Source organism: Dermacentor silvarum, chromosome 8, assembly GCF_013339745.2.
Source record: "Dermacentor silvarum isolate Dsil-2018 chromosome 8, BIME_Dsil_1.4, whole genome shotgun sequence".
In the NCBI taxonomy this organism is placed as follows: domain Eukaryota; kingdom Metazoa; phylum Arthropoda; class Arachnida; order Ixodida; family Ixodidae; genus Dermacentor; species Dermacentor silvarum.
The window spans coordinates 116708170-116852348 of record NC_051161.1 but is presented as its reverse complement, the minus strand read 5'-3'; the positions used below and the strand labels follow the sequence as shown (position 1 = coordinate 116852348).

General features: G+C 48.4%; 2 protein-coding genes across 3 annotated transcripts in view; both read left to right on the top strand.

Moving 5' to 3' along the window:
• Nucleotides 1-33149, top strand: part of LOC119461636 (uncharacterized) — a 51480-nt gene extending 18331 nt beyond the window's left edge. The window contains exons 2-5 of the mRNA XM_037723001.2: nt 593-744; nt 14859-14926; nt 27759-27842; nt 32855-33149. Of these exons, the coding sequence (XP_037578929.1) occupies nt 593-744; nt 14859-14926; nt 27759-27842; nt 32855-32985 (435 nt within the window). The 3' untranslated portion in view covers nt 32986-33149. The remainder of the gene's footprint in view (nt 1-592; nt 745-14858; nt 14927-27758; nt 27843-32854) is intronic.
• Nucleotides 33150-41512: 8363 nt separating this feature from the next.
• Nucleotides 41513-97004, top strand: LOC119462363 (piwi-like protein 1). Of its 2 annotated transcripts, none has more exons than XM_037723706.2 (7): nt 41513-41842; nt 47681-48307; nt 52146-52358; nt 66326-66466; nt 72418-72990; nt 76521-76904; nt 96024-97004. In XM_037723706.2, the coding sequence occupies exons 1-7, from the start codon at nt 41621-41623 to the stop codon at nt 96477-96479; spliced, it is 2616 nt and encodes an 871-aa protein (XP_037579634.1). In that variant the 5' UTR covers nt 41513-41620; the 3' UTR covers nt 96480-97004. The 2 variants fall into 2 exon arrangements, with proteins under 2 accessions (XP_037579634.1, XP_049527766.1); XM_049671809.1 differs by lacking the exon at nt 41513-41842 and adding an exon at nt 47194-47303.
• Nucleotides 97005-144179: the final 47175 nt, after the last annotated feature.

Genomic DNA, 144179 nt, shown 5'->3' with positions numbered 1-144179 from the left:
ATGGAGCGATATATCGGACGCTACTTCTGTCACTTAGGAAGGACGAAGAAAAAAAAACACAATGAAAATAAGTTCGCAGGTTTTACAGGCCGAAAATCATGATATGATCACGAGGCATTCTCGTAGCGGGTACCCCGGATTAATTCCACCACCTGGGTTTCTTTAACGCGCACCCAATACACGGTACACGGGCGATATTGAATTTCGCCCCAATCGAAATGCAGCCACCACGGCGGGGACTTTATACCGCGCTCTCGGACACTAAACTTCGTTCAGTTAGACGGGAGTGTGTGCTTTAATAAGCCAAATAAGACCTTTTGTCGCCTGATGCAACACAATTTCATTACTACCGGCCAACCACTTCTCATTGTAGACGCGTGTGGGCAATTTCTCAATCCAAGCAAGCAGGAAAATGGTGAGACGCTTGAGGGCTGTAAAGTTACAAGTTTGGTTGAACTCTAAAATTTCTTACAAAAATAGGTTCCGAAAATGATTTACCATATGCCAATACCAATAGCGTCCTCAACAATTCAATCTCTAGCAAAATATATTTTCTGCTCATGAACTAATGTTGACGCCATTTCATTCGCAGATATTTCAAGCCTTCCCCAATCCCATTGCGGCAGTGGACATCGACAACGACTCAATTCTTGACTGCCTCTCCGCGCGCAGAGCAGAGATTGATCCTGAGACACAGACTGCTACTTACATTTGGTCACTGGCCGGAGACGACGGTAAAGAGAGGTACGTGGATTTAGGAACAACTGACAGTTGGATGGTTGGTATTAATTCATTGTGGGATGTGGCATCCCAGAAAACCCTTCAGCGGTGATTTAGCGCTAAATGCGAGACAAATGTGTTCGCATTACGTAGCACCTTTTGAGGTGCCGGATCCATGATGGAAACCGCGTCCACCGCATCACTAAATCGCTAAGTGTCGTTTAGAGTTCACTCGACAGACCTCCTGCCCCTTCGAGGATCGAATCGTAACTGATGGTGGTCCGGAGCAGACCACCGTAAGTCGCATATATATTGACGCTGAAAGATACTTCCGGGCGATTAGCACGTTGGAGCCTGAGACTGCAAGAGTTTGATATGACGGTCCTGCACAAGACAGGGAAACAGCATACCGACGCTGACTGCGTGTCTCGGTCACCCATTGAGTCAGCTCCTTCGACCGATGAAGAGGAAACAGCATTCCTTGGTCTTCTCGACACGTCTACCATTGCACAACAACAACGTGACGACCCTGAGTTGCTTGACCTGATTAATTTCTTGGACGGACGAACTCGGACAGCACCTAAAGCTTTCGCAAGAGGATTGTCATCGTTTTGCTTGAGGAACAAAGCCCTATACAAAATGAACTTCTCATCGAGCGGATCAAGCTATTTGCTTGTCGTTCCTACTGCTCTTCGTAGTGAAGTACTGGAAGCATGCCACAACGAGGTCACTTCTGGGCATCTAGGATATACGCGGACACTGAACAGAGTGTGGCAAAGATATTATTGGCCAGGACTGCCCGTTGCCGTGAAACATCACGTTCGGACCTGCCTAGAGTGCCAGCGGCGCAAGTCACCTCCAACGAAACCAGCCGGTTTGCTACAACCCTTTCAAGTACCGCAAACGCCATTTGACCAGATCGGAATGGACCTCTTGGGTCCGCTTCCTACCTCTACTAGTGGTAACCGCTGGGTTATTGTGGCAACTGACTATCTTACTCGCTACGCCGAAACAAAAGCTATCCAGAGAGGCACAACCGAAGAGGTGGCCCGATTTTTCATAGAGAATGTTGTGCTGAGACATGGCACACCAACCATCGTCATAACAGACCGAGGCACCGCATTCACAGCCGCGCTTTTAGATAACGTACTGATGCTCAGTGGCACAGGTCACCGAAAGACAACAGCCTACCATCCACGAACAAACGGACTAACAGAGCGCCTGAACAAAACATTCGAAGACATGCTTTCCATGTACGTGAATATAGAGCACAACGATTGGGACGAGATTCTGCCTTATATCACGTTTGCTTATAATACGGCTAAACAAGGAACTACATGAATGACTCCATTCAGCCTTGTACACGGACGTGAAGTAAGGACGATGCTCGACGCCATGCTACCACACGAACCTGACGACATTGACACGGATGCCGATGCGTTTACGCAACGTGCAGAAGAAGCCAGGCAGCTCGCACGCGTAAGCATACGATGCAGGTCGCTATAATGCCCATCATAGGCCTGTAACTTACGAAACCGATGAAAGAGTATGGGTCTGGACGCCTATACGAAAACGGGGACTATCCGAAAGCTTCTGAGGCGATATTTCGGACCCTATAAAGTGCTGCGTCGGCTAAGTGACGTCACATACGAGGTCGTTCCAGATAGCCCTCACTGCACAAGGCGCCGCCAACACCGTTCTGAACTTGTGCACGTAGTGCGCATAAAGCTCTATGTCATCGAGTGACTGTACGAGCGACTTTCATTTTCACCAAGCGAACTTTATTGTCTAGCATCGAGGCGATGCTGTTTTGGAGAGAGAGCAAATGACGCGTACTCTACCTAGACGTTTAAACGACGATGACAGTATGTGCATTAACTGACTCTGAGTAGTAGGACAGGGTATTCGAAGACGAAGAAGATGTCTTTTGTGCTGGTGATTCTTAAGCTGTTCCGCCGTCTTATTCAACGTGTGGTCTCTTGTTCGCGTTGACTCGTGACAATATATATATATATATATATATATATATATATATATATATATGTTTATTAGGCAGGGCTCGGAGCAGCGCAACGTCGATGGGCAAAGCAGCCACAGCTTATAATCACGAGAGAGAGAGAGAGAATGAACTTTATTGAAGGTGCTGAAGGGGCCTGGGCACCCCTTACGAGGGCCGGCCCGGTGGCTCCGCCCATGTGGGGACTGGGAGTCGGAGCTCGCCAGCCACATGTTGGGCTTTCTGGACAGCCTGGTGTTGAAGGACCCTGTCGGGGCTCCTGAGGTGGTTGATCCAGTCGTCCTCGGTGGCAGGAGACTCGAAGCAAGCGTTTAGCGCGGGACACTGCCACAGCATGTGATCTAAGTCGCACTTTGGATTTTGGCACTTAGGTCATTCTGGCCTTATATCTGGAGAGAGAGAGAGAGTAGATTTTAATGAAGAGAAGGGAGGAGAGGTCGGCCTGGAGAGCGTGTCTCTAGCCTGCTACTCCTCACTGGGGTAAGGGGAAGTGGGAGATGGTAGGTGGCAGGTGATTATGATATCGTACAATGAGCTATTATTTACGCACGTTGTCCAATACGCGGTTGTGCACTTTTCACGCACTACACGCAGGAGTAGTGTTGTCCACACAAAACGTCATCGCACAAACACATTTCGCGCACTGCACACTGCACAGGTCCTAGAGACAACCGTCTAAGCCCATCTCACACATGAAGTTCAAAAGTGATCTTACGGTGCGCTGGGCATGTTCAACGCTTCTCCATGCGCCTAAAACCTTGGCTTCCGAAAAGGGGCAGGAGTCCAAACAGTCAACACTACGCTTTAGTGTCCTTCGCTCGGCCGCATATTGAGGGAACAAGCAAAGTATGTGTTCTATTGTCTCGGGAGTGTGACAGACGCTACAATCAGGGTCCCGTTCTCGTCCAATCTTGTGAAGGTATTTGCTAGTGTACGCCACACTAAGCCGTAATCGATGGCTTAGTGTTTCTTGGCCTCTCCGCATCCGAAGTGGAAGTCGGGATCACCAACGGGCGTCAACTCTATAGAGGCGCTCTTGGCGATGTTCGGGGTTGTCCCATTGTCACTCCATAGACGTTTTGATGGAGTTGTTATATCTGGGAGGTATTTGCTGCATATAATAGAGGTTGGGGTAACTGTGCGTTTGCAGCAATCTAAGCGTTAATTGTGCTTTTTTTAGTGTTGGGTGAGGTGAGGGGAATTCCCTTCTTCATAACTTAAAGTGCGAGCAAATCTCGTGAGAGGGGAGGAGTGGCTCCCGGTGCGTGTTGGGTCTCCCGACCGCTGAGCTGGCCCGCGTCCCCGCGCGGCGCGTCAGATCTCGCGCGAGGTTATTATGGGCCAGCTCATTACTGTTGGGGAACCTTGGTTGAACGTTGAGGCCTTCATGCCCCGGGAACCAGTGGATGTGCTTCTCTACGTTTATTTGAGCGGATGCTAGAACGCTTAAGGCCGCCTGGCATAGTGCACCGCGGCGGTATGCCAGTGCAGCGGGTTTGGAGTCGGTAAATATTGTGTCGCGCTGAGGGAGGGCTAGAGCAAGGAAAATGGCCACTTATTCGGCCTCGCAGGCTTTCTTTGTTTGTATGGTAAGAGCATTCAGGGCTGTCCCGTCAGGGGCGACCGCTGCAGCCGCAAAGTAGGGTTTGTCTACGTATTTAGCGGCATCTACGAAAGCCACGTCTGTCGCGTGTAGGGTGGCCGCATTTAGTAAGGATTCAGCGCGTGCCCTTCTTCGAGTCTGATTATGCACCGGGTGCATATTCCTGGGGAAGGGTAGTACTGTGATTTTAGCACGGAGGTGTTGCGGTAATGGTGTTGGATCATTGACTTGAGTTGGGATAGGAAGACTTATGTGTGAGAGGAGTTCCTGGCCCGCAGCTATCGAGGACAGGCGTATGAGCTGGGACATTCTTTGCGCTTCTATGATTTCTTTGACCTTATTATGTACCCCAAGGCCTAGCAGGCGCTGCGTGCTTGCTGTCATGGGTATACCAAGTATTCGTTTCGTGCATTTTCGGATGAGGTTGTCCACTTTAGCTTTCATTGCCTTTGCTCCACGAGTGAGCGCAGGTAACGTAGTGAACGTGGCCCATTAAGAACGCGTGAAAGATGCGTAGTAAGCTCTCTTCTGTGAGTCCCGCAGTGTCTATTAGCGACGCGTCGGGCGAGGTGAATGACTGCCTCAGCTTTTTTGGTGAGATGTGTGATCGTTAAGTCGTTTTTGCCATTCTCCTGCAGGGTAACGCCCAGAATTCGAACCGACGACACTATCGGGATATCCGAGCCGTCCGTTGTGGAGAGGTGTATAGTTGGTTCGCCGCTGTTGCGGCCGTGTTGCGGTGGCAGAAGCCGCAACTCGGACTTAGCTGCCGAGAGTCTGAGGCCCGTGGGCTTTAAAAAGTTCTAGAGCCGTTGCTGAGCGAGAGCGCTCGACCCATTAGCGTCTCTCTTCTTCACTACAATCACCCCCGGGAGCGATAAGGAAGCCGTCCGGCGACCTAACATCTCGTCACGATGAGCGGGTCGTAGTAACGCTTTAGACGGTCGACATGGACAATGTCTCGTCCACGGCGGCGCATGTCTGAAGATGGCTTAACTGGTTCTATTACATAGTTCACAGGAGATGCGCGTTCGAGAACACGATAAGGGCCTTGATATTTCGGGACCAGTTTTGATGAGAGTACAGGGGCAGTGAAAGGGACTGAGAGCCACACGAGCGCTCCCGGATCGAAGATGACTGTGGAAGTGGCGTCACCGCCGAGTGCTCCTCTGGCGCTCTTGATCAACGGAAGTAAAGGCCCGTGCTAGGTCTCGGCACTCTTCTACATGCCTGACCGTGGCAGAAATAGGCACGCACTCGGATGCGTCCGGCCGGTACGGTAAAATGGTGTCGATGGTGTGCGAAGGGTGTCGACCATACAGTAAGAAATAGGGTGAAAATCCAGTGGTGCTCTGTGTAGCGGTATTATACGCGTAGGTTACGAAAGGCAGAATGGCGTTCCAGTTCGTGTGGTCGCAGGTGACCGTACATTGAAAGCATGTCGCCGAGCGTACGGTTGAAGCGTTCTGTGAGACCATTCATTTGGGGGTGGTACGCCGTAGTCATACGATGAACAACGTGGCACTCCTTGAGAATCGCTTCAGCTACTTCCGACAGGAAGACACGTCCGCGATCGCTGAGCAGTTCTTGAGGAGGGCCATGCCGCAGGATGAATCGGCGAAGCAGGAATGAGGCAACATCGTGCGCTGTAGCTGCTTGGAGAGCGGCGGTTTCTGCGTATCGTGTAAGGTGATCTACTGGCACAATGGCCCAGCGGTTACCAGCCGACGTCAAGGGAAGTGGCCCATACAAATCGATGCCAACGCGCCCGAACAGCCGGGTAGGGTAGGGTAGAGGCTGCAGACCAGCTGGCGAGAGCTGGGGTGAAGATTTCCGGCGCTGGCAGTCGGGGCATGAGCGAACGAACGTTTGAACGTAGTTGTACATTCCTCGCCAGTAGTAGCGTTGTCGGAGGCGCTGGTAGGTTTTGAAAAGTCCCGAGTGTCCACACTGTGGATCAGAGTGGAACGATGCACAGATTTCAGAACGCAGGCTTCGAGGTACTACTAATAACCACTGGCGGCCGTCAGAGGTGTAATTGCGGCGGCGAAGCAGGTCGTCGCGAATGGCGAAATGGCGAGCTTGACGGAGCAACGCACGAGAGGTTCGCGGCGATGACGGATCAGCAAGGAAGTCTATGATGGAGGTAATTCAGGGGCCCTTGCGCTGCTCGAAAGCGATGGTCCCAATGTCGACGGAAGAAACGTCAAGCTGGGATAGTGAGCAGCAGGCATTGTCGCCAGGCAAGGGAGAACGTGAGAGGGCGCCAGCGTCAGCATGCTGGCATCCGTTGCGGTACAGTACGGGGATATCGTAATCCTGGAAGCGAAGCACCCAGCGGGTGAGACGGCGTGAGGGATCCTTCAATGACGACAGCCAGTATAGTGCATGGTGATCCGTGACAACATCAAATTGGCGTCCAAGAAATAGGGCCCGAACTTAGTAAGCGCCCAGATGATAGCCAGACATTCTTTTTCCGTGACGGTGTAATTGGTCTCCGCCTTAGTAAGCGTACGGCTTGCATATGCCACAACATATTCAGGAAACTCTTCTTTGCACTGCGCTAGGACAGCGCCGAGGCCAACACCGCTGACATCTGTGTGTACCTCAATAGGTGCCGTTGGGTCGTATAGTGGCGCAAGATGGGAGGAGACGTCAGCAAACGACGGAGCTTAGTGAACGCCTCGTCGCACTCGGACGAACACGAATGGAGAGGTCCATTGCATCCAAGGAGCTTCGTCAGGAGCGATATGACGGCGGCGAAATTGCGAATGAAGCGCCTGAAGTAGGAACACAAGCCTACGAACCTGCGCAGTTCTTTGACGGACGTCGGTTTAGGGAATTCGGCGACGGCACGAAGTTTGGCTGGATCGGGGAGGATTCCATCCTTCGAGACGACGTAACCTAGTATCGTGAGCTGCCGCGCCGCAAATCGACACTTCTTTAGGTTCAGTTGGAAGCCAGCGTTTGCTAAGCACGTCAAAACACGCCGTAGGCGTTGAAGGTACGTGGTGAAGTCAGAGGAAAAAACAACAACGTCGTCGAGATAACATAAGCACGTGTGCCACTTCAAACCACGCAGAACTGTGTCCATCATGCGTTAAAAGGTTGCTGGCACATTACAAAGTCCAAACAGCGTGACATTAAATTCGTATAAGCCGTCGGGTGTGACAAAGGCTGTCTTCGGCCTATCGACGTCAGCCATGGGTACCTGCCAATAGCCGGAGCGTAAATCTAGAGATTAAAAGAATTCTGCTCCTTGTAGGCTATCGATAGCGTCATCTATTCGCGGCAGCGGGTATACATCTTTGCGAGTGATCTTGTTCAGGCGCCGATAGTCTACAAAGAACCGTACCGAGCCGTCTTTTTTCATAACAATGACGACAGGAGATGCCCATGGACTGTTCGAGGGTCGGATCACTTCGCGGCGAAGCATATCGTCCACTTACTCATTAATCACACGACGTTCTGTGGCAGAGACTCGATATGGGCGTTGCCGCAATGGTGGTTGGGAGCCAGTGTCAATATGGCGCGTGACAGCAGACGTCCAGCCCAGGGAAGGTTGCCCGACATCAAAAGAAGAATGAAATTATTCTAAGATGCGCAGAAGCTGAGAACGCAGAGCTGGAGTGAAGCCATCGGCAATAGATGAATCGAACACACCTGTGGGCAAAGGGTCCGACGTAGAAAGAGAACCAAGTGCGTTGTAGCTGGCGCAGGACGTGGCTTCGGGAACATCCGTAATTTGTACGTCGTCGATAACCTCCAGATGACCTAGACATTCGCCTTGAAGCAGGCATCACAGGGTATGAGAAGGGGTTACAGATGAAAATAGCTTCACAGTCGCAAAAGGTAGCAGCAGACCTTTTCGAGTATAAAAGCGGCCAGACGGAGAAAGTAGTGCGACGGAATCAGAGAGGCTGCTGCAGTGCATTGAGACAATCACTGACGAGTTGGAAGGAACGTTGGTGTCGTGCCTGACGAGCAGTTTGTTCGCAAAAGAAGCATTATCGGCAGGTGTCATATCTGAGATCGGCGACAGTTCTAGTTCGGCTAGTGCGCAATGAATAACAGCATTGTGGCGGGCGAGAAAGTCACACCCCAGGAAAACTTCGTGGGAGCACGAAGAAATCACAATAAATTCGATGGCGTACACAACGTCCTCGATGAGAACACGAGTGGTGCACGCCGCAATCGGGTGAATACGCTGTGCGCCTCCTGTGCGGAGGGAGAATCCGGCAAGGGGCGTCGTGACCTTTCGAAGGAAGCGACAAAGCGTTGCGTCCATAAATGATACAGCGGCTCCGGTATCAACGAGGACATATGTGCGTACACCGCCAACTAACACGTCTATCACTATGGTCGGGCTACGTTGAGGACTTTCGCGTTTCGACGGCGTCGCAGCCCTTGCCTCATGGACTGCGACGATTAGTTTTCCTCATCCCGAGCTACGGGACGAGGCCGCATCGGTGATGGGGAGCATCGGCGTGGAGAAGGTTAGCGGCGGATGTGGGCAGATCGGCGGAATGGTGGTGACGCAGCCCAAGGTTCGTCGTCGTAATATGGGCGCGGAGAACCCACCATACGACTTGGCGCATATGGTGTAGCGCTAGGCGACTGCACGCGACTACAGTGGCGTGCGACGTGGCCTGCGTAGCCGCACGCAAAACATATCGGCCGATTGTCCGCTGCAGCGGATTCGGCCGATTGTCCGCAGTGATTCGGTGGCGTACATGTACGCCACCGAGTCACTGCGGCAGGTCCCGTCCATGTGGGAGGACGCGTTGGACGTGGCGGCTGGTGAAGTGATTGCACGGCAGGGTGTTGTCGGGGCATAGCGAGGACTTCGGCGTACGTCAGAGGTCCCCGTTGAGGGAGTTGTTGAGGCTGGGTGACGACTTCCGCGTAGCTGAGTGGCACAGTCGTCGGGATCTGTTAGGGCCTTGCCATCCCTTAGGCGTAGATGTGAGGCGCAGCCGCAGGAACGCGCTGGTGGTGCTCAGGCAAAACCTCGCGCAGTTCTTGTGCTATGACGCGGCGAAGCGGAGGCGCAAAACTCGGCGTTGGCGCGTGTACCGGCTGCGGCTGTGCAAAATCCATCAATGAGAGTTGCCGGGCAACTTCATCGCGGACGAACGCCTTCATTTCTGCGAGCAAAGCTGTCTGGTTGGACATGGCAGCCAAACCAGCGAGGTGTTCGTCACGCGGTAGAGATCGACGGGTAAGTGATCGCTGCCTGAGGAGTTCTTCATACCTCTGGCAGAGCGTAATAATTCCGGCCACAGAGCGAGCATTTTCGGCCAGCAACATGTTAAAGGCATCGTCCTCAATGCCCTTCAGGATGTTTTGGATTCGGTCAGACTCCGCCATGGTCGAATTCACTTTCCGGCAGAGGTCCAGGACATCTTCAATGTAACTGGTGAATGTTTCACCTGGCTGTTGAGCTCGTTCTCGCAAACGCTGCTCGGCACGGAGCTTGCGGACAGCAGGGCGCCCAAATACATCGGCGAGGGAAGTCTTAAATTCGGACCATGTCTGGAACTTGGTTTCATGGTTGTTATACCACAGGCTGGCCACTCTAGCAAGGCAGAACAGAACATGGCTCAGTTTGGCCGCTTCATCCCACTTGTTATGAGCGCTTACCCTGTCGTACGCCGTGAGCCATTCGTCCACGTCAGTGTCGTCCGCTCCAGTGTAGATGGGAGGGTCGCGATGACGAGGCACCCCGGGACACGCAGTGGGTGCGGGAGGAGGCGTTTGCTGGGAGGCGTTTTGGAGCATGGTAGATGGTAGGGTGCGGGACTGGGGTTCCAGGATGATTGTCTCAGGGTACCCAGCAGGTTCCACCAATTCTAAAGGTGATTATTGTGCAGGGCTCGGAGCAGCGCCACGTCGACGGGCAAAGCAGCCACAGCTTCTAAGCACGAGAGCCGTTGCTGAGCGAGAGCGCTCGACCCACTAGCGTCTCTCTTCTTCACTACAATATATATATATATATATATATATATATATATATACGCAACACAAGACTAACATTTATTGCAGCGTTTCGGCCAGGGTCCGACGTTCATGAAGAGGGCGATGGTACGCTCCCAGGCCTAAATTTATTCATTCTCTCTGTAGGGGTGAGCCACATTTAAAAAAAACAAATAAAAGACCCGTTTGGCGTCTATGAAAGCCAGAACGCGTACATTTACTCAAGTCCACCGATAAAGAAAGCGTAGGTAGCCTTTGAATGCACACGCGCGTACATTCAGTAGCGTCCACAAGAAGGGGCGTGAGAAATATAAGATCGAGCATTCCGCTGTCTGCGGCTTCCCATCTTATATTTCGCACGCACCTCCCAACGCATCACAACATGGACACGCAAGAACATGATAACACAAGCGCCCATTCTAAGCTCCAGACTTTTTCGCGATGAACAGAATAACATACGTATACAACAACAGGTGTACAAACAAACAAAGTGAAAAGTTCGTCATTTATAAAGCAAAGTTCTTTCTCATGCAACGCAACTTGATGGAATAGTGATACATGTACGTTTATTACGGTTTATGTACCACGCCTCGATTATCTTCCGGGTCGTTAGGCTATGGTTCCCGGCCACAACATGAGACTGACGGAAGGCAGTGTAACGCATTGTGCGGCTGACAGTTGCCACATGTAGACGACTCGTGTTCCCTTAATCTTGCATGTACACAGCGCCCAGTCTTTCCGATATACGCAGAGCAGCACGAAAAAGGGAGATTGTACACCACCTCCGTAGTATATGGAATAGCCTGAGACCTATGTTTGACGCCACAGCTTGTAGGCCATTCCTTGGTCTTTTTATCAGTACGTGGTATTTACGCAATAGTGAGCGTTGCATAAATATCACAACCGGATACACATGTCTGTTTCAGGTAACCCGCAGGCTGATTTCGGCTCAGCTTTCACACATAGGAAGCATTTTGCAGCGAGTTTAGTTTAATACCACATTTGAGCGCATTACCTGCTTGTTTTTGCTCAACAACGCCTAAACGCACGTTGTCTGTAGTGATGCCGCTAAACAAATTGCGATTTTCCGGCCACTGAAAGGTGGCGTCATCTGTCGCCGCTATAGGGAATGGCGTGTCCCACAATAGCGGTGACATTTTTGTTTTTTAGAGGCGTCACGGTATACAACGTGCCTTTAGGCATGATTGCGAGTTGAGATGAGATCGCCAACAAGTTCAAGGGACCCTAAAATCCTTTTCTAACTATTCATAAGGTGACATCACTATTAAATCGCGTCACCTCACGAATCTCCTGCCGCAGTTTTATTTTTTATTTATTATTCTTCAAGCTCGCCGCAGTTTTATTTTTTCTTTATTATTCTTCAAGCTCAAGCTAAGTTAGACGTAGTTATCAGGCCCATCAGCGGCTTTGTGGCTCCTTCCATTTCGACAAGCGTGCTGAAAGCTGCACAGGGAGGCGGCAAGGGGTCCCAAGGTAGCAGTGCCCCGCTGGCCCCGCCCAAAAGGTTCAACGTCAGATGGCTCGTGGCGGCACCCCGTGACGGCCGCGGTAACTACGCTGCGCGTTTCGTCTCGGAAGCTAAGTGCAGCATACGCAGCAACGCGTAACTGTCGTGCGCAGACTCTCAGTGCAAAGGTGAAATAGTTTTTCTGTCTCTTTGAGACCGCAGACACATATTTTTTTTGTTTATTTAACTGAAATGCGCAATATTTATATTACTGAGAATTTTCTCGTGACCACGAAATCAGCCAATAGGTGTTGTGGATCCAGATGCTTGCAATGACGCAGCATGAGGACATTGCGCAAGCAAGAACAACTAGTTTTTCAATGCTTTTGAAACTGAAATTCAAATTCCCTGCTGCATGTAGAACTCTAATATTTTGTTCACATGTTCACAGGAGCTTCGATCGCTAACAGATCATCAACGTTTTCTTGCAATGTTCAAAAGTGTTTCAATGTTCCAAGTGTTCGTTTCTATAGCACTGTTGTTTCACAATGAGGATAAATAAATTTTAGCGCTGCGGCTCCGTGCCTCGTGCTGTCTCAGCCAACACCGCCTGATAGTACAAGACTGTTCACTCCAATCCATGACGTCATGCTAGCTGGCGCGACTGCCGTCGAATCTAATGGGGTTGCTCCCAAGTGAGCAACCGTGATTTTGACGTCACCGCTTTCGTCACGCCAGCCTTGGCAATGGAAATTTGGGGCCAGGTAGCATGGCGTCATGGATCGGAGTGAACAGGCCTTCTGCTATCAGGTGGCGTTCTCGCAGCGCGCTGACTACCCGCTGCTGGGTGACGTAAGCAGAACGTCGCCTCGAGGGGCGCGGCTTTGCGCTTCCTGCAACCTCCAAGTTTCGGTTTGGCGTGCTCTGATAGCCGAAATTCGTCGTGCCACAGTTCCGCGGGTAATCCCATCATTCTAGATCTAAAACAAAAAAGTTTAAAAGTGAATGATTTAATGTTTGTAAATTAGCGACTAATTGCCAAGTATCACCTCCATGGTTGCCACCTACTGACAGCACGTCCAGGGATGGAACTGTCGTTTTATTTCAAAACGGCAATTTTAAATATTGCCTAAAGTCGTAGAAACACAAGGTATACGAAGGTGCTGTCCTGCACGGTTGTTTGATGCCAGGCATAGTGCAGACTGTTTCCGGATCTAGTGCGAAGCAAGGCGTACAGCGGTGGCAGGTGATCTACGTAAACGCGGACGTTCCATGATCGTTATTTTACCTTCTTGATCTGATTCTCGTCATGCCCTCGTCGTTACACCCTCATAGATAATATAGTCACCCTCGTTTCATCGTCATCATTCTTGTGTCGTCAGACGTGGGATTCACGCGCTCGCGCGTCAAAAGTTTATGTGTACCTAGGCGCTTCCCGGTGCAAATGTGTCCAACGTGGTGTGCGCTATGTCTGCAAATGGATGTTAAACAAGAACAGCGTTCTTCGCAAGCACCAATAAAAGCTTCAATTAGGCCTGCAGCGCCCTCTTCTGACAGCATAAAGAGGATTGTGGAATTAGGAAGCGTAAGATAAAGAGAATAAAGATGCGCGTTGTGTGGCTGTGCGCACGAGCACGACACGGCTGGTAGTTAGGCTTCGCAGTTAGACGTCTTGTCCTAGTGTGTCGTTCCTACAAACTTAATACCACATCACGTGCTGCCTGCCATGTTTTATTCTCTCCGAGTGTGATGCTTCCAGTACCTGTCTCTGTGTTCTCGAAATAAAGGGCTGTATGTAGGTTCACCTTTTTTAGCGTACACTGTGTAGCCTTCCTTTATAATAAAGCTTTGTTTATTAGCAATATCGTTTGTTTATTATTTTAGGCACATTTTATGACAATTTTGTTTAGAAGATCCTCGCTATTCCAAGTGAACAAAGTCATGAGTTATGATGAGTGCGTGTTCTCATTATCGTTATTTGTGTGCATCAAACGCATTATCTAGTCCTACTATCTGCTTCATCATCGCTACATAGTCTGCCAATCGCGAGCCTTACAGCTGCACAGTACATCGTAAAGCATAACGAGGCTTTCGAGCAGGATCGTTATTACAGGAACAAAAACGAAAACAAAAGAACGCAGATAGTCTTGCCTTAGCGAAAGAACGCCGAATAAAAGAGATGCGAAAGAAGGCGCATCTGCAATTTGCGACCAATCCGACAACTGAGAGCAATAACTTAACTCAAGTTAACTGAATACCAAAGACTGAAAAGTAGTGAAAGAACCAGGCCCTGGCCAGGGAGGGGTACGTGACCCTTTTGGCATGGGACACCCCTATCCCCGAACTTTATTCCTACCAGGACACCTCGCATAAAACGAAGTGTGACAACACTCACTTGCCCCCTCACCGGTCAAGTGCGAGACCCTTGATAAACATGTTTGGCTTCGGCAGTGAAAAAAAAAAACGGCATTTTGTCTAGCAAGATTTTACGCAGAGGACACGATCACAATAGAAACATAATGCCAATTGAACTGTGGTTAGCGAGGATGTCTAAGCATAAATTTGTTAGTGTTCGAAGCATTTCAATGAGTCACGCTTTTGTAAAGTATATAGAATATATGCCGTAATAACCTTAAAGTCCAGGTTTGCAAGTTTCCGTATTATACAATTTTGCCCATTCCCTCATAGTCATTTCTTAGACGCAAGTATGTCAGATGAAACACCGTAACTGTTCTCAAAAGTGCGGTTAAGACGGAAGTTTCGCGATCGATATACTTCAAAATCTCGACCTTTTGACCGATCACAGTGTTGCCTTCCTGATTTTATCCTGTATGTGTTCAGTGTTAGTATCTCCGAGAATATGTTAACCTTCACGTGACGACTGAAACTTTTCAAAATAGTATGAGTGAAGACATCAAAGAATGCAGCGTTTCTTTGGTGCCACGATATAACGGTACAAGAGATGAAATATTTAGCACTGTAAGGTAAATAACGTATAATCGGTCGAAGTCTGCATAGTTTTCCGCAAGCTTAACTCTTAGCCGGATAACAGCTGTACTTCTTTGTATTTACAGACAGCACATTCCGTTTTACCACATGCCGGGAGATACACCTGATGTCAGCCTGTTCACCGTCGGCTCAAGTAAGCACAGCAAGAATATTTTTTAAATATTTCATAGCGTAATGATGCGCATACTTAACTGATTAAAGGAACAGAGCAACCAGCGAGTGAAACAAGCAAGCATTCGTATAACTAACATTAAACAGCTTAACTGACCTGGTTTCAGCAAACAACAGATCACCATTGCAATTACGTTACTGAAATTTCTACATTACAAATCTGACAAAAATAAGATCTCAGCAAATAGCACTGTCAATTTGCCGCAGTGGGGCAAAAAGTATAAACAACTCGCCTAACGTAAGTTAAGATCTGCTCGGGCCCTCCTTATTCAAATACACTTGATGTGCCGCAATGCTGACGCTTTCAAAGTGTCGAGACGATATGAATGGCATTTCAACTGCAATAAAAAGAAAGCAATGAATTCCAATGACTGCTGCGGACAATGTTTGTAATAGAGTACTAAACCTTTGTGCAAATACTATGGCTGTAATTACGTTTTTTTATTTCTAAAGCTTCGGAGAATCAAATTCAAAAATATAGAGCGAATATAAAACAGCCACCACTCTTTTGTACAGTTCATACATTACAAGGTCCAAAACGAATGAAGCGAGTGGATATAGCACATACAACGGAGCAGAAAATTGACATTCCACTTATCCCCTTCCCCCCTTTTATGTGGCAGGGAAATTGCAAACTGTGCGGGATACGATTGATTCTCAGATTAGATGTTAATCGCAATCAGGTCAAATGAGAAACCGCTATCAATTCGCTTACGCTAAACCATTACGATTCAAGTATATTACCATTATTTATTTATTTTCCTGGTGTCTTGGTCAAACTGGATCAAACTTTCCTTTATTAAACCTAAAGTGGTTCTGCGAATAGTGAATTTTGAGACTGAATCGAATACCAATCGAACTGTGCCGAAAGCGAATTGAATCGAATAGTTTTCGAATAGTTTTCGAATACTGAACAGCCGTTATCACAATTCTTATAAAACGATGTTTACATCCTAGTAGTCCTAAAGTTAGCGAGTTTGCGTCATTACATAGTACGTTATGAAACGTTGTTTATTAAAAGCACAAACAGAGCATTAGGGTGAAAAAATTTGTTTCTTCACATCCACAGGATCGCTGTATAGCAATCCATTGCCATGCATATACATGCATGCCGGAGCGTGGCAGAGAGGAAACTGGGCACGAGAAACTCGTTTGGACCTTTCCATTGCGTGGCATGTGCACAATACCCTCTGGAGCTCTCTGGGTGTCGTCGCATAAGCCGTTTGTGCACTACAATTATCCGTGACCCCCCTCAAAAGCATTGCAGAAACTGCAGCGCTTACCTTTCTGCTAACGTGCACGTCCAGAGGGGACGTAGATAGAACGGTAGAAAGGAGGGGCAAGCGGTGGCAGAGAATGGGTACAACCGATGCAGTCGGGAAACGAGTGATGTCACTCTCGCAGTTCCCACGAAGGGGGAGAGGGTGGGAGAGGGAAAAGTTGACGTGAGAAGGTAAGGAAACAGCGGTTGCGCGCAAACGGAAGGGACGCTACACTTCTGTTATTTGTGAAGAATAAACAACATACAAATTTGTCAAGCGGCCAACAGACGCAGGGAGTGCAGACGCAAAGCCGCATTAAAACAGCGTAGGGTTAAGGCGACTCTACGGTAGGGGTCGTACATCAAATCAGCACTTCTATGCCCGCCGCGGTAGCTTGACGGCTATGGCCGTGCTAGAGGTCGCGGGTTCACTCAACCGTGACAGCCGCATTTCGACGGGAGCGAAAAAAAAAAAACGCTAGTGCACTTAGATTTAGGTGCACGTTTAAAAAAATCAGTAGCCCCTCCCCTGTCGAGGAAATGGGCGTAAGCGAAGCTTGTCATGTGTTTCTTCGGTGTTCCTCCGAACGAATTTCACGGACAAGCACCACGTTTTGCTCGAACCACAACCACTGCAGCTGGCTCCGAAGTTCCCGTTGAGAAAACTGCGTTGAAACCAGGTCGTCGCACGGGGGAAGTCGGCGCTAGCGTTGCCGAGGCGTTCACCACCGTTGTCGGGTTCCTGGAGGGCAAGACGATGCTGACGTTTGGCCTCAACATCGCGCTACCGCAAGTCGGGGTCCGCGGCTCTTCGCTGACGTTTCGCCTGGGCTTCGGAAGCCCTCATGCTAGAATCGGCACGTCGACGACGAGCCCTTTCCCCAGCGCGTTAATTCTGAATGGATTTCCATAAAATTGCTTCAAACTTATAAGACAATGAAAGGCTCATACCCCATTAACCAATGGCTCATACCCGCGTAAACACGGCCTCCCCATTATCACGACAGAAGACAAGTGAAATTCTACGCTGGAATGATGAGCGACAACGCAGCCAGCTGTGGAAGAAGATGGCGACGACGGACGCGGGAGAAGTGGCACAAGCGCGTGCGGAGCGTGTTCCGAGCGCGAGCACGAGCGCAATCTGAGGGGTGCCAACGAGCGAGCTGCTCAAGAAGACGACGACGTTCGAGCCAATGCTCATGACAGTGGCATAGCCAGAAATCTAGTCCGGGGGAGGGGCTAACGTTGCAATGTGGCCTCCGCCTTATAGAATTTGTCAAGAGATTAAGTACATGAATACTAACGGCATTGCCATTGCCTAAGCCATTGTGTATTAGATGCTGCAAACGAATTCTTGAACGTTACGCACTGTGAAGACAAGTAGAATATGTATTTTTTCATAAAATAATATATGTGTATGTCCGAAAAAAATGTGGCAGAAGTAACTGATATCAATGCTTCCATGAATGTTTGGCTATTTATTAAGTAAATAAAATATCACGCAAAATTTTGAACTATATCAGTTCGATACCAGCAACGCAGTGCATGCAGTTGATTTGAAAAACGTAAAGGCCATGAAATGAACGAGCTGAGCACGAATATTTTGATGAATCTTTGCCATTCCAGAGCCTTGTTTACATATTGGTACATATGCAATGGCCAGGGAAAAACCTGAATGATGCTGTCCTTCGTTGCAATAGATTGTACAGGAGCAGCTGTTACCGGTCGTGTATTGTGAGTAATTGCACCGAAATTATAGTCGCAACCAAGAGTCCGTATAAAAAAATCTATCAGCCCTTCCACTGGGGTGGAGATGGAAGACCAGCGAACCTGTACTATGGTGGGAATTGCGTATTTGCAATTATGACTATTAAGATGTCATGGTGAAATTGGTTATTTGAACTATTAATGAATGAGAAATATATATGATCCAGTGGTTTTCATTTCTTTAGTGACTACAGGGACCGTGGCCTTATGGTCGCTACGGTACACCGCCACAAGGTGTATGGCATAGGTTGGCACGTTCTTCATAAACACGTCACCAACGCCGCGCGCGTTCTGTGCGAACGCGGGCAATACGCCGCCGCCGTCGACAACAGTTCTGCGCGTTGTTTGTGTGACCACACACAACCGCTGTCAAAACGCTGGCGCGAGCAAGTGCTGCAGCAGCAGCGGGCGAACATTCCTGCGTTATATCGCTTCAACGGAAACGGAGCGGCGAAAGCATAGCGCATACAAAGAAAGGTAGGAGCCGTGTTGCAGATCGCTGTGAAGATACTACAGTGCCTAGAATATACTTACAAGTATATTCTAGGCACTGTAAAGATACGGTGCGCGCAGCCGCCCGGCGCCCAAAGAGAGTCGGCGGCAGAGGCTGGCAGGACTGCGCGCATGTACTTCAGTGAGAGAACGGGCATGCACACCGTGTGCACAGTCTAGGGTGCCTCGATGCCCTCCTCAACCACCACTCGCCTTCCACTAGGAAGTCGTGTTTGCTCTCCGCAGTGCGTTCGCTCCTCGGGAAAGCGCCACCTCCAGGCTGCTCTATGCCCTGCCACTGCTCACCCTTTCACCAACCCGGCTGAAACGTCTGGAACAACTCCACCGGGGCTTCATCAGGAGCGTGCTGGGGCTACCCCGGTCCTCACAGATAGCGGCAACGCTTGCAGAGGCAGGAGCGTGGCCTTTGTCTCTCTTGCTGCAGCAGCGTGGCTTGCTGCACATTGACAGGCTGGCCCACGCCCCTGACGGAGAACCCCTACTCAACCGCCTGGCCAGCCGACCCTCTTCCAGAATGGGGAGCCTGGTCGAGACCTACCAGACAGTGGTCGGTCAGGTACCTCCAGCGGTGCGACTCCCACCACCACACGAGAGGCCCTTGGTCATCTGCACCCCGCTGGAGGGACACTCCAAGCGCCGTTCTTCCAGCTGCACACTCCTGCAGGTGGCCACCTCTAAGCTGGAGGAAGAGCTGACGGGCAGACTACTCGTCTTCACGGACGGCTCCGTCCTCCCCGACACCGGCTCCGCCACTGCAGCCTGTGTGGCCCCCGCGCTCGGCAGGGCATCGACTTGCCGACTCTCCTTCTCGGCCAGCTCCACCGCTGCTGAGATGGCAGGCCTTCACCTGGCCGCAGACCTGCTGGCAGCAGACCCTCCTGGAGTACCTGTGGCGGTGGCCAGCGACTCAAGAGCAGCTCTCCAGGCCGTGTGTCTCCCGGAGAGGGCTGGCCTTAGTGCAGCCCTCTTGGTAACCAAGCTTTACGCCCTCCGCGCCAGTGGCACCGATGTCTCGTTGCACTGGATCCCTGCACACGTGGGAATCCCGGGCAATGAAGAGGCAGATGCCTTCGCAAAAGAGGCACACGGCATGGACACGGCGATCAGCCCGGCAGTCATTGCCTCAGACTACTCCAGGAGCACCTTTCAGCGACTGCTGCTGAGCTGTCACCCCGACGCACGCGTGGCGAGGCGGAATCCCCCGACACGGCTCCCGGATCGGGGACTGACAAGGAGGGAGACATCCCTCCTGCTACGCCTACGGATTGGCTGCTGCTGGACAGCCGCCCGGAGCTTCCGCCTGGGTATAACCGACTCGCCAGCCTGCACACAGTGCGGGGAAGACGAAACTCTGGAGCACCTCCTATGTTTCTGCCCCGCACTCAACCAATACCGAGCCACCATGGTGGCTCAACTACGCCGCATGGGCCTGCCGTCAGCCTCCAGCACGGACCTGCTCTTCCCAGCCCGCAGTTCCAGCAGGGTATTCAAGGTCGTACTCTGTTACCTTGCCGATTCGTTGCTGGCTGACCGACTGTGAGGGCACCCTGCCCGAGACGATGACGACTACCCTCTCCCTCCCCTTATTCCACTTTTCTTACTTTCTATCCCCCCTTCCCCGCCCCTCAGATGCTGAGCCGTGCTCCCTATAAGGGCTGCAGAAACATGCATCTTTTCTCTTTTCCTCAACCTCTACTACTACTCGGAAAAGCGCGCGTCCCTCGCCCTCGCGCACTTTCACTCGCACATACAGCATACGGCCAATGAGAGTTTTTTTTTTTTTTAGGGGCGAAGCTCCTTAGGGTGTGGGTATGTCCCTCCTCTGTAGTATGTAGTAGTAGTAGTAGTCGTCGTCGTAGTAGGTGACCACGTCTACTTTTATGAAAAAAAAAAATTCCGAAAGTTGTGTCCGTAGCGCGGAATCGAACCAGGGACCCCTCGCTTCCGAACGCGCGGCACATTAACGAAAGGCTGCGCGTTTCTAACGCGTTTGTGCTAGCGCGTTACGGCCCGTGTAAGAAGCTGGTGTAAGACGCTGTGGCCTCTCCGCCTTACCCCCGTATTCATAAACGCTCCTCGACTTGAACTTGACTTGCCACCGCCTTGGGCAGCGCGTTCGAAACGCGTTCAAGGCGGTGGCAAGTCAAGTTCAAGTCGAGGAGCGTTTATGAATACGGGGGTTATACTCTCTCAGCAGTCATGTGATGGCGTCGGCAAACGCGGTGCACGTTCCGGCATGTGTAAACGGCTGCGTAAGACGCTGTGGCCTCTCCCCCTTACTAGAGAGTACTGCACGTTTCCAACGCGTTTGTGCTAGCGTCCCCTTAAGCGGGAGATGGTGCAATTATAATGAAGGGCGCTGTTATAAAATAGGAATGACGTCACATATGGCGCGTGTCATTGGTGGAAGTCAATCGTTCGATTTAGTGCGGCGAGAGTGGGTGAATTACACGGAAGATTCACGGTTTACCGATGATTCCCTCCGGAGCTTCGCCCACTCATCATCATTCACCCTTTGGATATGCGGTGTTTTTTTATTGCCGGACGCGACCATCGAAGAGTGAGCCCTTAACAGCTTCACTGAAAAACAGTTCGGCAAAATATACATTAGAAATGCGAAGATACAATGTAATATACAGATGTGAAGATACAGCTTGATAAAGGGCATGAAAGTGTCGCTGGTGTTAAGGAGATGTACCGACGGCAAGCGGCAGGCGAAAAACCAGCACAGTCACAAGAGAGCAACGGTCTCGGCGCCAACAGCTCGTGATCTGCGCTGACGCCCTAAATCTATGCGAGCGCTCCACTACTGCTTGCCCCCTGGTCTTCTTCATTACACTAACCCCGGCGGCGAAGGGGAGCCATCCTGGCGACTCAAGGCGACGAAAGGATGAGAGGGTCGTGATGCGGCTTGATGCGGCTGACGTGGACCGTGTCGCGACCGAGACAGCGCTTGTCCGAGGAGGGATTGAACGGCTCAATGACGTAAGTGACATGAGACCGGCGCTTGGTGACGTGGTTCGACCCGTAGTACTTGGCAGCGAACTTGGGAGTGAGGCTAGGAGAGTTGAAAGGTATTCGGAGCCAGACGAGGGATTCAACGGCAAAACTCTGCACATGCTGATTGGTGTCGCGGCGATCTTTCTGGAGGGGTTGGTTGTCGGACCGGAACGAGCGCGCCAGCTGACGAGCGCGCCAGCTGATGACAGTATGCTGAGCGACGTCAGAAATTGGACTGAATTCGGAGGCGTCCGGGCGGTACGGTAAAATTGTGTCAAGTGTGGAGGATGGTGCACAGCTGTATAAAAGGGAAAAAAATGGTGAAAACCCTGTCATAGACTGTGTCGCGGTGTTATACGCATAAGTCACGGAGGGGAGAATGACGTCCCAGTTGGAATGAGCAGAATCAATGTACACTGACAGCATGTCACCCAGCGCATGGTTGAAACGTTCCGTGATCCCATTCGTTTGAGGATCGTAGGCAGTAGATGTGCGATGAACAATACGGCATGAGCGGAGGAGCTCTTATGTATGCGAAGCGATAACATCTTTAACAGGTCTTTGTTGACGTTGGGGCCTTTCTCTGGATGATCATTCAAGGATGTCGCTCCGGCCGCACGTTGTATGACGTTAGACAAAAACACACGGCCTCTGTCGCTCAGCAGTTACCGTGGCGCACCATGACGGAGTGTGAAATGGCGCAATATGAAGGAAGCGACGTCACGAGCACCAGCCGCTGGGAGTGGAGCTGTTTCTGCGTGTCGCGTGAGATGGTCCACCGCAGCAATTATCCAGCGACTGCCAGTAACAGAGCACGTAAGCGGTCCATAAAGGTCGATTCCAATGCGTTCAAAAGGGCTGGCAGGACATGGTAAAGGCTACAGCTGACCGGTTGTATGGCTAAACGTCTTCCGGAGGTGCTCCAGGATATGTGGAAAGGTGTAATAGATCCCGGACTTACATTGGGAAATGTGGTTGTTTGCTTGAAGTCAGAGGTCTGTAGCTACATTCCTCGATTGCTATTCGTATCACCATCGACAGTCGTCGTGAGTTGAGTTCTGCCGTAAATTGTTTTACAGGAAAAATATTGACACACGTTGGAGGAAAATAACTAGGAAGCTAGCCAGCAAGTATGCGACTGGTATAATACGCCACATCGCAACATAGAACGTTAAACGCATAGTAAGAGAGGAAGAATAAGCATATGTGTTTGCTGCGGTTAGGCTAGGGAAACTACAGGACATGTTTTATTGGAATGTGAACATATTACCCAACTGTCGGTTTATGCTCCCCTGGCCTGTGTAAAGGCGAAAGCCTTTTCGAAGGAAAGAGCGGGCTTCGTCGTCGGGGACGGACAAGCCTTGATACAAAGAGACAATACGTCAGCTCGTCTTCAGGGTTTCCTTTCTTCTTTTCCTTTTTTCGTGTCTATGCACCGAATTCCGCGTGCCACGCGCACTCCTTCAAACCCCTTTCTCGTCGGCTTCTATGTGCCGCACCGTGTAGCAGACGACGCTACCACTATACTTGAAACGGGTGTTTCAACACTCCCGGCGCGAGATGTGCTAGGGGCACATTTCTAAAGGATACAAGCGCTGCACTGGTCGCGAGACTACCTGGCCGTTCGACAATTTCAAGAGACTGGCACGAACCACCCCATCAGAGCGCGTTCTGGCGAAAACTTCCATGACATGTCCATGTAAACAAAAATAGTCTCCAACTGCACTGCCTCGTAAGAGTTCATATAACGCACGAAGCTCTCGCGAAGCACGCTTAAGGCATAACGCATTGTCAGAATAAACAACACGGGGGTAGCCGCGGCGAGAGGTGAATCGGTGAAAAGCTTCTAGAAAGCATTCAGTGTTAGCAAGTGTTACAATCTCTAGATGAATGACTCGTACTACGGCACACGTAAAGATGACAGCATGTGCTTTGACAACAGGTTCACCTGTCACATATATCGGCTCCGCAAAATCCACTCCTACTGTGTCAAAAGGCTGAGCCATTTGCACGCGCTCTACAGGCAGTGGTGCCATTGGGACACAGGCAGGTTTCGCGCCGAAACAAGCACACCATGAGCACTTCGCGATCACTTTCTTCACGCACTGCCTGGCGGCCACAGTCCAGAATCTCTGCCGTAGCTCTGCCACTGTAACTGCTATTCCAGCGTGGAAGAGACGCTTGTGAGCACTGTGGGCGATCAGCTGCGTCACTCGGTGATCGCCAGGAAGCAGTAGAGGGTTCTTGGTGCTAGGCTGAGTAACTGCGTTCTGTAGTCGTGTTATTATGCGTAGATGTCTGTCGTCCTCCCCAAGAAATGGGCGGAGATCTTTTATCCGCGATGATGTTTCGATGGCGCGCCAAGCTTTCAGAGATTCTATTTCCGTTGAGAAAGCTTGGGTTCGGATGTAGGAATACCAGTAAACTTCCGCTCTGGAAATTTCTTCAGTCAGTAGCACATTTTCCTTCTGACGTCTTAGTCGTCTGGAACCATCGGCCAACCTTAGGATCCAGGCGGTCACTCTAAGGACACTAGTCCAGGAGCTATATCTGCTCAAGTCGAAGAGTGCAGGGTGGTGCTCAGTTGACGCATGTAGTAGGACAGTATCGGGCGCACATTATTCTATCACAAGTTGTGGGCAGGTCTCTACAGTTGTTGTCGATGAAATGCGGTCCGCGTCGCAAGCCAAGTAGGCCCTCTCCACCAGACGTCGTTGGTACAGAGCGAACGCGCTGACGTGCCCCAGGAAATCAAGTCTGCAGGGCTGACCCTTCCAGAGCAGTGGTTCCATTCTGGAGGAACTGTTAGGTCTTGCATTTCAGAGGCTCGATTACGGATGAACGGCTTCCACGTCGTGAAGGATCCAATCTTATGTATGCGAAGCGATAACATCTTCAACAGGTTTTTGTTGACGTTGGGGCCTTTCTCTGGATAATCATTCAAGGATGTCGCTCCGGCCGCACGTGGTGACGCATCAAAAACGACCCGTAACTTTGTAGTCGTGGAAGACTCCTTGATGACTTCGTGATGTGGCATCCAATACGTCTTGTCATCGACTGTATCGTGCGAAGGTACGGGTTCTGCATGACTATCTTTGGGATACTGCGTGACCACCGTATCGTATTGAAGGAGAAAGTCTTCGCTCTTGGACAGTCGGTGGAGGAGGCACTGTAACCTTTTAATCGCTACCATTCCGTTGTCTTTAAGTTCGACATCAAGCGCCTTCCAAGGGAGGCTTACTTCGTAGCGATGGTCGCACAGCTTAACATTGTTATTAAATTCTTTCCAAACAGTATTATCATGTTCACACGAATCTGTTTGATCAGTTATACCCAAACTCTCAACCTGCCAGAATTTCTGCAGTGATGTTGACAAATCGTCGATCATGCAACACGAAGTACGAAGCACACACACATTCGTCTGCATCCGTCGATTGAGACACCTGTCGTTGCTAAGTGGGCCTTGCAATACCCATCCGAGTGCCGATCTCCTAGCAACCAGTTCTTTGTGGGCCTCATCCCATGTCACTTCTTCTCTTAATATTTTCCAACTCTGGTCTGCCCCGATTAGCAAACTAATTCTTTGTTCCTGTAGTGTTCCAGGATAATCAACCGCGTCAGCGAGGGGCCTACAACGACTCTTTATTATCTTCACAAAGTCGTTGTCATGCGGAATCTCCACAATATCCTCGCAAATGTGTGGGATTTCAATAGCCTCAATTTCCACAAGGGTCCCGTCAAACTGACTCTTCAGTGCAAGCTTGCAGTGCAAACTGACTCGTCGTGCAGTGCGGCTGGGACTTTGATGGCCAAAGACACGTATGCATAAGTCAACTTCATCTATGACTTCGAGCTTCAGTTTGCGCGATAGTTCTTGGCTAACAAAAGTACGTTGGTTGCCGCTGTCAAGAACGCCTTGTACATAGCAGCAGAGACTGCAGCCCCGCATCCATGCTCTAAACGTCTGGAGTAGAATAGCAGTGTCAAATCTGCAATGGTTCTTGCTGTCTACTTGTGTAGCATGCAGCGATGCGCTGCTGAGAGACTGCTTTGATTCAGGTGTAACCGCCTGTGATCTGGTCTTATAACACATAGATGAGGCATGTCTGCCGGCGCAGTGGGTGCAACTAACCTTGCGGCGGCAATCCTGGGCACGATGCCCCTTGGTAGTGCACCGGAAACAGCTGCCGCTTGCCGTGAGCAGACGCCTTTTCTCGTTGTGGTCCAAGGAGGAGTCACATTCTGATGTTGCATGACGCCTCTCGCAAAAGACGCACGTTCCAGTGGCACTGTTCTTAAGCACTGCTGCCGATGACGCTGGTGTCTGTCGACGACCGGATCCGGGCCGCAGGTACTGTCTGCTGGATCCCTCTAATGGACCGTGAGCTGTTTTCTCCCTGCAGTCAACCTCGACGCGAAAATACTGCACTAGATCTTCAAGGTCTTCCTCCGCTGTTGGCCTTAAGTTCTGATCGTCATTTACCTTAAGGCTTCTGTGTCTATGGTAATTTACCATGACGCCTTGAGGGATGGCTTTCGTTAAAACTTCGCCGAGCATTGCTGCATACGACGACGCAGGAACTCCGAGACCTCTCAGTCCTCTTATATTCACCTGTACTAAATCGTACAGGTTCAGCAATCCCGTGACATGGGTCGAAGAGCTCACCGGAGTGAGGGTACGCCGGTTCTCAAGGTATTTTGCCTCGATGATCTTGGCGTTCCCGAAACGTTCCTTGGGAATCTCAATGGCATCGGTGTAACTGTTCTCGGTAGTAAGGATCCCTGCGATAGCCTTGGCTGCCGGGTGGTCCAGAAGAGAGCGGAGATACTGGAACTTGACGATGTCACTGAGACGGGAGTTCTCATGCACGTTGTGGCGGAACACGTCCCAAGATGACTGCCACTTCATCGTTTATCCATCGAATCTCAGCAGGTCCAATTTGAGCAGTCTTAGTTCAAGTGCGGCAGGGGCACTCACTTGGGGACCGTTCTCGCCAGAAGGCATCGCGCTGGTAGGTTGTATGGTCGGCGGCTCTACACGAACACCTGTACCGGTGGTCGGAGGATTAGACAGCTCCAAAATATGGTGTCGCAGCAGTCCCAGGGCACCTGCGGCCTGGTCTTCATATTCAAGTACGGAATCGTAGTCAGCTACGACCTCATCGTCGGACATCTGGGCATGAAGCTCACCGTTGATCTTTCGTGAGCTCATTCGTGCTCTTCTCGAGACGCTGAAGGATAGCCCGGAGCGTTGCCAGGTTGAACTGGTTGGCTTCAGTGAGGTCGCTTATCTCTTTCACAAGTCGCTGAGCTCTTCTAGCTGTACGTATCTTCTTCAAGCACTCCATGGCCCATCCAAGTCGAAGTCCTGCTCCCGGGTTTCGGCACCAAATGTAGAGGCGAAAGCCTTTTTGAAGGAAAGAGCAGGATTAGTCGTCGGGGATGGACAAGCCTTGGTACAAAGAGACAATACGTCAGCTCGTCTTCAGGGTTTCCTTTCTTGTTTTCCTTTTTTCGTGTCCATGCACCAAATTCCGCGTGCCAAGCGCACTCCTTCAAACCTCTTTCTCGTCGGCTTCTATGCGCCGCACCGTGTAGCAGACGACGCTACCACTATACTTGAAACGGGCGTTTCAACAGCCTGCTTGAAGCCCTTGGGTTCAGAGATAGCAGGGGGAAAGTAAACATGTGCCCAACAGAGATTAGTAAAAAGTGGTTGGAGGATTGGTTGCCGAAAAAATAGGGAGACAACAAAGAAAAATAAGCTTGAAAATGAGCTTGGTGGCCCAACCCGCCACCCCTTTTCAAAGAGGACGCTCATAGCGCCCATAAATCTATCCATCCAGCATCCGATGCATGTGTTTGTTCATACATAGGTGTCGCTTGGACACCGTACATGAGCGAGGACCACCCGTTGGTGCGCTAGGTCACTACTGCGCGCATAGTGGTGCTGAAGTAAGTCACTATAGTTTTTGGTAAAGTGCAGTTACGTTTATTCTATCTTGATTTACAATTGCCGCATTGCACTGAATATGAGAGGTACGTATGCGCACGCTTGCCTGTGTTCATCGGTAGTAGTGAAATCAACACCCCACTACATCAAATCAGTGTAATTGGTGGTCCATGCACACACCGCAATCTTAGTCATTGCGGCTACAGTGACAAATCGATTAAATAAGTGCGTAAGGTCTTCCTGTGTAGTAGTACAGAAAAAATGGAAACGTTCACGACCGTGCGCTGTTGTGAATTGCAGAAAGCGCTCCCGTTGAAGTCGGCCGATTCCTCTACACGGACTACAAGGACTGCGCCGTCCTAGAAGTTTCTCACTTCGGAGACCGTAAGTAATGTACTGTGGTGTTTGCATCTGTGTAAAGTATGTGCGCCCCTGTACGTTTTAATGTGTGTTAAGCCCCACTTGCTCGTTCATTTCCATATATTCGGCAGCTTCCAGAGTGCTGAAGACCTCAGCACTACTGCCACATGCAGTCGCCATGATTCCCCCGGCAAGGAAAACGAGAATCCGTTTTCGCAAGAAAACAATATCAAAGCTCGCTCAAATGTTAATGCAACATAAATTATACCGAACATCTTGAAATACTTGTGTACAGTAATTGACACTTGCATATGACGCTTGCTTGAATAAAACATTGGTCGCGAAAGACGTACAAAACATGTTGGAAAATGCCGCCAATCACTTTGTACTAAGCGTCAACCGCATGGAACGAACCTTGGCCGCATATTCATTGTGTACATGGCTTCTAGCTCGCAACGTTAGTGCTTCTACATTCAGACTTCGCGATGATCTCTGTAATTCCGAACGAAACCTTCATCACCATCAGGACCTCTTCGGAAGATCGCGCACGCCTATAGCGGCAGGCCACTAAGGACCCTGCTGCCCTGCTTCGAGGCTGGAAAAGTTATGTCAGTCACATTTTTTTTCGTCGTTTTACTGAGAGTGCTGCCTCCTTTGTTTAGCTTTTCACTGGATTCTTGCCGATTTGCTTTTGTGCGTATTGCATCGACACCTGACAGATACATGGCAAGAAATTGCAATAATGATAACATATACCCATGGCCACATACATGCATCGATACAACGTGTTACTGTCGTCTCCACCTCGGAAAAGAACGTCTTGGCGTATTTGGAAGTAGCTGTCACGCATAATTGCAGCTAAAAGGGGTGCACTGCACACGAGCACACATGTCTCAATGTCGCGCCGCCGCGTGTCCTTTGTGCGTCTGTTTTCCGGTGCAGCCTTCTAGCGGTAACTATGACTCACATCGAGAAAAAAGTACGTTTAGTCCGTACTAAAATAGCTGCTAATATTACACGAGCCGAATATCATTTTGCAACAGGCTGCACGATATGAAGCTGCGAACTGTGCTTTTAGTCCTGCCTGTGCTCTTATTAGCGGCATATTCTCATGTATGTCACTGCGCGCATCGATTGGCTTTCCGCAGTTGCACAGCAGATATGTTGCCGAGGATGCTTTGGCATAGTTACCTTGTCACGTGCGCAGCTGTGGCGTCACTAGAGTGACATAGAACCAAATACCCGCTGTCAATGCCACTACTATAGAGTACGCCGATCGACAGAGCGGGAGATGTTTGCAAATTGTTAGTTTCATATGTGTTTTTTTGCGGCAGCGTCACGACCGCTTGCCAAGTGCTACTGCTGAATTTCTAATAGCGGCTGGCACTTTCGACAGTGTCAACGCCACAGAAAACCACTAATAAAGGCAGCATTGACCTAAAGGGATTGCTTATCACATAGATGGTCTCCCTCACGCGTTATACTCAACGACAAGACCGTGAAAAAGTCTAGCGCGATTACGCTCAGATTAGTCACCACTTTATTCGCCATGTCGATGGTAAAAAGATAGGAATACAATATCGCGTTCACTCTTAAATCTGATGATCGCGTGCTTAACGAGAAAGCGTAGAAAACTCGCCAAGTTAATATAGTAGTCAGTTAGACGCGGCTATCTTTCAGCGTGTTGTCGCAACTGGGTATACGTATCACGCTGGCCCGCCAACATTATTCTAAATTAAAATAATTTTCGGGTATCTTTTATTATTTGTGCCCGAACCACAACACGTTTGTGGCGCACGCCATAGTGGGGACTCCAGAATAATTTTGACTAACGAGGGTTGTTGAACGTGTGCCTAAATCAAAGTACAAGATCGTTCTTGCCTTTCACCCACGTCGAAATGCGGCCGCCGTGGCCGCGATCGCAACCGCCCACTTTCTTCTTCTGCGGCATGCTGAAAGTAGGGAAATGCATTTTTCAAGGTTCAGCAGCATGCATACTTCTAGCCAGCAACCGGCAATTGCTAAATATAAGTAAAACCTTCGAGAAAACTTGAAAAATGTACAGTCGCATAGACGGCTGCTACCCGGCGCCCTCTCTCGAGAATCGACGCCACGAGGGAGAAGCGTGACGACATGTTTCTGAAGTTGAGGACCAAAGCGAAAACCTGAGAACAAGAAAGTTGTTGCACAGTGCGAAATATGAGTGGAAAATGCGTCGCAATTATGCTACACATGTGGTCACCGCTGTACAATGAAAGGAATTACTGAGCTTCTCTATCTAATAGAAAAAGCGGAATAGTTCGGCAAATGCATGTGACGGTAAGTTTTGTAACTTGGAAGGGCACCTAACCAGCCCCAACCAAAATTTAGGCAATACAATGGCAGTTCTAATACTCATATACTGAGTGGTTTGCCACAGGCATTTCAAATTGGTTCATAATTACAGGCGATGTGAGCAATTGAAGTGTCGCGTCGCCAAGCTGTCCTTTCGTTTCAAATTTCTGTTGTTCTCGTGTCATACAGCAGTCTGACAATCTTCAAACACGAGCAGCCAGCGCATGACCCACGCACCATGCTTGTCTGTTTTCAATTCCCATACCGGGTAATGAACCGGCCCTTTACGGCATTAGGTCAGGAGCAGCTCACTTTAACAATGACGATAAATATGAGAATTGCAAACGCTGAAAAGACTTCAGGGTTTCCTCATGACTATATGATGGTCTGGTCGCTGTCTCAGCATGACGCAATCTACGGTGGCTCATCAGCTTCGTACACGTTTCTGTCGTATCGAACACAAAGATTTAGAATCGAGAACTCGCTTTGTCACACAGTTCAATACAAATAACGCAGGGAGTCTTTCAAAACCAGCGCAAGTACCGGTGGCCAGGACCACACGTTTAATGTTTGCATACATTCTGCTACCCGTACAGCAACATTAAGGAGCCGTAGGGATTCAGGTAACTTTTTGGGGAAAGATCTCTTGAAGCACAAAGTGTCTATCTCGGCCTCTAACACGTTGTCCTTTCATTGCAGTTGTATTAAGGGCAATTATTTTGCGAGAAAGTGTGCCTTGATTGCAGCTTCACGCTGCAAGAAATGCTGCAGTTGTTTCGGGTGCTCATATCTGTTCTGGTAACTGACACCTCAAAACTTTTTTTGCCGAGAACCTTGCTGGGAGAGCTTATCTGGCTCAAATATCACAAGGCCTTAGAGCTAGCTAATACAAGATTACTTGCAGCAATGTTTCAACGTCGGCTGACGATGACTGACACTGTCAGCGCCTGGAGCCTGCCAGTCTGTGCGTGAAACCTTGGCACATTTTTGTTACTCCTACCGTGTCTAAATTTATGAGGATGATACAGTAATTGCTATGCTAACACGGCTAATCAATAAATAAATGTGCTGTAAATGGTTAGGACCTAACACAAAACTAGCACCACGACAAGAAACGAAACTCTGTGGTACTGCAACAGAAGACAAAAGGTTCAACCGAGGTGGCAGGCTTTATGAAAAGAAAATATGGTTTATACTGTGTTATTAAGCAGAAAAAAAGTCGCGAGATTTAGTCGTCCTGACTGGATCTAGTCGGGGATCAGGACAGTTGCTCAAACTCTGGATGCCCCGATCAACTGGAAACAGTGGGCAGACCTCACGTGTGGAATCTTCAGTGTTTAAAGAAAAGTGATACACCTGCGATGTCATGGTGTACTTGAACCAGATACCACAGCGAAGCAGCCGAATCCTCTATCCATTAGGCGACACTGCACATACGTGACACGAGAGAATAATAACCTTACCATACCCCTTCCCGCCGGCAAGTTAGTGCTTGTCGCACAGCAACGATTCACTTCCTGTGTGCTAGGGCGCGCGAGCTTTCCCATTCTTCCGTAATGCCAGCTAGCGCTTTGAGATGCTTTGTAACGTAACACATATCAATGACCAAAATGTTGCCCATATGCGTCTTTTTGGCTGTGCCACAGAAATGGACAACATTTTAGATATTGAAGGTGCCCTAAAGCTCCACTTGCTACTATTTTCATTACATGGTGCTCAATGCTAGTTATTTCCGAATTTCTGTATGAGCGCAAGCATGTGCGCTTTTACTTCTTTTGCCCCATCCCTTAATTTCTTGTTAAATATTAAATCTTCAGAAGCATTCCGTACCTTTCGTTTGGCTAACCTGCTCACTGATCAATAAAATTTCTCTCAACAGCTTGCACATACTTTCCTTACTGCTTGGTATTACGGGTATCCGTGTGATACATTCTAGGTATACTCAAAGTATACTCACGGTGGGTGAGCTATGCAGTACGAATGAAGTACGATGGTATCGCCTGTTCAAGAGGCTATTGCCCTAAACTAGCGGTCTGGCATGGCGCAGCACCAACCTTCCCAGCAGCCCAGGAGAGGTATTCTGTTAGAGTCCTCCAAGTGGGCATGTCCATTTCGTCAGCTGTTGAAGTTATGATTGGCTGGGCTGGGGTGCGCTTCATCGGGAGCCAGGCGCCACAGCCAATCAGCACTTCAGCAGCAGACGAAATGGACATGTCTACTAGGTGGACTCTTACAGAATTACCTCCCCTCGTCACAGGACCCGAATGACAAATACCCTAACTTTTAGTTCGCTACTGTACCATTAGGAGCAATTGCAAATACCAGGAAGTGCTCGTTTTCTCCTATCGGTACGATGGTTGCGGCAATGCACGTCCGCAGTTTTCCGCCAAGTCTAGGGTGTTTCTGTTAATTATTTTTGGGTTAAGTAAGTAAGTAACCTCTCGACGCACGGATAAGATTATCGTAGGCATGGGATAGGGACCCGAAATCGCCTGCTGCCTTCGCGATTGCTGGAAGCTTTATTATTGCGAAACTTAGTTGAAACGACTTACTCAAACGCATTCGCCTGTTACTCGTATATGTCACCTGTCCTATTCAGCCATTTGTGATACCAGAGTTGCTCTTTCCTGCAAATTAAGTTCTCGAGTCCCATGAACTCGAACGAAGGTGCTGCTGGCATGTTTTTATTTATTGATTTTCAGAATGCACACTGTGGGTCTCAGAAGCTGTCCTGGAGTCCATTCCCTCCAGCTGTCTGGAGCAGTACGCCGACGTATGTGGCGAAGGTGCCACAATTCACGACATGGATGTATGCAAGGACGCCTACAACTAGGGATAGGTGCACAGTGGCCGTAGCGACAACGAATATGCGCAATATTGTGGCTCTTCAATGCACCCATTGCATGAATTGTGCACTCGCATCAGCCCAGTACGATGTACCCCAAACCTCTAGATGCAGAAATGTTTGGTTACGTCAATAAACTCAGTATTCACGGCGATTGCTTACTTGGTATACTGATTTCAATTTACTTAGTCATTGATCGAACACAAATAAAAACAAAGCTCACACTGTTCCTTCTTAAGAGTGAATGAGCTTTCAGGAATAAAGATGCTGCGTCTCCCATCATAAAAGTTCAATAAAGAATATTTTGTAGACTCCCGGGTGACAGAGTCCCCGGCTCCTACCGAACATTTGGAAAACTGCAGTGACCCCGGAGAAGGTTTTCGAGAACTATTGGGCTCAGGGGCCGAGGAGTGCGGACGTGCTTCATGTAGGCTCTGCAGATTCTGTCTCGTCGTGCAAGAAATTTTCTGCGGATTTTGAATTAAATGCTACCATCGTGCGTCGAAACACGTCAAGAACCTGTGGGTACCAATTTTTTTTACTGTGAGTGCAATAGTTTGGATTTTATTATCGATTTTGTGCGAACGACGTAGGAAACGCTAGGCCTCCTTTAGGCCTGTGGCGACTTCGGCCGGGGAGGCCGATCAGAGGCCCCTTCGCCGCCGGTCTGACGCCGATTTTGTGGACCCACCATGTCCATGGAGGTGACCGTCGAAGATACGGATCTCGATCCGGAAGATTATGACAGGTGTTGGGTCCGTGTGCTCCAGGAATAGGTTGACGCGAAGAGCCGACGGAAACTTCTCGAACGTTCCAAGGAGAAGGCCAAGATGGCGCCGCGCCGCGTCGGAGGCGGGGAAGCCAGAGCTAAAATGGCAGGTGGGGCCGTACTCGGTCCTACTAAAGCAGTTAGGAGGGAATTGGCTGAACCGTGGATCGCTATGAATCTTCCGAGGTTCCTGGAAGAAGGCATCAAGGGGATTATTAGGCCTTGGGAAGGTCTAGCCGTAAATAAGAGCACGTCGGGCCCACTGATCAGTCAGGCCCTCGTCGAGGCTGCCGGAATCGGCTGGTCGGAGCAGGACTCGTGGTGCGTGAATCAAATGCAAGGTACGGTGCTCTTTCATTTCTTTGACTTTAGTCGAGGCGTGAAGATAGCTGCAATCCGTCGCTCTAAACTCGATGACAAGGAGCAGGAAGTGGTGGCTAATCTGATCATACCGGAGGATTGCGGGCGAGTAGCAGTCCAAAGGATCCACAGGCCGCGGAAGGAACATGGCAGAGCCCCCTAGGAAAAATCCTCCAACAGCAAAAAAGGAAATATGTTCCGAACAGGACCTTGAAACCTATGTGCAAGAATTGAAAAGAAGATTCAATGAGAAGGAACAGGGTGGTCAAATTTTACAACAGCAAGTTGCGACCGCTTTGCAACAATTAAGTACCTGCTATGGAACAGATGCGCACCGAAATGGCGACCAGAGACGAGAGGATTCAGTAGGTGTGCCAAGAAATACATAACCTTATAAATGCTTCTGCGCCACCGTAGAAGTACCATTTGACAGTGGAAGTGTAAAGGCTTCGGTCGCAAACGCGCGGTACTCCTGACTTTTCTGACGAGCAATGACAAACCAGAAGTAAACTGCGTTGCAGGAGTGTGGTAAGCACGCGAAGCTCGCGACTTAGAAATCGCACGCGGTACGAGTCGACAAGACGCGAGTGGTCAAAAGAAGTATAACAGTGTCGCAGCACGATACCAGCACTGTGTGACAATACAAGAGCCCTGCCTTCGTCCCGGGCGTCATCTCACAAGTGGTGGAGCGTGCGTTGATATCCCCGTCCTCTTGCTCTACCGGTCACCCCTGGAGCTCCACCCCGGTCGACGGTTGTGCTCGCCAACACCAGTCATGGCACAAACCACCGCATCCACTGCTGCCACCACCTCAGCTCCACCAGCTGGGCCTATTTGGTCCGTCACCGCACCGCAACGCGACCCTCGGGTTTTTTCTGGCCTTCGCGGCGAAGACGTGGAAGACTGGCTTGACCAGTACGACAGGGTGAGCGCTTGCAACCATTGGGACGAGTCACATAAGCTCCGCAATGTTGCCTTCTACCTGAGGCAGGTCGCCCAAACTTGGTTTTTCAACCATGAGCGCGACTTCCTGGATTGGCCAGCATTTACTGCGCAGCTGCTACAGATATTTGGCACATCTGCTGGGCGCTCCGAAGTACCGAAACAGAAGCTAGCTACCCTCATCCAGGGAGCGGAGGAATCCTATACCTCTTACATTGCAGACGTTCTGGCTCTCTGCCGAAAAGTGACATGCCCGAAGTGGAACGTATCCGCCATATCCTGAAGGGCATCAACTCCGTTGATTTTCACGCCCTTGTTATTCAGAACCCCACTTCCGTTAGTGACATCATCACGACTTGCCAACGACTTGCCACGGTCTGCTCCTTTCGTCTTCCACGCGCCTCCTGCGACGCTCACCTTACCGACAACGACGAATTGCGAGTGCTCATCCGTATCATTGTGCGCGAGGAGCTTCACAGCCATGCTCCGGCCAACACCGCCATTGCGTCTTTGCGCGCTCCTCCTCCCAGTTTGCGCGAGATCATTAAAGAAGAACTGGCGTCCATGCCAAGTGTCACACATGCCCGGTCCCTTGCGCCTGTTTGTGCGCCTTCTTACGCCGAGATTGCTTCGCGGCCTGGGCTCCATCTGCACCTGCCACCGTTGTCTGCGACCACCTGGCCTCGATGGCAGCGAAGGCCCTCGTGCAAGCATACGACTCTACCGGGCGCCCTTCCCGCCCAGTATGTTTCTACTGTGGCATACGTGGTCACATCTCTCGTTTCTGTCGCCGGCGCCAGCATGATGAACAACGTCGCTATTCTGCCTATGAGAGAGACTATGTGCCCAGATCGGACGCCTACAATCCAGGACCCTATATATCCTCGTCGCGTCGCTCGCCCTCACCTCCGTTGTCCCAAAACATGTCCCGATCTTCTCGCTCACCCCGCCGTCGTTCTCCGTCTCCGTTCCGCCGTACTTCATCGCCCCTGCGTCCTGCCTCCACTTCTTTCGACAACCATCCGGAAAACTAGACGCTGCAGTTTTTAGAGGAGAAACTGCTTGTTTGCGAACTGTCCCAATTCCTCCTGCTCGCCCGACTAATTTACTCGCTGTTTGTGTGGAAGGTGTTTCTGTCGACGCTATTATTGACACTGGCGCCGTCATCTCTATTATTCATCGCGACCTATGCTTCCGTCTACGCAAAGAGCAAACTCCGTATGTTGGTCCGATCTTATGTGGCGCCAATGACCATCCGATTTACCCTACCGGACAGCGTACTGCTCGTGTCCTCATCGACGGAATTCGCCATCATATACAGTTTACTGTGCTTTCGTCGTGCGCTCATCCGATCATCTTAGGCTGGGATTTCTTGTCATCTACATCTGCTGTCATTTCGTGCGGACAACCACTTATAGATATTACGGACAGCGAGATCTCTGACGCTGCCGATTCCTCGCCGCCCCACCTTGTCACAGCGGCAGATTTTGTTCTTCCACCCGGCCAAGCCCGTATTCTCCCCATTAGATCTAGCGAAAATATCAACGGCGACGCAGTGGTTTCCCCTTCTCAGCGCTGCATTTTTCGGGGAATCGCCATCGCTTCTTGTCTAGTGCGTTTCTCACGCGGCTGCGCCAGTCTGGCCGCCTACAACACGACATCAGAGCCACTTCTGCTGCCGGAGAGGTCCACTGCTGCCATGCTTATCGACGCAGCACCAGTATGTGTCATCACTGCTTCGCCTGTTTCCTCCTTCGCCGAGTGTACGCCCACGGACGGTTCACCCAGTGCTCTCAGGGCCACTGTGAGTTCAGATCTGAGCCCAACTCAGACTGATGCCTTGCTGACCATCTTAAGGAAACGCCAATGTGTTTTACTTTGCTCAGGAGCGTCTGCAGCCACCACCGCAATCCCGGGTACAACGCCTCATCAATACTGGAACAGCGTCGCCAATACGACAGAAACCGTACCGCGTCTCTCCTGCCGAGCGCAAAGTGATCGCCGAGCCAGTTACAGACATGCTACAGAAAGGCGTCATCCAGGAGTCCAATAGTTCCTGGGCGGCTCCAGTCATATTGGTCAAGAAGGAAGACGATTCGTGGCGATTCTACGTCGACTACAGACGCCTAAACGCAGTAACGAAGAAGGATGTGTATCCTCTGCCACGTATAGATGACGCCATTGACTGTTTACATTCTGCCTCGTACTTCTCCTCGGTCGATCTGCGCTCAGGCTACTGGCAAATACCGATGCACCCGCCAGACAAGGAGAAGACTGCCTTCGTAACACCGGACGGACTCTTCGAGTTTAACGTAATGCCTTTCGGTTTGTGTAATGCTCCGGCGACATTCGAGCGATTCATGGACACCATCCTGCGGGGACTTCAATGGGAAATATGTATGTGTTACCTGGACGACGTTGTCATTTACGGCAAGAAATTTCACAAGCACAACCAACGACTCGAAGTTGTGCTTGACTGCATACGGCGAGCTGGACTTATACTAAACTCCAAAAAGTGCCACTTTGGCGAACACCAAACGCTTGTTTTGGGTTTCTTCGTCGACAAAGAAGGCATCCGCCCAGACCCCCAGAAGCTTGCGGCCGTTCGTGGCTTCAACCAGCTGAAGACAGTGAAAGCCCTCCGCAGCTTCCTGGGACTATGTTCGTGCTTTCGCCGTTTCATTAAGGACTTTGCACGCCTAGCTCATCCGCTCACGTCACTCCTTCACAAGGACTCACCGTTTAGATGGACTACTGAATGTGAGTCCGCATTCAGTGAACTAAAATTTCTGCTCACCTCAGCTCCAATATTGCGCCACTTTGACCCAGAGGCCCCAACTGAGCTTCACACCGACGCTAGTGGTCTGGGTGTTGGAGCTGTACTCGTACAGATACATTGCGGATGCCAACAAGTCATCGCCTACGCAAACCGTACTCTTACCAAGGCTGAGCGGAATTACACCATAACAGAAATGGAATGCCTCGCGGTAGTCTTCGCCACCTACAAGTTTCGACCGTACTTGTACGGCCGCCACTTCACAATAGTGACAGATCATCATTCTTTTTGCTGGTTGGTTGGACTACGTGATCCATCTAGCCGATTAACTCGGTGGTCATTACGGCTTCAAGAATACGACTTTTCTATCACTTACAAGAGTGGTCGTTGTCACACCGATGCTGACTGTTTATCTCGCCTTCCGTCAGGAAGCACGCGAGATACTGACGATGACTTAGATGAATACCTCCTTGCCATCTCCGCAGAGTTTCCTGATGCCACCACCTTCAAGCGTGAGCAACAGCATGACCCTTCTATTCGAGCTATTCTTGACGCCGCTCGGTCACCTGCACGCGGCTCACCTTTCATTATCATTCAATATTTATTGTATAAGAAGAATTATTCTGCTGAAGGCGCTCCACTTCTGCTCGTGGTTCCCCAGACGTTGAAGCCTATGATACTTCATGCCATGCACGATGACATCACGTCAGGCCACCTTGGCTTTGCTCGGACACTTCACCAACTGCGCCAGCGTTTCTATTGGCCCAAGCTCTGGAAGACGGTGAAGCAGTATGTTTGCAGCTGTGCCATTTGTCAACGCCATAAGCAGTCAACGATGCCTCCTGCAGGTGCCTTGCAGCCAGTTAAACCACTGACCGCGCCATTTGAAAAGTTGGTGTCGGCTTGCTAGGTCCCTTCCCAAAGTCTACTTCCGGTCATCGCTGGATTATTGTGTGTGTAGACTATTTGACCCAGAACACTGAGACGGCGACGCTCGCTTCGGCTACAGCAGCAGACGTTTCATCGTTCCTGCTGTACTCCGTCATTCTCTGCCATGGTGCTCTACGCCTTGTGATTAGTGATTGTGGATGGCAGTTTACTACGGACGTTGTTGAAGAACTATGCTACGTCTTTGTGGATCTGATTACCGGCATTCGACCCCTTACCATCCGCAAACAAACGGACTCACTGAGCGCACGAATCGTACACTGACCAACATGCTTGCCATGTATGTCTCCACCGATCACAAAAACTGGGATTCAATCTTACCATTTGTTACGCACGCTAACAATACTGCCAAGCACGAAGTCACCGGCTATGCGCCTTTCTTTCTCCTCTATGCTCACAACCCCCAAAGTTTTATCGACACCATCCTTCCCTGGTCCCCACATGATGACTACTCATTAGGCCAGACTTGATGTCGTGCCGAAGAAGCGCTTCGACTGGCCCGCCTCAGGACTCTCTCCTCTCAAGATCGTGCCAAGACTCGTTATGACGCTCGACATGTGCTCGTCACATATGCTCCTGGGGACTTTGTTTGGCTTTCGACACCTGTGCGGAAAAAGGGGCTGTGCACGAAGTTTCTGTCTCGATACACTGGCCCATACGTCATACTGAAACGACTGAGTGACGTGACCTACGTCATCGCAAGAGTGACTTCGCACAACCGTCGGTCACGTAACACGCAAGTCGTGCACGTCGCCCGACTTAAACTGTACCACCATCGGGCTATGTAACTCGCTCGAAGAGCTTCGTCTGCCCCCGGAGAAATTATCACGCTGCATGGCGCAGCCGAAGGAAGAGGAAGGAGAAGTGTGCGAGAGGAGCTGGCCGCTGCCTGTTGGGCTTGGATGACCGTCCTGTCCTTTGCGCTACGCTAACCATCCATCATTCTTGTAAATAAATCCATCCCATCCGTTACAATATTCACGCCCAGCCGCCAGCTTGCGACACTAAACAGCGCTACCACGCCCCGCGACTTCTGCGACACCAATCAGAACTTTGCCCTTAAGGGGCAGCGCGAAATACGCAAGAACCCACGTACGAAGGCTTCGAGGTAGCGTTCTAGGAAGCCGTTGCGCAGTAATGACGGAGAAGAGCAGCTAGCATCTATTAGTACGCATATTCGCACATTCCCAGCGATGTACTGTGCTCTTCAGTGGTACGTGTTAACGATGCAACTGGAAGCCCGGCTAATGGTAGAGACCGCGCAGTCACGGCCAGCGGCCGTGGCGCAGTAAACGCTTATTCATATTCACTGTACATAACATATCACATAGGTACTACATAGCTACGCCGCCATCCCATCACCGTTCTGAACGCTGCTACTTATCCAGCCATTTAGGCGTTCTTACTGAGGCTGTGCTGCTGCTTCGTCTACGGTTACAAACGATAGACACAAACCAGAGACGCCATGGTGCCCACTCCGACAAAAGCGAAACAGCCCCAGCAGAGCTCGTTACTGAAGTCCCTAGATTTTCTGCTAAAAAATATCTAGGGACTTTACTCGTTACATGCAGCCTGTTCTGTCCAAATAAAGCGCCGGGCGCGTCGCTGTGGCGTCGCAGTGTTGTTAACGCGAGCACTATAAGAAGCGCGTTTAATGCGAATAGACGATTCTACCACTCTTTTTACCACCCTTCGACTTTTTACAAGCTCGTGCGTATCCTAACCTTGCGGTTCTTCACGCTATATACCCTGAAGGGTATCCCAGTGCGGACTGCCCTGCCTGTGGACTAACGGCAACATTGAACCATGTGTTGTGGGAGTGTGAAGTCATCGGCTCCACCTTCAGCGAGGATAGGTGGGCTGCACTTTTGGGCAGCCCCGAACTCAACGACCAAACCCTGGCCGTCCAGAGTGCCCACGATCGGGCCGTCAAGCTCGGCTTGGCGGTCCCTACGTGGGACTAGCCGGGTGGCGCGGGGTCTCCCCTGCGTCTTCTCTGGACCTCAATAAAGTTATTTCACTCACTCACTCACTCTACCGCTCTTTTTCTTTCTCTATGATTCTACTTCCTGGCACCACACGCCTGTTCGGACTCCTCTGTCTCTGTGGCCTTCGACACGAACGCCTTCTCGGACGTCTCCGTCTAGGCGGCAACCGAACTATACACCGGCTCGGACGCATGTGTCGGCCGCGATAGAACACTGACGGAATTCGTGTTTCATGGCTTTAGAAGTAGGAGACAGTGCACCCATACACGGGCCAACTTGTACACATATTGCAGCGCTACATGCCTAGCACTTCCGAGCTAAAGGAACTGATCAGTGCTTCAAAGAGGGCCGCGCTCGCTTTCCAGCGCTCGGTGCCCCCCCTCCACAACGCCACGCTATCTACGCTAGCGCCCCAAAGCACCGTCCTATTGAAGCAATTCGACCTTGAACCGCAATGGAGATCTTTTCGATAAAATGCATGACGATACCAACCTTTACCCGCTACAACCTGCGTGGCACGTGCACAGGCTAGTGTGAGAACCGCGTCCATGAACGAACGCTCCCTAGCACGTGCGATGCAATTGCGCCGTCTTCTGCGTTGCCTCCGGCCCCCTCCTCGCTAAAGTCCCTAGATATTTTTGTATCTTTAAAAAGAGCAGAAAATCTAGGGACTTTACTCCTCGCCACTTCAATGCTCCCTTTCGTTGGGTGAGCATCGGTGGATTAGACGCATTAGCGTGGTTCATCGGAAGCATCAGCACTGCGCGGAGGACGGCGCCGGCTCTAATCACACCTCTTCAGGTTATCTTTACCGACTCTATAGAAGAGAAGCAGTATACAATGGACGGCAGCGGCGAGGGACCACCTCTGGGTAGGGCTAGGGGCCGCTCTCGCGGACGACTGCAACCCTCGGCACCGCAGTCTCCAGCAACGAGCGTGTTGTCGCGGCCTTCACCTATGCCGACGCCGCTGTCGGTCACGTCGACGATGTCCGACGTCAGCAGCCTCACGGCGTCCGTGGATAGGATGAGCATCACCGGAGAAGCGGTGCAGGCCGTTGCGGTAAGAAATTGAGCAACTTCCTCTCTTTTGGTCCGGTCGTCGTAGATAATTGGTGCGTCCACGCCGTACTAACGGAGCGTTTGGACTGAACAATTGGTGGCGATTTGTGTTAGCTAGGGTTACCATTCAACTCGCGACCAAGCCTCGCCTTAATGGCGCGTGTCTAGAAACGCAGGTTGCGTGTAACAGCAATTACGTGTGTCTAATTACACAGAGTATCCTACCATATATTTTTTTAGAACTCTGAATTAGTTTGAGAGAATTGGCTTGAGAGACACTTCGAGACCCATGGGTGCGTTTTGGGACCGTGCAGACGCCCACGGCGTACGTACTCGTACGCACACGATGCACATGTGAATCGCGACGCGTCTCCGGAACGCATCTTTGTGCTTTGTTGTTCGGCGCTTTTGTGCAGCATTCACGAATAATGTCGTAACGTTTATTTACTGTGTATTGGGTGAACAATGGGTAGGTGGCAACGTATGTGATACGCCTGACGGCTTTATTGTTTCTTTTGTTTTACAGCGCGACGAAGCCTCGCATTAATGGCGCGCGTCTAGAAACGTCGGTTGCGTGTATCAGCAATGGCGTGTTTAATACATCGAGTAACCTACAATATTCTTTTGAAACTCTGAATTAGTGTGAGAGACGCGTCAAGACCCATGGGGGCGTTTTGCGACCGTGCAGACGCCCACGGCGTACGTACTCGTACGCACACGATGCACACGATCGCGATCGCGACGCGTCTCCGAAATACGTCTTTGTGCTTTGTTGTTCGGCGATTTTGTGCAGCATTCATGAATGATGTGGTAACATATTTGCTGTGTATTGGGTGAACCGCGGGTAGTTGGCAACGTATGGGGTACACCCGACGTGCTTTTTTTGTTTCTTTGTTTTTTTTACTCCGCGAAACCGCCTCTGCTTCTGGCTTCTGCCATTGCTGTACTTTACAGAGACGGTGGTTGGAGCACCGTTACTAGATTACCTCTAGTAACGGTGCGTTGGAGCGCCCCTTTCTCTCTACATACACTCTCACTCAACTCTTGCCTCAACGTTGATGTCATAGAAGCTTCGGGATTTGGCACTTAGGTGTCACTCTTGCTGGGTTCCTCTGCGTTAGTTAAAAGGCTGTTGGCGTCGCGCTTGCTCTGTGGTGGTTGTACAGCGTTAATAGCGGCTTTGCCTGATGTAATACTGGTGTTCGGCTTTAAGTGGCATTTCCTAAAGGAGCACGCGTCACAAATGCCTTTCGTCGCCCATTGCACTCCATGGCTTAAAAAATATTTTTTTTTAAAATCACGGAACTCGAAGGGCATTACTTGGAGGACGCTTAAGCGTCGCCTCTTGTAGGATGCTTAAGCTTCGCCTTTAAGAGTGGAACGCAATAGCATTCAAAGACCACTGACTGTTTCTCACGCTTCCCGGCAAGTGCCACTTATGTAATCCTAACGTTTACCGGGAAACGATGGCGGCCATCACGGTATACACGAAGGCTAGCTTTTTGGTAGAAACACGGCCTCTTGCGTGGTCCGATCACGGAGGTGGTGAACAGCCGCGCGAAAAAAAATTATTTTCAGGTTACTATGATTTTTTCGCACTTTTATTATTTGTCTGAGAAGATTTAACAAAAAAGGTACGTGCTGTAGGTGTTTCATGTGATTTGTTTGTGGGCCGTCATTCTAAAAATTCTGAGGAATAACGTTGTCAAGAATGTAGGACAAGGAGTTAGCATCTTTAGTCATAGAATGGTGGGGCAATATAACCCGCGTATACCGCGTGTCAAGGAGTGGCATATACATATACCTAAACATATACGGGATTTTTCGCTCATGGGGACGCTGACGTCGATAGCGGATTTTCTGCGACATGGGGCTCTCTCTCTCTCTTAACGCTATCGCGTTTACAATGTTTCACGGCTAGGGATCGAAAGGGTGCACTATGCGTTTTGTTTTTTGACGGTCTGCTTGCGTGCGTGTCACCGCTGACGAGATTGTGTGTGTTGTGTGTGCGTAGCGTGCGGGGGTGCGTTCATGCTTAGTGCTAGGATGAAACGCTTCTGCCGCTGTGCGCTCGTCGGGTTCTCACTGTGCTGGTACTATGGTGTGGAAGGGACGCAATAGTGCTGGAAACACGTGCCTCGTAAAGCCCCTGAAAAAAAATCCGGCAGATCCCACGCCCTGTGGGAATCGATGTTATGCGAAGCAGAGGGCGGGTAGCCTACCAAGTTAACGAAACGACCATGAGAGCACGAAGACGTAGGCGGCTCTTTCATGACCTACATGACACGCATGTTATGACATTCATGTCATGAATCCTCAGGAATCCCTTTAGCGACACCTAAGAGACCTTTAGGCCTCTTAGTCATGCTCATGACTAAGACTTCGACCATCAACCTTTAGTGTTTCCTTCACTTAGTACCCACGTCCGAACCCATTTCAGTGGTTTTTGAGTGTTAAATCTTTTTCGCTGAGTCATTTTCATTTATGCTGAGTCATGCTCATGACTATGATTTCTAGCAGCATCCTTGTGTGTTTTCTTCACTTAGTGCCCACGTCCGAACCGATTTCAATGGTTTTTGAGTGCTAATCTTTTTTTCGCTGAGTCATTGTCATTTTGCTGAGTCATGCTCATGATTAAGACTTCTACCAGTATCCTTTAGTGTTTACTTTCCTTAGTACCCACGTCCGAACCCATTTCAGTGTTTTTTGAGTGCTATACTTTTTTCGCTGAGTGATTGTCATTCTTGCTGAGTCAAGCTCATGACTATGATTTATACCATGGTCCTTTAGTGTTCCCTTCCATTAGTGCCCACGTCCGAGCCCCTTCCAGTGGTTTTCGAGTGTTAATCTTTTTTCGCTGAGTCATTGTCATTTTTGCTCTGTCATGCTCATGAGTATTACTTCTACCAGCATCCTGTAGTGTTTCCTTCACTTAGTACCCACGTCCGAACCCATTGAGTGTTAAACTTTTTCGCTGGGTCATTGTCATGACCTACATGACACGCATGCCATGATATTCATGTCATGACATATCATTTATGTTCGCCATATACTCTTGTCATGGTATGTCAATTGTGGTACATAACAAGTTAACGAAACGACCATGGGAGCACAAAGTCAGAAGCGGCTAGATAGATAGATACGGTCAAAGTAGCAAATGTTCGCAAGAAATGCTTTGCATTTAAATTTCACCAACGATTATGATACTCCCTAATGCGAAATTTGAGCGCCGCTCTATGCGTGTTTTCACTTCGCGATATATTGACTGGCGCGAACAATGTGTCTCGTGCGGCACGTTGCAAACGAATTGAATGTGGCACGGCTGCCTCTCTCGGGAGAGCGCGAGAGGCCGCGCGCGAATGAGGCGTGGGCGCGAGTCAGAGCAGCCGCCGCAGACACACCTCCGCTCATGCAGCGCTCTGTTTTAACGCGCTCGTCGCATGCCTTATTTATGGCCTCAGCGGTCAATCGGAGCTATCGTCGCCGTAGAAAGCATCATGCATACTAGCAGTAAAACGTGCGCGGCGCGCCGCCGGTGTTAAAACGCAGTTGCGGCAGAGCGTCCACACCAACTGGCGGCGAGCCGCTGGGCAGCACGTGACAGCATGAATATCTTGCCTCCTCTCTGTGGGTGCGAGATGTCACGTGCTTTATTCTTCGTCTGCTGACCGGTCGGCGCTTAGTTTACGTTCTTCGTCTTTCATTCTTAACGCGAGTGGTGTCTTACGAAGATGACGACGTCGTTGCCCCAAAACATAATCATGTTGGTGTGATCTATCTTCGGTTGCGGCGTCGCCACGTTCCAAAGTCAAGGAGAATGAGGTACTGGGTGTCACCTCCGCGTCCTTGTATTCAGGGTCGGTTTTGAGGTACACAATCGGATATTGCGCACTGTCTCCAAAAACCTTTCCATCAGCAGAAACGAAATATCCTGCTGTCGATGCGGCGGCTCACACCTAGTGATACTTGCACGACGGAGACTGTCAAATGTACCAACTGCTTCGTTGATCATGAAGCGACGGCTAATGACTGTCCTATGATGAAGAACGAGAGGCTCATCCTGAAGAAGATGGTAAAAGACAATTCAAGTCACCAAGAAGCGGCCACGTCTATTCGTCGCCGCAAACGTCGATTCGCGACGCCGACGCCCAGAGTCACACGCCACTAGTTGTTGCTGTTGTTGTTGCCTCAAAGCACTAGTCTGGCATTTCGCCAATCATTAAACTACTTCTTCTTTCCATCAGGACGTCTTGGTTTAGACTCATCATTTATGATAAAGTGCTGGCTCTCCCGTCATCGAGAGTAGATGTAAGCGTGAAATGGCTGCCGGCAAATAAGATTGGTGCCGCGACGCAGGCCTGAAAGCTTACTGAGCCTAAATGAACCTATTTTTGAACTGAACCTCGTTGCAAGTCTCGTCTCGGCCAAACAACCATCCGCGGTGCACCGGATGCTGCCGGCCTCTTCAAACAGCGTGGCGCCATCTCTTGAAATAGGCGGCGCAAAACCCGCGCCGCGCAACTCGCGGACCGCGGGCGTTGAAACTAGCATAGGCAACCCTGTCTCAGCGCCAAAAAATGACAATCAAGTGTATGGTGCGCTGTATCTGCCTTTTGAACGTCGCTATTGGGAATGCCAAATTCTATAAGCTATGGCTCGAGTGATATCAAACATTGAGAAGAAATCGGAAGCACCATTTTTTGGAACTTGTTTGGGCAGTAACCAGTGTATCCAATGCGGTCCTGTACAAGGGGTAGGGGGCCAGACCGTATTTTCTTATGTTTTGACAGGATGCCCGGATGTTGTCGTATTCGTTCTCGCGCTAATATCGCCTGAAGTGCCCGGATAACGGCTCTGCATTGTCGCTCAAGGTCTCATGAAGGCCGCCGACAACAAGAGTTAAAAGCATTTCATGCTGAAAACAATCGCTAACCATGACAATCGAAAGAAGCACGATCGAGACCAAACCAACCAAACCAAACAAGCGAGAGCTGATCCGAGCAGACGACAGTACAGAACGAGCGGTCCGGCTGAGACCACATACGAGTATGCATCGAGTGGTCTGGCGGGTCCGCACGACATATGTTTCCCGCGCACACGTCTCTGAAGGGGGCGCTCTCATTGGTCTCTGCCGTTCGCCGCTCGCGTCTTTCATCTCACGCTCCGCGTTTGCTCTTTTATTCTTCGCTGTTTCGCTCGTTCACTTAGTGACGCTGAGGCTGACGCTCCCAACGCCATTCATCTCAAGCACTAGAATTAGGTTATCTGGAACAACCATTTTTAATTAATTCGGTGCAACTTAAAGGTTCTCACCCCATATATTCGAAGGCTACTGGTTCAAGCCAGTTTATTTACTATATTTAATAGAGCAGGTGTAACCTGCGTCAGCAAAGTCGCCGATGAAGTTGGTTGGTAGTCTCTACTGTGCCAAGTTTGCTACTGCTTGTCTTCTTCGTGTGAAGGTAACTCATTGTTATTAAAGTGCGTATTTCACTAGAGCTGAAATTTTGGCTAGTTGGTTATTCGTGACCATGAAATACCAGCGCGTATGGATGCCGCAGAAGGTGTCTGCTCAGGGCAAAGTTCTCGAAGATGCGTGTCGCATATTTACCAATTTTAAGCTTTACAGATTGGCTCAGGGCCCCATTTCCATGTTTAATTATACAACTTATAACAGGGTTTCTTGCCCCTGTGCCTGCCCTTTCCTCATTGCCCTAAATGTTGTACTAGTTTTTACATGGATTCAGCGGTTTAGAGACATAAGAAACGATTGTATGCATCTGAACATTTATTGAGTCGCACATAATTTGAGACAACCGTTTCCCTTTCCTCCTCGCAGCACTTGGCGGGCATGGTGGGTCCTAGTCCAGATGCCAAGGCAGGCCGTGGTGCCCGGCGTGACCGGCGCGAAGAGTTGGCCATTCTCGCTACGCGGCCCGCGAACCTGACCGACAAGTGTGGCCGCACAGGCAACCCCATCCGGCTGCTGGCCAACTACTTCCGGCTGATGTCGCTGCCCCAGTGGTGCGTGCACCAGTACCACGTCGACTTCCTGCCACTGGTCGAGTCGAGCCGCGTGCGGCGTGCACTGATGAACGACCACCGCGAGCGATTCGGCCGCTGCTTCGTGTTCGACGGCATGTCGGACCTCAAGACGCCCACCCGGCTCGAGCGTGACCTACTGGAGCTGCACTCCCAGCGGCACACTGACGGCGCGCCCATCGTGATCCGCATCAAGTGGGTCCAGCAGCTGGCGCCAAACAACCCCGAGGTGCTGCGCCTGCTCAACACGCAGATGCGCCGCAACCTCGAGCACCTGGGCTTCGTGCAGATAAACCGGCACTTCTTTGACAAGCGCGCCGTGTCGGCCATTCCGCAGCACGGGCTCGAGCTTTGGCAAGGGCTGGTCACGGCCATCGGGCAGCACGAGACTGGCGTCATGATGGTCACGGACACAGTGCATAAGGTGGGTTGCCGACAGCTTTGAGAGTTTGTCGCACTGTGTGTGATCCTCTTGGTGGTGACGTATAAAACACAAACAAGCAGCATTAGTTGAGCCCACTTATAGCCATCCCAGTTATGCTCAGTTATTACGAATAAAGATTGCACGATAGTCGTAACTTTCATGCGGTGTGTGATAGCGCATCTTTAAACGAACATGTCGCGACTCTGAACTCTTTCAGAGCGAAAGTGGTAGTACAGGTGTGGAAATGACAAAGGCAACTTGGAGGGAGGTTACTGCGCATTGCATGACATGTCTTGTGATCATCTATGCTTTGGATGCCATATTGTTGCCCTATTCACAGCTGCTACAGTACCACACATCAGGGGACATATTTGAGTGTGCTTGGAGCGCACTAACATCGCGATGTAAATCAGGCTGTGCAGGCATGTGTGCTAGTGCGTAGGCTCCAGGTTTTGAAAACATAGTTTCTGCCTGTCGGCACTGCACATCTATGGAGGAAGGTCTGCTAGACAGGGCGAGCGAACATAAGTTAGGCAACATGGTAAGTGGAAAGTCTGTGGAAAACAAACTGCTTTGCACTGAATTGTTGCAGAAGTGTTCGCTGGACATGGCTGGATTCAGCAATCGTATCTCGACAATATGGCTTGCGCTGCTTGTAACTCCGTTACCATGAATGGTATCTATCAGGGGCGGTCTAGCGGCGCCATTGCCTCAAAGTGCTACATTTTTTACTTGTTAAGCCAAAACCACAAAAATACCTCGCATTACGGCTTTTCTGCCGCGAAACAACGATAATGTGGAAAGTTGGACGAGTTGGTGACTAATCATCGTATCGTGTTGGTGAAGGAGCACACTAAACAGGACAAGGCAGAGATATCACAAGGAAGCACGACACTCGTTGAACTCGCTGGAACTTTATTGCACAGCACGGAGGCGGAAATGAACTTTATTGAAGATGAGGAGAGGGGAAATTCGAGCCGAGATTACGCTGAAGGGGCTATGCTGGCGTCCAGCTGGCGGCGACCTTCGTCACCCCGTCCACCAGCCCGGCTCTGGTTTGGCGGTGAATAGATATTAGTATGAAATCCCACGCCTTCTGTGAGGGAGCTTGCCGCGCAGTATATCTTTTGGGTGAGAATAATTCCTCCAACCCTATAGAATATGCTTATCGGCTGAATCTGTGTCGCAACAAACACTTCATATTTGTTAACCGCGCACCCTCTGGCGTTAGGCGCTGTGACGTGTGTCTGTGTAACTTCTTTGTGATTGTGCCTTCGCGCAACAATAAGATAGACAAAGCAAGATTAAAGCACTTTTAAATTCATATACCTGTGCGCACTAGGCCGTGAAACATGGGCAACAAATCTAAAACTGTTTTCTAAATGTTGCAACCCTATCACATATATTTTTATGAACAAATGTATCCCAGTGCTCTTTCAAAGCGGTGCCCTCACGATGTCTCAGTAGAACATATGGTTGACTGATACAACACTTTTTTATTTTGTTAATGTGAAAAGCTTCTATTATTTCTCTGACCAGCAGATTATTTTGGTAACAAAGAACTGTAGTGCCAATGAAAAGCGGCAAGCACCCATATTATGAAGAATGCGCTTTAATATACATATGAATGTTTCCCCCAGTGATCTTTTGTGTTCACACACACACACACCATAAATAGTAAATAGTGCATGGTTAAGCATATGCTGGCCTGTTATAAGTGTAGGTTGTCCGTTGAATACTGTCAGGTCCTATTGTGTGGAAAAGAATACATCTGCCAAATGGGCAGTGTGCGTGAATATGTTTGTGCCAATCGAGACATGATAATGCACTAAAATACTACAGTGGAAACCTGACTGGGTTCATACCGTACCTCGAATGTGGGGCGCAGTAACGCATGGCGTTGGTGATGTCGATAAGCGTATTCGGTATACTGCGACAAGCGTGCCCAGTCATTCACGCGCCAACGCGAATGTGTTTTGCGTCAGCTACATCCACGGGGCAATAGCATGCTTGTAAACTCGCAAAATGATTACAAATGTCTGGGAACACGCTAGTTTACGAAGCATTCATAAACTATTCTATCGATACGCGGGCTACCATATACCCGCGTCTCATTGTCCCTATCGATATGCAGAAATTCCTCTAGCATACGCCAGAGCTCTGCTGGAGACCCCAAATTATTGTTGGAAAATAAAAATAAACAAATGTGAACGCTTGCTCCAATTCTTTGACTGAAATATGTTTGCGTTCGGGCATCATACTACCGTGATAAGCAGCAGGCGGAAAGAGGAATGTTGCTCAAAATAATCTTCTTGCACCCTGATGAGCTTGAATAGGTGGTGCCCAGATCTACTCCCCAGTGGTCGCGCCCTCTAGATAAACAGATGCATATCTTAAAGGCAATGCTTTTGCTTGATGGATGCGGCCGAAGCGATTGCAGCAGCGTGAAACACGTCAAAGACGTCTGGATTGGGACACCACCTATACCGAAAGTTTTTCTCAATTTAACTGTCTGGCACCATGACGGGACCCACAATGTTGCCCGACTAACTGTTAGTTTGATGTATGGGAGCTAGATTTATAGGGACTTCACTGTACTAGGTAAATACTAGAAAGCAGAACACGGCCGTCTTTTGCGCACTGTAAAGTCGCACCTATGACTCGAGCAGTTAGTGAAAAGGGGAATGACATGAGTAAATATTGCGATCACTCATTTATTTGCACTGATCCATATTTGCAAATAAGCGGCTTCATGTTTAAAAACTGGTTCTCCCAAAATGTCTCTTTTCCCTTTAGTCTGCTCCAAAACAAACATTTCTCTACTCAAAAATGGCTCCAGAAGATGTTCCACCTGTCTCACCCCTGCGCTATTTTTTGTGAAACATGATGGCAGCTCTAAGAACGAACAGCACATGATAAGCGCTATGTCATGAAGTTTGTTTTTATCTTCGCCTTCCATAGCACTGTAACCATGTATCATTGCAGTACCAGGAACCAACTAGCCCAGCATTCAGTACCTCGGTTCTGTTAGCATTTCGTAAACTATTAGGATATCAGAGAAATTTTTTCATCGCTTCTCTTATCCACAGTGCTTCGAATGCTAATTGATCAAAAAAAAGCAGAGTATTGTGCAGGAATATTTACATTGCGCACTAAATCCAGAAATGCTGGCCTTTCGGACAGTTTGTATAATTCTTTTAGTTGAGGGTCACATGATAGTGGTGAAGCAAGGAGATGCCGCAAATGCCAAGACAAGGCACACAAGTGCTCTCGGCAGGCGAACGTAATGCAAAATGCCCTTCAATGTGCGGCTCACTCCATGCCCCCAACGTTACGGCAAGAAAGAGCGCTACACTATGAAGTGAGTTGATTCAAACCGACAAGAACTTGCTCCGGAAGGACCAGCAGCATCAAATTCTATTATGCAGAGAGAAAAGACAAATCAACTGACAGAATTCACTATTTGTGGCACCTCACGTTTATATAGAGAATTCAATGTGTAGCTTGCTGTCCTTTCATGGTGCTAAAATGTTCTTTGCCTAATGATTATAAAATTCATATGCTGACATCGTGTGTGTTATATTTATAATATTTGCTTGTGCAAGCACAATTTGAATTTGCTACTAGTTCTTTTACTACTTTAATCCTGAGGTTAAGTGCAATGACTAACTTATATTACTTGTCTTGTGTACTGGCTCTGGCAGTAATGAGTGTTCCTGCAAGTTCCGTCAAGCTCTCATTTATGCCGTTGTACCTCTCGGGGCTCGGTCACCATGTTAAGTGTCACTTGATGTGAATAAAGCTCAAAGTTAATCACTCTTATTTCTATATATCTCAGGTGCTCCGACGAGACAGCGTGCTTGACCTACTGACTCACGTATCGTCGTCACCGAACTACAGGGAGGAGGCTATGAAGCACATCACCGGCTGCATAGTCATGACGCCGTACAACAACAAAACGTACCGCGTGGACGACATCGACTGGAACAAAAACCCTCTCAGCTTGTTCGAGACCAAAGAGGGGCAGAAGTCATACGTCGACTACTACCGGGTGTGTACACTGGCTGGCATGTCTCTTGTTGAAAGATTCAGTATTTGCAATAGCAAGATGGAGGCACAGCTGTGGACATGCATTAGCGCTAACCGATAAATGGTTTGTCACTGCACAAACAGCCGAAGTCTAGAATGTCGATGGTGGAAATGTAGTTGATGACGCGAGCATTTTTGCCATGTTCTTTGTGTTATTTGCATACGTGTTCTGTAGTTGCATGCTTTCCAGGAATGACGTATTTAGCGCAACCATAAAACAATGTTATACAGACGAGTTTTGGGCTTGTCCGTCTTTCACATTGACCAAACAACTAAAGAAAGGATAACGCAAGGACAGTACAATAAACGCACAGTGTTTTGTCTGTGTCTACCGTACTGTCCGTGTAATTTTTGTTGACAGTCAGCTAATAACTCGCTTAAGACGAGGAAGCCATAGAGGAACTGAAAATTTCTATTATTCTAGCTTGCAGTAGCACGTTTTGCTTGCCCTAACGACGAGGATATAATCGGAGGAAGTTGGCAGTAAGGTAACATGTGGCAGGTAGATGTCAAGCTACTGCCCATGCGTGCACCAGATAATAAATAATAGGTTGCTGACTTGTCAGAGAACAGCAAACCTATAGTGTGTGGAGCACGTAGGTTCATGAATCTCCCAAAGGTGGCGAGTTCTCTTTTTACACCTTCTCTTCTATCATCAATAATGAAAAGTAAAATAAATCCTTTTGACAATTTGAAGAAGAGAGAACAAAAATCTTTGCCCCTTCGGCTCCACGTTTTCAGTGACCGCGTTTGTAAAAGTAGGCTACCCTGTTAGTTATATACATTTGCGAACTTACATACCATGCGTACCACGTAGCTGGCAAATTTATAAATATGCAACTGCCACGTAGCTGGACAGAACCAAGGAAATGTTTGCCGTCGCTTGGAGCAAGTCGGCATATGCCTATGTAGGATATCGATGTAAAAGGCTTATACTATTCAATGAATGTTTTATTTGGCAATCATATTTAGTAAAAATAGGCCTTTAATTAGACATCCTCAAGGCAGCGCTATGCGGATCCTTATTTTGCTTAAGATGAAGCTTTAGGTCAGGGCATCCTATCTGAATACATGGGAAAGGAGAAATACTTTTTCTCGGCAGCCACAGCGCCAAATTTGATGAGGTGTACTCAATTGAAAAGAAAAAGTTAAACATCTAGTGACTGCTGGTTGCGAATTTTTGATTGAGGTTGTCAATGTGTAAAAATATTAAACAAAAATATCAAATTTTCAGGAAACGATGCTGTAAAAGTTTACGACTCGGTAACTAAGCAATGAAAAATGATATCACAATTGTGTAAAGTTCACCTCATAATGCTGTTACGCAGCAGTTATCACGGGGTGCATTACGCGTAGTAGATGCGGGGAACCGAACACGCTCAAAGCACAGATCAGTCAAGAGAAAGCCCCACAAGCGATGATGGAGTACCCCATGTGAACCGCACGTGATTATGATCATGTACAGATGACAAATAATCGCTTCATAAATGCCCGCAATACATCTAAAACGAACGGAATTGTTGCATTACACATGACACTCAAATATACCAGTAATTTGTGACTACACCTTTTGCAAAGCACTTGTAAAATAGTGCAACACATTCACGTAATATATAAATTGACATAGGAGATTAGCGGATTTTCCGATTTGCATGCTCTAATGCATTAAGTTTAAAAAACTGCAATAGTAGTTTTAGGTGCAGAGCTACGAATTCGTAAACTTTGTGCTTGCCATTTTATCAACTTAATAATATTTGAAAACAATTCGTGCCATAAATCAAAGTTTCCCTTCCAACAATCACTAGAATTTAACTGTCTCTGTCAAGTGCAACAAATTTCATGAAAATCGGTCCAGTGGTTATCTCGCAAAGGCATTTCTGCGTTTTACATGTATTTGAATGGGCGGCATCGGAATTGGGCCTAAGCTAAAGCTTCCTCTTAAAGTTAAGAGAAATATTTTGAATAATGCACGAGTGCGCACTAGCACCAAGTTGTGAGCGTGTTCTTTTATTTAGCGATGGCACCGAAACTAAAGCTTATGTAAAAAAATATATGGATCCTACGCATAGTGGGAATCGATGTGCGCCATGCTTTGTATTGCTTTAGTTACCGATAATTAACAATAATTAGCCTTGATGTTAGCAGCGAATGTGTAATTTATTCAGCGTTCAGTCCAATACGGTAGGGGTGAGTTGATTAACGCTACCTGACATGCACCACTGCTGTTTGTCTGCGTAGTCCATAGAACATACAGTGAGAAGTGTTAGCTTGAGTCATTGCTCGTAATCTTTAGGAGTTGAGCGTTATCATTGCCCCACATGGCGCATCGCATCGTGGCAGAAGTGTTAAACGGTAATTGAATTATGGGAGTGCGCGTAATTCAACTAATTATTATACAATTTTATGTATACATTGTATACATGCATTCGCAGTCTGCACCATGTTTCGCTACTTAGCAAAGACGCTGCTGTACCGCGCGACGCTTTTTTCGGGCCTGGGTGTCCGGGCCGCTGAGTGCAAGCTTTGGATCCATTTAGATGGCGCGTGTTTACATGCTCCTCCTGTATTCGTGACCATCGCGCTGTTGAGACGCCAGCTCCAAGGGCTTTCTTCAGGATAGGAGGAGTCAGAACTTTATAAAAAGCCCTGCGGGTTGGTGCGACGGGCTAAATGCCCCGCCTAGGTGACGGTCAGGAGTTCTTTAGTCCTGACGGCAACCTCGGCCCGCTGGACAGCCCAGAGTTGATCCTCGAGGCGGGGGCTGAGCAACCTGATCTCCCAGCGCGCGCGGAGGCTTTCGCTAGAAGGTGCGTCCCCGTTACCATTATTTATCCCTCGACATTCCCATAACGTATGTTCCAGAGCGGCTCTGGATTCGCATTTTTTTTTTTGCATTTGTCCGTTTGGCATATATCTTCAGACTATGGATTATTGTAGTGTTTACACTAGCACAGCCAAGCACGTGACCTCCACATCCCAGCACCTGCATTTTTGTCGCATAGGAAAGCAAATGCAGCACGTGTCATACGCACAACTACGGATCCCGGCCCGCCATGCGCGGAAGCGAGCGCCATCTGATGGCGTTGCAAGAAACCCACCAGCACGCGCCGCAAGACCATCACAGGATGCCTGGAAAGTCGGGAGAAGAGGCAAAGAAAGCTTGGCCTTAAAAAAAGAAAGATTTACGCTTAAGCTTTGCCTTTAAGAACGGAACGCGATAGCATTAAAAGATCCCTGGCTCTTTGTCGTGAACGCTTCCCGGCAACTGCAGCTTTCATTTTTCTGCACCTTCGCCTCGACGCACCGCTGCCGAGTAGGCGAGCGCCATCTGGAAGGTGTTTTTGGAAGGAACACTGACATGGGCATGCCACTGTATGAATGGTAGAAATGCTGGAAAAGGAGTTTGTTTGTGTTTGAGTTTCCGCGTAACAGAATTGTGTTTTCTCGTATATTCAAATTTCAATCCGACGCTCTCATACCTGTAGGTTGAGGTTAAGAGGAAGCTTTAGCTCAGGCCCAACTCCGACGCGGCCTTTTCAAGTACATGTAAACACAGAAACGCTTTTATGAGATAATCCCTGGACTGATTTTAATGAAATTTGTTGCATTTGAGAGAGAAAGTTGTATTCTAGTGAATGTTGGAAGCGGAATTTCGATATAGGGCCAGATTTTGTTAAAGGAATTTTCAAAAACGTGAAAGTTCGACAAAATAGAAGCCTGAAGTTTACAAAAATAATAGCTCTGCATCAAGGACAGATATTGCGGTTCTGTAAACGGCATTCATGAGATAATTCAAAGCGGAGAAATCCGTTATTTCAATTGATATTTTACGCGAATTGCGTTTTGTATCAGGTTCTGCAAAACTTGTATTTCCGTATTAATAATTTTTCTAGACTCATATGTAATATATAAATTTTGTTCGCTTTAGATGTACTATTTGACGCGATTCACAAAACTGTGATATCTTGCTTTATTGCTGAGTTAGAGAGTTGTAAACTTGATAGTTTCGTTTTCTGAATGTTTCAGATTTTCGCCATTTTTAATAAGAATATTTACTTATAAATCACAAATTAGAAACAAACAGTAACTAGATTTGTAAGTTTTTGTTGGAAATGCAACGAACCTCGTCAAATTTGGTGCAGTGGTTGCCGAGAAAAACGAATTCTCCTTTTACATTTATTTAGATAGGAGCACCCGAGCTAAAGCTTCCTCTTAATTCGTACTTTACAATTTTTCTGACGCATTTTAGTTTGAGAAATTGAAATAATTCACCAGCGCATCTAAGCTACGCGGAGTGAAAGCATGGTCAGGGTGGTTCTGGATGGTTTCCTTGGCCGCGGACGCCGGCACCGACGCCGGATTTTCTGCGACACAGCGCCTTTAACGCTGTCGCCTTAAAAGCATGAAATCAGCTGAAGTATGATGAAAGCTGCTGCTCGAGCTGAGCCCATGTGGAATCTAGCTTCGGTGCTTCATAGCTCAGGAGCGCAAGAGCTCTATATTTGCGACCTATTTCTGTGGCTCTGACGGAAAATCTACGGGGGCGAGGCTGCTGCACATGTGTTATCGCGCCAAGTAGTCCGGCAGCATTCGACAGTGCTTTTGGGTGCTCGGAACAACGGAAGCAATGGAAGAGCCAGGCAAACAAGTGTACTCTCAAAGGGGCGACAAAATAACAGCCTTAGCAGACAATCAATCGCCACAATCTCGCGACCGCTAGCAGAACACGCCAGGCGAAAAGCAAGCGCCGAACTGGCCAGGCAAACTCGGGTATTGGAAAATGAGAAAACAAAGCCTTCGTTTTCACAAACACTACGCAAAACGTTTTCCCTCGCTCCGCAGCAGGCTCGGCAAAAACCTAGCCTCCGCCAACCCAATCGGTGCGCATGCTTCAGGCGGCGCGCGCTGTTGTGGCGCGCGTTTCAAAGTATTCCACCGCGCATGCGGCAGAGGAGGGCCTAAGGGCCCAACAACATAGTGTTGCACTCTCGGTCTGTTGTCGCCACTACTGCAGGTATGACTGTAGAATTTCATTGTGCAATCACGAGTTATCCTAGATGTGTTGGTGACAATGACTTTGTTGAATGTCAGTGGTGGGAATGCTGCGCCAATCTGCACCGACTGGAATTTGTTGCTCCATACTGCTCCAAAAGTATCTTTTTCGCCTGAACAGCGCCAAAATGCAGTTTCGGCGCTGTGAAAATTGGGAAGCTACCCATACAAAACCAACCATGTCGCCATTGCATTCATTGGCCGCATTCGTTTAGGGCGTTAGATTCAGCGAACTGGCGCTGTGACAGGTGACAGAATCGGATAGATTCCTATTTTGCGCGTAAGCGTACATACCCCGTGTGTCAAATCCGCGAAGTTGCGTTTGTCGCCGAGAGGGAAGCGATCGCCGGAAGAGGAAGGCAGGAAAGCACCTGGAGGTGGAGAAAAGAATCGCGCGCCGGGATAAGTACTGATGTGCGCGCTGAGCTGAGCGTGCGGCAGAGCAATGTCCCCTAGAGGAAAGTCTAGATGGCGTTCAGTGAAGCGGGGAAGGAGAAGAGTCAAAGTGCGCTAGGACAGCGCCAGAATGAATTGACCTCCGCTGGCAGTTGCTGTGGGTTCTGTGTGCGCTATGGAAGTACCGGGGTTCTTTACGAGGTAACATCGCCCCCAAGTGCCGCATGCTGTATGTGCAAGTGAATGCGTGCGACGGTGAGCCAACGATGGCTGCTCAGTCTTGTGCACTCAAGGGAGGAAACGTGCTGTCTTCTGTCGCACGCAAGGCGCTAGGGGGGGGGGGGGGGGGAGGGGGGCGTTCTACTCCGGCGGTTGTTGCGTATGGCGCGGCCGCGCAACCCTTATCTTGAAACCGATCTGCGATGCGGACAGAGCCTAGGGTTGCACGGACGTCATCGCGGACGCCATCTTTGGGCACCAGCAGTTCGAGAAGGGGCGTAAGCAAGGAACATGACAGCAACAAAAAGCGCGTCTTGAGTCGAACGTCAGAGCGATAACAATGATAAACCGGTGAAAAACAATTGCCGTGAAAAAGCAAAACAGTTTGCGCGTGATAATACGTTGCACTGACGTAATCGTAGTCGCCATCTTTGGGTACCAGCGCGGTGAGATATGGCTGCGTGACGTCACATGAACACTATCTTATACACTTGCGCGTCACCCCCCCCGTTCACGAAGTGGAACGTCACTGTGCCTTCTTATACAATAACCGTGAGGCTCGCATTAGTCTACAAGTTAGGTGGCTATCTCGCTTTGCGATTGCATGATCAACGTAGTAGTTTTACGCATCGAGGGCTGATGCACAATGTTCTTTTGTAGAGAAAACTGTGATCATTGTCCGCCGACCTTATTAAAGTTGCCTGCTTGCAACTTTATTAGTTGCACTGTGTTACTTCTTTTTTTAAAGAGAATTTCACGTTGTTGAATTCAGCATTCGGTACTAGAAAACGCACGGTAATCATGTACTATACCGTGGTTCACGCTCTTCATCAACTATATCTTTGGTAATATATGTGCCTTTCGTAAAGCTTGTGGTAAAGAAGGTGAACCCGAACGAACAAGTACTGGTCGTTGTCAATAAAGAACATTACATTCGCGCACCCATCTCATATGGTTCATAGAACGAGATCGAAATGTGTGTTACATGAAACATATAATGTGGCCATTTATTAATAGGAAAATAAAAGAAAACTAATATCACCTGCACTAGTAACTTACATATTTAAACAACAAAAGAGCCCTTACCGTGAAAACAGGATTCCTAATCCAGAAGAGACGGAAAAACGAAAGACAGATGGCGATCCCGTCGTGGATTTCCAGCCGCAGCTCACCATGACATCACAGATTTTGATGGTGACTTCTCGGGCCCAGATAAATGTTCTTCTGTTGAGTTGTACAGGTTTACATGACCTAAATACGAAAAAGTTCTTTGAAATCCGTGACGTCAAGCTACCGCTGGCTGGTATTGCGGCGCAAAATTTATTGGCAACTGTGACCTTCATTTGCGGTTCAAATAATCTAGTTAATATCACGAAATTGAAGGGTGTTTCTCTTTATACGGTCCCTTCAATGTTCCTTGCGTGGTTTTGCCCAGCGCCGCTGGTACTAAGGAGAACACTAGACTAAATTTTGTTTTTCTGCATGCGCTTTCGTGGATGGCTTACACCTGCTCCAAACACGGCAGTAGCTGCTCCTAAATTAGATTTTGCCTGCTCCTATGGCTGCTCTAAAACGCTGAAGGGCATTCCCACCACTGGAATGGGCAAGCCATCGCAATCCCGTTAAAAGCACTGACCTGAATTTTTTATATCGGCATGTGTCGCTTCTGACGTTGTCTGTGCATTTCATATTTAGGCTAACGTAAGAGTTAAACTAGCGGATTTCCCCTGACAGGAGAAAGGTCGACATAGATTTGATATTTTGAGAAAAATGGGGGTCATTTCCTGGGTGATACAATACCGGAAGTTAGAACTCTGTAGGTTTCAAGTTTCAAGTTTATTTCTGGAAACTTAATACAAGTTCTGTGCAACACTGTGTGGCCGCTTAGCCGAAGGATAGAAGTGGGGTCATTTACATATGTGTAATTGGCATGTTACTTGTGCTTTGAAATTATTAGTAAGTACTTGATCTTTCCAAATTTTAATGTTTGATATAAGGCATTTGGTTTCTTTTCCTCCTTTCTTCGGCAAATTACATGCTAGACGACACAGTGTTTGTATTTCGTTGAAGTAGGAAGCATGTTCTGTGTGACGAGAGATAAATTCTTTATCTGTGTGGGTTCAATGCATCCTTTCTAGAAAGCTACTTATTCAGGCGTTCCAGGGTGTCCTACTACTGTTATTCGAAATGTTTTCCTGACTCCTAAAACAACTGCCCGAGATACGAACTTAAAATTGGTTGGGAAACTTTCACGTTCCTGCTTTAAGTGAAAGCGTTGTAAATTAGCACTGAACCATCGCTTTCTCTATTCCGTGTAGTTCGTTTCTCCGATGCCTTTGCGGATCGCTACATTCGGCGCCCGGTTCATATTTGCGAAAAAAAATTTACGGTCACGGTATCAGTAATCTGTAGGCAACGTTCTAAATAGGTGGGCAAAATGTGGCCTTTTTAAGTAAATTACTAATGTAACTGGTGCAAAGCGTTATTATTGTGTTTTACGATCGATGTAAAACTTTGACCGCTGCCCTTGCATAATTGCGGCAACCGCTGTCAAATTTTACGAACAAAGAGGGAATGCTGAGCCAAGATTTCGGGCGATGTAAAATTGTGTTGATCCCCCCCCCCCCCCCATATACATGTTTTGCAAAAAAATATATGCTTAAGCAATTGTTCGAAAGGGTCGCGTTGCCATTCGCAACTACGTTCCCCGTATTCCTAGAGAAATGTGCGTTTCAGAAACGTTACACTTGGAAGAAATGAGCGCATCTTAAAGGAAATGTGTCGCGAAGTTTGAATGTTTCTTGTTTATTTAGAAGCATTACAAATAATTATCGAAACCTCGCTTTACTGCTTTTTATTAGTGATATAATGGGTTCGCTTGGTGTCGTGAATCAACATTGCAGCATTTTAATGTTTGGTGGCAGCAAAGACCAGGTAATGGGTGATATGTCTAGGAAAGTAAATATGAAGGGATAATTAGTGTTTTGGATATGAATTATTCATGCAAGTGCTGTAGAACATTGTAAGTGTGTTTGGTGAGGGAGGCAGAATTTAGCCCGCGGCCCTGGCCGAGCTACAAATTTCACCGAGGCAGAGAGAGAGAGAGAGAGAGAGAAATAAACTTTTATTTTCCGAAACGGTAATCCGAGTCAGGACCCGGTTCACCCTAGGTGGGAGGATTCCTTATTCCTGGAACCCTCTGGCTTGGGCTGCCTCCTTGGCCCGGGTGACAAGACTGCGTTGGTCGTCCAGGTCGTCAGAGGAAAGCTTCGCCTCCCACGTTTCAGTGGTGGTATAGAAGTGCGCTGAGTTGGGGTGCTCCTCTTGTCTTGTGTCGTCTTGTTGAGCTTGTGAGCTGGCGTATGGGGATGTGTCACGCAGTGGGCAATCCTGGACCACGTGTTGCAGGGTGTCTGGGACGTCACAGTGGGTGCATGTGTATGAGTACTGTGTAGGATATAGTCTGTGCATGAGAATTCCGTGTACATAGGTGTTTGTCTGTAGGCGGCGGAGGATGACTTCTCATGTGTGGTGATGGATACGTTCTTCTGCTGAGTCGGTGGTGTTGCAGAATCTCCGAGAACTTTAGAGCGATGTCATCAACGTTGGTGGCCGGCCTCGTGTGGAATGGCAGGAAAGCCCGGCTGGTATGCTCGCGGGCAGCGGCGTGTGCCACCTCCTTTCCTGTCATGCCCTGATGGCCTGGAATCCAGTTTATGTGGGTGTCGGGGAGCGGGGCGCGTGCGATGTGATTATGAAGTATCTTCAGTGCGGTTGCTGATACGCGTCCTTTTTGATAGTTGCGAGATGCTGCTTGGGAATCAGTGAGGATTATGGCTACTTGAGGGCAAGTGGTTATCGCCAGAGCGATTGCCGTTTCCTCTGCAGTCTCGGCGGCTCTTGCCCGGATGGTGACAGGGGTGAGTTCATTGCCTTGGTGATCCCTGACACTTAGGGCAAAGGCGTTTCGTTTAATATACCGGGCCGCATCGGTGTACCTCGTATTAGAGTTTGTCGCGTATTTCTTGCTGAGTGCGCGGATTCTGCTTTGCCGACGCTCCTTATGGTAAGTCGGATGCATATTGCGCGGTAAGCGCGCAACGCTGATACACTCACGGAGATCTGGTGGGATTCTTGCTTTGTGGTCTGTTTCGGCGATGTAGCTTTCACTGTAGTTGAGGTAGTACAAAATTTCACGTCCGGTGGGTGTGAGCTTGAGGTGTGAGCTTGAGCCGCTCTAGTTGGCTGATTTTACGAGCCTCGGAGAGCTCTTCCCACGTGTTGTGGACGCCGAGCTTGAGGAGTTTCTCCGTTGATGTCGTGGTGGAAGGGTCAAGGCTAGTTTGATTGCCTTTCGAATGATGACATTCAGTTTCTTGATTTCAGCCGGTTTGAGTGTCAGGTAGGGGGTGCCGTAGGTGATACGGCTAGTTAGGAGAGCTTGAATTATCCTTAGCGTGTCTTCCTCCTTAAGTCCGCTTCTGTGGTTGGTTATCCTCTTGACGAGGTGCGTAACTTGTGACAGTGTACGTTGGAGACGCGGAAAAGTGGCCGCTCCTGATCCGTCTTTGTGGATGTGAAGACCGAGTACGCGAAGGGAGCCGACTGTAGGGATTTGGGTTCCGTTGAGGGAGACACGCTGGGATCGGGTTCGATATGGTTGGGCGGTCGTCCTTGCGTCCGTGCTCTGAGCACGAGAAGCTCCGACTTTTCAGCTGCGCATTGGAGGCCGCAGTCTCGGAGGTAGCTTTCGATGGTGTCGATGGCTTCTTGTAGACTGCGTTCTTGTTGTCCAATAGTAGGTGCTTTGGTGCAGAGTGTGATGTCGTCGGCGTAAAGGGCATGACATAGATTTGGGATGGCATTGAGTTGTTTTGGCAGCTTTATCATTGCGATGTTGAGAAGGAGTGGTGAAATAACCTCGAAAAGGAGGTGAAATAACCTCGAAGATACAGGCTGTGGAGCCCAGATCTATAACTACATCAGCAGCTTTTTGACACACCGAAGAGAAACAGTAGGCGTCTGCAATCTCCGCAGCGATAAATTTCGGCTACCCAACAAAGGAACTCCACAATGATCACCGAGGTAAAATTTTGCGAAATTGGGCGGTACACTGTGAACTCGAAGTAAAACGTTTGTTGACCAATTACTAGCTTTTTAGAAATTTAATAAGTGCTCGAAGGCGTTATATGCGGGCAAGATTTCAAGCAGAGCAGTCATGAGCAGGCAACGTTTTAAAGTATGCGATATAATTACATGAAACTGACTGGTATTGCAAACGGCCGAAAGAAACAGCTTTCCTGGAAATTGAGCAGTAATTCTGCAAGGTTGCACACATCTGCAATGGTTTTTTTTTTTCTCGGGAATATAACAAGTTTTTTTATGTTGATCGTACTTTTTTCGGGGAGGGGGTGGGGGGGGGGGCGTATAATCTCGATAGCGCTCTCGTCTTAACTAGCAGTAAATAGGTGCTACAAAATTCAACTCCAAGTACTATTCTGTGTTTAAGTGCAATTGTTTGTAGCAGACGTGTATTTTTGTATGGACTGTACTGCTGCTACGATGAAGGGTCAGGAACCTCTGTCAGGCATTTATTGCCATGGAGTTGTTGTTATATTACCTCTATGGATAAATTCTAATTCAAATAGTGTTTCGGCCTTCCTTAGATCTCCAAGTGTGTTTCATAATCAGGTCCGTGTTTGTGCCCGCTTAAATAACTGTGTTGTAAAAGTAACTGACAATTACTATAATATATATATATATATATATATATATATATATATATATATAGATAGATAGATAGATAGCGTTTATCAGTTATTTTTACAACACAGTGACCGGACTAATGTGTATATAGATATTAGTCCGGTCACAGGCTGGTGCATCGACGTACATTTGTTTTTGTTAACGTGAACTTTAGCACAAACTATGGTTGTCAAATGCTAAGCAACAACCTGCCTAGACTGTTGAATTTCCACAACTTAGCAGGATGTCATTTGCCCGACCTGGCGTTGTCAAAACTTCGATCCTTAATGCTCTGGCTTTTTTAGCCCTTTTATTGATAGCGCATTTTTAATTATGATGAAAATGTGTCATTTCTTTTCTTTCGAATCTGGTTATTTACATTATTTTAACTATTGCTCGGTATTCTGTGTTCTACATAATTTCCTAAGCATGGGAGATTCTGCAGCTTTATGCGACCGCGGCGCGGCGGTTGAGGGTCCCTGATGCCAAATCTGTGTGGTTTTTACCTGTATCACCTCGATTTATTGAATGTAAATAGACATCAATAAACAATCAATCGTACAACTTACAAAAATAACCATATATATATATATATGTATGTAGAGTGATATAGGGTGGTCAGATGGTTCGCCCCCTCCACCCCCCACCGCCCCACTCGAGAAATACCTAGTTAAGTCAGCCATGGTGGCCATGCCGTTCCACACACTAAACGCGGCTGTGAATGCCTGGCTCCGGAAGGCAGGTCAGCGGGAAAACACCATCATGTAGAGTTGTTTTGTGAGTATGGGCCCAGATGAGTTTATGTAGCTCCCCATACCACATGTCCTAGCTTGCACGCTGGTCCGTATATTGTCCTGTGTACTGCATCGCCTTACTCATCAATTGTGTCATGGGCAGTCCTGCTCTTTGTGTACTGGGTCTTGCATTGTGACTATAAATTGTAGAAGTCCCTGAAAGCTGGGAGCCTTTGAGAATTTATTACGATGACCGAGTCGCCATACTCGGCCTTCCTTCTCTGCCTTCGTCTTCTTTCCTTCCTTGACAGCCTTGGTATCCTTCTTCATATCTTCGTCTGCTTTCGCATCTGACCATGGAATCTTATATCAATCAACTAATCAACTGAACTTCATTTCAGTTAGTTTCGAGCACAACTGGGGGTTCAGAGGAAAAAGCAGTCTAAACGACTGCATGACTAAGCTAGCTCTTCTTGCAGTGGATGCTCTTTTGCTTTGTACCCTTTGTCGCATTATTCCTGGTGTCCTAATGTGTCCTATGCACTACATCTGTTTCTCCTGCATTGTACTAGACTGTCCCCTATGTTGATTTACCCATACTCCGAAATCGGCGTTAGCTTCAAGCCCATACTCGACTTCATCTAGAGATCACTATGCCTGGTATGAACTTGCCAAAAACGCTTATTGCGTTTCGTTTGCTGGATTCACGTCAGACGTTATCAAAGGCGATAGTCTTTCTTGGGCTACCTAAACGCGCAAAACTTAGTCTGACTGTCTGTCACTCGGTTCAACCGCCCGGCCAAACCCAAGCGAGCTACTAGCACTGGTGGCACGGGGTCATAGACGTTAACATCATACAGCGCAAAGGAAACCTCAGGCCTGTTTGAGGCAAAATATCTGTACACCCGTGACGGACCAGGGGTTGCGCGATAAAGCCAATTTTTTCCTCTGCCTGTGAACGCAACTTGAAATTGAGCACTGCAGTTCAAACTTGGCATTGTGAACTTTTCAGTTTATGCTTATTAATTACGAAGCAATACAGTTTTTTCGGCGACCCTGTGGTCCGTATACTTTTGCTCACGGGTGTACATAACCATGATCGGCAGCGTTCATTCATTTAAGAATACACACTGGACTAGTTGTTAGGTTAGTAAATGAAAAATCAACGCGTTAGCAATGTTGTTGAAGAGACGCTACGCGTTAAAAACAAGCCGACTGAAGCTGTGGCTCTGTAGCAGGCTTTAAGCCAACAGTAATAAAAGGTCCCAATAGATGGCGCAAGAGCAGGGCGAACGCGGGAAATTTGAATGGAATTCAGCAAAAACTTCAATGCACCCATCATGGGAGATTTGAGAGGGGAGGGGAAGAGCGTGAGGGGTGGAAAGGTGAGAAGAGAGGGTGTTGCGTATCAGGGGTTGCAGAAGACTATCGTTTTTCGACGTCATTTGCAGTGAAGCAAGCAGTAATGCGGCCGTTTTTTTTTTTGCTAAGTCTAGCATGGGCGGCAAGATACGAAGCATTGCTAAATACGGGGGTTACTCCTGTCCAATGTTGTTGCGCTTATGTCCTACGTTGTCCTACACCGTTTCTGAATAGTTATTTTTGTTCTAGTTTGTGGTGACAGGTATGTCAGCTTTAGGCAGGCTTGCCGTCATCGGTATTCCAGCATGAGCAGTTAGCTTTAGAACTCGTCTTGCTAAGCTAAGTGTATCGCATTTTTTCGGGATTCACTGCGCATTGTCCAACATCAATTTGACATGTACACTCTTTGTACAACATGCAGGAACAGTACGAGAAATGCATTCGGGACGCGAGGCAGCCACTGCTGGTGTGCCGTCCGAAGGAGAGAGACCTGCGTGCTGGAAGGACCGATAACATCTACCTTATACCGGAGCTGTGCGTCCTCACTGGACTCACTGACGAGGCATGTGCTGTGGGGCTATCTATTTATGTTTGTTTAAGCTGGTGCTTATGAAATGACCTTGATTTCGCGCTGTTTACGATTTTGACTCCTTGCATAGATAAAACGTTTATTTCCGCCATTGTTGTGCAGATATTTTCTCTAAAAAACAGATGTTCCACATTTTTTTTTTGCAATGCGAGGAGCATGTTTTTTTTTCCACTGTAGAATCTCGTTCATAAGTCATAGGAAAAATGCAAAAAAATGGAGAAAAAATACGCATACTAAACGGCAAAACGGCCTATCCAAATTCACAAAAAATTTCGGCAGACTCAACTGTAGCTGACATCTACATAAAGCGAAGCGTTGCACAAATCCTTGCCGCACGAGAGACGTTGACGCGCGGCGAGCTGGTGAGGCCTCTTGCGCTGGTGACGCCTCTTGCGCTGGTGAGGCATCTATGATGTCTCTTGATTGTTTTTGCAGTTGTTTATTAAATACCTTGATTTCGTGGTTTTTTACGATTTAGACTCCTTCCATAGATGGCCAGTTTATTTTCATCGCTGTTGTGCTGATATTTTCATTAAACAGCACAAGTTGAACATTTCTTTACAAAGCAAGGAGTATTTTTTGTACAGTATAATCTCGTTCATAAGCTTTAGAAAGAAAATTGTGAAAAAAACGGGCGAAACGGGAAAATGGCCCATCCGAAGTCACTAAAAAATTTGGCAGACGCACGGGAAGTTTACATTTACATTACATAAAAAGAGGCGTTGCACAAATATTTGCGTCACGAGACGCAGGGGCGTGACGACCTGGCGAGGCACGAGCGGCCCTGGACGCACACTGGCATTTTTAAGCGAAGCTTTATAGGCTGTGTTCGGTTGAGATAGTGGTAGTGTCACGCAATAAAGTGGGCCGATCCTGGTGATAGTTCAGAAAGGGCCCAAGCTCAATGGCACATACCCCTGTGGGCTCGAGGACCTGTAACGCGCCCTTGAACTACCCTTGTCACACGTGGGACCCAAAGAGACAAAATCACCAGCCCTTCTACTGTCGAGAAAATGGGGGTAAGCGAAGCTTCTCGTCCGATTCTAGCGTGAGGGCTTCCGAAGCCCAGGCGAAACGTCAGCGAAGAGCTGCAGACCCCGAGTTGCGGTAGCGCGATGTTGAGGCCAATCGTCAGCGAAGAGCCGCCGACAATGAATTTAGGGCAAACTAAGCGGAACGCCTGCGACAGCGTCGTCGTGCCACAAGCTTCGCTTACCCCCGTTTTCTCGACAAGGGCTGTAAATTTTTTTATTACGTAGCGTTTCCGAGACAAAATCGAGCTGCTTGGATTTGACAGAATACGATGCTGACAGAGAGAGACAGGATGCTCACTTCGCGTTGCCTGCAGCAGGGAACAGCGGCGCGTTTGGGTTATCGCTTGTTAGCAGCATGCTGCACACTTCTAATGGCACTATGCCACGCACGCTGTGATAGAGATAACTGAAGATCTTATCGCAATAGTGTTGGCGGTGATAGCTGTGAATGTGGCATGCGACAACTCACCAATAAATTTACTGGGACCGGAACAGGAAACGAGTACACGTTGTGGGCGTTTTCATCGGACGGGTGGGCGAGTATTGCGGGGAAATTGCTACAGCGGGCAGCTACTGTTCTCGGTCGCTCACGCCTCGCGCCTCTTTTTGTTTATGTGAAATCTAGCAGCCGGAAAGCATATCATACAATGGCAGCTTGGCCACGTGGTGAACGTTAATTCCGAAAGATCATGTCTTCCAGCAACGTATCAACCGGCAAAAAAGAAGCTTAACTGTATCGGGTTGTAATGAAGAAGAGTGACCTGTGCCTCAGCAGCATCGCCACCGGCATGAGCTCGTGGTTGCTGTCCTTGGCCGAACGCTTGTGACTGCTACCCGTTCGCCTGCATCCGTTGCTATTAAACCTCTTAGCAAGAACTGTTTTTAGTATGCGACAGAGTTTGGCGGAAATTACAGATACTGCGGCTCCTGTATCGACAAGTGCCAGGACGGCGACTCCTTCGACATACACTTCAATTACGTTGGCTGGAGAGGGACGAGGACTTGAGCATTTCGACGTAGACGCAGTTCGTGCCTCGGGAACTGCGGCCTTCAGTTTTCCTGCTCGGTGGGTCCGGCACGGCGACGCATCGGAGAAAGCGAGCGACGACGTGGAGATGGTGAGCGGCGGGTAGGCGCGGGTGAGCGATCAGGACAAAATGAAGAGGTAGGAAGGCTGGAAGGCGACGATGAAAATTGAGCGGGGAACGGTGGCGCTCGCCAGATGTTCGGGAAAGGAAGCATGCGACGACGGCAATGGCGCGCCACATGACCAGCACCACCACAAGCAAAACATATTGGACGGTCATCGAAGGTGCGCCATTGTTGGGGGTAAGCTCCGACTCATGGCTGAGAAGTCGGAAAATGCTGTCGATCTGGTAACGGCATAGGATGCGGCGAAAAGGTCGGTGGTCGATGCATAGCGGGCGGCGAGAGCGTTTGTGGGCGAGGTCGGGCAACTGCTTCTGCGTACGTGAGAGGTGCATTGACTGGCGTCGGATCACGTGCTGGAGGAATGGCTTGCGAAACTTGCTCCTGGATGAAGTCGCGGATCGTAGGTGCCAAAGCGGGTGGTGGTTCCGGGACGCAAGACATCAAAGATAGCTGGCGAGCAACCTCTGCGCGAACGAATTCCTGAATCTTCAGAAACAGGGCAGCATGGTCGTCGCTGACACCACAGAGTTGGCGGGCGCAGGGGGACGTCTGGTGTGAAGCCGTTGCCTGCGCAACTCGTCGTAACTCTGACACAATTCGATCACTTCAACGACAGTGCGAGGACTCTTCGATAATAACATTTGGAATGCGTCGTCCTCAATACCCTTCATTATATGTTTGATCTTCTCCTCCTCCAACATCGACGCGTTCACCCGTTTGCAAAGGTCAAGAATGTCCTCAATGTAGCTCGTGAAATTCTCTCCGCTCTCTTGGGATCGTGTGCGCAAACGGTGTTCTGCACGGAGCTTTCGTACTGCTGGCCGACCGAAAACTTGGGTAAACATGGTCTTGAAGACCAACCACGTAATGAGGTCGCCTTCATGGTTGAGAAACCATAGTTTCGCAACGTCCGAGAGATAGAATGCTACGGTTCTCAACTTGGTAGCATCGTCCCAATGTTTATTGGCACTCACTCGCTCGTATGAGGAGATCCAATTTTCAACGTCTTTTTCATCTGTGCCGGAGAAAATAGGGGGATCTCGCAGACGCAAGGCGCCGGCACAAACCAGGGTGAGCGGCGCCGGTGGAGGGGTTGGAGGAGTGCCGCTTGCGTCCTCGGGCATGATGGGGGGTAGAGTGCGACTCCGCAGTTCCAGGGTGGTCGAAACCCAGCACCTCCACCACTTGCTAAGAGGTTTAATAGCAACGGATGCAGGCGAACGGGTAGCAGTCACAAGCGTTCGGCCAAGGACAGCAACCACGAGCTCATGCCGGTGGCGATGCTGCTGAGGCACAGGTCACTCTTCTTCATTACAGGGTCATTTTGTGTTTTCAATGACGAACTGCACATTTAGTGAAGAAAGATTAAAATCAAAGTGAAGGAATGAGCGTACCACCATGCGGTATTGCGAATGCAAATTTGCCAATCATGAAATAAATGTATAGGGGTCACCAGAAAAAGTTAACCCAAAAGCTAAATTTTAAGGGAAATGTATTTAAAAATATGTTTTTACAAACTTTTCTTCAGTGTTGTGGGTCAGTGAGCTTGACCTTTGTGGTGGTTGTGCACAGGTGAGCGTTTCACATACGCCCGCCCCATGGCTCGGTTTGTGTTGCACGTGGCCGTGATTCCGCGAAGTGCTAATGTCGCATGCAACCTTCACTGCGCCAACTGCGCGGCGCCTGCTGTGTAGGCTCAGTGCTTTCTACCTATACGCGGGTTTCACTCATTTCGTCGAGTAAGCGCACAAGTGAATTTAAGCATGCTGTAGTTTACAGCTAATCGCCGACGGCCGCCCGCGGAGCCGCACGCCGGTTTTTCGGTCCTCGAACTATCCCGTGCGTGTAATCTCGGATGCGATCACAGTTGAGCAACTTTATTCTTTCTTTATTCAAGAATTACCCCGCATTGCCCGAAGGCGTTATAGCAGGGGGGTTACAGGAGGGAAAAAAACAAATATTCATTCGTACAGCACTTGATTAGATACAACCTTCTCTTGACGGCTTTAGCAAATGTTTGTCATGACGACGCTGTCTTAGCTGTTAGGCCTTATATTAGTACTGCTTCCCGAGGTGTTAGCAACTGAAGTTGCAGTTTGGTTGCTGTGAGAACACATTGCCAAGGAAAGTGATCATATAGGTTACAACCTGAATGGCACCATTTTGCGGATTTCAGAAGACCATTTGTACGAATGATATCAAAGCAATTTAGTGACACGTACAGAATATGAAACTTCGACAACTGAAGAATCAGGCTACGGCATGATGGCCGAGTGGTGGCTTCGTATTTAGTTTTTGGTTTGTCCTGGTTATCAGCCAGGTCAACGCCAATGCGACTTGCTGACTGAAACCGAAACTCTCGATTCTACGTTTTCCAATTTCAATTCGTTTATTCCAAGTAATTTGAAAATTTCGAATATTTAAAGTTGATGTGAAGCGAATACTGAATCGCATAGCATTCTATCGAATGTTCGAAAATATAAAATATATGCCCCATCGTAGTGCGTTTCCTTGCACAGTTGTTGCCACAGTGCCCCGTCTCTCCAATACTCTGTCTGTCGGAGCTATTCGAAGTAGCAGTAAGGCTGTCAGATGCAAGTTGCTTGAAGCATTGTTTTATCAAATGAAAAGAATGTGTAATATGTGCCAACAACCAATAAGCATCTTTGTATTTTTCAGTGATGCGAAGTTTTTGCAGAATGGTTCTTATGTGTTGATACAATGTAACTTTTGACCACCATCTTCTTGCATTGGCACAGCAGGACACACAGATTTTTTTGCACAGCTTTAAAAAAATGAATGGTTGCTAATGTATGAAAGGGCAAAATTGTCAGCATCCCGAGCGTACTACAGCACGAAGCTACAATGAAAATGCATACATGGTAAAGTAAAATTCATCCTGGTCCGGGATTCCAACACGGGGCCAATGCCTTAGCGGGCATTGGTCCCGGGTTTTTTCACGTCAACACGGAACCACACAAAAACAAAGGTCGCTCATAGCACGAGCATCACGAGCCAAGCGAGCCCTGCTTCTTGCATGCTGTTGATGATACGCTCGAGCCAATGCTGATGATAGTTTTTTGCATACACGGACGCCACTAAAACCTGTACCTTATAGCAAGCTTCGCTTGAAAATTTCTTCGGCCCTTCCACTCCGGGAGGACGGATGATAAGCGAAGCCAAATTTCTTCCCCGACGAATGCGGGAGCAATGGCACGAGCAGCGTTCGCGCGGTTGCGCCGAGAGGGGCCAGCTGTGGAAGAAGACTACGGCACTCGAGCCATTAGTGATGATGATAGATTCTTCGAGCAGACACGGACGCTCAGGCTTGAAATAGACAAGCTTCGCTTGTAAAAAAAGATGGGCAGCAAAGTTGATTTTAGGAAACTGGCCGCCATTGTGCAACAGATAAACCCTTGCCCATTTTTCTTGCTAAGTCATCAAGTGCGTGTTATATTTCTACTTTAATTTCATCTCTACTTCAGTTTCTTACTTCTTACTCATAAAAACTGGGCGCATGTTTGAATCGTTCAGTACTGCCAAATGAATCAGCGGTGTGTTGTGGCATTTTTTGAAATCTTGTTTAATTCGACCTGCCGGATAATTCGAACAAGCTCGCCGACCTCGTCGGAGTCGAATTCACGGAATTTTACTGGTAGGCTCTGCCAACCATATCACAAACACCTCACGACTACTGCCCAGTGAAGTGCTTTTTACTCACCATTATCCCGCTCGCAGATGCGTGCCAACGTGTCGGTGATGCGTGACTTGGCCCAGCATACTCGCGTCGAGCCGCCGAAGCGCATCCGCTACCTGCTCGAGTTCATCGGCCACATCAACGGCGACGAGGCGATCCGCCGGGAGATGGACCAGTGGGGCCTCAAGTTCGACGACGCACTTGTCACCCTCGAGGGCCGCGTGCTGCCAGTTGAGCGCGTGATACAGGGCGACCGCAGTCACCGCTACAACCCGCAGACCGCCGATTTCTCGCGCGAGACGCGCGACCAGCGGCTGCACGTGTCGGTCAACATCGAGTCGTGGATCGTGATCTGCCCCAAGCGGGAGGAGACCAACGCCACCGAGTTTGTGCGCACCATGCTGAGCGTGTGCCCGCCAATGGGGCTGGGAATGGGCCAGCCGCAGATGTTGCAGCTGGACGACGACCGAGCGGGCAACTACGTGCGCGCCCTGCACGAGGTCGGGAGCGGCGGCAACCTTCAGTTGGCGATCGTGGTGCTGCCCAACAACCGCAAGGACCGCTACGACATGATCAAGAAGCAGGCCTGCGTCGATCTCGGACTCCACACGCAGGTGAGGCGTCATGTGTTTGCTCCTGCCAACTCTCCCAAACATTTCTTGTAATTTTAACAAATTTGAGCGTATTCTGATATTTTATGATTGTCACATGAAGTTTTACGAGAACACATGCTGTTTGTGAGAACTTTGAATGGTGGGATGGTGCAAGATTGCGAGACGGAACAGTGTACGCAAGAAAGCAATAGCGATGATACCAGCGCCGCTCTTTTGTGGCAGTGCAAGACGCCGTGTAACAGAGGGCTGCTTGGTTTGAGCAAGTTTATTCAGACATGTTTTCGAAGCAGGTGAAATCGGCAACAGCAGAGTCGCTGCAATAGTTGCTGCGTTTGGTGTTCAAGGTGTTGCTTTATCAGTCTTTGCTGTTTCTATTTCGCTGCTACTTGTGCACTGCACCAAAATGTAAATATGTAATCGGTTTATTGATCTGAATCACACAAAAGGTGCTGGCTCACGGCAAACTTCTAAAAAATGTGTTCTAGTCCCCTCCCTTCCCCGTTTCTTGTCACTTTTGCGGGATTTTTACGACTTACAATTTTCACAAGTTGACAGCAATTTCTGTTCCCCAAAGGAGAGTTTGCATAGGGAACAAAAGACAGTTTGCATAGAGTTTAATACGCCGCAGCCGTATACTTTTGGTTGTCAGTTCCACCGAGGCCATCCTCATTTGCACGACGGAGCGTCTAGTGCAGCGTCCCATTGAAGCTGACATGGGCATCCTGCCCGCAGGCTCACGCAGTAAATACGTGTCGAAAGGGATGTCCCCGAAAGTCATTTACCGAGAGCATAACCGCGGAAACTCTCAACAAGCCTCAACAGTATTTTTTTTTGGAGCACGGACACGGGGCGAGGGGTAAGCACGGTAGGACATCTTTGAAGGGGTTGGAAACTGCACAAAGACGTGCACAGAAACGAAAAAGACACGGCTTAAGTGTTGCTCTGTACACATTTCTTGCACAAGTTTCCCACACCTTCTTAGTTAAACTGACGAGCCTCTTGTTGCGCCATTTTGTAGGAAACATTGGTACTGAGGTGCTCATGTACACCACTAATAATCTTTTCCTCTCAATAAATTTTTTTTTCAACAGTGACCTGGTCTGCAGGCCACTGCTATATAGTGTTTAGCCGACTATAAAGTTGGAAGGACGACTGATATTTTGCTACGGTTGCAGCATTACAACAGTAGTGGTAGAATTCAGTGTTGTACAGCCTGGATAATACAGCATTAGTTTGCTAGGACTCGCAAATTACTATAGCCTTCAACAACGTGAGAATGCAATGGCATGTAATATGTACAGCTGTCTAACCATGATGTGAAGTGCTTTCTGCTTTTTTTCGTGCTTAAGACTGGTAATTTCGCCATACAGATCTTTGTTTGAGTCACTGGTCTTAGGGTGAATGAAGCCTGAACGCCTTCGCAAGTTTCATGGGCGCTGATGATATCCGTAGTCAGCCAGAGGTACTATTTTAGCTAGAAACAATGAGCAATCATTTTCTCTTTATCTTTGGCCTAGCATTTCGAATAGCAGAGCTACAGCATTTAAACTCTGAGAGGACTCTTCTGGTCTCTTCCTCTATCGCCAAACCAAACGTACGCTCGCCAGGATGTTGAAGCTTGCATTGGTGCACCTACGCATGAACAGATGTTGCACGCCATATTGTACGCGTCGAAGGGCGTCGCGAGCATACATATCTGTTCCAGAAAGATATCGGCGCTATGGCTGCCTCAAGCATCCACGTGCCTGGCTAAGCAGCTGCAGCGTGGTGAAATCAGCAGTCAGTGTTGGCAGATTTATGTCACCCGAGAATTAAGGGCCTCGTTTCGCAGAAAATCCGGCGTCGGAGTAAGCGCAGGCGTCGTTGGCGGAAATAATGATGCCGAACCACATCATGGCGCTAGTGAAAAAAAAATTGCATTTCTCAAAGCAAAATCCATCAGAACAATATACGACTTCACCACAACCTACAAACATGAAAGCGCCGGATTGTAATTTGAATCTATGAGAAGCGAGCCTGATAAGCAGCCGTGGATCTTTTAATGCTCTCGCGTTCCACTTTTAAAGGCGAAGCTTCAGCGTCCTCCAACTTTTCTTTTTTGTTACTTTCTGCTACTCATTTAACGGCTCTAAAAACAAAACCCTTGCGTTTATCAATATTTCAGCCTTTTGAAGCACTGTCAATAAATTAAGAGACAATGTCTGTTAAAACATCTTATGAGGGAGCCGCCGCTCCTCGCAAGGCGCACAGGCGCCAGCTTGTGCGCGTCGGCGAGCGTACGTATGGTGTGGGCTTTATTCTTTTTTTTTCTGGTTTCCTTCTTGTCTGCTGGCATTCCCCTACGTTTCGCTTCATTGGCACAGAAATTGTCTGTGCATCTTTAAAATCCAATAAGGCATTGGAGTGGGAGAGAGAGCGAAAAATGTCGCAGTTTCGCCAGAAAGCCGAAGCATCAATTGCGACAGCAAATTAGTAAGAATAGTAGTTTTATGGGCAGCATAAACTTTGACACATTCGCTTACTAACTGAATTAACAAGCATGGTGTCAGCGCGCACTAGCAAACATGAGTAGATCACGCTCGATGAGCGCAGCCAACCACTGTCAGAATGCTTCGCATGACGGAAGACTCTCCGCAGTGCGTTCGCTCTCCGTGAAAGCGCCCGTCCCTCGCGCGCTGTCACTCGCACAAACGGCGCGCGGCAGCGATTTTATCGCATTGGACTTTATATGGAACCTCACGGCGACGGCGACGCCGATGGCAGTAACGACGACGGCAGAAATTTGCTTGGAGTGTCCGTGCAATTGCTATCGCAATAAAAAGAAAGGCAGGGAGGTGAACCAGCTTGAACCTGGTTTGCTACCCTACACTGGCGGAAGAGGAAGCGTGCAGAAAATGAGAAGGAAGAACAATTATTCCACGTATGCACACATGACAGTGTTCATCGAACAATCACAGGCGGTCGCAGCACTCAATCGTCTTGAAAAATGACGGTCGAGGCAGTGGTGGGCAGAACTGCTACCTCCTTGCTCATTTATTTATTTATTCACCGTACCTTACAGGCCCATTAAAGAGCATTGAATAAGGTGGGTAACATATTTACGGAGAAGAAAAAAAGTTAACAGCACGCAAAGGTATCTTATTCAGTTCATACAAAGGTAACATATAAAGTTATAGTACTCTGAACTATCAGAATACAACATTAAGCGTGCAGTGCATTCAGGTTATTGTGAACTGTTTCACGGTTCGATATGGATGCTATGTGGTCCAAAAGACTGTTACAATGTGCAATAGCTGGTGGCACTGCAGCTGACTTAAATGATTGCGTTTGACCTTGTATGCAAATGAAACTGAGCGCATTGTGAAAATGTTACGTACGATCTGGTGGATGAAGTGGCAGACTAGCTGTGAGACCTATTGATTGAAAGGCGCCTGCGAAAGAGAACTATACGGACATCGCTTTTCTCGATAGCGATTCATGGATAGACATGACGGCTCAGGCCAGCAGTGCTAATTTGCGTCGTCCTGCAGGTGATCCTGGCACGGACCATCGGCAACCGCCGTAACCTGCGCTCGGTGGCCACCAAGGTGGCCATTCAACTGAACTGCAAGCTGGGTGGCGAGGCCTGGTGCCTGGAGATCCCTCTGGTCAACACCATGGTCGTTGGCTACGACACGTACCACGACTCGAGCTCACGCAAGCTCTCGGCGGGTGCCTTTGTGGCCAGCATGAACCGTACGCTGACGCGCTGGTACTCTCGCGTCGCCTTCCACGCCACGCACCAGGAGCTGGGAAGCTCGCTGTGCCTCCTGCTGCAGGATGCACTGCGCAAGTACATGCAGGTCAACTCGGGCGCAGCGCCAGACAGGATCATCTTCTTCAGGGACGGCGTCTCTGATGGTCAGATACCACAGGTGAGTGACTCTATGATATCTGTAATAGACTGATCTTCAAGCAGACCAATAGAACACACGCAAAAAAGAGAGACCGTAAAAAGCAAACATGACAGTGATTCGCAGCTGATAATTTTTGAAAGTTAAGCTTTATTAGTCTAGGCCAAGTCTTATGTGGTTAGGCGAAATCGCCTGCGTACGCAAAACCATCATCAGCATTGGGTCGAGCATCGTCGTCGTCTTCCGCAGCTGGCTTGTTGGAACTCCTCAGGTTGCGTTTGTGCTCGTGCTCAGCACGCGCTCGTGCCACTACTCCCGTGTTCATCATCGTCGTCTTCCACAGGCGGATGCGTTGGCGTTCATCATTCCAGCGTAGAATTTCACTTCTCTTCTGTCGTCGTAATGGGGAGGCCGCGTTTACGGGCGTGTGAGCCATTGCTTAAGAGGGTATGAACCATTCATTGCCTTACGTACATAGGCCGGCAGTGTGGGAGAACACTCACTCACACTCACTCATCATAATTTTATTGCGATAGCAATTATATGGACACTCCAAAGCAGAATTCTGCCGTCGTCGTCGCCGTCGCCGTGAGGTTCCGTATGACGTCAGTGGAGATGAAAGCCGCGCACCGAACGCTGTATGTGCGAGTGAAAGGGAACGAGGGACGCGCGCTTTCACGGGGAGTGAACGCACGGCGAAGAAAAAACGCGCGTTCTGCGCCGTGCTCCCTTAAGGGCTGCAGAAGTCTCTTTCCTCCTTTACAATCACCATATATGCAGAACAAACGCGCCTTCTTCCGACGCGCGAAAGGCCATGGCGGGGAGGGGGGGGGAGGAGGAGGGAAGGGAGGTGACGTTTAGCTGCGGCATCAAGTGCCTATTTATATCAGAGGCTCCGGAAACAGTCACCAACGCCGTACGCATTTTGTGCGAACGCGGGCAAAACGCCGACGGCGTCGACAACAGTTCTGCGTGTTGCCGGTGCTGCTGCATGTCCAAGGGTATACACCTGATAAAGCTACTATCATTACTCCGTATAGCTCTCTACAAATTTGCTATCGCAATTGATGCTCCGCCTTTCAGGTGAAACTGCGACAACTTTTTATTCACGACGCGTGCTCATAGCATTAGCATCGCTCTCGAGTGGTGTTGGCATTTGTGTTTTGAACCATCATTTCTAATAAAAACACGTTTATTTGAAATAATATTTGTTGAAACTAGCAAACTCCTTGCGACTTTTTGCACTTTTCGCTACTGCGTTTGTATTGTAATCAATATTAATGTCTTTTCGCGTCATCAAAGGCTATGACAACGGTGACCTTTTAATTTATAAAAAGAAATGTACGCAAGACGGCGCCTTGAAGTTTCGTCTCGCGGTGCGAGTAAGCAGCGAAGTGCACAAGAGGTGGCAGTGCCGGCGCTTGCGTCGCTCAAGCGGATACCTGTGGCGCGCGCAACGCTATCGATGATATTCGGCCGCTTCTCAGCCAGACGAGTCGGGCTGAGTCACTTGCGGTTCACGAGATAGCGATAACGCTGCCTAGAGCGAGCGCTCATCATCACTGGTAGGTCGCTTATGTTGTCTCAAGGTAGAAAGCAAGTGAGTGGGCGCCGATATACGATGACTCATTCAGTTTCCCGAGGACACGCATCCTAGCTAATGAAGCAGACGACAGCCTGCGCGCATGCAGACGACGGAAGCGAGAAACGATTTTGATGGAATTATCGTACGCTTTGAGCTAGCTGCTTTATTTTTACTGGGGAGGAAAACTGTTTTGCTTTATCAGCCACGCTAGGTTCAATGCCTACATTACAGTTTCTTAGGCGAAACGTCAATTTTTCGTCACGTTACGAAAGCGAAACGGGGCTATCGACGCCATTTTGTAAGCGTCGCGCCTACGTCACGCCTCGAAGAAAATGGCGGAATGTCCAGAATAGCGGCTCTAGCCACAGGTCAGTGACGCGCCAGATACATGCGTCATCCGCCAGACACTCCCCCGAAGCCAGCGAGGATGGCTGCGCGCGCGTTTGAGCGCTCGCGCGCGGCGACCCGTCTGTCTCCTTCTTTTTTGTAGCGTTAGCTACACTGGCCTAGCCAAGCTCGTTTCGCTGCGGCACATCAAGAGCCGTGCTGCGCATGCGCAAGGATCAGTGATGTCACACGGCCTGAGCACCGGAGCCACCGGAGCCGGCACCTCTCGCGCACTCCGCCGCCGCCGCGCGCGACTCACCGCCGCCGGTCTGCGCATTCCAGAGGAGTGGCGTCGTAGCCGTGGTAGACGCACTGGCGCCGGCGCGCGCTCGCTGTGCAGTCGCCGTCTGACACAGCGCTGGAGCCGCTGCGCTTCTGACTGGCGTTTGCCAGTGTGGTATAGCCATGGAGAACGAGAGCGCAAATGCTGCTCAACAGCGCAGAAGAACGGAGAAGCGTGACTCATCGGATCCCGAAGTAGTTGCCTGGCAATTAGCGGTTGAGCGTAGGAGACAACCAGGAAAGCTAAGAATAATCAGCTGAACCTTTGCTAACGCTACGTATATCCTGGCATAGCCGAGCTAAGCCACTGCAACTTTTTTTTCTTTTTTAAATGTAACCTGGCTTTTTTTTCCAGGCCCCGCACTCACTCACGTTCACACTCACCTCCACTCACACTCACAGTACTCACTCGCACTCGCAATCACTTCCACTCACACTCACTGGCGCTCACTCGCACTCACCTCCACTCACACTCACAGACACTCACTCGCACTCGCACTCATCTCCACTCGCACCCACAGGCACTCACTCGCACTCGCACTCACCTGCACTCACGATCACTGGTACTCACTCGCACTCGCACTCACCTGCACTCACACTCACTGGCACTCACTCGCACTGGCACTCACTCGCACTGGCACTCATCTCCACTCGCACTCACAGGCACTCACTCGCACTCACCTGCACTCACGCTCACTGGCGCTCACTCGCACTCGCACTCACCTGCACTCACAATCTCTAGCACTCACTCACACTCGCACTCACCTGCACTCACACTCACTGGCACTCACTCGCACTCGCACTCACCTGCACTCACACTCACTGGCGCTCACTCGCACTCGCACTCACCTGCACTCACAATCACTAGCACTCACTCGCACTCACCTGCACTCACACTCACTGGTTCTCGCTCGCACTCGCATTCATTTACACTCACATTCACTGGCACTCACTCGCACTCACCTGCACTCACACTCACTGGTTCTCGCTCGCACTCGCATTCATTTACACTCACATTCACTGGCACTCACTCGCACTCGCACTCATCTCCACTCGCACTCACAGGCACTCACTCGCACTCGCACTCACCTGCACTCACGCTCACTGGCACTCACTCGCACTCGCACTCACCTGCACTCACAATCACTGGCGCTCACTCGCACTCGCACTCACCTGCACTCACAATCACTAGCACTCACTCGCACTCACCTGCACTCACACTCACTGGTTCTCGCTCGCACTCGCATTCATTTACACTCACATTCACTGGCACTCACTCGCACTCACCTGCACTCACACTCACTGGTTCTCGCTCGCACTCGCACTCATCTCCACTCGCACCCACAGGCACTCACTCGCACTCGCACTCACCTGCACTCACCATCACTGGTACTCACTCGCACTCGCACTCACCTGCACTCACACTCACTGGCACTCACTCGCACTGGCACTCACTCGCACTGGCACTCATCTCCACTCGCACTCACAGGCACTCACTCGCACTCACCTGCACTCACACTCACTGGCGCTCACTCGCACTCGCACTCACCTGCACTCACAATCTCTAGCACTCACTCACACTCGCACTCACCTGCACTCACACTCACTGGCACTCACTCGCACTCGCACTCACCTGCACTCACACTCACTGGCGCTCACTCGCACTCGCACTCACCTGCACTCACAATCACTAGCACTCACTCGCACTCACCTGCACTCACACTCACTGGTTCTCGCTCGCACTCGCATTCATTTACACTCACATTCACTGGCACTCACTCGCACTCGCACTCATCTCCACTCGCACTCACAGGCACTCACTCGCACTCGCACTCACCTGCACTCACGCTCACTGGCACTCACTCGCACTCGCACTCACCTGCACTCACAATCACTGGCGCTCACTCGCACTCGCACTCACCTGCACTCACAATCACCAGCACTCACTCGCACTCACATGCACTCACACTCACTGGTTCTCGCTCGCACTCGCATTCATTTACACTCACATTCACTGGCACTCACTCGCACTCACCTGCACTCACACTCACAGGCACTCACCTGCACTCACACTCACTTGCACTCGCTCGCATTCGCACTCACTTACACTCACATTCACTGGCACTCACTCGCACTCGCCCCTTTGAAATGAGTGCGAGTGTGAGTGAGTCCACTCATGAGTCACTGTGCCGATCTATACTGCTCACAATTCGTGTATATTAATAACGAAGCTTCCAATTTAGCACCTGTTGCATGGGTAGTGCGCCAAGGCAGTGTTTTGGACCCAGCTTTATTTTTTATATACATAAAAGATTTGCCTTCCCGATTACATGGTAACATCCGCCTATTCGCTGACTATTGTATTTCGTACCGCGAAATTAATCACAGTGATAATCACCATATACAAAATTCTGCCTTTTCATTGGTGTCAGGAGTGACAGATGACTCTAAATGCCGAAAAATCTGTAACGCTAACAGTAAGAAAGAAACAGATATCTGAGTTTACTTACATTATTAATGACAGACCTCTCACTTGTGCATTTCAGCGTAAATATTTAGGTGTCACTTTAACATACGCTCTCCGATGGGAAAGCCATGTTAACAAAATAACCTCAAGTGGAAATCAATGTACATGCTGAGCACTAAACCGACTCTTCTTTCTGAGAAGACACCTTCGTCTTGCGGCCCCAGGTAAAATTTGCCGGCCTGCAAAATGCTTGTTCGAACAGTGCTGGAGCACGCCAATATTGTTTGGTTTCCGTACACAATATAACTAGTTGCAAGAATGGAAGGACTGCAGAAGAAGGCAATAAGGATATGTTTTAATAAATACAAATTAACGGATTCATTGACTAAATTATTAAAGAGAGCTGGTTTATTAACACTGCAAAGTAGAGCAAAACTAGCATCACTAAAGTTTTCGTTTCAATTTATTCATGGTGACATAAACATTGACGTCTGCCCCAAACTCTCTCTGTCCATCTCTCTGTCATTGACAATTGACGTGTGCATGCTTGCCACCCATGCTCGCTAAGCTCCCCTTCGGTCGGATTGAGCCAAGAGAGCGGGAAATAGAGGGAGAGATTGACTGTCCGTATACTTAGTCAACCACTTAACGCCGAAACAAACACAAAAGGGAGAACAGGGCGGTATCTATCATTGCATCTTCGCTTTTTCTCCATGTATGCAAGCGTGCGTGTCTGTTACTCTGTGCTACCTTGGCTAGTCCCTCTTCCACTCTGTCTGTTTATATAAGGAGCCTGTACGTGTACGTTTAAGAGGGAAGCAGGAAGAAAATGAGGAGCCATTCCACCCTCTGAAGGACGATGACCAGCGAGGCTGTAGCAAGTCACACGGTAATAAACGTCTTCACTCAGTGGAAGTCGTGGCAAAACTTGCAGGGCATGATTTGGATATGTCTGCCATCAGCTCTCCAGCCCATATATATCCCCTGGTGTATTAACGAAAATGTCGCAGTTTCGCCCGAAAGGCGAAGCTTCGATTGCGATAGCAAATTAGTAAAGATCTATACGAAGCAAGGATAGTAGTTTAATGGGCCGTATAAACTTGTACACATTCGCCTACTAACCAAATAGACAAGCACGGTGTCACGCGCGAACAGGTAAACATGAACGCATCTCGCTCGATGACCGCGGAAACTCGCTGTCAGAACTCTGGAGTAAGGAGGCGCAGCTATAGCCGTGAGCGAATTGACCTTCGTGCCGCCTCTCGCTTCAAAGCGAACTAAACGTCGAAAACACGGCGCATACGAAGTAACCGGCTCTAGTTGAACATTGTTCACGTCGCAAATCGCTTTGAAGAGGAGGCGCGCGCGCGCGCCCTTTTTCCACGTCGCAGATCGCTTTCGATATACGACACCCACGCGGCTGCCGCCGGAGCAAGACGACCCTCCCCCCCCCCCTCCCCAATGCCTGACGCGCGACAGAAGCAGCGCGCTTCCGCCCCGCCTTTTCCCTCGGGCGCGCGAGATTGAGCAGCAAGTGTCGGCTGACGCTCGCAAGCTGGCACACGCACACGCAGCGTACCGCCGGCACGCTGCGACGATTTTACCGTGTTTGGACTTTATACGGAACCTCACAACGACGTCCACGACCACGGCAGTTCTCTTGGAGTGTCCATATAATTTCTATCGCAATATAATATATCCGCTTATCTAATTATGCATTGTCTCACTCATGCCTGATCCTTGGATTATTACGACCTTAGTGAGTGGTTTCTATCTTGGCGTGCACAATCTGCAGGTGCGATAAGTCATCACCGCTAGTGAGCTTGTACACACAACGTTCCTCCATTTTTCCGCAAGCAAGGTGAACCGATATCACCTCTGCTTATCGTTCAAGCACTCACCACGTTCACACTCACTTCCACTCACAACCACTCACTCATGTTCACACTCACCTGCACTCACACTTACGTTCACACTCACCTCTACACACCCAGAAGCACTCACCCCATTCACACTCACAGCACTCAGTCACGTTAACACTCAGCTCCACTCAGCACTCAGTCACGTTCACACTCATCTCCACTCACACTCACAAGCACTCACCACGTTCACACTCACTTCCACTCACACTCATTGACTCTCACCTCCACTCACACTCACTGGCACTCACCTCCACTCACTCACACTCATTGGCACTCACTCACACTCACCGGCACTCACTCACACTCACACTCACTAGCACTCACACTCACTAGCACTCACTCTCACTCACTTCCACTAACACTCACTCTCACTCACTTCCACTAACACTCACTGGCACTCACTCTCACTCCCACTCGCACTCACTGGCACTCACGCGCACTCGCACTCACTTCCACTCACAGTCACTGACACTCACTCGCACTCGCACTCACTTCCAGTCGCACTCACTGGCACTCACTCGCACTCGCACTCACCTGCACTCACACTCACTGGCACTCACTCGCACTCGCACTCACCTGCACTCACACTCAGTGGCACTCACTCGCACTCGCACTAATGCCTCTGAAATGAGTGCGAGTGAGTGTGAGTGAATGCACTCATGAGTGAGTGCGCAGACCTATGCATACGTAAGGGACAGATTTAATTTTGAAACAATTTAATTTCGAAGATACGCAAGCGGCAATGGCGGGCGAATGCTGCTAACCACGCCGCCGAGCAAACTCGAGACATCAAACGCAAGCTGCAACGGCGGACTGCGGGCGCACCGTCAGTGACGTCGTTCTCTCCGTCGCAGCCGAACATGTGTGTAACCTCGTAACTGAGGAATACTTTAATGAACCCTCCGGATTAACCCAGTGATAAACATCGGTGCCGCACGTTTCACCTTCGCTGGTTAACCATCTTCACGGTGTGGAAGGCCCGACCAATTCTTTATTGGACACCATTACGAACGTTCGCCAACGAGGCCGACTTGCCTTCTTGTTGCACTCGACTGTATCTGTGTTCAGTTTTTTTTTCAGTTTTTCGCATGTATACTTCGGCATTCCACCTGCGGAGATAATAAAGTAAGGATTAATTATGGCTATCAATGTTACGAAATGATGCGTTTTCTAAAGAATAATAAATACCCCTAGGAAATGATATAGTAAATCTTAGCAACCTGAAAAAAAAATTGCTATAATATTTTTCTGCATTAAACTGCGAGTGTTCCTGGCGCGCATTTTTGAGTTTCTTTAAGTATCACTTATGCACATATTAACAGCTGTGGTATATCATAGTTTATTGTGTGTCTAATTATATATGTATATATATATATATATGTATATATATTATGAGAGAAATGGTCACGCGTGTAACAACAAATGTGCTATCCTTTCATAGGCGTATCTACCGTGGGGGCAGGGGGGGCACATGCCCCCCCCCAACCCCCCCCCCCACTGTCAAAAGGGGGGGGGGGCAGAGTATGCCATTTTCCCCCCACTTCTGAAAGTGGGCACTTTCGGCTGCACGCCGGAAAGTCCAACAAAACTGCAGCTGAAGCTAAATTTTCTTGATAGAGTGACCACGTAAGTAATGCTTTTCTTTTTTACGTATCCCCTGCTTGGGCAGCGAGGGTTGCCTTTTGTGTCTCCTCGTGAGGCGCTGTATCGGGCGCCACGCGCGAATCGCCATAGACGCTCTCACATTGTGGAGAAGGCCTGGCACTGGACAGCTCCCGCAGTTTAAAGTTGCCGTTTGTGCTACTTGCACCATGCCCAGTTTTTGGGACAGCCTAAGCGTATTAGGACAGCCTTATGAGGTTAACAGCCTTAGGACAGCCTAAGGAGGTTAACAAAGAAGCTCGAGAACAAGCTAAGGACCGCAAAAAGAGCGATGGAACGAAAAATGTTAGGTCTGAGACGGGAAGAGAGCGGTGTGGATCAGAAAACAAACGAGGACAGCCGATATTTTAGTTGAAATTAAGTGGAAAAAGTGGAGCTGGACAGGCCATGTAATGCGTAGGATGGATAACTGGTGGACCATTAGATTTACAGAATGGATACCAAGTGAAGGGGAGCGTAGTCGAGGACGGCAGAAAACTAGGTGGGGTGAAGAAATTTGGAAATTTGCAGGCGCAAGTTGGAATCAGCTAGCGCAAGATAGGGGTAATTGGAGATCGCAGGGAGAGGCCTTCGTCCTGCAGTGGATATAAATATAGGCTGCTGCTGCTGCTGCTAATGATGATGATGAAGCGTATTTGAAAACGCAATCGGCTTGCTATATTTAACCTGCGGGCGAGAGAATGGAGAGGTCCGGATAAAGTATTATCAGGCATGTCCAACCATTGGTGTGGCTTTTACGGCACGAAATCGTTGGATTATCTGTTGGAATCTCCGTCCAGAGATATTCTACATAGCGCTGCAGTCTCAGAATATTATCACCATTATAAATCTAATTAAACCACTTCCAAGTCCAACTGCCGAATTTCATTTTGTAATCACGACTTATCGTAGATATTTTCGTGAAAATGACCGTTGAACTTGCAGAGCCGTTTCAATTCCAGTAGAACACTAAACTGAAGCTTTTCCAAAGGCATGTTTCACTTCTGATTTTTTCAATTTCGTGTTCAGGCCGTTTCTAAATATGAGCTACACTATTATTACTCGTTTCGCGGCAGGAGCAAGAGCAGCAGATATTTTATAATTTGAAGAAATGAAAGCCACTTTTTGGCGACGTGTACCGAAAACTTGAACTGTGTAGGTTGCTTATGTGCTCGAAGAACCTTAGAGAATACTCGCTTTCTCCAAATTTTTATACAAGGCATTTAGTTGTTTCCCGCTGGTATCCTCGGTAAACTATGTGTGGCACGGTGTTTTTACTTATTCGAAGTATATATATAAAGAAATGGTCCGAGTGACGAGCGATATATGTTTATGCTGTGTAGGTTCATTACAGCCTTTGTAGAAAGTTATTTATTGAAGTGTTCTAGGGTGTCATACTGCCGCTAGTCGAAATGTTTCCCAGACTCTTAGGCCAACTGCACGAGATCCGGACTTGAAATTCCGTGACAACAGGGAGCATTTTAAGCGCAATGCATTGCGAAGCCTTCACTTTCCTGCTGAAATTCAAGTATTGCCGATAATTACTAATCCCGCGTTTTCCAAATGCGTTTTCGTGCACAAAACGAGATTCGTAGTTTTTCTCTGGTGTACTCGGTGAGCTAAACCAGGCATCTTGTTTATATCTGGGAAAATTAAGGGCATGGTATGGGCAATATCTAGATAAGGCCGAAAGTTGGGCTAGTTGGTAACGAGCATAAAAAGGCATGATTACCACAGTGAAAAGGCAGGGGCAAGAGAAAGAACACGGGACCACGCAGTAGATATGCAGACAATGTTCAGTGTAGACAATGTAGATATGTACATGGTGTATGTATATATGTAGTAGATGTAGTAGATATGTTTGTAGAGATGTAGACAGTGTAGATATGCAGACAATGTGTAGATAACGTTCCAAGTGAGTTGGTTAAATTCGAGTTTTCCAATAGAATAGACGGTTGCGCTGTCATAGTTACAACTACAACTGAAGTCAAATTTTCCGAATATAGGGGGAACAATACGCCAAGTTTATGTGTGATGGTAAATGCATGTTGAAGTGCTAGAGCGTGTGATATGGTCTCTTTCAGCTATGCTTCCCAGTGTCCCGATATAGCTGTTGGTTACAACAGATTTATATTTCATGGAAATTAAAGAGGGTCATAGTAATTGCGACAACATTTCTACGTTCCTGACCTTGCATATAATTGCCGAGCCATCGTTCTCCCCCCCCCCCCCCCCACCTCTCTTATTTTTCATACGTCATAAGGCGCTTCTACTTAGTTTCAGCGATGTCCTCGGTGAACTAAACAAGACGCTTGATTTATATTTGGCGACAATAAAGGGCGCGGCTTGTGCAATATGTAAGTAAACTTGAAAGACAGGGGACTAATTAGGATATTTGCAGTAAATTACGCAAGCAAGCGATCCGGAGCTTTATGAATGTGTTTTGCGAACAAAGCAGAATTTATCCCGCTGCCCTGAGAGAACTGTTAACTCAATCGATATCAAATCTAGAGAAATTTGAGAGGGCAGGGGGGATGAGCAGGGAGGGAGTAAACAATGGTAAACGGTATGGCGAAGTAACGTATGTTAATGAAATACTGGCTTTTTAAAAATTTTCCAACAAGAAGTGCTCGGTAACTTGTTTAGCTATGCGATAAAATTCAGGAAACCAAAACTTTTATAGAAACTATTCGAAAGAAACAGCTTCGCTGGAAACTTGTTTGTAATTCAAGGTCGCACACATCTGCTGCCTTTTTTCTTGCGAATATTGCGAGTCCTTTATGTTGATTGTACTTCGTTGTGTATAACCTCGACAATAATATTATCTTAACTAGCAATACATGTGTGTTGTATGCAGACTTAGCACACAATTCTTTGTTTAATTAGCAACGTCGTCTGTAACAAGTGTGCATTTTCTGACGTGCGCTACGCTGCTGCTACTGGGCGAGATCAGGAACTTTTGGGCACTCACTGACTTTTGTCCCTGTATCATATGTGGATTTTATAGAGTCTCGATAAATAAATGCAAATTCAAACAATTGTTGGGCCTGCAGGGTTCCCCATGTGTGATTCATAAATAGGCTTATGTCTTTTAAATATAAAAAGTACTGACAGATGCATTTCCCAGCTTTTTGACTTATTGTAAAAGTAATGCGATAAACCCGTATTTATATATATATATATATATATATATATAAAGAGGCAGATAGAGTCAGATCGTTTGCGGCTTGCCCGCCCACTCGAGAGTAGTTGGTACGTGACTGCATCCTTTTACGGGTTCCAGCCCGTGGTCCGGCAGAAATATTTTCTCCGGGTTTAGCGTTTTCTCGTCATTGACATTGACTATATATATATATATATATATATATATATATATATATACGTGCCCTTGAAATTCAAAATGCCATGCGTTGCAAGTCCACTGCATAGTTATATGGGGGATAGTCAAGCATTGTTGCCTTTCTCCCTATTCCCAAGTTGTGGAAACTGCCACACTTGAACAAACTTCAACTCGAAATTCAACCACATAGAGAGGCTAGCACAGGGGAAATGCAGAATATAATAAGGAAAAGGGAAACGAAAGACAGCATACTGCGATTAAGTGTTGGAGCTGAACCTACACTTTCCACATTACAGGCTCGTCACACTAGATTCCATCATATTACACGTTCGACATTTGAAGCTGCCGTCGCAGGTCACTACATGTGACATGGTAACGAAGAACCACTGTTTTCATTTCCCAGCTCTCATGTAATGTTCCTCTGGGACCCTTTTGCTAATAATAAATAATTAGTGTGTAGTGGTCTATAATTAGGCTACTGCGGCGGTCGTCCTTGTCTGTATTCATTGTTATTTGTGCACGTGCTCAATAGCATCTAGACCTAGCTGGCAGTGTTGTACTGCAGTCACACGCTCGATCATTTGAAGTTGCATTTTAAGTTGCAGGTTTTTCGTATGTGCTCAAAGGGCCCCTCACTAGGCCTCATTGGAAATGTCTGTTTATAAATTGGAGGGTGTAAAGCGCTCTCTAGGGAGAATTTTACGGCAATAACTGTTTATTTACATTGGTCATTTGCAAGAGCAGATGGAAAAAATTTAAATGTCGCATCGCCATACAGTCAGTAGTTGAGCTTCACTTCTTAACGTCACACTCTCGCCTTCTGCAACGACTAGCGTTCACATGGAGCATTTCTTTTTTGCCTCGTCCCATACTGCAGTATCATAACCTCGTCACATCGATGTCACGAGCACCACTTCCTTTATTTTTTTTCACTCTCTTCCACACTTTTCTGCGCGGTTCATTCCCACTACATTTGATCTTGGCCAAAAGGCCGAGAAGCGATGCGGTACATTCCCAGTCTTGGTATTGGAGAACTCTGTATTCGATGATTTACCGATGTCACATATCATAATCAATGACGTTATAGGCACTTTATTTTGCGTAGAGGCATTTTTGCGTGTGACCTTGACTCATTTCCTGGCAGCGGGTCTTCCTCGAGAAGGGTGCGTGTGCTTCTGTTTAATATTTCAGCTGTTTTTACGACGTGCAGCCGTTTTATACTTTGCACGCACCCCACGTAATTTATGTGCTGTGCTTTTGTGTTTGCAATGGCCTTATCTGGTGACGGACTCATTAAAACAAATAAAATTAATATAACTTTTGCTTTTTCGGTAACATGTACGGAATTTAGCTATTTACTAGCCATTTCTAAAATACTTCCTAATTGTTATCTTCATTCCAGCACTGAGTAGGGCCATAGGTGAATGCTGCTTCATTTTTTGCTGTTAAACTATGCTGGTCCACTTTGTACCCTAGGCATATGAGGAATATTCACTTACACATTATTACACTTTCTCGGTTTGCTGATGAACATTGCAGTACAGACAACCCAGTGCTTTTCAGAGAATAAAGGAAAACAGCTCGTCATGAATTAGAAACGCGCTCCTGAAGAATTGGCAACATTGTGCCGCTTTTCGGGCTATAAACAGCGTTACGAAATGCTTTATTTCTTATTTGTACAAGTACAGTAAAACCTTGCCGATACAATCCCCTTACGTACGATTTCCTTGCATCGATGTTCCTGATCAAGAACACCAAACAATTACCCGATGCTGTGGCGCTCCTTTACTGATCCGCACGCTCCCGGAGAATACAATCTTTCGGCACCGACATTCTGTACATCCTGACACTGTGATTGTCTCACATCTTCCAGCCATACATACATTTCCCAAGTAAAGAAAAGATTGTCGCAGTTTCACCCGAAAGGCGAAGCATCAGTTGCTATAGAAAATTAGTAGAGAGCTATACTGCAGTGTTTGGGACTGTTCGGCACTTTCGCTAGTGCGCAGTGATGCGGAAGAAAGACAGAGAGTCGTTTTGGAGCATTTATAAAATCAAAAAGAATCTGTAAAATATGTATATACAGAGAGTTGATAATCTGCGTAACGGCAGTCAGTGTGTCCACACACACACACGAGTATAAACGGGCTGGGACAGTCCCGTGTTTCGAGGCTCACGCTTCTGTCGACACGACACTGCGGGTTCACGCGTGCTCGACCCGACTGTGACGACGACACGTTCGGGCCCCGTCCAGCACGGTTCTCGGGCTCGGGACGCTCAGGAGCAGCAACGGCAGCCGCCAGGGAACGCCTTGTCCAGCAGCACGGCCTCGGTGTCCAGCTCGTACGCCACTCGCAATCCACGTGCGGCGGTCGCATGTGAGGACCGCGTAGACCACAGCAACATCTGTGCCAGACGAACGCTGCTCGGCACAGCTTAGGTGCGGCAGCTCAGGGACCGGCGGCCCTCGGGTCAGCCAGCGTCTCGAGCACTGGCAGCAGGAGCCCTGGTTCCTCGGACGCCCTCGTCCACGCTCGGCTACGCGATCCTCCGCACCCTGCCACGGACGTCTCGCCTGGCAGGACCTCTGGCCTCGTCCACCCCAGGAGCTCGGAACTGCTGCCCGTTAATCCACTCTTAGTTCTTTGCCTGACAAGCCAAGCTCCTTGCCTATCGGAATGAACTTCTCCCAGTCCATTTACGACCACTGCACACAAGCGAAGTGCGGCTCTTAAATATGTGAATAGAGCTTAGTCCTTGTCGCGGACGCCAGAAATTGTAGTGTTTGGGATTATTCGGCCCTTTCGCTAGTGCGCAGTGATGCGGAAGAAAGACAGAGTCGTTTTGGAGCATTTATAAAATGAAAAAGAAATTTTAAAATATGTATATACAAATAGTTGATAATCTGCATAACGGCAGTCAGTGTGTCCACACACGCACAGCACACGAGTATAAACAGGTTGTGACAGTCCCGTGTTTCGAGGCTCACTCTTCCCGTCGTCCAAGGCACTGCGGATTCACCTGTGCTCGAGCCGACTGCGACGACAACACGTTCAGGCCCCGTCCAGCACGGTTCTCGGGCTCGGCACACTCAGGAGCAGCAACGGCAGCAGCCAGGGAACGCCTTGTCCAGCACGACCTCGGTGCCCAGCTCGTACGCCACTCGCAATCCACGTGCGGCGGTCGCATGTGAGGACCGCGTAGACCACAGCAACATCTGTGCCAGACGAACGCTGCTAGGCACAGCTCAGGTGCAGCAGCTCAGGGACCGGCGGCACTCGGCTCAGCCAGCGTCTCGAGCACTGGCAGCTGGAACCCTGGTTCCTCGGACGCCCTCGTCCACGCTCGGCTCCGCGATCCTCCGCACCTTGTCACGGACGTCTCGCCTGGCAGGACCTCTCGCCTCGTTCACCCCAGGATCTCGGAACTGCTGCCAGCCTGGTTCGAACACTGCGAGCTTGCTTGCTTGCTTGCTTGCTTCCTCTGCCATGGCGCATACTTGCCTCGTGCCGCCGTGCTCGTGCACCCGTTCACTTTTTCCTCCCGGAGCGTGGGTGGCCGCTCCGATCTTCTAGCGGTACCTCGCGGCCCTTACACATAACATATACGGAGTAAGGATAGTAGTTTTATCAGCTGTATAAACTTGGGAGATGCAGCAGCACCACTAACTGTTGTCGACGCCGTCGGCGTTTTGTCCGCGTTCGCAGCGAACGGGCGTGGCGTTGGTGACTGTTGCCGGTGCCTCTGGGGGCGGCTCGGAGGTTTTCGACGAGATCAGAATGCGACGCTAGTCGAGCAGCATCGGAAATCTTACCTACCTTCTCGGCTCGCAACGTTTTTATATAAACACGCATTTGCTGCCGCAACTAAACGTCGCCTCCCCTCCCTCCCTCCCGTCCCCCCATGGCATTTTGCGCCATGGAAGAAGTCGCGTTTGCTCTCTATATATGGTGATTGTAACGGAGGAAAGAGACGCAGCCCTTCAGGTGGTGGTGGTGAAAACTTTTATTGAACAAAAAGAGAGAGGGTGAAGCCCGTGAGCTCCATGAAACTAGGTGTCGTCCTTAGTCCGGGACGTCATTGGTCGAAGCCGCCACGCGAGCCCGTTGGACCAGAGCTCGTTGTTTCTCTAGTCCGGAGCTATTGAGCACGGTCGCCTCCCAGTCAGGGAGCACGGCGCAGAACGCGCGTTTGGTCTCCGACGTGCGTTCGCTCCCTGTGATGATAAGTGGTTCGTGAGGGAAAGGGAAAGGTTGGCGCTATCTTCTGCAGCCCTTGAGGGAGCACGGCTCAGCGCCAATTCTCCTCCCCGTGAAGGCGCGCGTCCCTCGCGCCTTTTCACTCGCACATACAGCGTCCGGGGCGCGGCGACGAGCTGGCGCTGAGCCGTGCTCCCTCAAGGGCTGCAGAAGATAGCGCCAACCTTTCCCTTTCCCTCAAGAACCACTTACCCCCCCCCCCCCCCGGCGACGATTTCATCGCCGTAGACGTCATACGAAACATCACAGCGACGGCGACGCCGACGACAGAAATCCGCTTTGGAGGGTCCATATAATTGCTATCGCAATAAAACAAAACATAAAAAATTACTCCATCTCCCGCTAAAGGGAACCATGTGTGGATGCGAAGCAGCGGGGATATGGTTAGTTTGAGCGGGAGATGGTTTCGCGGTAGCGGCTCGAGCGCTCATCGTGGCGCTGCACAAGAGAAAGAATGAGGCGTGCACGATCCGTCATTTTCATACTGCGGAACTACTGCATACTGCATACTCCCCAGCTCAGTATGCAGCTGTCGCACCACCTGTCGAGCGCGCCGTTCCGGATTCCTAGAGGAGAGAAAGGGGGAGCGTAGGAGAGGAGAGAGAGGGGGAGGGGACACGCATGCGCTGTGGGGGTGTGGGACGCGGGACAACAGACAGAGCCGCCGGCAAGAAATGCTTCGCACTTAAAAAGGCCCGAGGACCACGTGATCGAGAACGGTAGCTGCCCGCCGCAGCAGCTTCTCCGCAATACTTGCCAACCTGTGTGAGATGAAAACGCTGGCGCATACTTGGTTTCCTATTCCAGTGCCAGCAAATCTTCCTGGTCTCGCACTCCATGATTCCGCTGTCTCCACCAGCCCTGTTGTGATAAGCATCTTGACCTCTCGGTTTCACAGCACGTGGGGCATAATGCCTTTGGAAGCGCACTGGACATCTTTAATAGGCGCTAACTGAAGCGCATCGGTGTTCCCGGCTGTAAGCGGCGCAAAGTCAGCGTCATTTTTCGTTCTGGCTGCATCGTAGCCGTCGTATTCTGGCGGCACCTACCAGCTCGATTTCGTTTAGGTTTCCCTTAACACCTTGCAAAGGAAAACCCCGGCGTTGGGTCACTCGGGCCACACTAGCTCGACGGGTGTGAGCGTTTTGTGCTGCAATGATTTGCGCCAAGCGGACATGTCAGAACTTCCTACCAAAATGCACCGCTCGAAGAAGCTGCTGACCTAGGACGAATTCAAGCAGTGCAAACGTAAACTTGCCGAAGCCGCAAAGAAAAGACCGTGCGCGTCTCGGGATGCTTGGGCTCCACCAGCCCTGGAGGTGTCTTGTGTTGCAACTATTTGCGTCCCCTTGCGTAATTGTCAACTACATAAAGTTGAGTCTTTGAAATTTTTATTGGCTTTGGATCGTACATTTTCTCGTTTCATACATCTTTTCATGGGCTTTTCCCAGAACGTGTGATCGAGGTTCTACTGTATGTTACATTCGCATATTCGTTTTCTATTTTGAGTTTGATGTCCCATCTTTGTCCAATGCTGACTCTCGTACAAGCTAAATGAACCACATGTTTTTCTCTAGTCTCATTTATCAGCAACCACCATGGCTTATGGTAACCCAAGATGTCTAGCTGAGACAAAGCCAAGTGTTTGATAGTAAGCTATGATATGATGTATTTCACGAAAGGCCGCCTTCGTTTCCCTTTTTCCCTGTTGAGCCATCACGACTTCCCCCCTCCTCCACATCCACAGGTGCAGGTGGGAGATCGACCAGATCTGGCCCCGCTTACTGCAGTCGAAGTTAAATATGACAAAGTAATCAAATATGAAATGTTTCTGACCGATATCAGTGTGGAAGAAAAGTGAAATCACGATTTAACGAACTTCAGGGGACCGCGGCAAATTGCTCGTCATTGTGGAAGGTCATTATAGTGACATATCCAAAATTAACGATTTAACACAACTTTATCAGTTGCCACCATATGGGCTATCCCCAAAAACGTCGCTGTTGCTATTTTGGTAACATTCGGCTGCCACAGACCACCACAACACCCTATATACAATGCCGTGCGCGAAAGGGTCGCTAACGACGAGAAAACCACCGAAGAAGCTAATGTCGTAATGTTTATTTTGGTTTGTTTGTTATTCACATTCCTTGCCGTGGGCATCGCAAATGTATCGCTCGAGGCACACACCTGAACTATTCCAAAGTGCAAGCGCGTGTAAGCGACACCGTCCTGAAAGTGCGACCGTGTGGCATCCCCGCGAGCACGGAGATTACATTTCACCGCCCGTATAGCTGGTACGGCCGCAGAAAGAAGCGCGGAAGAAATAAGAACCATGCACAGAAAGGAGGGAAAAAGAAGGAAGAAACACGCCTGCGTCGCTAGGCAACAGTTGCCTGAGCGAAGCATCTGCAACCTCTGATGCTTCGCCCGCCTCCGATTTAAAAAAGAAAAAGAAAATATTTTCCCAGCGTTCTTTCCTCCAGCACCGTCTCTGGTTTTCTGAACCCATGCATCATGGTTGTCCACTTTCTGCGCGCTGTTGTGAGTTAGCCTACATTTCCGGCTCCGATAAAGGTACACAGAAATCTAAGAATCCCCAGAGTTCTAAATAGTTCGTAGTACTAAGGCGTTGTTAACGTGACACGGAAACTGAATAGCGATCGTTATTCTGATAACTTCTGTATTCGGAAACTCGTAGTACTGAAATATTTTTACATTGAAACTATAAGCAGTCAGCAGGGGATTTCCTAAAAGTTGATTATTCTGAAAAGTTCGTTAATGTGGCGTTCGTAAACGAGGTTTCACTGTACCCTAAATGTTGGTAACAATTATTGCATAAAACAAAAGTGCTTTCTTGTCAAAAGTGACTTTGTTATATTGACACCATGTTCAGATTGGTATGGAGCACTGCCCATACCCTCCCTCCCCTTTCGTGCAGACCGGTATAGTACTAGTGCGTTGAAGACTTGAAGCAATTTTTTAAGTCACCTGTGGTGATTGCTACATTCTTTGAAGGAACACCTGGTATAGGACAAAGGGGCACGTTACCACAATTTTTTCTGAAAAAAATTGTTTATTATTTTCACTATTTCAGATACATGCTTCTAAGAAATATTTGATATAACAGAGCTATTTTCGTGTAAGAAGTTACCGTTATTGTAACAACCAATGTTGCAGCTTGGGAGGGACCAATGCGCCCCTTTCCTGCCCTTTCTTTCCTACATCATGTAGTCCTCTCCCTCCTTTGCACGCAGGTGCGGGAGTGGGAAATTGACCAGATTATCAGCTCGCTGAACGCGCTCTTCCCGGGCGTAGATCACAAGCTGGCCTTCGTGGTGGTGACCAAGCGCATCACCACGCGCTTCTTCTCGCACATGCCAAGCGGCGGCTACGGCAACCCGCCGCCCGGCACCGTGGTCGACACAGAGGTGACGCGCCCCGAGCGATACGACTACTTCCTGGTGTCGCAGAGCGTCCGCCAAGGCACCGTGGCCCCGACGCACTACAACGTCATCTACGACACGACGGGCCTAAAGCCGGACCACATGCAGCGGCTGTCGTACAAGCTGACCCACCTATACTTCAACTGGCCCGGCACCATCCGCGTGCCTGCACCCTGCCAGTACGCTCACAAGCTGGCCTTCCTGGCAGGCCAGTCGCTGCACAGTGAGCACAGCCCCCGCTTGGCATCCACCCTGTTCTATCTGTAGTTGGCTTTGACGAACCCATGAGACAGGGCTGTGTCGAGATGCATGGACGGACTTGCAACAAGAAAGTTCAACCTCGTGTCAGGCTACGCCATCCGTCCTGGAGGACTTATTATTTTACACAAGCACTCTTTCAGTTTGATTCCGTATATCCAATAAGTATCCATCGTTAAATATATTACTTCTTGCATAAATGATTGCTTTCTCTACGTAGCGTTATTTCATCATGTCTACCTGTGCAAGAAAAAAGTATGTAATGAAAAACAAAACAAAAATTGTTTCTGATCCATATGTATATATCACAAGGGATAATGAAATGTATCTGTAAATGTGCTGTTTGTCAATTGTTCTTGATTGATGCGATATTTCGGAACTGCATAAATGTGAAATCGTATATAGGTCTGCATTCATGCACGATGCCTTTCCTTTTAAATCATTGCAGGGGTCTCCCCTACGCATTCGACTATTTTCTCTACTAATTACCATTCACTTTTGTTGTATTTCAACTTTCTATCAATAAATTTTGTTTTCGCCTGTGGGTTTTTGTCTCCTGCTCACGTAGGCACGTGCCCACGTGTGCCCTGCACACCTGAGCAACATGCCGTCAACAAATAACATAAGAATAGCTTCGGAAGAAAAGTTATTCTCAAACAACTCTATTTCACTGTCCTAGTAATTCTTCCATTCCTCCTACAGCACTTCTGCCACTTTGGGCTCATTTTTGTGCTATCCCATGTAATTGACATCACAAAGTTTATGAGTACCCGTGTCCTTTTCTGTTTTGTCCTACACTGCTGTTGCTGAGCCTTTTTCAGGTGTCTTCCTCAGTCCAGAAATCTATGATGCAAAAAAGCAGGTTTGTCTCAAGACCTTCCACGTCTTTCTTTATTGCGAAAGTGAGGATTGTGGTGCTCTAAGTCAGCATAATTGTTTCGTACCGACATTTTCCAAGCCGCTGTTGTTTCCTAACTTCGTGGCTTCAGAAAGTTGGTTCAATAATCTTAACTAATAATGCAATTAAGCAGCATACAAAAAATAGTGACTTGCGCCATATAAGCAACATAGGTTTGGTCGCGTTAGAATGCACCGACATAATTTAAAACTCTGGCAAAACTCTGACTAAAGTTAGCTGGGACACCCTGTATATGCATTTGCTCTTCACTTGATAGCACCAGAGGTAGCACTGAGGTGTAGCACTGAAGACTTGCCTCTACGTGTGCTTGCTAGATGGCCTAAACACTCTTTCAAATTTTTGCAGCTTGTAATGAAACATATATCAGGACAAGTAAGCTACCATGTTAAAGACATACAAAATTTTTTTGTGACATGAAAGTGATATGTACACAAAATATGCAACTACAACACTGTATCCGGATCATAAAAACAAACATAATGAGGAGAACTATATACATTATTGCAGGAATTGGTATGAAGAGGCTGCTCAATGAAATCACGCATGTACATTCTACATTAAATGTATCAAGCATTTCAAGTGAAATTAGCGACAGCTTGTGTCAGACCATATTAAATTCCGTTCACTCGCCCTTCCTGTGCTAGCAGTGTGATTGCTTGCATTTCTTAAGGGATTCGGAAAACACCCTTTAAAGCAGATGAGGGAAGATGTCCCAATGTATGTTCATGTGTTCTCCCGCACATTCACCAGTGGCCGCTATGTTGATACCAGTGGACTGAATGAGAACGATCAGTTGGCACATTGCAAGGGAGCAAGAATAATTAAGCCTTCTATGCGCTTAAAGTATTATCACGTTTTAGGTCACCTGCCAACTTCTCACTACCGTTCAAGATACCATATTCAGTTACCATGCATTCGTCCGATACTTCTGCGGTTATTGGTACACTCTTGCCCTGTAATTGTATTTTGTGCTTAGACCTACCCGCAGGGACGAATTTATGCAACTAATCATGCACGAATCCATTACGCACTGCCATGGTTAAAATGGCTGTGTAAATAACCCATCACATGGACCCTAAGCAGCAAATGCTATGTACTTTTACCCTTCAACTTACTTAGTGCGCTGATATGCCTAAATAGAGGCTCCTCTTTTTTGTCTGATGTACGCTAGGAAAGTTTGTTGCACAAGGATCAAGAACCGCGGCATGCCGTGTTGCGCGAAGTGCACGAAGAGCGCACAAATCGAAAGAACCTTGCGAGCACTTCTCTAGCACTGTGCGTACACTGGCACACGCACGAACTCGGCAGACGGCCAACTAAATGCCACGAAGACCGCGCAGCGTAGAGTCCGACACCAGCCACAAACTGCAAATAGTCGTGACTACCTGGAGCAACAGGATATTTTACGCCAAGGGGATTCACGATACAGATATGCAGTATCCACTAGCGAGTTATGCAGCGTATATGCGGTATCCATTCGCGAACTAGAAAAACAGTAAGAAGAAGGAAGCTACGATAAGCAGCGCAATATATCGCAACCATGCCGAGGTGCCAAAGAAAATCGAATTTACCCGTCTCACATTGGAAACAAAGTTCCTCTAAAGACCATGAAATACTAATAACGTAAGATAAAACGGGCCAAAACACAATCGAGAGAACCTGAATCGCAAGCGGTAACAGCACGGTGTGGTGCGCAATATCCTATGGGTGCGCTGTAGCACAAGGCAAGCGAATAGGACGGGCACTAGACCTCATCTCATGCGCTACCGTACCCGTAATGACTCATTAACAAAAACCCTGTACGTCAGTTCTCTTGTCTGCAGCATTCTTGCGAAACAGGAAACAGAAATACCGCGATCACAGCTGTGTAGAGGATATAGGCAAAGTGAGCAGAGACAGCAATTCCCGCCTTTCTTCGCATCCTGCCAAACTTAATAGTTTCACTCCTGACGGCGGATCCCGATGCCAGGCACACAAAAGCAACATTTCTTCTGACCGTCATCCTCATACTGAGCTTAACGCCTTAATTACAACAACACTGAAAACGCTCCTCACATAGCGACATGAGAATCAGATTTCAGAGCAAATTAGTGCCCTCTACTCGGCGCTCTTTAATGCAAAACTAAGCTGCTCAACAAATTATTACCATACAAACAAATCACTGCACACGCAGTGTCGAATAAAACAGCACAACGCTGCAGTACTTGCATGACTGTAAAGAAAATCACCAGGACATTCGTCACACCTGTTTGTCTTGCCGCGCGATGAGGAAAAGGACGAAAGAAAAGCAGTCGAACTCGTGATGGGAAAATCCAAGCTACCTTTATGAAAACTAAAACCAAACTACATTTATGGAAACTACAAAAGCAAACTACAACCACACAGAACCTTACGCCACAGGACACGACATACCTACAAGGCTAGAACAGCTAGGGTCCACTGCGAATCGCGTCGCGCCAGACGCCGCCTCCTCTTCCGTTGTTCTTTTTGGCGCACTGGCTAGTTTGTTCGACGCAACTCTGTCTCAACCTCGAGCGTTGACCTGGAAGTTGCCACGGTGCCTTTCGCAGGCCTTTCATTGCCACACCCCCCTCGCCCCTGTGTTTGGGACGCCGTCACTGCCGCATGTGTTGCAGCGTCTTAAGAGACGATCGGCACTTCTCAGCAGGCGCGATCGCACCACGATATGCGCCCCAGCGTGGCGAGCCCTTACCGTTTCACTTCGAGCAATATTAAAGCGCATGTATTTCTATGTCCGGCTATTTTTATGCTTGATCAGATGTCGGCGGTTGGTCGTCGGACTGTTGATATATGCAAGGACAACGATAGTTCGTTCGCTCTCACTAATTATATTTCCCTCGCATCTCTCTCATTCTTTCGTTCGCTCGCTCGTTCGGGCTATTCGCTTGTACTGACGATCACCGACGATGGTTTCCGTACATTCTTTTCTACACAGTATCATTCGCCGCAAAACTTTCTGCGGAGCACCGTTCCTAGTAACGGCTGTACCGATGTATTCCTCCGGTTGCAACGAAAGTGATGGTCGCTCATTAACTCGATACTGTTATTTATGCGTAATATGAGTGAAGCCTAATAAAATCAGCGCATAAATAATGCTTCCAAAATGGTAGAGGAGAAAAATTTTAACATTATCGGTAAAATACGTCTCAGTTTGTAAGAAACTGTGAAAACAAAACGCGAGAAAAAGTAAACAGAAATCAATTATAGTCAGGCAGTGCGGTCAGGCAGCGCTCTCAGTGCGTAGCAGCTCTTCGAATTTTGCTGCGTTTCCTTCACTAGCAACATACGATGACAAGTGGTTCCATTCGACGATAGGGCGTGGTATGAATGAATTTGCAAAACGATGAGAGCGACATATTGGTCATTTAACTTTGCACTGGTGATCGAGGCGAGGAAAAATGGCTGCAAGGCACTGAAAGATATCGTCAGAAAGGATTGATGATAAAGTTTATGAAAAAGCGAAAACTATTGATGATGTGGATGCGCTGCAAGGATCAGCACTAACACCTGCACGATAGGCTGACTGGCAGCGCGGCTCTGAGGTCGATGTGGAGCCGTTGTCCGTGACACGAAGAACGGCTTCAGTGTTACTGCACTCGCGCTGCCTTTCTTCGTGGTATAAAACACTCACCGTTGCGGTGTCAACTTCATTTTCTATCATTCCTCTCTTCTGACGAGAGGTCAACACCACAAAAGGCTTCGTTTTCCTAGAGAAACTCATGCTAATACAATGCGAATACAGCAGCAACTGACACAACGAGTGCCACTCGATAAATGACGAATTATCCCGCCTAAAACGGCGCCGTCGAAAACCCCGTACGCTAGGTAATTGAACAGACACGGATAGCCTTATGAAAATGTTTTCAAAACGTATTCATCCCTCGTTTTTATGCTGTCTGCGACATTTTTAAAGCGTTGATTGTGGTCAAAAATCTGTTCTGGATGTTGAATCCATTAATACGACGTTTTGAAGACTTTGTGGGCTACCTGGGTGTGCGGTGACACAAAACAACGTGCACAACTGTTGTCCACGGCAGCGGCGTTTTGCCCGCGTTCGCACCGAATACGCGCAGCGTTGGTGACGTGCTTATGAAGAACGGGCCAACCTTTGCCGTACACCCTATGGTCCCTGTGGTCGCAAAATAAATAAAAACCACCGGATCATATACATTTCTCATTCTTTAATAGTTCAAATAACCAATTACACCATCACATCTTAATTGTCACATTTGGAAATACATAATTCCCACCCTAGTACAGCTTCGCTGGTCCTCAATCTCCACCCCAGTGAAGGGCTGACAGTATCTTTAGGATTCGGCAGCCCTGCGTTTCTGTCAGCTGCCTCCATAAATATACTGCCGAAAACGCTCACAAAAGAGAGCGAGAATGAACGTTTATGGAGAGGATGGCTCAGTCGCCTACGCACGGGTGAAAATGAGTGGTGGGAATCATAAAATGATGCATGCCGGTCAATGGTCAAGCTGGCCTCGCGCAGAAACTGCCATAAAGAAAAGCTCAGAAAAGAGCGGTCGCGTTCCAAGAGCGTTGACGCAACGCGGAGTGGCGCAAAACGAGACTTCCGGTAATCTTTGTCGGAAGTTTGCAAACCGATATACAGGTAGAATTTCAACATCTGCTGTGGTATAGTACATATTCAATCTGACATTGTTTTATTACACTCTGCAATGTTCGTTTAAGCGATATAGAGGCGACCGACACTGCCGACACTAGAAGAAAAGTCAGGGAGTGATCTACTTTTCTGGAACGTTTTGTTAAAGGGATGAGTGAGTGGAATAACTTTATTTCGGTCCAGAGAAGACGCAGGGGAGACCCCGCAAGGCATATGTAAACTGATAGCGTAGCTTCCATAGAAGCCCACATGTCAAGAAAACGGCCGCTCGTTGCAACCGTCTCCATCTACGTATCCGGGGGACAACTAACATCAAGCAAAAAATAAAAAAGTTAAAAGTGACGTGACAACCGGCAATGGCAGTGACGTCAACATCTTATGCTGCTTGGCGCGAATGTTTGAATTTTTTCAGTGTCCGGCATTTCGGCCGCTACGCCAGCAGCTATTTTTCTTTTGAGGCCCAGGCGAGCTTGCGACTTATCTCAGCTGAAGCGCCAGCGCGCCATTAAACTATAGGAGTGGCGTATGTCTTGATGCGAACATAATTAGGCTGTTATTGACGGCAGTTGTTCCAGTAGGTTCTTTGGGAAGGTGACCGAATAGGACGGAAATAAATCGCAGTGCCACAGAGGTTTCAAAAGCAACTTCACTTTTATTCATCTGGAATAACGCAACCAATCTAATTGACCAAACAAACTTGTTTCAGTGGACGAAAATTACTATGGCGGAAAAGTACTACACAGTCGCAATGTACAGCAACATAAGCGAAACCTTTTCACAGAATCATTCACAATTCCGGGCCACACCATCTATTCATATCCAACAGTTATCAGGCAAGACAAAATTGCCCCACGTTATCATTTAGAAAACATTTGACTTAGTAATTTTGCTTCCCGTCGGACGCTCACAGCCTGCGTTACGGAGAGTAAATGAACATACCGCGACATTTCTTCGCGGAGCGTTCCGCATTTATCGTCACGGCGAGACACAACGCGTCGGATGCCGCGGCCGTGAATTTTCACGATAACCAAAAAACCTGCACTCACACCTTTCGCCAATTAAAGCCGTGCGTCACGCAAGATTTGAAGTGAAGCGCCCGCCACACACTGAACGAAGACGCAAGGTAAAAAAAAGGGAAAACTTGCATGAAACCGCCGCGTTCAAGTGAACAATGCCATTCCGCACGACATAATAGCTTGTTTTGCAGTCTTGTCAAGTCTTGCGCCAGAATCACTGCTTGGTAGGGGTCACCAAGAACGAACTAATAAATTGAGAAATAGCTACAATATTAACATTTGTTCTTCTAGTACAGCAAAAATATTCGAAACGGAATATTTACTCGTATGAGAGTATTCTGATTTAAAATTGTCTAAAATATTTTTTTTCAGCTAGGTTTCCTGGTTTCAGTGTTTGTCCCCCCTCACCTAGTCGCGCTTCAATCGTGCACCGCTAACTGATATCTCTGGCGATAGGTTTTGGCACGCTTTTCGTTACAAGCTTCGCGACCTATTTAGACGGACTTTGGACCCCGCGCCAACCGGCTAATCCCACGTAGGGACCGCCAAGCCATAGTCTCCTATATATATAGAAATATAGGAGGCTAAGGCCAAGCTGAGCTTGACGGCCCGATCGTGGGTACTCTGGACGGCCAGGGTTTGGTCGTTGAGCTTGGGGCTGCCCAAAAGCACAGCCTACCTATCCTCGCTGAAGGCGGAGCCAATGGCTTCACACTACCACAACACATGGTTCAATGTTGCCGTTAGTACACAGGCAGGCCAGGCCGCACTGGGATACCTTTCAGGGTATGTAGCGTGAAGAACCGCAAGGTTTGGATACGCACGGGCTTGTAAAGGTCGAAGGGTCACCGCCCGCGCCCAGCATAAGGCAGGGTGCGGGAGGGGGTATACCCGTCTTGACAGATAGTAATGTTTGGTAATCTCATTATACGTGAGCAATGGTTCCCCGCGGGGCAGGGGGACTGCGACGGGGCGCGGTCAGTGAGTCCTCGCGAGGCCTCGCGCACGCTCTCGTTAGGGTTAGAGGGAGGGGTGGGAGAAATTTGCTGCTGTTGTCTTCTTACGTGTTGCGTGGCTGGGCATTCCCATAAGGCGCGCACATTATTTGTGCATGCTTCGCATTTTTAGCATGCGGGTGTACCTTGATAGAAATACAGCTTGTAGTTTTTTGTGCCCAATGTATCGGTTTGCGCATTCCATTTTTACTGCTTGGTGTCTGTTAGTGTTTGGATGGACTAGGGAGATTGGTGGCGTTCTCCCATAGTTTTTGAAGTACCGCCTTTCCATCGAAGTGTAATACTTTTTTGTAGGTATTGGTCGTAGGCAGTCGGCTGAATGACGCTGGTAGATGTGAGACTATGCGCGTTTACTTTGACGTTTCTCTCCATTCCCTGATGGCCAGGCACTCAATTTGAATGTAAGCCTTTGGCTTGGCGTTTAAATTCTTATGGTCATGGATTGCGGTTTTGTTATGAGCCGGTATATAGTGTATTTTCTAATTTCCTTAGGGTCGGCTTGGTTATCGTAAAGTATGTGAACCTGGTTCGGGTCGTTGTGGCAAGTTGCTGCATTAGCGATTGCCTGCATTTGCCCTCGTATTCATAAATTTGTCTTAACTTGATTCCCCCGGTTGGCTTGATGTAAATAACGCCTGTCGTGCACGCATCATAGGAAACGCAATGAGCCTCTTGGGCGCGTTCGCGTCAGGCGTCATTTACACCAATCATGGGCTTCAAGTTATGATGTATTTCTGAATACAAGGGTTAGTGTGCGGTTGCTCAGGGGCGTTGTGTTACCAGTGCAGACGTTGCGAATCATGCCCTATCACTGATGTTTGACCAGTTTTCGTAGCTATATCGAAGCTGGCGTCAAAGTCCCTGGGCCCAACGCGTCTCCTGCACGTTCTCTTAATTTTGTGCCGATATGCACTGTTACTGATCATACCTCGGATCGTAAGAGCTTTAATCTGCAAATGCAATTTTATCTCACAGCAAAGCTTGTTGTGCGCGGCTGGAAGCCTTTGAAAGCTTTATATTGTGTTTTCACGGAGTACTGGTAGAACTAGGCAAAGTAAAGAAATTAAATTTAGATGGATTATGGGACATGCTTGGACTAGAGCACTGCACGGGCCGATTTTTGCGGCCCGGGCCCGGCCCGGGCCCGTTTTTACATATGGCGGCCCGCCCGAGCCCGATCAAAACTTTTATGGCGAGATCCTGGCCCTGCCCGGGCCCTGAAATAATCTACGTTACCCGCCCGAACCGGCCCGCCACCCCTATACCTTAAGCCCGAGCCCAGCCCGAGCCCGGCTCGAAAACGGCCCGAACCCGGCCCGAGACCGAAAAATACATATTTTTCAGAGTTGAGAAGCCCGAGAATAACTCGCAGAAAGCCCGAGCCCGGCCCGGGCCCGCGTCGAAAAGCACACTCCGTGCCCGAGCCCGACCCGAGCCCGTGAAAAAACTGCTCTACCCGGCCCGGCCCAGCCCACGGGCCGGGCCGGGCCCGGGCTTTCGGGTAAGCCCGAGCCCGTGCAGTGCTCTAGCTTGGACTACTGTGCAGCAAAAGTGGGAAGTGTGGGGTTAGTTAGCGGCTAAATAAAATCTAATCAACCCTCGTTCTTGCGTTTTTAAAAGCGTTATATGAAATGTCTCCAGTGTTTCCTCGCTTGCCTGAGAGAACCAAAGGCGGTAACAATTCTATATTGCAGAGTGCGGTGACGTGTAAATAAGCATTGAAGTGTGTATCTTAATTAAATTCGTTGTAGAAAATTACTTATTCAAGCATTCAAGCGTATTTTACGACCCACACAGAAAGTTCACATATTGTCCTGAAGAAACTCCACGTCCAATAGAGATGAAATATTGAGGTTAGGGCAAACTTTGCGTGGTTCGTGGCCGGAGTTTCAAGGATGCTAGTTATTCACCAGCACTTGCATACAAATTCTAAAGCAAGTGCAGAAATGCGGTATGCGGCCGTTATCGGCCAAGTTACCCAGTGTCATGACAAAACATCATTTCACACTTTGCTTGTATTTGGCGAAAATGGCACGCATGGTAAATGTAAGGTGAAACAGTAACTTTCCTGGCTGAATTATGACTCTTCCAAATAATTACTCAATGCTAAATGCTATTTGCATGCTTTCAACGACGTGCTAGGTGAAAATGAGGGGTCATGATATGGTTAATGTGTAGTTAACGTTCAGAATGGGTGGGCTAACTTTTTTCCATTCCATTAATTTACGTATGCTAGCTCTCCGGGGCACAATAAGCGTGTTTTACGAACGGGGACGAACTTAGCTCGCCGTCCAGGCAGAAGCATAACTGTCAATGAGGCCAAATTAGCTGAAAATAGGGGGACAATTATAGTCAATGGGCGAAAGAATTTAAGTGTGTGTGCATAAATTTGGGCTGCATGAGCTGTTAAAATTCCTTCAGCATGTTCTAGGAGGCGTTACGTAGCCGTTGTCAGCTAGGCTTCCAAGTGACGTAAAATAGCTGTATAGCGACACCAAGTTTATAGTCAGCACAACTGGGAGCATGTCTATATATATATATTGCTACGGCATGAGCCGGGCAAGGAGAAGAGGAGGAAGACGTTAGCTGGCGCAGCCTCAGGACGCCATCTTTACTTCAGCATCAACCTCGTCCTTTAAATAAAGCCGGTTCAACATTAACCGTAACAGTTTTGTGGTGGAGGTGCGGGGTACACCACGTCGGCGAATCTTGGGACGAAGCGACGAAAATATGAACACAGGCCCAAGAAACTCCTCAACTCCCGCACTGACTTCTGTGCTTCGAAGGAGCTGACAGCCTCAATTTTCCGTGGATCTGGCCTCACGCCGTTCTTGTCGACCAGATGCCCAAGTACTAACGTCTCAGTTTCCCCGAAACGACATTTCTTGGAATTCAGGATCAAGCCAGCTTTTTCGACACAATCCAGAACAAGTCTGAGACGGCTGTTATGCTCACTCAAAGTGCTGCCAAAAATCACCACATCGTCGAGGTAGCACAAACAAATTTCCCATTTAAGTCCTCGGAGGATAGTGTCCATAAATCGTTCGAATGTTGCTGGCGCGTTGCAAAGGCCGAACGGCATAACGTTAAATTCATAGAGACCGTCTGGTGTCACGAAGGCCGTTTTGTCCTTATCGTCTGGGTGCATGGGTATCTGCCAATACCCTGATCGTAAATCCAGTGATGAAAAGTAGGCAGCGGAATGTAAACAATCAATGACATCATCAATTCTAGGAAGCGGATACACGTCCTTTTTGGTGACCGCGTTCAGTTTCCTGTAATCAACGCAGAACCGCCACGATCCATCCTTCTTCTTTGCTAAGATTACTGGTGCTGCCCACGGACTAGAGGACTCTTGAACAACACTTTTCTGTAGCATGTCTTTCACCTGTTCAGCGATAACTGTCCTCTCTGCGGAAGAAACGCGGTAAGGCTTTTGCCGAATGGGGTGCGCAGATCCGGTGTCAATTCTGTGGCGGGCACGAGAACGCGGGAGTGAAGACTGCTTGTCGCCTTGTGTGAAATCGAACACAGAAAGATGTGCCCACAAAACTTGTGCGAGAGCGTGGCGCTCAAGTGAGGGAAGCGCCTTGTTGATCATCCGTAGGATCTGTTCTTCAGAAGTGCTTCGGAGATCGCTAGTATGAGACTGCTCCTCCTCGCTTAGAACTGTAATGGAGGTGTACGTAATCTCGTCAAATTCAGCGAGCTTCATATCACGCGGGAGAACAGCATGAACAGCATGAACAGCGGGAGAACATGTCTTCTCCAAAAAGCCGTCCCTTTCAACTGGACATCGGCTTGCGACGACGCGTTCCGCCAGCTAAAATTTCTACTAACGTCAGGGCCCATATTGCGTCACTTCGATGCGTCCGCACCTACGGAAGTGCACGCTGATGCCAGTGGCATCGGCATCGGTGCCGTACTCGTGCAACGTCATCAAGAAGCTGAACACGTTGTGGCTTATGCTAGTCGCTCTTTGAATAAGGCGGAACGCAATTACACTGTCACCGAGCAAGAATGCTTGGCAGCTGTTTTCGCTGTCCACAAATTTCGGCCCTATATCTACGGACGCCCGTTCACTATCGTTACCGACCACCACGCGTTATGCTGGTTGGTGAATCTCCGTGACCCGAGTGGACGACTGGCACGTTGGGCTCTTCGAATGCAGGAGTACGACTTCGTTATTTCCTACAAGTCTGGGCGTCGCCACACAGATGCGGACTGTCTCTCCCGTCTTCCTCTGATGACGACGACCGAGTGTGACGAAGGCAATGTTGATGACTGTTTTGCTCTCATTTCTTGTACATTCCCAGACTCGATGACTTTCACAGCATAGCAGGAAAATGATATTAGTTTGGAACCTCTATTTGTAGCCGCATCGCGTCCTGGAGCCACCGGTCGATTTTGTGTCCGTGACGGCCTGCTTTACAAGACCAATTATTCGGCTAAAGGCGCACGCTTCCTTCTGGTGGTGCCGCAGAGTCTGCGAGCGGACATACTGAGAGCCATGCACGACGATGCGACTTCTGGCCATCTAGGATTCATCAGAACTTTGAACCGGACACAGGAACGTTTTTACTGGCCCAGAATGCGGGACACAGTCAAGCACTATGTCGCCAGTTGCGAACAATGTCAACGCTACAAGCGCCCTACGACCGCTCCGCCAGGTCTTCTCCAACCTCTGCCGCCGCCTCGCCTGCCATTTGAACAAGTGGGTATTGATCTTCTGGGCCCATTTCCCCGATCATCTAACGACAACCGATGGGTGATCGTATGTGTCGACCATCTGACCCGTTACGCGGAAACGGCGGCCGTACCATCTTCAACAGCTGCGTCCGTTGCAACCTTTTTGCTTCGCTTCGTTATTCTTCGGCATGGTGCCCCCCGTGTAATCATTAGCGATCGCGGTCGTCAATTCGTTGCGGACGCCGTAGAAGAACTGCTTCGTCTCTGCAATTCGCAGTTCCGCCATTCAACGCCTTATCACCCTCAGACAAATGGGCTTGTAGAACGTACGAACAGAACTCTAACTAACATGCTGGCCATGTACGTATCTTCCGATCACAGAGACTGGGATGACGTACTCCCCTTCATCACCTATGCTTATAATACTGCAAAGCATGAGACGACCGATTACAGTCCTTTTTATCTCCTTTACGCACGTCCACCGCTAAGCTTCATTGACACTATACTACCGTTTGACTTTCACAGCGAGTACTCTGTTGCCAAGACGCTTTGTCTTGCCGAAGAAGCCCGGCGTATTGCTCGTCTTCGTACTGTGGCATCGCAACACCGATCGAAAGAGCGCTATGACAGCCGACACCAGTCTGTCTCGTACGCTAAAGGAGACTTTGTGTGGTTGTGGACCCCGCTGCGTAAGCGTGGCTTATGCGAAAAGTTTTTACCCCAGTACACGGGCCCATTCGTCGTTGTAGATCGCTTGAGTGACTTGACGTACGTGGTGGCACGCTTGACGTCAGCTGGTCGTCGGTCTAGCCGGACCCAGTTAGTACATGTTGCTCGTCTTAAGCGGTTTCACCCCACGCTTTCCGAGTGATTTGGACTTGCCCAGCGGGCTTCGTCTGGCAACCACGGATTGCTACGGCATGAGCCGGGCAAGGAGAAGAGGAGGAAGACGTTAGCTGGCGCAGCCTCAGGACGCCATCTTTACTTCAGCATCAACCTCGTCCTTTAAATAAAGCCGGTTCAACATTAACCGTAACAATATATATATATATATATATATATATATATATATATATATATATATATATACGATTGGGTGGATGTCTCATTTTTCCATTTAATTACTTCTCTCCCCCTAGCGGGTTTCCGCTGCGAGCTGCATCTTGTTATCGTCTCGTAGCGTGGTTTTACGTGTCAAAGCCATATGATTATGAGGCACGCTGCATGGGAGGGACTCCGGAATAATTTTCAACACCCTGTGGTTCTTTAAAAACTATTTCGTCAAACACTTGCCTGTGTTCTGAGTTGATGATAAATTCCACTTCGCCCTGGCATCTGCTTGCCACGTGGTTAGCTCGGATGGTAGAGCGTCCGCCCCGGAAAGGCGGTGGTCGCGGGTTCGAGTGCCGGACCAAGACGAATGTTTCTTCAAGTGCGAGACTTTTCTTTCGAGGAACCCGTATGGGTTTCCATTGTACCATTTTGTACGATTGAATGAATGTCTTATTTTTTCATTTAAGGGTAAGTTCTTATGGAATCCGTGTTGAGAAGGATGAAGGAAATTAGTAGAGTCAACAAAATAAATATGTGAGAATAGATGACACGTTCCATAATTTTACATGGCGCACTTGTTAAAGAGATGGGGCGGTAATCGGTGCTTTGTTAGCTCATCGGAACGACCTTCCCCGCCTTCCAATCGCTGGGTATGCTACCTGTGGAAAGTGATTACGTGGACTAGAGCACTGCACGGGCTCGGGCTTACCCGAAAGCCCGGGCCCGGCCCGGCCCGTGGGCCGGGCCGGGCCGGGTAGAGGAGTTTTTTCACGGGCTCGGGCCGGGCTCGGGCACGGCGTGTGCTTTTTGACCCGGGCCCGGGCCGGGCTCGGGTTTTTTGACGCGGGCCCGGGCCGGGCTCGGGCTTTCTGCGAGTTATTCTCGGGCTTCTCAACTCTGAAAAACATGTATTTTTCGGTCTCGGGCTGGGTTAGGGCCGGTTTCGAGTCGGGCTCGGGCCGGGCTTGGGCTTAAGGTAAAGGGGTGGCGGGCCGGGCCGGGCGGGTAACGTAGATTATTTGCGGGCCCGGGCCGGGCCCGGGTCTCGCCATAAAAGTTTTGATCGGGCTCGGGCGGGCCGCCCAATGTGAAAACGTACCCGGGCCGGGCCCGGGCCGCAAAGATCGGCCCGTGCAGTGCTCTAACGTGGACAGTAATGATAGATACACTTAGGAAACATGCTGAGTATTTTTTAACGGTTTGCTGGTGATTTCGTCGGTACCTGCAGAAGATGACATCTTAATATTTTCAACTGTGCAGGTGGAGCCGTGCGCAGAAAATGTGACTGACGGCATAAGCGATCTAGTTGGCCAGTTGTGACAGATGGTGGCATATCAATTTTGTTTGTGAAGACTGATGAGAATGCGGTGTTAAACATATCTGCACATTCAACGTCGCCCACTTCCTCGCCAGGTGTGTTGGTAAGTGCTTAGAACTTGCAATGACTTTCTCGGGTTATTGGTTAGGAACTTCAGCAGCTCAGTTTGAAAGAATGCGCGTTTGGCATTACAAATGGACGGTAAATATGTTGACTCGGCCTCGTAGTATTTCTTCCATGCGCATGCGCTCAGGTTTCGTTTTGCTGCACAGAAAAGGCGCTTCCTTTTGTTCCCAATTGTTTCCAACTTCGAGAACCATGGTTTGTTATGATTGGCACAAAATGACATGGTGGGAATAAATTTGGTTGTTAGTTCTGTAATTTTGGTTTTGAAGGTAAGCCAGTTATCTTCAATAGATCGGTCGGGAAACCTTCGAAGTTTGGAAAAAAAGCCTCCCCATTACGACTAGAGAAGAGAAGTGAAATTGTACGCTGGAATGATAAGCGGCAACGGAGCCACCTGTGGAAGAAGACGACGACGACGAACGCGGAAGCAGTGGCACGAGCACGTTGGCGCGGTTGCGCCGAGAGGCGTTAACGAGCCACTTGTGGAAGATTGCGACGACGCTCGAGCCATTGCTGATGATGACAGTTTCTGCGTACAGGCGACAGACGAACGAATCGGCTAACCATATACAAGTTCTCTGTAAAACTGTATGAGGTACCTGCTGCTAGCTCAAAACAAATAAGCCAAAGAATAGATCCCCTAGTAAACATAATACCACCGTTATAACAGAAACCAGAATGAAACGCAGGGTTTGGATCCGTGTTGAGAAGGATGAAGGAAATTAGTAGAGTCAACAAAATAAATGTGTGAGAATCTGTTAATTGTGTATATTGATTGCTGCAGACAATATATATGTATATATATATATATATATATATATATATATATATATATATATATATCGTTACAAGCGTGAAAGTCTTGTGTTATTTTTCCACACAGATAAGCGGGGTGGAAGAAAAGGACGTTTGCCAAGCAATCACGGAGTTCGCCTTTACGCCGTTTGTACGTTGTTGGGTGTATGTTTTCTTTTATCCAGTGTGTACAATTCCCATCGTGGGTACGAGTTATGTGTTGAGGCAACAACAACCTAGGGTGGCTGTCAAGACCGTCGGTTACATCGTGTCCCTATAAACCCTCTCTTAACAGAATAAAGGCTGTTTCACATGGTGCGATTTTGCACTGCGATTATCGCAGCTGCGATTTTCGCAGATGCGAAATTCGCAACGGCCATTTCACATGGTGCGATGTCAACAATGCGATTATGCGACGCCCAGGGTTGCTTGCTGCCAGATTTTGTCGCACACGCCGCATAAATTCGTTTAATGTAATGAAAAAGACGTGCGCGTTATAATATAATTGACCTCTCTTTATTAGGATGAAATAATACGTGCGTTTTGTAATTTAAAAACGCTTCAAAGTTTTGTTTGTATTGGAGTGCGCAACAGCGGTTTGTGAAGTTCAATACGAGGAGAAATGGCCGACGTAAACAGCTGTTCGCAGGTCGTCGTTCAGCGTTGTGTGCTGTCTCGTGTGTGTGTTATGCCTGTGTCGTTCTACCTGCGGTTAAACAAATTACAAGAGGACCTATCAACAAGCCCCTATAGCTGTTGTCATCGCATATGCAGTATTCGGGATTCGGCGGAGTCGTCATGTCAACGCAGAGACCCTCGCGCTACCCGTGATTAACGTCAGCTTCTGAAAAACGGATGTGTGTGTGTATTGCTCGTGATTGTGCATTAGTGGTTCCTGCTCCTAGCAATATTCTTGCACAAAACTTAGCAGCAAGCACCAACCCAAAAGCTCACGTCTGCCCCTGAACAAAGCCGCAAATGATCTGTGTGTAATTACTGAACGTGCAATGGAGTTTGTGTTGTGAACGTTTATCTTAGTGCCAGCCTGGCTCGTCCGTCTCGGCGCCTGTGCTGTAATTATTCATACAAGTGCTCTCTGAATATTTCGAAAGGAGTAAAAGCCGACACCACATTTTTTTTTAGGAGCTGCAGTCACTTGTGTACGTAGAATCGTATCATGCTGGCAGACATGGGCGTCGTCTATTTTCTCGTCCTGTTTCTTGCGCTGTTAGTGTGCTGTGAATCTGTATCAAGAAGCTTAAGTTAATATGCTGCATTACGTAGCGCAGCCGCGTAGCCACACGGCTAACATTAAAATACCTTGTTAGGAGTACGTTTGTTTGTTTAATAACAAAATCGAACGCTAAAATTTTGTATTCATGGTGGCAAGTGTAAGGTAAGAAGCTATCGAAACTATCCGCTAATGGCATGCGTGTGCTTCTAGCTGCTTCAGCACGTTATCCCTGATAACACCTGATATCCCTGATAATAATAACCCTGATACCCTGATATCCCTGAATACCCTTGATAACCAAAAACATATGCAACTGGAGCAGGTGCTATGATTCCTTTCCTGGAAATGAAAGCCAGCATCCCAGTCTGTTAAGCTAGTCATGTTCTTAACCTATATTAGACCAATGTTAGAGCATGCTAACTGGAGCCATTTCAAACTGGGTTATTTGACCAAAATAAGAAAGTGCAAGGAAAGTGTCAAGGTACAGTCTAATCTGGTATTCCCGAACCTATTGTTATAGCAAAACTTTATGCCTCCCTGAAGTGCCTGCATTAACCCAATGCTGAAAACAGGGGAAGCTGATTCCCTTTCTTGCTATTGAAAAGCTGCTAGTATCTCAATAACAGACCACTTATGTTCTGAGAGAAAGTGAGGGGCACTGACAATATCTCTAATCTTTTGTATGAGCCTTCACCTTGAACGAAAATGGAATAAAAATATTTACCTTTGCAAGCCTCAGAATCCAAACATTCTCAAAATTTTGAGGAGCCACATTAAATTTCTGAGATACAGACAATAAAAAGTGTGCCTAACAAGTGCACACTGAACACACTTGAGTGGTTGAGTGGCCAGCTGCGAATGCAAAAGCGTCCATAGCTACTACCTCGAGGTAACTGCTAGGTTGCACGTGTGTTTCTCCTATAGCCCATGTACCTGGCAAGGGGAATGGTTATACGTAGTCCTGTCCTTTTTTTTTTTCAATAGGTGGTGGCAGCTGATTTCATCTGTTTATGTATTTATCGTTTGTGTGCATCTTATGTGCATGTGTTTGTGTCATGTTCTGATTGTTATACGTGCAGTGATGCAAGAATCTTTTTTTTAATATATTGCACTACAGTCATTTATTAAACTTTGTGTTGAAATGTACAAAATGTGGCCACCCAGTAATGGTTAGGACAGACAGCAGGATTGTCAAAAAATATGATGCAGATCCAATGCACTTGCTTGAATCAACATGAGGCGAAGCTTTCACGCAACGGTCAGTTGAACTCTAGAAAACTAACTACAGTGTTTACAGTTGTCCTTATTTCACCCGATGCAACACATACTCATAGACAATGTTTGCTTATTCACCGCACAGGTCACATAATGTAATGTATACATAGCACGGTGAACTCACTCAAATGTCGGCTCACTAAGACTTCGAACTAACCGTGAGTCTGAGTTCGTTTCAGCCTGACTGAGTCGAATTTTGGTGAATACGAGTAATAGCAAGCTCAGTTGAGTAAACTTTGAGTGAATATTGTCATGTGGTAGTCGGGGAAAGCTGATCCAAGTATAATTTTAGTGAATATGAGTCAAAGCAAGCTCGGCAAGTAGATTTTTGGTGAATATGACTCGGTGCAAGCTCACCAGAATAGAATTTTGATGAATATAAGTCGGAGCAAGCTTGGCTAAGTAGATATTTGGTGAATATGACTCGGTGCAAGCTTGCCTGAGTAGCATCTTTGTGAATATTAGTCAGATCAAGCTCGGCCAAGTACAATTTTGGTGAATATGAGTCGGAGCAAGCTCGGATAAGTAGAATTTTGGTGAATATGACTGAGCAAGCTCGATTGAGTAATGATGGGATATGGTTATACGAGTTTATGCAGTAATACATGTAAGTGCAGACTCATTAGCAACATTGCCTCCATCTTGATGGGCTATACCTACGCCTCACTTTATGAGCTGTGGACATGCAAGACCCACCCACACTTGAAAAGATACTATCATTCATGCGAAGGAATGCAACCGGCTGACTTCACTGCACAATTTTGATCTGCTTTTGTTTAATGAGTTATCTACTGCTTATAAAAACAAGGTGTTCGCCTGCTTTTCGCATTATTGCATGTGTTTTACAGGAAGTAGAGACAGAGAAGCAAGAAAAGGCAAGGATGTTTATGGCTAAGTAGTTTCTTAGAGTACTGCGATATGTTACAACCAGCATAAACAAAAGTAATTCGATGCATTGAAGTAAGCGAAATGTGCAATTACCTTTTAATGTGAGGGTTAATACAGATGCAGTAAGGATACAAAGTCTGCAACACACTGAATGTTTATTGGTTTTTCTATTCAGGAGAAAAATAATGCATCAGAAAAATTAGAAAAAAACTGTTTAAATATTGCTTCGAAAATAAATTGGCAATACTGCTTATTCCCAGTCAAAGCGTGAAATATGCTATTGCAGAACATTCATTACGATATCCAGTTTGCACGTTCGCTTTGCGTCTCGCAGCGGAAGTAACAGAACCTTGAAATGAGATAATTCATTGGGGAAAATGCGCATGAAAGCCCTAACCAACCAACTGCAACTAAATGGTCGCGCGTATAGCGTGACCAAGCATTTGGTCACGCTATACGCGCGACCACAGCATTTGTCCGTAGTTGCATATTCTTTAAATTGTTCCGTCCGTAAAAGCATACGGCGATAAAACTGTGGCGTTTTCGTATATCGCGAGTTGTCTCCAGAACCAGAAAATTGGGACGACATCCGAAGGCCATGCCTTCCCGTGAGGGACACCTCGTAGTATTTACCAACTCGCAGCGCGTGTGAATAACGGAAAATCACGCAAAAGTACGTACTATCAGCACCCGAAGCTAACCTAAAAAACAGCGTCGCCAGATTAGCAACGTAGCGTGTCAACAAACTCGTAGAAATCACAGAACCGAATCTGACCTACGAGTTTTTATCTGCACTATTCGCGTGTCGGTGCTGATGTTACGTACCGATTGCGTAATCCAAGGCTCCACTCAATTAGTTGCACTATTCGAGGCTCGTTGATCCAATATTTATAGACAAAAAAGTATCTATAAACGTTGCGTTGAGCGACCGCCGCCATTTTCCAAAACAGACCGCGAAATACCTCTCGGCGCAATTTCGACGGAAAAATCGCAGCGATTGCTGCGACGTTGCGACTCTGCGACCAACCGGTTGGTCGCAGCCGAAAATCGCAGAAACGGCCCTGCGACTGCGATTTTCGTCGCATGCGACGGAAATCGCACTTCCGGTGCGATAATCGCAGTGCAAAATCGCACCATGTGAAACGGCCTTAACCCGCAACAGAGTGCACGGTGGAGGTGCTGGGTACACGACGTACTACGGAGTCCCAAGCGCTTTAATTTCACCGGAGCCACCATCTTGCCGGTCTCTCGCCGACAAAAGTCATCATGCCACAGCACGGAGGACCAGACCCAGCGCCAGTTGCAACCGCGCAAGGGTCAACGGTAGCTGCACCCACACATAATACATGGAACCACGCTCGTTCGCGGGAAGAGCAGGAGAAGACGTGGACGAGTGGCTTACGCACTATAATCGGGTGAGCCGATATAACAACTGGAACTCGGTCACGAAGCTTGACAAAGTCGTCCTATTTGTGAGAGAAACCGCGCTAATGTGGTTCCAGAATCACGAAGAGTCTTTAACAACATGGGAATGGTTTGTTGAGGAAATAAGAAAATGTTTTGGTGATTCTGATGCAAAAGAGAAACGTTCGGAGCGAACGCTTGCCCAAAGAGCTCAAAGTCAGGCAGCGACATGTGCTACTTATACAGAAGAGGTGCTCAAGCTGTGCAAGATCGTAAACCCGCGGATATCTGACGTAGACCGAGTCGGACATCTTTTGAAAGGTATCGCAGAATTAAGACGTCTGCAATTTCCTGATATGTAGAGAAGACCTCACCTCCGTCTCAGATATCTTGAGTCACTGCCGCACATTTGTGACGTTGAGGACCCGTACTATCGTATACCCAAATTTGGACGACTGGCAAACGTGACCAATGTCGCCAGCGTCGATACCAGCCCGTCCACCTTGCCTCTACTATCCGGGAGATAGTACGGGAAGAACTGCGGCGACACAATGAATTAATGTACAACACAGTTCCAACGCCGACTACGTACCCAGTATCTCACTCAGCGCCCGCAGCACCATGCGCTACTTTTCCACCGTCGTGTGTCACGCACGTCTATGTGGCTGGAACTACGTGGACACATCCGCAGACGTGTCCGTCAGAACAGCGATATGGGGAACGCTTTCAAGCCAACCGCGGTGCACAGGGGCGTACGGCTCCTATTCAGCGTACTGACATGATGTACCCAGTTCGACGACATCTGCCGGCTGAGCGCTTTGAGCGACATTTCGTCAATCGCCCTCCTCCCTTGTGCTACAACTGTGGTGTCGAGGGCCACATTGCCACGTGGCCCCACCACGCCGCCAGCCGCCGAGGTACGGCCGATCAACAATACTTGGCCAGCAACGCGTTGGCCGTGCGTACACCTATCCAAACGGTATGTCCAACGAGACCCCGGGAGCACTTGGAAACCGTTCTCCTGCCTCCGATTGGAGCTTGACGCCACCGTCTGCTCCTCGCGTACACCGATCACCGTCTCCCCAGCGCCGCTACCCGGCGCCTTCGCCGGAAAACTAGTCAGCGCGGCCGTTGGAGGTCAGGTCGCTGGACAGGCTTCGATTTTGACAGAAATACCTCCGCCATTTTGCATGTGTAAAAATAACGTGTGTGCGCGTGTAGACGGCGTCTCAACAATGGCCTCAGTGGACACAGGAGCGACCGTTTCAGTAATGAGTCTCGCATTCAAACGCCTGCTAGGACGAAAAGTGTTGTTTGCATGAAACCGTGCCGAAATGTTTTGTGGAGTGAGTGGAGAACTATTATACCCTGTAGATTTGTGCAGTGTGGAAGTTAGCTTTGCAGTGAACCATATAACGCGGAGCTCGTACTTTTATCTCATGATACGCATGACTTAATTCTGGGCCTCGATTTTCTGAAGCTGTCTGGTGCCAATGTTGATCTGCTAAACGGGTGAGATAACTGTAGATTCGAGCCTGTCGACCGTATTTGGGGATCACCCGCCGCGTTACGAAAGCGAAAGTGCCCTTTCTGTATCCGCAGATACCATCGTACCGCCGTTATCTGCTAAATGTGTCCCAGTCGCCTGTTCTCCTGCAACCGACAGAACATTTGATGCTACCGCAGAGCCCGTTCCCCTTAGTCGCATTAAGGAGAATGTTCAGGTCGCCTATTGCACGGTGTCGGTTATTGACGGGCGTACTGTCTTATGAACGATAAATTGCTCCATTGAACCACAATACTACCAGAGGGTCTGAAACTTGCAGCTATTCGTGAACATCAAGTGTTGACGCTCGCCATCCTCGCAGAAGGCCCCGTTGCCACGGATGAGTCCCATTCAGCTGCATGCGCGACGGACACTTCCATAATGGCTATGGTAAACAAATTGCTCAGCACTAACCAACGTCAAGAGCTCGCGAATATTCCATGAAAGCAATACGCGGTGTTCGACCTTTCCCAGCAAGAGGCTCCACCATCATTTCCCCCTTCTCGTGTACAGCACCGCATAGACACAGGATCTCACCAGCCTCTGTGACAAAAGCCATACCGGGTGTCCCCTTCGGAGCGCAAGGTGATCAATGACCAAGTCCGTGACATGCTAAAGAAAAACGTTATCCAAGAGTCGAGTAGTCCGTGGGCAGCCGCAGTGATTCTAGTCAGAAAGAAAGATGGCAAATGGCGATTCTGCGTTGATTAGCGCCGCCTCAACGCCGTTACCAAGAAAGACGTATACCCTTTTCCACGGATTGATGATGCTATAGATTGCCTTTCTTCTGCCTCATACGTTTAGAGGGCAGACTTGCGGTCCGGATACTGGCAGATTCCGATGCACAAGGCAGACAAGGAAAAAACAGGCATTCGTTACACCAGACGGACTTCTCGAATTTAATGTGATGCCGTTCGGGCTATGTAACACGCCCGCAGCTTTTGAGCGATTCATGGACAACATTCTGCGTGGTTTGTAGTGGGAAGTCTGCATGTTATTTGGATGATGTCGTGATTTTCGAACGCACGTTTTGTGGACACAACGCACGCCTCAATCTTGTGCTAGAGTGGCTAGGCCAAGCACGCTTGGTATCAAACTGCAAGAAATGTCGCTATGGCGAACTCCAAACGCTGGTTCTAGGCCAACTAGTGGACAAAGAGGGCATAAGACCTGATCCAGCGAAAACAGCTGCGGTCGAAGCCTTTCCACAACCTCGCTCAGTAAAAGAGCTGCAAAGCTTCTTGGGCCTTTGCTCATACTTCCGTCGGTTTATTCCCAGATTTGCTCACATCGCTCTTGCACTGACGTGTCTGCTTCAGAAAGGCGTTCAATTTGACTGGACCCCAGAATGTGCATCTGCTTTTCGTGAACTGAAGTTCCGTGTGATGTCCCATCCCGTTCTCAAACACTTCTACCCTGCGGCTCCAACAGAACTACAAACGGATGTTAGCAGGTATTGGTGTCGGTGCTGTTCTTATTCGACGCTTCGACACCAAAGAACATAGCGTACGCGAGTCGCTCTCTAAGCAAGCCCTAGCGCAATTACACCGTCACGGAACAGGAATGTCTCGCAGTGATTTTCGCAGTACAGCGGTTCGGTCATACCTGTACGGACGACCTTTCACCATCATCACAGACCATCATTCTTGTGCTGGCTCTTCAATCTGCGTGATCAATTTGGTAGGCTTGCACGTTGGACACTCAGTCTACAGGAGTACGACTTCACCGTTTCCAATAAAAGCCATCGACGGCACGCCGACGCAGACTGTCTTTCGCGGCTACCGCTTCCCACGACGGACTGTGACGCGGACAACTTCGACCACTACATCGTATCCTTGGAGCCAGCATTTCCAAAAAAAAAACATCACCGCGTAGCCACGAAGTGAAGGATGATGAATGGGCGAGGCACCGGGGGATCATTCGGGTAAACCACAGCTACGGACGAGAGAGAAAGAGAGCGCGCGTAGGGAACGAGAGAGAAAGAGAGCGAGCGTCGGGAACGAATGCCCTTGTGCACCGCAGCGCCCCCAGCTACGGACGAGAGAGAAAAACACCGGCAGCGCTCTCCGGAAGCCGGAAGCTGGCTTCAGGAACCGGCACCGGAAGTGGAAACGGAATCGGAACCGGAAGTCGGCTTCCGGTTCCGGCTTCCGGAAGCCGGAGCTTGGCGTACATATACTATAGATATACACATATATATGTATATGTGCGTATACATACATGCATTGGAGTCTCCATGCCAACCAGAGCTACGGACTACGAGGGACAAGGCTCGGCCCTTAAGGTGCTTCGCCCAGTAATATAAGTAGCTTTAGGACTGAGCAGCAAAACGACGGCACTTTAAAGCAACTGCTGGCTGCCAAAAAGAAATCAACAACCAATCGCTTTTCCACGCGTGATGGGCTCCTATGTAAGACGAACTATTCTACCACGGGCTCACGATGTCTCCTCGTGGTCTCTAAAAGTCTACGCACTTCCATCTGCGGGGTATGCATGATGAACCAACCTCCGGTCATTTGGGAGCAGCTAGAACGCTTTGCCGTCTTCAAGAAAGATTTTACTGGCCTAATATGCATCAGACAAAGCGGCAGTACGCGTCTAGCTGCAACAATTGTCAACGTCGCAAGAGTCGCACAAGTACTCCTCCTGGTAGACTACACCCTGTTCCACCTCCAAGGACTCCATTCGAGCAAGTCGGCGTCGACCTTCTCGGCCCGTTTCCATGGTCCTCTTACGGAAATCATTGGATCGTTGTGTGCACTGACCACCTAACACGCTACTGTGAGACGGCTGCAATACCATCGGCTTCTGCAGCTGACGTGTGCCTTTTCTTGCTACGATTTATCATTCTCCCACACGGGCCTCCTAAAGTCGTTATTAGCGATCATGGGTGACAGTTTACTGCAGATGTCGTCGACGAGATGCTTCGTCCATGTTATTCAAGTTTTCGACACCCTACGCCGTGCCATCCCCAAACAAATAGCCTTACAGAACGCACCAACAACTCTCACGAACATGTTGTCCATGCAACAGGATCACAAGAACTGGGACAGAGTTCTACCTTTCGTTACTTATGCATTTGCGTGCAGCGTAGCACGAAACTGCTGGCTACAGCCCCTTCTTTCTCCTTTACGCCCGGCCGCCACGTTAAACCCTTGATACAATTTTCCCATTTAAGAACCACGATGACGCCTGCTTATCTGAGACCATCTGTCATGCAGAAGAAGCCCGACGCCTTGCTTATTTGCGCACGCTTGCTTCGCAAGATCGCTCAAAGACACGTTACGACCGCCGACGCCGACACGTCACATATGATCCAGGTGGCTTAATGTGACTATGGACGCCATCAAGAAAACGTGGGTTGTGCGAGAAACTACTGGCACGCTATGTTGGGCCTTATGTTGTTCTAGAGCGTATAAGCGAATTGAATTACCGATAGCGCGCCTCCATTCAAATGGTCGACGCTCTTCAAAGACTCAAGTGACTCATGTTGCCCGCTTGAAGCCCTTCACCTCTCAAGATGCTGTTTGACTTGCCCGGTGGGCTTCGTCTGCGCGGAGGGATGTGTTACAAGCGTGAAAGTCTTGTGTTATTTGGGTATGTGCCATAAGCTGTAGTGGGACGCAGATAAATGGGTGGAAGAAAAGGACGTTTGCCAAGCGATCACGGAGCCTAGGCTGGCGCTCAAGACCGTCGGTTACGTTGTGTCCCAATAAACCCTCTCTTAATAGAATAACCCGTGATAATATATATATATATATATATGCTTATTTATTTATTTATTTATTTATTTATTTATCAAACGGACAGTTGCATACCGTGTCATTGGACTATGTACAAGGTTTAACCGAAAAAAGTGTGAAACTACGCCGCGTTGTGCGTTTCTTTTGTGGTCGGCTCTCAAATTTACAAACTTTAAGATCATTCACAGGCAACGGCCGATACTGAAAACGGGAGCGGGTCCACATCGAAAGGCTGCATTGAAGTCCTCCATCCGGCGCACGAGAGGGGCGGCCCGCAATGAAGGCGTGTCGGTGTCTTCTTCAGTGCGACCGGGCCAACCGATGCATGCGTGGGTCAAGAAGACCAGCACGAAGAAGACCTGGCTCGGTGACAGCTTCCAGTCACCGACCAGATCCGGCGACATGGCGTGCCAGCCTGGTCGGGCGGCAGCCCTCACCGCCGACCGAACTGAAAGGAGCGGTAAAGACAGATCGCCAAAGCCAGAGCCGTCTTGGCGGCTGGCATGTGGGCTGCGGCGCTGGCAAGACCGACGTTCGTCGAGCCTCCGCTGCAGTGCTGTAGACCAGTCGCGTCGCTCGAACAGGGCGGCCCACAAAAGATCGGCCAGAGTGACACCAAGCGTGGCCGCGTTGAGCTCGCAGGGACGGTCGCTGCCACCGCTGTACTGGACGCACAGCATCGAGTAGGCCCCGGGAGCGACGATCACTACGTTTCCGACGCGGGTCGCGGTGCCCTCAAGATCGTTCGCGTGATTCGCGGAGACACCGTTGACGCCATGCTTGGCGTTCAGGACGTGGGCCTGAAAAGACAAAGTTAAATGAGCGTGTGAGTAAACTTAGAAGCCCAGCATTGCAGGAAGCAGAATACTTAGTGAGCAGTGTAATTTTGTGCGCTGCTTATTTTTACTGCACCCTTCAATTTATGTAATAAGTTAATGGCCTCGACTGAGAAGAATGTGGTACATGATTCTGACGTTGTAGTTTGCTTTGCTTATCAAATAACATTTCTAGAGGGTGTTTACCGGTATGTATAACTAACGAAGTGTGTGATGAAGTGCGCTGATATAAGGCGTCCCCGCTAACATGTACTGTATATCAGTGGCCTCACAAGGGTCAACGGCACCCAAGGTGGTGGCCCGCATTCATATCTATCTACCTGTCTACCTATCTATCTATCTATCTATCTATCTATCTATCTATCTATCTATCTATCTATCTATCTATCTATGTAGCGTGGCCCTATACTTGTCTACCAGCATCGGCCTCTAGGTATGTACTCGTGGTCGTGCTGTCGTCATTAAATTGTGATTATGCTGCTCTTGTCACGCCATCGTCATCATTGCATCGTCAGACAATCGCCATCACGCATTCGTTGTCAGACCACCGTCATCATATCGTGGTCGCGCCATCTTCGTTACTAGAGCATCGCCGTCCGACTTTATTCATGCCTTCGTCATCAGGTCATCGTCTTCGCGCAGCATTCGTCGGTAGATCGAGGTCCGTCCTTCGTTCATGCCATCGTTGTCAGGTTTCGGTGTCATACAGTCGTCATCATGCCGCCATGATTATGGGCTAACTTGGCAAGCGAGTGCGTCAGCAAAACAGGACGATACCGGAGTATATATCCCATACAGTCAAAGCAACAGAAGTCTCAGAACGACCAATGGAGCTGTTAAATACACGTGACTTCAGAAATACCATGTGTCGCCACATTGCCTGAATGCGAATCGCATTACCGTTGACAGTCATCGTGAGATGAGTTCCGCTGTAGTTTTTTATTTAAAGCTAAAACACGTCTAAAAATTAAACACAGGAAATGTGTGTTTTTCTTTGCCCAGATGAACATTAAGTGCACATAGAAATTGCCGGCTTCTATTTAACGCTGATATTATACTCTATTTAGGGAGGGGGAAGGAATTAAAAGATTCCAGAAAAGACTGGAAAGAAAAGAAATAATAAGAATCAATATGAAATGCGCGAGCGAACCTGATAATGGTATTGACAGGTGAGACGGTGGGCGAATTCACGCTTTTCTATATTACATGGTGAATCTTTAAAGTTTTCTAAGAAGACGAATTTCTTATTGGTATTGAAACAATAAATCAAACACCCACAGCTATTTTGAAGGGGTGGACATGGGAACTATGACGCAGGGTGACGTTAGTGGATCATGAAAAATATGCCCACTTGGCGCACAAGATAATGTCTCTAAAGAGGTACGCTGGTCATTCGCGCAATATATGCTCCACTGTCTATGCTGCCACAGTTATCACAATAGGGATCAGTGGAACGCCCTATATGATAGAGACAATTGTTTCTGAATGGTGCGGCCAGTCGAAGCCAATGATGCAATGTATCGAAGTGGCGGAAGAAGTGGTCTTGGAATTCTTGATCTTAGACCATGCTCTATCGATCGCAGAATGTTATGGAAAAGCGGCAGATTTCAGAGGCAATCTTTTTCTTCGTAGGCATATTTCTTGCTATGTTGGAAGCGTCGGCTTTTGTAACAAATCGTCATCATCACCGTCATCAGCCTATATTTAGGTCCACTGCATGACGAAGCCTTCTCCCAGCGATCTGCAATTACACCCTGTGTTGTGCTAGCACATTCCAACTTACACTTTGGAAATTTGCTAATTCATCCACTCGCTTAATTTTCTAGCCGTCCTCGACTGCACTTCCCTTCCCTTATCAACCAGTCTTCAACTCTAATGGTACACAGTTATTTGCTCTACGCATTACATGGACTACCAAGCATCATTACTTTATCTCAATGTCATCTAGAATATCGTCTACCAATGTGTTCTATCTGATCCACACCGTTCTTTTCTTGTCTCTTAAAGTTACGCCTAAAACTGTTCGTTCCATCGCTCTTTGCGTGGTCGTTCAATTTTTCTCGATCTTTCTTAACCTCCAAGCTTCTGCCCCATATGTTAGCACTGGTAGAATGTATGATTGTACACTTTTGTTTTCAGCGACAGTGGTAAGCTCCCAGTCAGTATTTGCAATGCCTGCACTTCAACCAAATTGTATTCTTCTGTAGTTTTCATTCTAACGATCAGGCTCTCCTGTGAGTAGTTGACATAGATAAACATACTTCTGCACAGACTCTAGAGCCTGACTGGCGACCATGAATTCTTGCTCACCTAGCCAGTTATTGAACATTACCTTTCTCTTCTGCATAATCATCTTCAACCCCACTGTTACACTTTCGCGCTTAAGGTCCTTAATCATTTATCGCGATTCATGCCCACTCTTGCTGAACAGGACAATGTCATCTGCAAACCGAAGGTTGCTGAGATATTCAGCAACCTTCCTTTCTTCCTTACTCCTAAGCTTACTCCATATTCCTTACTCCTAAGCCTTCCCAGTGTAAGAGCTTGAATACTTCTAAGCAAGCAGTCAATAGCATTGGAGAGATTGTGTCTCCTTGTCTGTCCCCTTTCTCGATAGGTAAGTTTTTTCGGAGAAGCAAGGGAGCTGGAGAATATTTATGGATATTTCCCAAGATATTCACGTATGCCTCCTGCACTCCTTCATTAGGCAATGCCTCCATGACTACTGCAATCTCTACTGAATCATATGCCTTTTCAGTTTCTAAGAAAACCATAGAAAGTGGTTGATTGTATTCCGCATATTTCTCAGTTACCTGATTGATGACGTGGACATGATCCATTGCCGAATATTCCATGGTGAAACCAGCCTCTTCTCTTGGTTTATTGAAATCAAGTGTTGCCCTGATTATGTTGGAAATGGGCGTCTAATTCATGAATTATTTAACGTCGCCCTTCTTATAGATTAGTATAGGGTTAGCTCTCTCTGGTACACTTTAGTGGTGAGGTATTGCGTGTAAAGGGCCGCAAGCTTTTCATGCATGATATCTCCTTGATCTTTTATTAAATCGACTGTTATTCCACCTTTTCCTGCTGCTTTTTCGAGGGACATGTATTCCAAAGCCCTTATAACTTCATTTATAGATATAGAAGAAGCCTCTGTTTCCTGTTCATCACTACTTCCAGTGAAGGTTGCGTGGCTGCTGTGGGTACTGTACTTATCGGTATTGTTCAGCTGTTTTTACTATGCAGTCGAAATTGTTAACGATATTATCCTGCTTAATGCTCACTGATATCATGCTTCAGCCTAGTTTTTACTGCTTCCCCAATTTTTCCGACGTTCCAATATCTAATGTCGCTTACGTTATGCTTGTTTGTCAGCTTTGACAGCTCAGCCAATTCTATCTCATATCCTTAGTTAGACACTTTCATGTTTCGCCATTTTTTATTAGGTTATTTGTTACTTGGGAGAGCTTACCTACTGGTTACCTTGGGCCTTACCTTCCACTGCAACTGCTGCTTCTGAAAACCGCCTAGTTACGGTTTCATTCATTCCCTCTATGATATCCTTATCTTCCTGTTCTAAAGCTGCATATAATTGTAATTGAGTACCAGCCTGAATTCATCAGCTTTTACCCTTACTGTGTCTAGGTTGGCCTGTATTTTTTTTACTTTCTCCCTCTTCAAATTGCGAGCAAACTTAGACCTCACTAATATATGGTCACTGCTCTTTAGCATACCTAACACTTGTACATCCTGCACTCTGCTGAGATGGGCAGAGAGTGTGAAGTCTATTCATTTCTTCTTTCTCCATTAGGGCTTTTTCAAGGCCACTTCCTGTTGCTGGGCTTCCTGAAGAAGGTATTCAGTATTCGAAGTCAATTCCTTCCCGCGAATTCTACATACATCTCTCCTCTACCTTTCCTAGAATCGATGCGTAGTTGCCACCCGCTTATGCCCAGCCTTACTTTCCATCCCTTTTGCATTGAAGTCGCCCATGACTCCAATATATTGAGTTTGCACCCTTGTCATTGCTAATACAAGATCTTCATAAACTGTTCTATTTCTTCATCATCATGACTGGACATTGGAGCATAGTCGTGTACTACCTTTATTATATAAATTCTATTTAGGCTTCTTACGAACACTGATACACTCTCATTAATGCTATAGTATTCATCAATGTTTCCCTCTATGTACTTATGAATTTGAACTGTTACCTCGTGTTCTCATTCATCTAGCAGAAGTCTGTAGCAGCGGACGTGGCCGCAAGTCCGCACTGTATATATATATATATATATAGAAACTATGGCTGGAAAATATTTTAAGTATAGCGGTGGTCGGAGCCCCTCAGTCCAGGGCCCCACTGGCCTCTGCCGCCTGCCTGACCTGGCTAATTAAGGACTTTTGTCCTGCCAAGTCGGAACGGGCGAGCTGTGCCTCCCACTGCTCCATTGAGATATTATTAGTGGGCCTATGAGGGTGCTTACTACACTCCCAGGTCACATGTATTAGTGTAGGTATGCCACCGCACCAAGGGCATGTGGCCCTATAGCGGGTGGGATACATGGCATTTAGCAGTTTTAGATGGGGGAATACCCCGGTCTGTATTTTGCGCCAATCGGCGGCCTCTTCCCCGCTAAGTTGTGGGTGAGGCGGCGGGTATTTTCTGCGGACCCCGCGCTGATGAGCAAGGATGTCTTTTACATTTAAATTGATGGGATTTTGTGAGGGATAGTGTGAGGGGTTGGGGTTCGAAGAGGACGCCATCGCTCGGTTAGTAGACGCACGAGCTAAAGCGTTAGCATGTTCGTTCCCCTGTACCCCCGAATGTCCCGGGCACCAGAGTAGGCAATGACGGTGGTTGAACGATTTGGGGATTATCGCGAGGCTAGCCGCAGTCACGTGCCCCTTAAGAAACATGCAACATGTCTCCCGGGAGTCAGTGACCACGACTGAGTCCCTTTCCGAACGCTCCGCGTGAGCGAGCGCGATCGCCACTGCTAACATTTCGGCCGAGGTGGGGGAGCCCGCCGTGGTCGACGCGGTAATTTGCTGCTGGCTGATCGCGTTCACGACTGCCAGGGCGTACATCCTTTGGTAGCGCTGGCCGGTAGCCTCTGCATACGCAGCTGCGTCCGTGTAGTACGTATTGTACCTAGCGTTATTGGAGTACATCGATTGAATATGTTGTGCGCGTGCTTTGCGCCTAAGTCCTCACCCGCTCTAGTAACCTGACAAAGATCAATAATATTCAAGACAATGCCTTTCAATTCCTCAAAGAGCCCTGCTAAGCTAATCTAACTTGAGATTGAGAGGGTTCGCGTGTTAAATGTTGCCAGGTTCAGTTTCCAGTGGCGACCTGCCCGAATACAGAGATTCTTGGCACCCTCTGCGGCGTCGTAGGTCTGACCGCAGCCTTTGTCAGGTGCTCGGCAGCCGCTGGGGGCTGAGGGACATGTCCTAATTATGCTCAAATATGCTTCTAAAATTTCGGCATTCAAGTTTTTGCTGGTAACTTCATTCGATGTTTTTGTTCCCAGAAATACCGGCATGGCCCTGTATCCAATTGAATGTTACGTAATGGCCAGAAATGCTGGCACATCGCTAGTGCCTGTTCCACATACTATGTAGGGCTGCTTTTGAGTCCGTAAATATCACCCGGAAGCTCGACTGCTGTCTAAGTACATGCATAAGGGCCTCCTTAATGCCGCATAGCTCAGCTGACGTAGATCATGTCGCTCACTCAAGGCGTAACAAGAATCGCTGTCCTGTAGAGGGCACAAAATGTCCACACGATGAGTGACAGTGAGTTTTGGAGCCAACCGTGAAAATGAGTGTTGTGTGGCTGCGTATTCTTTGTGCATATATTCAATAACAGTATGATGGGTCGCTGCTTCAGGTATTTTCTTTTTTTGCGCTCATTCAACGGTTATATGGTGCAGTTTCCAGTGGTTACCGTGTCCAAGGCGCTAGTGTTCGTGGCATAATCGGCGACACTTGAGCAGGAATTGAGGTAATATGCTTCCGACGGCATGCCCAAAGCTAGAGGTATCACTGGTTCTAAAGATATTCTTTCGCAAGTTGCCTCCCACACGGAAGCAAAAACTTGAGGCAGCAAGAAACAACTGTCTTCAAGTAGGTCTTGGCCTTTCGGAGGGGGTCGTCCCACTTAGGAACAATAGCAGAAGCTGGATGACTTTTCACATGCTGTCTTCGCAGGAGACACTTCGGATTCATTTCAGGCATGCAAACTGTAAGCGTGTAGAAATACCTGTAGCGAGAAGTGTATGAATGCGGTATGCATAGTGTATTAACAGTGTATGCAAAGCCCCATGCTGTGCAAATGTCATTCCCAGACGCGCGTAGATATACGTTTATACAACAATGCATTATCGATTTCTTTAGAGAAAACCCAAAGGAGAAGAAAATGAAGACGAGCCACAAACAGTAGGCGACTGGGCGAAGAATGCAGTCTCACTGTACCGTGTGCTATATTAAAAGAGTTTTCGTTAGACAATTAAAGCACAAATTTATGGTAATCTAGCTCTATCCGTTAGCGCAGTCGGCCACTGTGAGGAAATATTTCTACAGGAGTTACGGTGAGCACTACGCGGATATGTCTGCGATACATTAGTGTACGTACCTCTCAAGGGCGACATCTTTAATGTATATTTAATTTTAACTCCACGTTTTAAAGGACTCTAATTCAATAAGCTTTGCTAAGTGCATCCTTCTACAAAATTCAATTCTTTTTATCAGCGTAGTGTGTTTAAGCAGGCCGTTAGTCCGTCCGTCGCGGACAAAAAAATTCCCGCGATGATTCACTGTGTTCCCTAGCAACATCGCCTAGCAACGGAGCGTCACCTCCATGCCCCAGCTGCACCGCCACCTACCCTTCCCGCCGCCGCTCCCGCCACAGCGGCATCTAGCGACGCCTTTCCTAACCTGTGCAGCAGCGCTACTGGCTCCTCTGCCGTAGCTAGCTTCTCCCCACAGCAGCGCGGGGGCGAAGCTAGGCAATGACGTTAATTCATAGTATACATATATAGCTCCGCGTCGCCGAGGCGCGGAGAGACACTTTGCCTGGTGAGTTTACCTGCTGAGCCGCCGCCAAAGGCAACGCCTGCCGTGACGGACACCTGGCACGTTCGGCGGGAACCCGGGGAAACGCGGTCGGCGTCGCCATCAGATCTACGCGTCTCACCACACAAACGAAGTGAAATTCTACGCTGCAATGCTGAGTGGCAACGGAGCCAATGTGGAAGAAGACGACGACGACGAACGCGGGAGCAATGGCACGAGCGCGTTCGCGCGGTTGCGCTGAGGTGCGCCAACATGCCAGCTGTGGAAGAAGACGACGCTTGAGAAAGAACCAAGTTAAAGCTAATGAAAATCCAACTTAAAGCTAGGGAAGGGCCACCAGCTTCGCTGTGTGCTTAGACGTCGCACCATTAGTGTGAAGCTGCCCCCATTTTTTTTTCTGTAGTAAGCGCATAGTGCCACTGCTCAATACGTTATTTGCCATTTCACCCCCCCCCTACAGTGCCCAGCTGCACCCCCCTGAGCGCTGCACGCGGGGCGGACCGCACCTTAACCCCACCCCCCTAGCAACGCCATTACTGTATATTCTTGTACACTGTACATGCTGTACATATATACTTACGCAAGAGAAAATTGTTGGTATGAACCCTGATGTTTGCTTGCGTAAACTTGTCGCATACACTCAGATTTACTGCACTTAATTTGGTTCAGAAGACATACCTGTTCCGTTATTATGACGAAGTGTTAGTTTTCTTCCGGGCAAAACAAGATAAGCAAAAAAGTCACGGGCCTGCGCGGCACACGTCGCACAGTCACAGCTTAAACTGGTTGAGCAGCGCATGCGTAGCTCCAATTTCGGTACCACGCACAAGGTCTTCGCGGCAAAGTGTCTTCGCCTCAATTTTGACGAGAACGATCTGAACTGTCCGCCCGGCGTCGGCGTCGACGGCGAGCTGCGGCTTGTAATGCTCTCTGCACAGCGGTCTGCTGAGCCCGATGATGCCTGGTTGTAGCCGCGCACGTAACTCTACGATTCGCTTCTTCAGCAGCGAATCGTACCTTACGAGGAGACGCCATAACGCGTACTGAAGAGGAACCGAGAATACGTGGCGCACATCTAATATCGGGATAGCGTTGATTGCGTGCCTCGTCTGAATAGCATCGCGTGTGAATCGCATCTCGTCGAACGCGGCGGTTGCAGGCACGTTAACTAGATGGCGCCACCATACTGGCGGAGGCTCGGGTCGTCTGTGCCTACGCGCCGGCCTATATAGGACGCGTAGGCAGGCAGGCAGGCAGGCAGGCAATGAATTTTATTTTAGGTCCTGAGGAGTGACTCCGAGAAAACCTTACTGGGGAGGAGCCACCGCGGGCCGCTCCCACGTTGGGACGGGCAGGCCGTGCCTGACCGCTGCGTCGCGGGCCCTCTAGACAGCCCGTAGCTGAGCGGTGAGGTCAGAGCTCTTGAGCGCCTCCACCCACTCTTCTTCCGTGGTGAGATTATCGTGCTCCCGTAACGAGGGGCACCGCCAGAGCATGTGTTCTAAAGTGCAATAGGGATCACCGCAATCCGGACAATCGGGCTCGAACGAGTCCGCGTACCTGCTGACCCTGGCTAGACTGGGATAGGACCCGGTATGCAGCATGGCAAGGGTGGAAAACTGAGGCCGGGAGAACTTGGCGTGGGGCGGAGGATAGAACCGCCGGTCGAGCTGATAGTGCTTTGAAATCTCGTTAAACGTGTGGAGCGAGTCTTTGTGGAACTCCGCGTCCGCGCCCTCGAGTGGCGTTTCCCCGGCGCGGTGGGTGAGTTCACGCGCGCGGGCGTGGGCTAGCTCGTTGGCGTTGGGAGGGACGGTGGAGACCTGAGGCCCCATGTGGGCCGGGAACCAAGTGATGACGTGGGGAGAGACGCTCCTGCCGTAAAGCAGGGAGGCCACTTCCCTGGAGACCGAACCCATGGCGAAGGCCCTGACCGCCGCCCGAGAATCCGTGTAGATCTGCGGCCTGTTCCCGACCTGCTCCGCTAGTGCCGGAGACGAGGGCGCGTATAAAGGGAATTGTTCGTCTGCTTCATAGCAATCGCTCGCGTGGCTCAGTGGTAAAGTATCCAACTACCACGCACTGGGCCTGGGCTCGATCCCGGCGGAGAGCGGGTACTTTCTTTCGCATTTCAGGCGATAGTGGGTATGGGGCGGCGGCAGCGTCATCGCGACCAGAAACGGCTATTGGAATGAGCCCGAAACAGCTTACGCTGTAAAAAGTCATAACAAATTACTTTGAAGGGCTGTCACCACGGGCTGACCTTACAAGCTTTTCATTTGTAAGAACTTTGCGATTGGCCGGCGTCTGTTCTTACAAGCTGTTCTAGCGCATGAATGACTTTGTGCATGGTGGCCTAGGTTTGTACAATACAAACCGACAAGCTTGGGCGTGAATGTACTCTGAGAAAACAGGTAAAAGCTAAGAAAAAGTGAAGGTACAGCCTGCGCGACCTTCTCGGAGGAGCTGCACTTCGCTACATCATATTTCCTTCTGCATAAGTTGTGTGCTAAGTAAGGCTTTTCCTTGACGGAAGAATAGACTCAATGCGATGCGGCTGAGTCTGGTGGCTGCGAGCGCCGGGCCTCGTTTTTGGGCGGTGTTGTTGTGCGACCACCTCAAGCCCATTTAACATGTTTCAACGTGTCTGCAATATTATCAACAGCTGCCGCCGAAAACGGTTTTGCGCTGGAGCTACATGGAGTGGCAGAAATAAAGCCATGCTGAACTGATTTTGACGAGTTTCGTACAAAGGTACTGAATCGTCGGGTTAGCTCCTTCTGAACATTAAGTGATGCACTTACCACACCCCGTAGGGCGCGTAATTTATTATAAGGATTTACAAATGGGCATTGCTACCAATTGTAGCGGCCCCGCTCCCCAAGTTTTCAGCCACCCCCGCACGATGGACGTAGTTAGCCCAATTGACGTCAATTGCGCGAGCTATCTGATTCACTACCCAGGTTGCGTCATCGATAATTTTTCCAACTATTTATTGCGAATAAATGTTGTTCCTAATATTTAGAATGCTGATTATATGCTAAGAAAACTAATTCTAAAAACATTTATGCTAAGAATGATGGACGCTGGAATGGATGCGAGGAATGCTAAGAAAACTGTAACAGAAAGAGCAGAAAGAAAGAGAAAGAGTAACAGAAAGAACATAACATGTCATTGTAACACAATGACATGTTATCGCTACACTTACGGGACACAGAAAGCGTCGTCTGCTTGTGTTAGAACGTTCTCCGTGTTCCGTGTTAACGCGAGCTGCATGGTCTGTGTTCGTCCCGAGCTTTCTTTTCGCGAGCATGATGGATCGCCCTTGTTCCATCGCGGGCTGTAAATCTAGCGATCGGCGACATGTAAAGCTGAGACATCGTGTCCCTCTGCAAGGAAACATGCGAGCGGAGTGGCTGCAACGCATCACGCTGTCGGTATTCGATCGGCACCAGCATATACGTGGTTGCGGCTGTTACTTCACCCCGAAAGATTACAATAGGGAGGTTTAGTGTGTCCAGTATCGGGTAAAGGTACCCGCAAGCGAACTGGGCGTTTGACTACATGAGCCAAGGTGCAAACGTGAACGGCCTAACGTCTTTAGAATGGTGCAGCCACCTGGTGGCACAGAGATCAACCCGACAGAGAGCTAATATAGCCGTAACGAAGTGTATTATACTATGCTTAGCCCCGATCACTCGGCAAACGAGATGAGAAAAAGCAAAGCTAGGGAGGAGGGTAACTTGTAATCGAACGTACTAGTTCTCTTACTATGAGACCCTGCACTAAAACTGTCGCGCGAATGTTTTACTGTAGCTGTACCCTACGCGTCTACAAACGTTGTCCGAACCTTATCAGGCACTCTCTCATACTCAGTATTTTCGCACCAGTGCTAGATCTGACAAAAACTCGCGCTTCGACGTGCAAGCGGAAGCACATGTTCGCTGCGTCTGCAAGCTCTAGAAGCCTAAAAAATTGAAGCAAATGTTTTCGCGGTGGCACCGGTTGCGTCGAGAGCCAGCTTTGTCGGAGCGTTTGGCGTTGCAGAATTGCTGCTTGCGAAACAGACTTTACAATGGGTTTGGCGGTCTATCCTCTGCGCTGTGCTTCATTTGCACTTGTTAGCTTCGTTGCGGAGAGTGCTGTGCGCCGACGCCCTGCACAACAAACGCCGCAACCGGAATTGGCCGTCCGGATAAGAGCGCGACCGGCGCCTCCGTGGGGCCAATTATTTATAGCGCCTGTTTCGCACAGCTAGCAACGCATACTTCGATATTTTAGTGAAACGGCACAGCGTACAAAGCCACCCCTGAAGACGCAGCGCGCAGCAAGAAAAAGAAACGAGAGAAACAGAAAGGCGTGGATCGTGACTCAAATGTCAGCTGGGCCAACACGTGGGCCATTTGCTCCGATGCGGGAGTAGGTTGGAGACTAAGGTCGATGGCCGGGGCCGATCCGAGAATATTGGGGAGGACCTCTGCTGCGGAAAGGATAGCTCGCCACTTCGCACCATGGTCTCGTCAGATCTCATTTCCTTCTATTTCGGCTACTAAATGCAGTTTTAAGCTCTTTAAGTGGAAGACATCCTGGACGGTGCTTAACAAGTTCTACCTTATAACCAATATTTCTGACGAAGGTTATTGAGTAGAATTTTAAGATATGCAGAGTTTTTATCGATAGCTCTTCGCGTCTTTTAGCACATATAGCTCTAAGTGAGCAGGTGGGATATAGAAAGCTAGAACTGCTTTCTCTTTCCTACAGCGTGGCATTGGCATTGCAGTTCTGAAAACTTCCTTGAGACAACGCAGAAGGATATGTAAAACTAGCCTAAGCGTATGTAACTTCGCAATAGTTGGATTGAAGAGAGCTTATGTGAAGTTTGTAGTTGCATGCAGGCTTAGTGATTGCGGGTTTAAGCCTGTAGAAAGCTTGTAGTGACGAATAATTGATTTTTGAAAGGACAGCGATAAAGCGGCGGCACTTATCGTTCGTTTTCGAATTTTCGAAGGTAGTGCTCACCCTGTGCAGGAATCTGCGGAGCGCGAACTTGTTCTCGACATAGCGGCCGCTTAGGTTGGGCACAAACGGAGCGTAATCTCGGGCGAGGTCCTGCGGCAGTAGCAGCTTATGTTCGGTCAGTGCTTGGCGCGCCTTTCTTGTGTCCGAGGCGTCACCGAACAGCGCATCTGCGTCGGAGAGAACCGCATCCAATGTGGCAGCGTACGTCGCTCGCACCACCGTGTCTTTTTCGTCGGTAGTCAGGACGCTCGTTGAAGACACGAGCCACAGCGGCGCTGCCCTGAGCACCGCCTCGTCGCAGAAAGCGGCGCGCGACATCAATCCTCCGGCGGCGTCGGCCCGCACAATCTCCTCGGAGAACATAGAAATCGCCGCCGATACCACAAAATAGGTGACGAGTGCTTCGTGCGTCGTCGTGCCATCTGTGATGACATTTAGGACATTCCGCACGGAGGAGAGGCCTTCGATTTTCAGATTCCACGAAGCGCAGCACTCAGCGATTATCTCACGCCACGAGCTCAGGTCGAGGTGCGGAAACTGCTGTTGAAGAAGGCTCGCGTCTTGCTCGAATACAGTGTCGTCGGAGGCCTGTACGGAGTCTTGAAGCCGAATGCTAGCGTTTAGGACGTCGCCGCGAATGTCCGCTGTAACGGTTGGTTTGCCTGCAGAAGGCGTTTCTTGCAGCAAGTGTGACTGGATGGACGCGAGCATTCTCGTCTCCACTTGCTCTGAGTTGGAGAATGTCAGCACCCGTGGGGCGACGGTGGGAGAGATCCTGAGGCTGTAGCGACCGGTGGCACCTCCTTGAGTGGTGTCATTGAACGAGAAACCCGCTGACAGTACCACGGCCACGTCGTATCGCAAGAATAGTAGCCCGAGCACCTTCACAGAAGAACGCAGCAGCATAAATATAAGTAGAGGCAAAATAGTAATGATAAATACACTTCTATAAGAATCTAGCCCGTATTTACAAAAAGCTCTTATGCTAGAATTGTTCGCAAAAGAAAATTTCAACGAATCGTGGGGCCGAATTGACGAGGCTTCTTGTTCTCATGTCGTTCTTGTCATTGGCCAGCCGACTACAACCTGACTCCAGGTTCGTGGCCGGAGGAGCTCCAAAGCCCCTACTGGAGAGAGGTCTCAAAAGCCGCGACAAATCCCTCATCTTCGAGTTGCGCATCGCTTTCTTCAGGACCGCTACTCGCCTCTACAGAGAAGGCCTAGCATCCTCACCAGCCTGCGGCTCCTGTGGTAATCACTAAGCGCTCGGCCACATCATATTCTCTTGCAATGCATTCGCCACGCAACGCGCAACACTGTTGCAGTAATACCAGCAGCGCCCCGTCCTTGCTGCACGCTAGGAAGATCTCTTCGGGCAACCCCTCCCAGCGCTTCAGTGGCTCTTGGAGTTTATCGATTCCACAAACACCTCTAAAAAGAACTGCACCCCCTTCAGCGGCAACCACAAATCCTCCAAGACCCAGCAACTTAGAGAAGCAAGCCGCCATCACCTTGCGCCGGTCTACCTTTCCCCTTTCTATCGTTCCTGCTTCTAAAAGCAACCAAAGGCGGTGAACAAGGGGCCTGGAGCAAAGGTAATCTCGAGCGCCATCTCGACTGATTGTCACACGCAATATCATCTTGTTGGAATCTACGTTTATCCAAGTCTTCGCTAATAATTGCAAATAAATGCTGCGGAAAGATACACAATGCGTGAAATTGTATTTTACATCCATCTGATGTAATTGTTCTTCGTGAATTAGACCTAAATGCTAAAAGAAGTCCATATGGGTATGAGACGGAGATGCGGCGAAGACAAGCACTCTAATACTTCGACATTTTGAGAGTGGTGAAGGAAACACTGTCAGCAGACGTGTATGTACCGAGAAGTACGAAACATAGCGATGCACCTTTAAAAGTTCTTCTTCTTTCTGGGGTTTAAAAGTTCATGTTTAAAAGTTCTACACACCTGATGAATAAGGGATCATTCATCAACACCACACGACCGCGGACACCTTCATCTCGACAGGTTTAAAAGTTCTACACACCTGATGAATAAGGGATCATTCACCAACACCACACGACCGAGGATACCTCCAGCTGGACATATATCTGGCGAGACGCAATTTCTTTCAAAAGGCATTTATAAATGTCCTTGCGGGCCACATCATTGTGGGAGACCACCCACAACTTCACGAGACACCGAAGCCATGCCCTGAGGAAGACGCAAAGAAACGTGGTCCGCATGCTATACACCTGAGCGTCTGTAACGCGATAGCGTTATCAGGATAATCAGGAGTGCGCTGTCACCAATAATGGCTGGCGTTACAAACCGAACTACAAACCAGGGCAGATAAAGTAAACTTCTGTAAGGTTTGGCTAACTTTTCGCAATCTGCGGAATTATTTGAATCGGTTTTCGTCTGCATAAGTTCCAAAATATGCCAACTTTTGATTACAGAAGCTCTGCAATCGGGCAGTTTTATTACTACACTGTCTCCGATGGGAGTCCACTGTACTCGTATAGAAAGCCACAGGTCAGAAAACAGGAAGCGGGAGGGGGAAGGGGCTGTATGCACTTTAAGTTCTCAAAAGCATATAAAAAAGGAAAGAACAAGCATTGGTTTGAAAAAATTAGGCAGACCCCATCTCACGATGACAGTGGACGGTAATGCGTTTAGCACTGAATCAATATAACGACCCAACGTATTGCCATAGCCGAAACGAGTTATGTATGAGGCGCGTACTACAGCAGCACTCCTCTTTCGCGCTTCCTTAAAAACACTTCGCGCCATCTAGCGCCGCGGCCGCGAAACCTGCGTGGGGCATCCAAAATACATGGCTGGCTGGTGCGTGCCAAAAAAAAAACATTTTTTGCCATATTTGGAGATGTTTGTCTAAAGAAATATATGCCTTAGGAATTTCAAAGTTATTTTAGCATACACTATAGCTACATGCGAAAAGGGAGAGAAATATTGCAGTTCAAAAATTTGCGCAGTTGTTCGGAAAAAGTTCGTGAAAACGCAACATTTCTTTCTCTTTTACTGAGCCAAATAAACGCGATAAATTTTAAAATGCATTCAGTTAACACTAGCATATGAAAGAAGGATGCCGCTAGAATGCTCTAAAATAAACTTTGTCGTTACATCTAGTTTCAGACTTGAACAAAAAAAAATTTCCTCTAACCAACTATTGCTTCTTTGCGAAAATTTCAAAGAGCGCTCACGTGATCAAAAATTTTTTCGACGAAAATACTTTGCTGAAACCTTATTCACACGATAGCCATCTAGCACAATTTTTTTCAAGAAAATCAACGATGGTCACTTTTTGGGCTGGGACGTTTCGCGCGGAATGACGCATATTCTAATTCCAATCCGATGCTACTTTGTCTCTAGGTTATGTGCAAGTCGTACTTAACGAATTTTCTGATACATTTTTTGAGATATTCACTTAGTTCAATAACGTACTTGCGCAAGGTGGAGGGCCTATAAGAATGAGGATTTATGCTGTGCTAACGGTACCACTGCTTAGCGGCCGCGGCTACTCAGTCCTCAAACGGCAGCTTAAAAAGGCCAGCTGGAAAAAGGGGGAAATCCGCTCTGTACATGTATATATATGCAGGTAGCAGGCGTACTATGCTGCACTGGGAGTATACCAAATATATGTCGGTTGCTGCTTTCGACAGACCTTGAGCAAGTCCAGATGGCGGCTGCCAGGCGCCCACTCTTTAAACATGGAAAGCACGTCAATCGCAGCCTTCTCGGGAGTCATCTCTTCTTCTATGAAGGCTACCAGGCAGCTCCTACAAAGAACAATCATTTACGCATAGTAAAATTTGACGTAAAATAGTGAAAATTTCGGGATCGGTCCACGCAAGAGGACGCGTTTCTACCAGAAAGCTCGCCTTCGTGCATATATAGTTCGTCGCCAGCGTTTCCCGGTAAACATTATGGTTACAAAAGCTGCAGTGGCCGGGAAGCGTTATACGCAGTCGGGGATCTTTGAATGATATCGGGTTCCACTCTTAAAGGCGAGGCTTAGGCGCCCTCCACGTTTTTTATGTATGAGCTACGCGGAAAAGCAGCAGCAGCAGCTGCTGCTGCTGCTGATGATCTCTCGCAGATCTCGCTACTGAACTCTCGCACTGAACTCTCGCGCTGAACTCTCGATCTCGCGCTGAACGCGCTGAACTCTTGATCTCGCGCTGAACTCTCGCAGATCTCGCTATCCAGCCGCAGCAGCAGCAGCAGCATAGAGCAAAAAGCAGAACTGAAACATGAGCGACATATTTTGAAGGCAAGATGTGTCGTAAGATAATTTTATGCGTTGAAATAACGGCTGTGTTTTCAACGGGACCATGCCAAGTCCAACGTTATGATTTCGGCCATCTTGTGTTGTTTATTAAACTCTGTAATCTTAAAACAACTAAGTTATTACATTTCCGCCTGCGTATTTAGACCGCGCGCTTTGAAGATTCATCAACAATCCAGCACACTCCGATTGCCAGCTTCAAACTTGTGGGAAAAAATTGTTCTTGAGCAAACGATAGATACTGAGATCTCGCTACCCAGCAGGTTCCTCGGAGGTGAATCTACAGTTTCCCCATAAAAACATATTTTATCACACGCAATTTATGTTTTGCGGAAACCAGCGAAACGTGATGTTAGAGCAAGGTGTAAGCATCAAAGCTCTGGCTGCTAGATGGTGATTTTTCCGCATTATTTGTTTCGGTTAGAATGCCATCACCTGATGGACGGATAAACTAGAGCCCCGCACGGGCGGAATTTATTGGCCGGGGCGCGGACCTGGGTCGTAATTTGAAGTTCAGGCACCATGCCCGGGCCTGTGATTCTGTGATCCAGCTCTCACCGGCTCCACCAGAGGAACCCAGTGTACATAGCTTAAAAAGGTAATTGCTTAGGTGGTGTACGCAAAGATAACACATTTAAACTGCAGCGACAATCAAAATCGGAAAAAAAAGTTTTCCGGAGGCGCATGTCTACAGGTTAATTGAAAATGCCGAGGGAAAGAATGGCCGGGTGAAAATTTTCTTAAAGTCATTTTATTTGAAACTCTTGTGGCCAGGTTATGTTGCATAATTACCCCGTATTCAGAAATACATCTTAACATGAAGGCCATGCTTGACTTCATATAAAGAATGCCTGGTGTGAACGTGCCCTGGGCCGGTATTTTGTAGGGATGCCTTTAAAGTAATAATGCCTTTTCGCGCTCATCGCGCTTTGTCAGTGCTCAGAGCGACGATCCGCTCGCGTTATCAACGTTGATATCGTGAGCGGACCGTCGCTCTGACCACTGACAAAGCGCGATAAGCGCGAAAAGGCGTTATTACTTTAAAGGCATCGATACAAAATACCGGCCCAGGATGCTCATTGCATTTCCTTCGGCGCGTTGGCGACATCCGTCATTTAAATCAAGTGAAGCATGGGCTTCGATTTTAACGCGATAGCGTTTAGGGCCCCGTGTCGCATAAAATCCGGCGTCGGCAACCGGCGTGTTATCGCCGGTGGCGGAGAAAATCATCCAACCACGTCGACCGCGCAGGCCCTCCACGTGGTGCAAGGTTTTGGTGAACAAAAATTTAATTTATCACAGTGAAATCCGTCAGACAAACAGTAAAGTACGACTTTACCATTCGCAGTCGGATTGTTTGACAATCGGCGTAGGATTGTAATTTGAATGTACGAGAAAACCTAATTCTGCTACGAGGAAACCAGACCTGCGCGCATCGGGGCAATAGCGAACAATTAATAAAATAATAAAAAAGGTCCTAGGGCCTTCACATTTTAATATAAGACAACTTATATTGCCCCTGAAAAAACGGCTTTCCAGCAATGCATTTCAGTTTAAATGTGAAGCCGACTTTAAGGGAATCGGTGTAAGCTTGGTCTTTGTAAGTTGGCTTTCCCATGTTCACTGTTGTAGTGAATGAAGCCTACTTTGCCGTATGCGAACGATGCGATGCGAACGGGCCCCGATAACGCTATCGCGTTCTACTCTTGAAGGCGAAGCATAAGTGTGCTCCAATATTTAGATGCACTTCTGAGTGCGGAGGTTACATTCACCATACCTAGCATACCGTATACTTACCCCGTATTCCGAAAAGCAACTTAGATTGAAGCCTGTGCTTTATATGGTCTAAATGACGCCTGTCGTGAATGTGCCTGAAGAAAACGCAATGAGAATCGTGATTTGCCAGCTGCGATGTTCTATTCCTTTCATTACGGGACAGTCTTCGGCTATATCAGTTTTGCTCGGCATTCTAATGTATCTTTAATGCGTTCACCTCAATGTGACGTTGTGCGTTTTCGCGGTTTGTGATGTCGCGTGATGTCGCGTGATAGACAAGCGAAGTGGTCGCTGCACGAAAGCTTTTGACGAATAGCGGAAGGCTAATGGCGAAAAAGGCGCTCAACCGGAAATACCCATTTTTCTTCTGTTCGGTCTACTCATGTACAATCATTGTGGACACGTCATAGCAGATGTGGAATTGTCGTGATTTTCGTGACGTCGCTTGACAGACAGGCGAAGCGGAGAGTGGCCCGAAAAAAAATATTTACAGATCCTGGAAGGTTGGTTGTAAAAATGGAATAGAAACATTTGGAATGACTTCATACGTTATAGCGGCCCAAATCTATGTTCTGGGCGCTATTATATCTTAATGTTTTCGTGAATTGCCGAGCGCAAGCAAAGGTCATCAAAGATGTCATTCACAGGACGTGTCGTTTGTCCTCAATCTTCTGACTAATAAGAAATGCAAAAACGTATTAGTGTTCACGCTACGAAAATTATATAATTTTGCTGGCGCCGCTTTGTTCGGTCAACGCTGTGGCGCCTGTGAGATGCATTACAGGCCCTACATGGCGTGTTGAAGGTTTTAAGGGTGTCAGAAATATATGGCTTAGCGGCATACCTCGCACTCGCGTATATAGGTGCAGTCGCGCATAGTTAGAGCACCTTCTTCCGAGGGGTTCAATACACAACGCCAAACGTCGTTATCACTGTCCGTGCTTCGCTATTTGGGCGAAACTGTCATCTTTTTGCATAATTTTTAGAAATATTGCTCCACCCTACCGCACCGAAATTGGTAGTCGGGTCAGTAGGTATTGCATCGTCGGAAAATCCTAGAGCGCAGAACCGATGACAAAGGATGAAGGCGATACAACCCAAAAGCGCTCTACACGAACGCCTGTGTTGCGTGTTATCTTTTTTTATGTCTCGTCGTTTGCTGCGCAGTGATTTTTTTTGCGAGTCAGTGCATCGTGAGATAGCTTTATAATGAACAGCATTCGCTTGTGAAAAACTCGATACAGCACTCACAAAATCGTAAAATTAGGCGAAATTTGCAAACTTTACGAAACATTTGGGAGAGATGACCAGTTATGCAAAATGCGCTGCCACGCCGACCCTGCTGAGTGCCCGACTTATCACTTCCCATGTATGAACTTTAGACGTACGAAAAACAATGCCAATGCTGTTAAGCTTGAAGCCATCTTTGTGTGCTGCAGCGACCATAAAACAATCGTCAAGGTGGGCAATAAATGAAGAGCCATAAAATGAGATAATTTGAATAGTCGTATTGAGAGCGGTAAAATAGTTCCATCGCAAAAGCCGTCACAATCAGACCGTATGAATAGCCATTTTTTGCACATATTTTTTCATTGGATATAATAAAGTTTCTTTCGGTAGATAGAAAACGAACTAGGACTATTTTTTTAAAGTTCAAAGAAAATATAATTAGAAACATTCTTATTTTGTTTGCTAAGATAATTAGGAGCCAGATTTTGCAACTTGTCTCTGGAGTTTCGCACAAAATTCTTTGCATCTATGCTGCTCGATCGCCCGAACTAGGGCCATGAGTGAACGACGGGCCAATGCTCGCGGCTTCAAACCTGAGCCCAGTCCAGGCCCGCCAACAATCGCTTCGGATTGAGCTATCGGGCAAGCCCGGGCCCGTGCGGTGCTTGAAGATAAACCTCCACGACCTACTGCTAATCAATCGGGATGAATACTACCGAAACAAAAGCACTGTGATGCGTTGAGGCGGCATACCTGTGGTGACTGCGCAAGGAATCGGCAGCGGGATTTCGTAGGCGGCCCTGCAGTGTCGGGTAGACGACCGAGAGCTTGACCATGTTCGTGCTCAGCGCCCATTCGTCGAGTGTTTTGCGGTGGTAGCAGGCGTAGCCCGCGAAGTCTGAGCACGGGTCGACGCTTAGGTTGCTGAAGGACAGCAGTGTCCTTGCGACGTCCGAGCAGCACAACGACCTCTTCTGGCGGTGGTCGGCCAGGACGAAGTAGAGCAGCACGCAGAAAGCACCGACCGTCGTCGCTGCCAGCACAGCGAAGGGCACGGCACGCAATATAAAGGCGGCGGGTACGCTGGTAGCCCTACTCGGGTTCGGAGGCGTCCTCATAACTCCAGTCGCGACAGCGATGATTCCAGTTGATGATGATGATGATCCACCGTACAAATGGCAAATACCCACCGCGGGGGATCGGCCAAGAATTGATTCCAGTTCTTCCATGGAAGGATGTAGATGTAGAACCTAGATGTTAGTGGCACATGCCCACTGCAGAGGATTCGCCAGGAACCGGGTAGTTCAATATAACAACAGGAAAAAAGTATTATAAAATAAAGTAAATAAATTTTGTGAATTATAAATAGATTATAGCTTATCATTTTATTAAAACGAAGGAATCAATAAAAGCAAATATACAGCTAATCTAATTGATTTTGTAGAAATATAGCGAAACTATAGGTTCTGATTTTATTGTCGATATTTTACTCACGCTGCAATAAAATCCTGGATGGCATCGCCCACCTTCCCGTCGCTGTGCCCAGGGGGTCGATGCACCTAAAGATAGTGAATTTTGAACAGTTAAGTCAAATCTAAGAAGGCGGAACGGTGTTTCTAGTGTTATTTTTCGCAATTCAGAGCCATGTGCTCGACGTTCATTTGAGTGCTCTCGTACGGGATGTTTAGTCTCCTTAGGATGTGATTTCCCGCAGGTGTCTTGGTTAATCTTTCGTATTGGGCTGTTCTGTGTGCTTCAACTAGTTCGTCGGACGTGTTGTGG

Coding starts and splice junctions, on each gene's coding strand:
- LOC119462363 (XM_037723706.2), top strand. CDS start 41,621: ATGGACGGCAGCGGCGAGGGACCACCTCTGGGTAGGGCTAGGGGCCGC. Junction 41,843..47,680: donor AAGCGGTGCAGGCCGTTGCG/GTAAGAAATTGA, acceptor TCCTCCTCGCAG/CACTTGGCGGGCATGGTGGG. Junction 52,359..66,325: donor CATACGTCGACTACTACCGG/GTGTGTACACTG, acceptor TACAACATGCAG/GAACAGTACGAGAAATGCAT.